Source organism: Raphanus sativus, chromosome 5 (genome assembly GCF_000801105.2).
Source record: "Raphanus sativus cultivar WK10039 chromosome 5, ASM80110v3, whole genome shotgun sequence".
In the NCBI taxonomy this organism is placed as follows: domain Eukaryota; kingdom Viridiplantae; phylum Streptophyta; class Magnoliopsida; order Brassicales; family Brassicaceae; genus Raphanus; species Raphanus sativus.
Genome location: NC_079515.1, coordinates 24,758,616 through 24,861,739, shown reverse-complemented (window position 1 = coordinate 24,861,739; position 103,124 = coordinate 24,758,616). Strand labels below are relative to the sequence as shown.

General features: G+C 34.0%; 13 protein-coding genes, 3 long non-coding RNA genes, 3 other non-coding genes and 2 pseudogenes across 23 annotated transcripts; 10 read left to right on the top strand and 11 right to left on the bottom strand.

The window, feature by feature from the left end:
- Positions 1-1,633: 1,633 nt before the first annotated feature.
- On the bottom strand, positions 1,634-2,521 carry LOC108862762 (uncharacterized). The gene is made up of 4 exons (XR_008934513.1): positions 2,400-2,521; positions 2,140-2,318; positions 1,800-2,070; positions 1,634-1,718 (listed from the first exon to the last, which is right to left on the bottom strand). It is a non-coding gene; the product is annotated as an uncharacterized LOC108862762 (long non-coding RNA).
- A 7,456-nt stretch (positions 2,522-9,977) lies between these two features.
- Positions 9,978-11,905, top strand: LOC108859751 (FBD-associated F-box protein At4g10400). Its single transcript, XM_018633656.2, has 4 exons — positions 9,978-10,112; positions 10,223-11,124; positions 11,202-11,342; positions 11,417-11,905. The coding sequence occupies exons 2-4, from the start codon at positions 10,267-10,269 to the stop codon at positions 11,681-11,683; spliced, it is 1,266 nt and encodes a 421-aa protein (XP_018489158.1). The 5' UTR covers positions 9,978-10,112; positions 10,223-10,266; the 3' UTR covers positions 11,684-11,905.
- A 954-nt stretch (positions 11,906-12,859) lies between these two features.
- LOC130495241 (putative FBD-associated F-box protein At5g38570) lies at positions 12,860-14,165 on the top strand. Its single transcript, XM_056986666.1, has 3 exons — positions 12,860-13,154; positions 13,231-13,371; positions 13,462-14,165. Exons 1-3 carry the CDS (start codon positions 13,134-13,136, stop codon positions 13,732-13,734), a joined length of 435 nt encoding a protein of 144 aa, XP_056842646.1. The 5' UTR covers positions 12,860-13,133; the 3' UTR covers positions 13,735-14,165.
- Positions 14,166-18,374: 4,209 nt separating this feature from the next.
- On the top strand, positions 18,375-20,908 carry LOC108860565 (FBD-associated F-box protein At4g10400-like; annotated as a pseudogene).
- Positions 20,909-23,956: 3,048 nt separating this feature from the next.
- On the top strand, positions 23,957-27,096 carry LOC108860355 (FBD-associated F-box protein At4g10400-like; annotated as a pseudogene).
- On the bottom strand, positions 24,434-24,507 carry LOC130495378 (small nucleolar RNA snoR53Y). The gene has a single exon (XR_008934649.1). It is a non-coding gene; the product is annotated as a small nucleolar RNA snoR53Y (small nucleolar RNA).
- Positions 24,668-24,767, bottom strand: LOC130495368 (small nucleolar RNA snoR69Y). Its single transcript, XR_008934639.1, has one exon. It is a non-coding gene; the product is annotated as a small nucleolar RNA snoR69Y (small nucleolar RNA).
- Positions 24,850-24,949, bottom strand: LOC130495367 (small nucleolar RNA snoR69Y). The gene has a single exon (XR_008934638.1). It is a non-coding gene; the product is annotated as a small nucleolar RNA snoR69Y (small nucleolar RNA).
- Positions 27,097-29,981: 2,885 nt separating the features above from the next.
- On the top strand, positions 29,982-30,739 carry LOC108859355 (monothiol glutaredoxin-S14, chloroplastic). The gene has a single exon (XM_018633250.2). The coding sequence runs from the start codon at positions 30,037-30,039 to the stop codon at positions 30,547-30,549; it is 513 nt and encodes a 170-aa protein (XP_018488752.1). The 5' UTR covers positions 29,982-30,036; the 3' UTR covers positions 30,550-30,739.
- Positions 30,740-31,769: 1,030 nt separating this feature from the next.
- LOC108856735 (chlorophyll a-b binding protein 6, chloroplastic) lies at positions 31,770-33,470 on the top strand. Its single transcript, XM_018630606.2, has 4 exons — positions 31,770-32,050; positions 32,538-32,640; positions 32,722-33,010; positions 33,115-33,470. The coding sequence occupies exons 1-4, from the start codon at positions 31,860-31,862 to the stop codon at positions 33,255-33,257; spliced, it is 726 nt and encodes a 241-aa protein (XP_018486108.2). The 5' UTR covers positions 31,770-31,859; the 3' UTR covers positions 33,258-33,470.
- A 1,993-nt stretch (positions 33,471-35,463) lies between these two features.
- Positions 35,464-37,075, top strand: LOC108859337 (uncharacterized). Of its 2 annotated transcripts, XM_018633232.2 has the most exons (6): positions 35,464-35,585; positions 35,927-35,963; positions 36,049-36,265; positions 36,453-36,540; positions 36,634-36,700; positions 36,786-37,075. In XM_018633232.2, exons 3-6 carry the CDS (start codon positions 36,139-36,141, stop codon positions 36,837-36,839), a joined length of 336 nt encoding a protein of 111 aa, XP_018488734.1. In that variant the 5' UTR covers positions 35,464-35,585; positions 35,927-35,963; positions 36,049-36,138; the 3' UTR covers positions 36,840-37,075. The 2 variants fall into 2 exon arrangements, with proteins under 2 accessions (XP_018488734.1, XP_018488736.1); XM_018633234.2 differs by lacking the exon at positions 35,927-35,963 and having other exon boundaries at positions 35,483-35,585; positions 36,112-36,265.
- Positions 37,076-37,177: 102 nt separating this feature from the next.
- LOC108856386 (kinesin-like protein KIN-UC) lies at positions 37,178-43,379 on the bottom strand. Its single transcript, XM_018630169.2, has 21 exons — positions 42,910-43,379; positions 42,633-42,733; positions 42,410-42,532; positions 42,143-42,331; positions 41,723-41,944; positions 41,474-41,624; positions 41,235-41,384; positions 40,987-41,075; positions 40,628-40,837; positions 40,367-40,501; positions 39,952-40,131; positions 39,689-39,868; positions 39,408-39,527; positions 39,159-39,287; positions 38,945-39,077; positions 38,769-38,861; positions 38,488-38,613; positions 38,179-38,304; positions 37,879-38,022; positions 37,662-37,790; positions 37,178-37,551 (listed from the first exon to the last, which is right to left on the bottom strand). The coding sequence occupies exons 1-21, from the start codon at positions 43,190-43,192 to the stop codon at positions 37,418-37,420; spliced, it is 3,147 nt and encodes a 1,048-aa protein (XP_018485671.1). The 5' UTR covers positions 43,193-43,379; the 3' UTR covers positions 37,178-37,417.
- A 1,947-nt stretch (positions 43,380-45,326) lies between these two features.
- Positions 45,327-48,055, bottom strand: LOC108862341 (U-box domain-containing protein 14). The gene is made up of 4 exons (XM_018636439.2): positions 47,661-48,055; positions 47,158-47,274; positions 46,640-47,053; positions 45,327-46,575 (listed from the first exon to the last, which is right to left on the bottom strand). Exons 1-4 carry the CDS (start codon positions 47,937-47,939, stop codon positions 45,481-45,483), a joined length of 1,905 nt encoding a protein of 634 aa, XP_018491941.2. The 5' UTR covers positions 47,940-48,055; the 3' UTR covers positions 45,327-45,480.
- A 583-nt stretch (positions 48,056-48,638) lies between these two features.
- On the bottom strand, positions 48,639-51,032 carry LOC108862342 (ras-related protein RABF1). The gene is made up of 8 exons (XM_057011417.1): positions 50,863-51,032; positions 50,541-50,616; positions 50,037-50,120; positions 49,838-49,932; positions 49,632-49,737; positions 49,293-49,382; positions 49,095-49,181; positions 48,639-48,857 (listed from the first exon to the last, which is right to left on the bottom strand). Exons 1-8 carry the CDS (start codon positions 50,889-50,891, stop codon positions 48,816-48,818), a joined length of 609 nt encoding a protein of 202 aa, XP_056867397.1. The 5' UTR covers positions 50,892-51,032; the 3' UTR covers positions 48,639-48,815.
- Positions 51,033-58,107: 7,075 nt separating this feature from the next.
- LOC108857456 (amino acid transporter AVT1B) lies at positions 58,108-62,344 on the top strand. Of its 2 annotated transcripts, XR_008945870.1 has the most exons (13): positions 58,108-58,424; positions 58,540-58,814; positions 58,900-59,114; positions 59,236-59,259; positions 59,618-59,798; positions 60,149-60,368; positions 60,449-60,584; positions 60,818-60,841; positions 60,964-61,105; positions 61,185-61,228; positions 61,315-61,377; positions 61,495-61,991; positions 62,185-62,344. XR_008945870.1 is itself a non-coding variant. In XM_057010271.1 (12 exons), the coding sequence occupies exons 1-12, from the start codon at positions 58,243-58,245 to the stop codon at positions 61,591-61,593; spliced, it is 1,605 nt and encodes a 534-aa protein (XP_056866251.1). In that variant the 5' UTR covers positions 58,108-58,242; the 3' UTR covers positions 61,594-62,344. The 2 variants fall into 2 exon arrangements, 1 of the variants encoding a protein (XP_056866251.1); XM_057010271.1 differs by having other exon boundaries at positions 61,495-62,344.
- Positions 62,345-62,778: 434 nt separating this feature from the next.
- LOC108856669 (pathogen-associated molecular patterns-induced protein A70) lies at positions 62,779-63,910 on the bottom strand. Its single transcript, XM_018630523.2, has one exon. The coding sequence runs from the start codon at positions 63,743-63,745 to the stop codon at positions 62,957-62,959; it is 789 nt and encodes a 262-aa protein (XP_018486025.1). The 5' UTR covers positions 63,746-63,910; the 3' UTR covers positions 62,779-62,956.
- Positions 63,911-64,583: 673 nt separating this feature from the next.
- Positions 64,584-65,739, bottom strand: LOC108857123 (uncharacterized). Of its 2 annotated transcripts, none has more exons than XM_018631056.2 (2): positions 65,582-65,739; positions 64,584-65,223 (listed from the first exon to the last, which is right to left on the bottom strand). In XM_018631056.2, exons 1-2 carry the CDS (start codon positions 65,661-65,663, stop codon positions 64,727-64,729), a joined length of 579 nt encoding a protein of 192 aa, XP_018486558.1. In that variant the 5' UTR covers positions 65,664-65,739; the 3' UTR covers positions 64,584-64,726. The 2 variants fall into 2 exon arrangements, with proteins under 2 accessions (XP_018486558.1, XP_018486559.1); XM_018631057.2 differs by having other exon boundaries at positions 64,584-65,220.
- Positions 65,740-70,087: 4,348 nt separating this feature from the next.
- On the bottom strand, positions 70,088-74,328 carry LOC108861930 (probable aquaporin PIP2-5). The gene is made up of 4 exons (XM_018635919.2): positions 73,917-74,328; positions 73,245-73,540; positions 70,628-70,768; positions 70,088-70,546 (listed from the first exon to the last, which is right to left on the bottom strand). Exons 1-4 carry the CDS (start codon positions 74,218-74,220, stop codon positions 70,427-70,429), a joined length of 861 nt encoding a protein of 286 aa, XP_018491421.1. The 5' UTR covers positions 74,221-74,328; the 3' UTR covers positions 70,088-70,426.
- LOC108861931 (uncharacterized) lies at positions 71,335-72,718 on the top strand. The gene is made up of 3 exons (XR_001950944.2): positions 71,335-71,489; positions 71,958-72,384; positions 72,454-72,718. It is a non-coding gene; the product is annotated as an uncharacterized LOC108861931 (long non-coding RNA).
- Positions 74,329-88,753: 14,425 nt separating the features above from the next.
- LOC108861929 (GATA transcription factor 8) lies at positions 88,754-91,185 on the bottom strand. 2 transcript variants are annotated; one of them, XM_056986214.1, is made up of 3 exons: positions 90,993-91,185; positions 90,147-90,402; positions 88,754-89,831 (listed from the first exon to the last, which is right to left on the bottom strand). In XM_056986214.1, the coding sequence occupies exons 2-3, from the start codon at positions 90,372-90,374 to the stop codon at positions 89,103-89,105; spliced, it is 957 nt and encodes a 318-aa protein (XP_056842194.1). In that variant the 5' UTR covers positions 90,375-90,402; positions 90,993-91,185; the 3' UTR covers positions 88,754-89,102. The 2 variants fall into 2 exon arrangements, with proteins under 2 accessions (XP_056842194.1, XP_056842195.1); XM_056986215.1 differs by lacking the exon at positions 90,993-91,185 and adding an exon at positions 90,832-90,983.
- A 5,061-nt stretch (positions 91,186-96,246) lies between these two features.
- Positions 96,247-97,594, top strand: LOC130512418 (uncharacterized). The gene is made up of 3 exons (XR_008945949.1): positions 96,247-97,016; positions 97,112-97,310; positions 97,402-97,594. It is a non-coding gene; the product is annotated as an uncharacterized LOC130512418 (long non-coding RNA).
- The last annotated feature ends 5,530 nt before the right edge of the window (positions 97,595-103,124 follow it).

The window sequence follows — 103,124 nt, the reverse complement described above, 5'->3', positions numbered from 1 at the left end:
CTAGTATATAAATGGATTAAATCGAATAAACTGATTAGTTTAAATATAATATTATTATATGTAAATTATAGTATATTATAATTAATAACATATAAAAAATTATTTTATTGATATGATCTTCATACTTAAAATGTTTTTTTAGTAATTAAATATTTTGTTTTAAGTTAAAAGTTATTTTCATTTTTATCAAGTTAAACGAAAATCATTTTCTGACAAATATGTTTTGTTTGAAGTACTATGTTCTTATTTCTATTCTATAAATATATAATTATTAATTAATATGTTTACTAATTATTTTCATGTGTTATCAAAGCCGATATCTAACTAAAGAAGTAAATTTACAAAATGTATATAAAAAAATATATATAGTTTTTTGGTATTAAACAAAAAACCAACGGCATATAAACCAAACCGAAATAGATATGATTTTAATACGGTAAATATTTTTTATAAACCAAAATACCGAAACCAAAAAAGCCGAACCAAAATCTGGATTAGAGATATACCTCATTCTGAAATTGTGGAAGCTGTGAAGATAAAAAAAATGTATCTATTGATATGGTTCTTTCGGATACAATTGTTACGGGATGCTGGATTGTGAGTGCACAACAAATTTTTTTTTTGATGATTTAAAACTGTAGTTCAATGTACGGACTTTGCCATTAGCATAAAAAAAATATCATATCTATACTATTATTTGCGAAGTAATTTTTCTCAACGGAGTTCTCACGTTAAAAGTTAGAGTGGTTGATATCGATATTACCCTTAATCTAATTGATTAAAATTAATATTAGTAAGATTTATCCAAAATCTAAAATATTTTAAAATATAAATATAATTCCTATATGTATGTTGTGTTGTTATCTGAACTTTTTAAAAATATAAGTTGAAAACATAAAGATTAGATAACTAAATATTAATCAAATAGAATTCTTAATTTTATATAATTGAAAAAAGAATATTAAATGACTTTTTAGATTTATTTCTATATAATAAATATGTGTACAAAGAAATTTTTAAAAATTATAATTAATATGTAAGAACTCAAACGAAATAAAATAATTATTATTATCATAGTGTTTTAGTTAGTAACACATATATTAATGAGTAATTATAAAATATTTAGTAATTATGATTTAATATAATAAAACCCAAACATAAAAATGAATTTAAGCTTTATGAAATCAGATAACTGATTATTAATCTGAAATAGAAAATTATAATAAAATATGAAATGAAAAGTAAACAGAACTACTTACTTTTCTTTGAATTCATTTATCTCAGTAATGTCAGAATTAATAAACAGCTTTGTTGAAGATTTCCCACTTTGAATTGTGAATTTTCCTACAAAAACAAAAGACAAACATTAATATTTGACTGTTTCAAAAGTAGTATTAAAAGCAGATTTACCATTATAAATGTTAATTCTCATGAGACTGCAAAGCATAACAATAGCTCCACCAGAAAAGGATTGAACATACGAATGAATATCTTCAGCATATTTTTCCCAAAATACACAATTAATGATTGAATCACTACAACATAAGAAAACACACGTTTTAACAGAGATTCAATATGAATACACTTAAAATCATAATTAGAAGTTTCAAGAAAACTAACCCACAGTTCTTGAGTTGGAAGATTCAATATTTTACATGGAGCATTACGAACAGTAATTTCTTTGAGATTGCAAGGTCCAACAATTTCTCCAATTACATCTGTAGAAGAAAAAAAAGATTTCATAAATACATAAAACAAAATCTGAAAATCATTATATACCTATTGGTTAAATCACATACCTACAAACACCTTTTCATCACAATTCTGAGAAAGCAGATCATCAAAAGATACACAATCAAAACGAAGTGAATCGTTTGGAATCTCCTCGCAATTCTTCTTAAGGTATGTTGACCAAGTGAAAAATATCTTGAAAGGATGTCCAGTTCCTCAGTAATTCCCGAGATTAGGAGACAACTTAACATTCATCAGAATACAACACTCTCCTTCTCCCAAATCATTTTCGAACTTGGGTATCAATTTTCCTCTAATGCAAGCTTGTATACGATCTCCCTGTTAGTACATGATAGAACAATTATCAAAATCATATAAACATAAACACCTCAAAATTATAATATGTACCTTATCATCCACAAGTATTAAATCGACTCCACCAACATCTCCGGTCTTATCGCCGTTCTGAAATCTCCACATACGGGCAACTCGAACCTTAATTTTCCAGATTTCGTTTTCAGTAACTGCCTGTAACTGAGCAATAGGAGTGAAAGCAAGCTTCATCTTGCTCATAGCTAGAGCAATACCTGGGAACAAATCAGATTAAAATCTGCAACTTGATATAGAGAAAAAAAGGAAAGAAATTCTAGAGTTGCAGATTTAATAACCTGTGGTAAAACTAAACTGGATTTCTTTTACTGCGATTTGTTTTCATATCTTTTATAAGAAAGGTAGTTGAAGATATGAAGTTGATGGCAAGATTTACGGATGGTGGAGAAGAAAGTGGAAGATATTGTGCTGAGGAAAAAAGTAAATAAAATTAATTAGGAAATAGTTATTGTAGAAACGGTTGTACTCTTATTTCAAAATTAAAAAGGTGAATGGTCACGTGTATTAACCACATTATATCTTGTTGGGCTTGCACAAAAATAAAGTGGTGTCTAGTTTGTTTATGACAGCTATATACAGTTACATATTTCTTTATTGGGCCTGATGTTAAAATCGATAATTGTCAATTTACTTCTCTTTATTGGGCCTGGGGGAAACCAATATTTTTAAAATGAACAATATTTTCAAAAAGGAATAAATATAAAAAGACAGGTGTCAAACACAGGATTGTCAATTTACTTCTGTTTTATTGTATAAAAGATTTAGACTTTCTGTCCAAAATAAGCAAGGTTATATTACTATTGGGCCTGATATTAAAATCGATAATTGCTATTTGGGCCAAAAATATGGTGGTAGACTGTAAATTTGTAATGCTGTGAAACAAAAAAAAGACATGAAAAATTTAGATCATTTATGGTGATTAAAAACCATTCACTGATCTAACTAATGAGGGACTGGTGGTGTAGCCCAGTAGGTATCAATAGCGTTGAAGAAGCCTATATCTTTCCCATTTTCCCTGATGCTCAATTATAACTTGTAATAATTTAATCACTTCATCTTCTTGTAGATTCATCATTTTTTTTTTTTTTTTTGTCGACAAGATTACAGACTCATGATGACTCTGTAAACCAAACTGATAGCTCTGTATCCATATGGACAGTAAACGACGTTTGTTGCCTCACACCACGTGCTAAACTATCCGCCTTGTTGTTTTGCGTCCTTGATATATGAATAATCTCCGAGCTGTGAAAACTTCTCTTAAGACTTCTGATGTCTTCTAGGTAAGTTGAAAAAGCCGGCCATTCTTCTGGTTCCGAAACCATCTTCACCAATTGAGAACAATCTGTTGCAAATGTAACGTTATATTGCCTTAAGTTCCTCATACATTCCATTGCCCATATGAGAGCTTCGACCTCCGTGTGTAAGGGGGATTGACTAGCCCTTGTATTTCTAGCTCCCAATAATCCTTCAAAGCCTTCTAAGGTGCTATACCATCCTTGTCCTGAAAAATTCTCTTCTGATTTTCATGAACCATCCGTAAAACACCATCGTCCCGGTCTAATCGGCAGCGCTACATCAGCTGTTTGTACAGCTTGATTCGGATTTTTAGTTATTGCTTGTTGAGCGTCTTTCCAGAGTAGAGACTCAGTCATAGCCAGTTTAAGAGTATCTCTAGGATCCATATCCAAATTACTAAAAACTTTATTATTTCTTCCTTTCCATATGTACCAAAGTATCCACGCAAAATGATGATCTTCCATTGTTGGCTGGATTCTCCAGAATAGATAATCCATATTCGCAAATAAAGATTGTCCTGGAAAATAATCTGGATGCGAAGGAATCCTTGATAGAGCCCAAACCTGGACTGCTGGTGGGCATTCAAAGAAAACGTGATTTATAGATTCTTCTGTTGCTCCACATCTGTCACAACCAATATCTCCTTGAAGACCTCGTGCTTTTAGATTCTTTTTAACTGCTATACACCCTGACAGCAATTGCCATAGAAAGTGCTTCATCTTTGGTGGACAACGCACCTTCCAGCAATAAGCTTTAAGATCCGTAACCGTGGGACCAAACTCTACTGCCCCTCCTCCTCGATCTGGATACGCCCGTTCTAGTTGGTATCCTGATTTAACTGTATATTTTCCATTTTTGGTAAAGTGCCAGCCATCCCGATCTACTGTTTGTATCCTACTTAAAGGTATACTTTCAACAATCTTAACATCCGCAGGTTCCATTATTTCCTGTAAAGCCAGTGAGTTCCATGTTCGTGACGAGGCAATAATGAGAGAGTCGACCGTAAGGTCGGGTAAAAGAACATTTTGTTTTTTATTTGCTGGTCTCGGGCGGTTGGTTGGGAGCCAAGGATCATTCCATACTGATATAGAAGATCCTGATCCCACCCTTTTGATTAGTCCTTTGCTAACCAGAGATCTAGCAGAGATTATACTGCGCCAACCATAGGAGGACGAGTACGATCTAATCGGTTCTAGGGGTGAAGCATTCCTAAAATACCGACCTTTAAAGACACGAGAAAATCGAGTATTTGGTTTATCTATTAATCTCCATAGTTGTTTTCCAAGCATGGCTGTGTTGACATCCGTAAGATCTCTAAACCCCAGCCCTCCATCATCCTTATGTACACAAACCTTATCCCATGATTTCCAATGTAATCCTTTTGTGTTACCACTAGGACTCCACCAAAATTGTGCTACCGCACTGGTGAGCTTTTTCATTACCGTTTTTGGTATTCGATAACAGGACATAATATGATTGGGAAGAGCAGTTACCACCGATTTTATAATCACCTCCTTTCCTCCTTTAGTAAAAAATTTAAAAGTCCATCCATTTACTCTGTTGTTTAACCTCTCATGTATAAAGCCAAATACTTGAACCTTAGAGCCTCCTAAACTTTCTGGGATCCCCAAATATGTTCCCATACCTCCCAGGTTTTGAATTCCCAAAATATCCCTAAGCTCTTGTCGGGTTGTCTCATCAACCTTATGTCCGAACTGAATTGACGACTTCTGAAAGTTTATCTGCTGTCCCGAAACCTTTTCATATTCTTTAAGAATTACCAAAATAGCCTGACACTCCTCTCTCTGCGCTCTACAGAAGAAAATACTATCATCCGCAAAAAGCAAATGAGATATTGAAGGACAAGCCCTTGCCACTTTTATTCCGGTCAACCTTTTATCATTTTCCGCTTTCTTAATATTCGCTATTAGTGCTTCAGTGCACATAATGAACAAATAAGGAGATAATGGGTCCCCCTGACGTAATCCTCTATTTGGAACTATCTGTCCCCGTGGTTGCCCATTTAATAAGACTCTGTACTGTACCGACGATATACACTCCATCATCAACTTAACCCAATGATGATCAAACCCCATTTTTTGAAGTAAGGCCTGAATGAAGTTCCATTCTACTCGATCATAAGCCTTACTCATATCCGTTTTTATAGCCATAAACTTATTTTGGCAAGCCTTATTCGTCCTCAGCCCATGGAACATCTCTTGTGCAATTAGAATATTGTCTGAAATCAATCTCCCAGCCATAAAAGCCGATTGTGTTTCCGAGATTAGAGCAGGAAGGCAAGCCTTAAGCCGTTGACACAACACCTTTGAAATAATTTTATATCCTACATTACAGAGGCTTATTGGTCTAAGCTCTGTCATCCTTGTCGGTCTTTCCGTCTTGGGAATCAAGCATATATTCGTAATGTTTAAACGCTCATCCATCTTTCCAGTGGTCAGAAAATTGTTGACCAATTCCAGGATATCCTTTTTAATAATGTGCCAAGAGTGTTGGAAGAAAAGTGCCGTCATACCATCCGGCCCCGGTGCCTTCTCCGGATGCATCATAAACAAAGCTTGTCGTACCTCTTCCTCTGTGGCAAGCTGTAATAGTCGCTGATTCATTTGCTGAGAGATAGATGGTTTAATTTCATCTAAGAAATCATCAAATTCCGTAGGCGACGTAGTACCAAAAAGATCATCAAAATAATCCACAGCGACCTTCTCGATTCCTTGGTCCTCAACCACCCAGGTCCCATTAGTATCATATAAACCCACTATACGGTTACGCGCCCGTCTCTGTTTCGTTAAAGCATGGAAAAACTTTGTACCAAGGTCTCCTGCCGTATTCCATGTTTTTCTACTTTTCTGTTGCCAGTAGTCCTCTTCGTCCTTATAAGCCTCTTGTAGTTTCCTAGACACTTCCAGAATATCCTCTTGAGATCTATTATCATCTGTTTGCACTTCCTCCAAAGCCTTTTGTAATTCTGCTATTTTCTCTTTTCCATACGGAGGATTATTTTTGCGCCAGTTAGAGATCTCATGTCGGCAATTGGTAATCTTAGACACAACATCTCCCCTATTCCCTTCTGGGTTCCTCATTTCTCTTGTCCATCCTCTGGCAATGGATTCCAGGAAACCTTCCTGTCCAATCCATCGTTTGTCAAACCGAAACTGTCCCTTACGTTTAGTGACTTTATCTTTTAGGTATGCCACTACCGGTCTATGATCCGAGCCCACCAATTTTAAATATTCTGTATACGATTTTGGAAACATTGAATGCCATTCCTCGTTAGCTAGGGCACGATCCAGTCGACACCGAATATTGTTGCTTTACCATTTACTTTTCGTCTTCCTTGCCAGGATAATTTATTTCCCTGCACCGGAAATTCCAGGAGTCCACTATTACGAATCATATTATTAAACGATACGAAAGAATCTGCGCCTCGTAATGGTCCTCCTTCTTTCTCATGGTTTCCAGTGATCTCATTTAGATCACCAATAATAAACCATGGATCGTCTCTAGAAATGCCATATCTTGTTAATCTTTCCCAAACTTGATCTCTCAATTTCTGGACTGGGTCCCCATATACAAACGTCATAAATACCTTCTTCCCCAATGCCACTGCCTCCACATCTATCATCCTGATACTTGAGTATAAAATATTAACCTGATGCTCATTATTGTAATATAATGCCAACCCTCCACTTGCTCCAACTGGATCCACCGTCATTAGATTATCATATCCAAAATGTGATTGAAATCCTTGAACAAAGGCAAAGTCCTGTTTTGTTTCTGATAAGAATAGAAAATCTGGTTTGTGTTGATGCCATATCTCCCGAAGATAACTAATAGTCCATTTACTTCTCATACCTCTACAATTCCAACTTAATACCTTCATAAAAAAAACTTAGGATGCTCGTTTGAGCTAAGAAGCGGGTATGAAGAAACCCTATAAAGATTAATAACTTCGTGCACCGTAGTACCCTTTTTGCTGCTATGGGATCAATATCAATATCAAGGAGTACGAAGCCTATTTGGTTCAACCAATAGAGACCCCGATCTCCCGGGCACAATCCTGCTCTTATATAATAATAAATAATTCTCCCTAACCTCCAAAATGTTAACCGTTGAAACCTACAGCAATTCAGCTGTGACCTTATTAGCTCATTTGTCCTCATAATGCCATTTACATAGAATTCTTTATCCAAACCCCTTTCCCTTATTAAAAATAATCTCCATCGCGTCATCTCTGAATAAACTATCTCCCACATCCTCATAACCAATATTAAAATATCAAACATCCATCTCGTAAGAATGTATACTTTTCCATAAGCCCACCAAAAAATACCAATGATACCAAACGTGGAACGTTTTGTGAAACCCACATGTGAATTCCAAATATTGTTTATAAAGCCATAAGAAACCGACCGTAGATCACTGTGCTTTCTACACCACTGACGTTCGTAATATAGAATATATTCGACCCTTATTTGATAAAAACCACCGCGTTGATTCCATCCAATTATAACAACATCTAAAAGAATAATTACCCAGAAACCTGAGAGCCCGTAAGACCTTTCTGTGACCAGTTTAAAATTCTCCTCAACCTTTATCGTGTCCCATCTTTGTTGGATCATCACATACAAAACCTGTTCTGGAATCAGAATCTGCAACTCAGAATAACATCTCCTCTTGCCAAAGATCATGGACCCCTCCCCTAAGCTCATCAGTCGCGAAGAGCATAAAACCAATGTGGTCCTGTTTCCACCAGTAAGCCACGTGAATCCATTTCTTCCAAACCATAGTATCACCCCAAAATTCACATATATTACCAGCACTACATATGCCAAACACACGTCCGTTATTCCACTCCGACAAAAATACATAACCATGTATCTTGTTTGTGACTGTGCTTGGTTTAAAGAGACCAAACACATTATCTTCTTCAAATTATCTACATCTGGCAAAACGTGACAATAGTTGAAGTGCTTAGAGTCTAGCCAGATGAGTCCTAAGAACCAATATGACCCAAGATCGCATCCACAGCGGTACCAATAACCAAGAAAACTGATTTTATTCCAAGTCAAGATCTTATAACACAACCTGACGAAACTCAAAATAAGAGCAGTACACAACATGAAATCAAAGACAAAGGAAAAACAAATGCTCAAAGAGCTTATTAAGACAAATAAAAAACAAAAACCAGAGAGCACCAGTCTCTCAAAACCAGAGATCTTGATTTGGATTAGCAATCCAATCAATTCCCCATCTCGTTGCAGAGAATATGTATACATATTTTCCCTAATCACCTTTGCCTCCAGCTCCCCTTGCAGATTAAAAAGCATATCGTGTGGATCATTTGATCGAGATATTGTAGATTGGACTTTCCCTGAACGGATCCGAAAGCAATCACCGAATGAAATCCAATCTCCTTCGATCTCGATCTTTCCTTTTTGCTGGAGATCTCCTCCAAGATCGCAAAGATCAGTCCTTTGGAAACCATTGATACTCTTCCGTATCCCTTGTGAAACCTCAGAGTAATGATGATAAATCCGATGAGAAAACCCTTTAACCCATGAAGTCCCCGGATCCCAACTGCGAGAAACCATCGAACCCTAGAACTTTTTTGCCGTCGCCATCGCCATCGTCAAGAAAGAGAGCGTTACCACTTTTTTAATGTAAAATAGGATTTTTTGTAGATTCATCATTACCCTATTATATACGTCGTTTCTTGTAAATAAAATAGCAAACAACACTTAATTTAATTAAAAGGTTGAATACCAAAAACATTTTTATCTTTTAAATTCAATTATAAACTAAAATTTACAAAATATTATTCTCTCCGTTTATTTTTATATAATGTTTTAGAGAATATTTTTATTTCAATTTGTATAATGTTTTGAATTTTTTTAGACTATGAGATCATGGTATCATTAGCCGAATATACAAAATTTTAAAATAATTGATTAAAATATTAAAAATTAGTGTAAAGTTTCGTTTTATATATTCAAAATAATAATGATTAATTATTTTTAATTATTTTTACTGTAATCAAATAATTTTAGTAAAATTAAAATTGTTTTCTAAATTTGTATGTTTATACTAAAACATCTTATAAAAGGAAACATGGAAAATATAAAATATAATTGTAGCTATGTTTTTTGTATAAAATTGAATAAATTAAAAATAAAAGAATATACAAACTGAAAGGGAAGTAAACCTAAATAAAAATAATTTTTATATGATAACTAAATTTTAGAAAAGCGTAAACTGGAACGGATTGAATTTTTTTTTTTTTGGATTGAAATATTTTAAACTCACATTTGTTTGAAACCCAAAAATCAACAAAATTTGAGATTCTTTTTCTTGATTTAGACAAAATTCGCACGGCTCCTCTCCATGCGTAGCCGGCGAGTCAACGGGCTTCAATATCCGCCTCGTTTTACAACAAGTAGATAAAACGAGTTTATTGCTCTGGTTTAGTTATTTGGTTAAGTAACTTAAGTTACTTCATTTACCATTTGGTAAAGTTAACTAAGAAAACAATTTCATTTCATCTTTATCCTCTTTCTTTTGGTGTTCCAAAAAAAAAAATCCTCTTCTCTCACTCTCTCTCACACTCACGGGCTCTCACTCCATCCTCCATAATCATCGATCTCTTCCATCGATCACTTGGATTTCAGTTCCCTAAGGTGACACTCTCTTCTCTATTATCACATTCTCGTCTGTTACCATCAGATTTTCTTTGTGTCTTTGGTTTGGCTTGTTACTAATTATTTTTGTGTATTGATTCTGTCGACAGTTACAAGTACATTATAGGGGTTTGTTTCCTCCTCTTCTTAAGAGATGGACAGAATCAGTAATTTGCCTGATGAACTGCTTGTTAAGATACTAGTGTTTGTTCCGACAAAAGTTGCTGTATCAACTAGCATCTTGTCGAAACGGTGGAAGTATCTTTGGATGTGGCTGCCTAAACTCGATTACTCTCCTCGTATCTGTTCAGTCTCTGAATGCCATAAGCTAAGGCGTTTTCTCGACAGAAATCTGCCATTACATAGAGCTCCGATAATAGAAAGCTTTCGCCTTAGAGTAGGCTGTTCATGTTTCAAACCGGCGAATATCAACATGTGGATTTCAACAGCTGTTTCTCACTGCGTACGTGAGCTGGAGATAGTGTATGAGTCTGATCCGGCTCAGATGCTATATGAGCCTGATCCGGCTCAGTCAGTCGTCTTGCCGAGTAACTTGTATACCTGCAAATCGCTGGTGATCTTGAAACTCGATGGCAGGTTCCTCTTGGATGTTAATCCTAATATGGTGTCTCTTCCCACTCTCAAAACTCTGAAACTTCAAGGCCTGAGATACTTGAGTGACCATACTCTTCCACTGCTTCTATCAAAGTGCCCAGTTCTTGAAGATCTAGTGTTGGATTTACGTGTGGATGATTCCCCGAGATATTTAATAGCTATTGTTCCGTCATTGCAGAGTTTGTCACTCTCTATCCGCTATGATCATCGTATAGATGGGTTTGTACTAGGAGCTCCTGCGTTAAAGTATTTCAAACTTATGGATTATAGACAACACTACTGTCTGCTCGAGAATATGCCTAACCTGATCGAGGCATATATTGATGTTGATGGTCCTTATATGAAGAATCTTATTGGGCCACTCACATCTGTCAAGCGTCTTTCAATATGTTCAAAGGTAATCATTTTCTATCAACTTATTTTTATGTAAAATCATTTTTGTCAGTAATTTTGTTATACTGTGTGTGTGTGCAGGCTATGCTTGATGAAGGTTTTGTGTTCAACCAGCTTGAACATCTGGAGTTATGTACATGCATGGAGCATTCCTCCAATCAACTTGTCCGGCTGCTCAATGCATCTTCTAACTTGAAGAAACTAGACATTTCCTTAATGCCTGTAAGTTTGTTTTTTTATTTAATATATCTGATTCACAACCTAGTATCAGTCTAATTTTTTGTGTTTGATATCAGGGTCACCTGCCTCAACGTATGGACGGCTGGAATGAACCAACTACTGTTCCTGAATGTTTGTTGTCGAGTCTACAAACTCTCAACTGGTCAGAGTACACAAGAGAACCGCAAAAGAGAGATATTGTGGTTTACGTTTTGAAACATGCTCTTCACTTAAAGACTGCAACAATCAAGTCATCTGCATTTGGAGTTCCAAAATCTGAGATGTTAAAGGAGTTGGAATTTTCTTCTAGAGCTTCAGCTGCATGCCAACTCATGTTCGAATGAGTATTTTGATCTTTTAAAACCGGTCTTGTTCTTCTTTTCTTGTTTGTGTTTGTATTCTCGTATGGTTATGTCTTCAACTCTGAAAGTTTTACTTATCCAAACTAATCTTTTCTATGTCGTCCACTGGAAAAAAAAAAGCGAATTATGTTGTTTGGAGCTAAGTTATATGTATCGTGTGGATTCCCTTTTTTGGGAAAAGTAATCAGAAAACGTTGAACTTTATCTTCTCTTTATTCTACATTTCTGTACCATCGTTGTTATCTTCTTAGTACTCTTGGTGAGAACCAATGACAGGTTTTTATTATCATATTTTCTGAACGCTTACAAATCACTTTGTGTGTTTTCAGCCTCAGACAAACAACTATCAAAACTAGATTGTTACCTTAGTCTATTAATTTGTTAGATCAATGACCTATATATAGCCTCATGAGCTAACCGAAACCTTCGCTATAACCGTATTACGGATGTAACTCTTGAAGACTTTGCAACGTGCAGGTCACACATCTATAAGCTCAGCTGTTAGTCTAATTTGGCGCGTCTTAAATATATTGAATAACACAGTTTTCAAATTCATAATTATTTCTAGTTTGCAGGAAGGAAGGAGAGCATTGGTGTGGAAGTTGTAGGTAGTGAGTGAGAGTGTCAGAGGGAGAATGTTGGTTTAGAAATGTGAGGGAATAGAAGAAAATAAAGTTTTGGGATCCACATGGGAGAGAAGCTTTGAAGAAGGAAGAAAGAAAGAAGAAGCTGTGTTTTCTCTCTACCTCTGCTTCTTCTACCCTTTAGCTGGAAACAAGGCTAATTGGTTTTCTTCTTTAAGCTTTTGGATTTGCTGTTCTCAATTGTTTTTGGCGTAGACTTCGTCTGATATTGGCAAGCAAGGCTATTTTGTGATTGGGCCTGATGTTAAAATTGATAATTGCTATTTGGGCCTAAAATCACTGTTGATGAACAAGACTCATTTTCATCATCAAATCGACGAGAGCGGGTTGATTCATTAATTAATTAATTAATTTTCAACCCCACATTTTAACTTATTTTATAAACGGCGGTAAATTGGTAATTGGTAATGCTGTAAAACGAAAAAGGAGACGGAACCATCAGCCCATAATCAGGCTCACGAAAGATTTAGATCATATTTGATGTGATGATTGACTGACCTATGAGCTGTTGTTGTTCCTTCTTTGCAGAGTTTGTCCGTCTATATACCCTATGATCATAGTGTACCCTATGATCATATAGATGGGTTTGTGATAGAAACTCCTGATTTAAAGTATTTTAAACTTAGGTTCCGTAGTTATGATGACGACTGCTGTTTGACTATCAGCATGCCTTATCTGATTGAGGCACATATAGATGTTGATCTCGACTTTGTCAAGAGTGTTCTTGGAGTAAGCACATCTGTCAAGGGTCTTATTGGATCAATCACATCTGTCAAGCGTCTTACAATATGCTTACAATATGTTCACAGGTAAATCACTTTCCCGTTTATCAACTCATTTTTTTTATATAATTATGTGTCAGTAACTTTTAAGTATTGTGCGCAGACTATGCTTGATGAAGGTTTTGTCTTCAATCAGCTTGAACATTTGGATCTATGTTTATGCCCATCGTTGTTCCCGGGTCAACTTGTCCGGCTGCTCAAAGCTTCTCCTAAGTTAAAGAGACTAGACATTTTCTTAACGGATGTAAGTTCGTTTGTTTGTTAACTCTCTTTTTTTTTTCAAAGGGTCTAATTCACAATCTGGTCTCAGTCTAGTTTTTGTGTTTGATATCAGCATCACAGTCCTCGAGTTATGGATGAATGGAATCAACCGAGTACTGTTCCTGAATGTTTGTTGTCGAGTCTACAAAGTCTCTGGTCGGAGTACACAGGAGAACCAAAGGAGAGAGAGATTGTTGTCTACATTTTGAAACATGCTGTTCACTTAGAGACTGCAAGAATCAAGTCATCATCTGAATCAGCTGTTCAAAAATTTGAGATGTTGAAGGAGTTGTCACGTTCTTCTAGAGCATCAACAACATGCGAATTTGTTGGGGATGGATTGTAACCATCCCCAAAGTCCAGCGAACAGAAGGGCCATTACCATTAATTGGGCAAAGATCGGTTCGGAAGCCGGCTCCCAGTGAGCCGAGATTCGGCTCGTGACTACTTTAGTCGAACGACGAGCGACCAAGAGGACTCTGCTCGACTACTCGGGCTGAACAATGGACCTAATTAGGCCTTTAAGTCCAAAGGCCCATGAGAAAGGCGACGAACTAGATTAATGACAACCGACTTAAAAGACTATATAAGGAATTGAGGACAGGAAGAAAGGGCATCACTACTTTGACACACAGACTTGCAGCTAGATTAGGGTTTCCATTACTCTCATTGTATCTCGCCGCTCTCTTGTACTTCCGGCTAGAGGCTCTCCGAGCACCGACTAGCCGGCTTTTTTACTCTTGTATCCTTGTTATTCCGACTCTAATAAAACGTCTCTGTTCGTCCCACTCTTGAGTTCTTCTCTAGTTATTGACCAAACTCACCTTAAACAGAACTCATGTTTGAATGAGTATTTTGATCACTAAAAGTGCTTGTATTTGCTTGTGCTCCTGTATGATTTGTCTTCCTTCTGAAAACATGTTCTCCAAACTATCTTTTCTATATGATGTCTATTGTAAAAACGAATTATGTTGTTGTTTGGAGCTAAATTATATGATATTTTATAGTTTTAAGTTATGGACCGGATAAGTATTGTAAATGGTGAGCTGATGTTGGAGAAATAGGAAACATGATCAGTCGTAGTGTATGTATCCAAGTGAGTTGTGGTTGGAGTTGTCGCCATCCCAAGACGCAATAGCTCCATTGAGCAGAATATTTCCCTTTGACGCAATAGCTCCATTCAGGCATACACTTGCTATCTCCGTTTTATTTTAATTTTTTAGATTTTAACACATAGATTAAAAATAAATTTAATTTTATATATTTACTATATAAAAACATCATTATCAATACAGCTAACTACATTTTAACCAATAAAAAATAGATTAAAAAAATAAAGTTAATAAATTTAACATTAAAATTATAAAATGATACTTATTTTGAAACGAGAATTTTGCTCTATAACGACAACAAAATCGAATTGGAGGGAGTACTTTCTTTTATGAAAAAAAAAATCCCATTATTGTTATACAGAAGGGAGTAATAAAGATAGGACAATGGGTTTGATTGGTTACAAATGTAACTTTATTTTTTTGCTGTGAAATTTAAGTTGTAAGATTTAACCGTAGAATTTTAGATGTACATATGTAGCTGTGATTAATTATTTTACCTCAATAATTATTTTTATAGAAAAATATATTGATAAATATTACCTCAATATTTTGATTAATTCAACTCTGATTAACTATTTTATGAGTTAAAAATGATTAAATGTTTTATGAATTGATTAGTTACTATGTAATTATGGAATTTTTATTTTAAGTAAATAAATACAATTGTTAAGTATCATATATAATCAACATATGTAAGATTCTACGTATATAACTTATATTTTAGAATTTAACATTTACACCAAAGAAAAAATATATTTTAGAAACAGAGGAAAACATTTCTATAGGAACGAGGGAATTATTACCTAAAGCACTTGAAGTAGTGCTGTAAAAAAATATATTTTAGAAACAGAGGAAAACGTTTTTAAAATATTACAGAGATCTATTGGTATTATATAGATCTATTGGTATTATTTATTAAATGATATTTATTTTAGTAAATTTAAGTTTCTGTAAAAAGAAATTAATTTATGAGTAAAGTTCTTAAAGATAGTAAATAACTTTAAACTATATAAATTACTAATCTTAGAGAAACTAATGTCACTTTCAATATTTAACTAGATTCTGACCCGCACAGATGTGCGGGATTACTTATATTTTTGTTTTATAATTGTTAAACTAAAATTTTATGATTTGATGATATTTTATAAACTTCGATCTTTAAATTGTATTTTTGGGTTTGGTTCTAGTTCAGTTATGGATTTCGGTTCAAGAAATATAGCAATAGTTTGGTTATTTATGAATATGCGATTTTTTATTTTGGTTTGGTTTAGTTCATCTAATTTTGCAATTATACTCTATTTATAGTGATATGTAGGCTTGTCCGGAGGGCCGGCTCATCACTATCAAGGGCCCTTGGGCAAAAAAAAAGTTTTAGACCTTATATTGCCAAAAATAATTTTAGGCCATATAAAATGACTAATTTTTAATATTCTTAAGTTATTTATATGTTTTTTGAGTTTTTTAGTTAAACCTTTTTAATTCACATTTTATAATACTACATAAATCTAAATTTAGTATAATATATATCAAAAAAATCAAAAAAAAAAAAAAATTGGAGTGGGCTCCAGGGCGGTCGCACTGCCCGCCCTCCATACTAAGCCAGCTCTGTGCCCGGATTGATTTTTATTTATAGTTATAGATTTATATTAAATAGTATATGATGTTTGTTATGTATTAAATACATAATAGTAGTCTTAATTTGGTTTTGATGTTTAGAACCAAAATTTTCGAAAATATAAGATATTATCAAAATCCGAATACTGAATATTCATTCCAACCTGTAATTATAACATAAATTTGAAATATTGTAATATATTATCTTTGATATTGTTGCTGATATCAAATATTTGGTATAAATTGAAGCTGGTATAAAAATAAAAAATGCACAGATTTAGGGATATATTTGTTTCAAGGATATTTTATATTTTAAATAATAGATTTTGAATTTCTAATACATAAAATATATCTAAAACTATATAGAATGATGTTGTCGAAATCTGTATTTTATAGCATGCTATGTCTTTTTATGAACATACGATCGGGTGTTCCATTGATGATGTGTTTGGAAATATAATAGAGACTTGGGTATAAAATATGTGATATGTTTAAGAAGAAGAAGTGTTATGTTCTAACTACATATGATATGGTTTTCATAAAAAATATACCACAAGTCAAAAGCTCTTAAAATTTGTCAAAACAATTTATAGATTTTGATTTTGGTTTCATAATCTATCCATGAAAGTAGACCAGATTGATAAGTTTTAACCTATAGATTTTAAAACGTTGATGCGGATGACAAAATAAAACCGTATATGCAACTAAACCAATCTATTTATTATTATATGAGATTTTAATAAGTTCAATTTATTTCTCTCTGATCAACTGTTTGGTTCAGATTTAAAAATTTGGTTTGTTACTCAAATTTTTTTGCAGACAATAATTGCTTTAATTCAAATATTTTTAATATTTTCAATAAATATTTGTTCGTTTGCTTCTGAAAGTAAATGATGGAGGTTGTATTAGCAATTTAGCATACAACATGAAAAATATTCAGGTAAATTCATTCTCATAAAAATAAATTATTTTTCTTTTAAAGTTTTCATATTAGTAGAAATACATATATATCTAATATTAGTTGTATGGTTTCTTGAAAGCATTCACACTTTGTTAAAAAGATCTTAAAGAATTATCATTGAACAGTTATATTGTTTTTTGACTTAAAAAATAATATTTTTATTTCTAAGTCTATCTAATGATTTTCTGTAAAAAAATTTGATCTAGTTATTTATATTAAAATGTCATACGTGCATATGGTGAATCAAGTAACTAACTTTCTTTTACTATTTGATATTTATTCAAATAATTTTAAATACATTAAATTAAGATTATCTGTGATAAACTATTTGTATATAATTAAATTGTTTCTTAAGTTTTTACGTAAATACTTGACAAAATTTCCACAAAATATGGTAACAACACATAAATCGCCAACCTAAAAAGATGACCTGTTTAACAGGTAAAAAAGTGATTTGTCAATTTTTTCCAAAAAATATTTATTTAATTCATAAAATAAATAAAAATTAAAGAAAAAATATAAAATTAAATAGAAATTCATAAAATTAAATGAATATTCAGAAAATTAAATAAAAATTCAAAAATTAAATAAAATTCAGAAAATTAAATAGAAATTCAAAAAATAAACAAAAATTCAGAAAATTTAATAAAAATTCAAAAAATTAAATAAAAATTCAGAAAATTAAACAAAAATTCATAAAATTAAATAAAAATTCATAAAATTAAATAAAACTCAAAAATTAGTAAAAAATCATAAAATCAAATAAAATTCAGAAAATTAAAAAATAATCATAAAACTAACTAAATATCAGAAGTTAAATAAAGTTTCAAATAAAAAAAATAACTAATATTAAATCAAAAGACATAAATTAAATAAAAGATCATAAAATTAAATAAAAATTCATGAATTTCACAAATAACAATGTTTTTAACAACCATCAAATTGGCATTTTAATAGTGGAAATCGCATAATTCTTGTATTACACTAACTTTTAAACAATTTAATGGTTGTTAAAAACATTGTGACAAAAAAAAAAAAAAACTTTCCACTAGTCAACGGGCTTCGCATCCGCCTCGTTTTAGAACACATTTCTTGACACAAGGCGAAAGCTGTTTGGGAAAAGTTAAATCAGAAAACAATTTCATTACCACCCAGATTCTCTAAGGTTTTGTCATGTTCCTCTCTTTTGTCTCTTTTGGTTTGGCTTGTTACTAATTAGTTTTGGTTATTTTGTGTCTAAATTATGTCTGACAGTTTACAACGGTTGATTGGGTTTTTTTTTTTTTTTTTTGTGAAGAGATGGACATAATCAGTGGGTTGTCTGATGAACTGCTTCTGAAGATATTACTGTTTGTCCCGACAAAAGTTGCAGTATCCACAAGCATCTTGTCGAAACGTTGGGAGTATCTTTGGATGTTATTGCCTAAACTTGATTACGATGACTTGTGTTTTTCGGAGTCTGAAGCCAAGAGGCTACGGTCAGGACCGTCTTTTAATACGTGCAAGTGGAGCGGTCGAAAAATATAAATTACAATTCTTTGTTTTGTTTCTATAACCAACTAAAAATGCAATAAATTAGGAAGTTATTAGTATTTTTATCACTTATATATTTTGGAAAGTAAGAAATAGTTGTTGATGTGTGTTTAAATATTCAATTGTAGTATAGAAAGTCAATATTTTAATCTGATTATGTTTAGGAAAAAATATTAATAAGTGATTATAGATAGGGAGAAAAATATATATTTTCTTCACCGTTTTTTAAGGAAAAAAATAGCAAACACAAAGCAAAAAAAAATCTAGCCTACAATTTTTGTAGACAAGAAAAAAGAGTGTCTTGTCTTTTTTTCTAACTAGTATCTAGATTTTGTTACTCTATTATATTTATAGATTATAATTTCTAATTTGTATATAATAAACGTAAAAAAAAATTGAAAAAACTAAAAGAATGGCTAGAAAATGATCAAATTTGATGATTTGATCGATGATTTTGCATTAAAACCCATAAAATAGTGTTATTTAGATATAAAATAATTAAATTGATGTATTTATTTTATATTATAATGATATTTTGTAAAAAATTCTAAATTATTTTAGATTACTAAAAAATATCTTTTTTGAACAGGGTCCGTACACTGAGTGCCTTGTCTTTTTTTCTAACTAGTATCTAGATTTTGTTACTCTATTATATTTATAGATTATAATTTCTAATTTGGATATAATAAACGTAAAAAAAATTGAAAAACTAAAAGAATGGCTAGAAAATGATCAAATTTGATGATTTGATCGATGATTTTGCATTAAAACCCAGAAAATAGTGTTATTTAGATATAAAATAATTAAATTGATGTATTTATTTTATATTATAATGATATTTTGTAAAAAAAGTCTAAATTATTTTAGATTACTAAAAAATGTCTTTTTTGAACAGGGTCCGTATGTATAAAGTTTGAGACGGCACTGGCTACGGTGTTTCCTTGACAGAAATCTGCCATTACATAGAGCTCCGGTTATTGAAAGCTTCCGTCTCCGTCTTGAATCATGTAGTTCAAGTCTTAAACCGGAGAACATCAAAATGTGGGTTGTTATAGCTCTTTCTCGCTGCTTACTTGAGCTGGAGATTTTATATGAGTCTTATCCTGCTAAGCCAAACATTCTGCCGAGTGACTTGTATATCTGCAAATCTCTCGTGGTCTTGAAACTGGATGGTGAGATCCTCTTGGACGTTCCTCGAATGGTCTCTCTTCCTTCTCTCAAAACTCTGCAACTTCAAAGAGTGAGATATTTCAATGAAGAAACTCTTCAAATGCTTCTATCTAATTGCCCGGTTCTTGAAGATCTTGTGTTGGGTTTAGATGAGGAAGAAACTACTCAGAAGTTGACAGTTGTTGTTCCATCTTTGCAGAGTTTGTCACTCTCTATACCTAGAAAACATGATATCTATGGGTTTGTGATAGAAACTCCTGCTTTAAAATATTTCAAACTTTTGGATTATATATATAAGAGTCACTACTGTTTGGTTGAGAATATGCTTAACCTGATCGAGGCACATTTAGATGTTAGACTCCACGATATCAAGAGTCTTATTGGATCAATTGCATCTGTCAAGCGTCTTGAAATATGTTCAAAGGTAATCACTTTCTATTTATCAACTCGTTTTATGTAAAATCATTTCTCAGTAAACTTTGGTGTTGTGAGCAGACTATGCTCGATGAAGGTTTTGTCTTCAACCAGCTTGAACATCTGGAGGTATGTTTATCCACACTGGTTTTCCCGGAACAACTTGCCTGGCTGCTACAAGCTTCTCCTAACTTGAAGAGACTTGACATTTCTTTAATGGATGTAAGTTTGTTTGGTTAACTTTCTTTTTTTTTTAGGGTCTGATTCACAATCTGGTCTGAGTCTAATTTTTGGGGTTTGATATCAGGGTCACTTGTCTGGAGGTATGGGCAACTGGAACCAACCGAGTACTGTTCCTGAATGTTTGTTGTCGAGTCTACAAAGTCTCAGCTGGTTGAAATACACAGGAAAACCACAAGAGAGATATTGTGGTTTACATTTTGGAACATGCTCTTCACTTAAAGTCTGCAACAATCAAGTCAACTATTGGATCGGCTGTTCTAAAACTTGAGATGTTAATGGAGTTGGCACTTTCTTCAAGAGCTTCAGCAGCATGCCAACTCATGTTCGAATGAGTATTTTGATCATTAAAATTGGTCTTGTTCCTTGTATTCCTTGTATTTGTTTGTACTCTCGTTATGGTTTGTCTTCAACTTTGAAAACTTGTTATCCAAACTATCTATTTTATATGTTATATGATCAGATTATGTTGTTTGAGCTAAGTTATATGATCATATTTAATAGTTTATGGGTAAATAAGGAAACAGGATCGGTCGTGTATGAGGATGATCATGTTAATCTGTGTGTATCCATGTCAGCTGTGGTCGGAATTGTCCCCATTCGAAGACGCAATTGTTCCTCTGAGCAAGATACTTTCCTTGATTATCCATTGAGCCAAAACACTTTACTTTCTTTTAAGCATGGGCGTTCGGTTTCGGATCGAGTGATTCGGATTTTTGGATTTTCGGTCTTATGGTCATAAGTATCATTCGATTTTACTAATTATCGGATCGGGTTTGGTTCAGTTCCTTACGGATTCGGTTCAGATCGGATTCAACCAATGTTTAAAATCGTCTAAAAATATATTTTTCAAAACTTCGAAAATTGACAATTTTTTCAAAATATATAAATTATTTACAAATATAATTAAAAATTAGTTAAACTATATAAATTAACTAAAAATTATTCAAAATAACAAATAAAAAAAACTACAAAAATATTTTGAATATTCTAAAATATCTAAATCACCTTAAAATATATAAAAACATTAACATATCTAACTAATTTTGGATTATAAGTCCCGTTCGGATATTTTTGTAAAACAGTTCGGATTCGGTTTCGATTTTTCCGGTACTTCGACTTTCTTTTACAAAAAGCTTGATTATTAGTTTGACAGTTTTATGCTTAATTAGGACTGGCCCGCCCCTACGGACGGGATGATAATTTAAAAATAATTTAAATAGTTACTTTTAAAGAAAAAAATGTTTAGTTCTATATTAATATGAATCAGTACATTGTTATTCTTTATTCAGTTTCATTCTCATTACAATTAACTAAATTTTTCTTTATCATTTTATTCTGTTTTTATTTTAACGGTATTGTTGATTTATTTGTTTAGTTTGAAGTTATATAGTTTTATTCACTTTTTTACATTATTTTATATTGTTTGTCTCTTGTTCAAATATATAACTATATATCTTACTTTTACACAGTTGTGGATCTATGTTTATAGTTTTTTTAGAATTCTTGACATAAATATACGGACACATTGAAGAAGGAATGTCATATTATCCGACAGTTGTGGATCTATGTTTTATTTTATTGATATGATTTTCATATTTAAAATGTTATTTACTAATTTAATATTTTATTTTAAGTTTAAAGTTATCATTTTTATTAGATTAAACAATACATAAATTTTACTTTTTTGTACAAAAAAGTGTGCTAATATTTAGTTAATTATTAATATTATGGATTACTAACTGTTATTATTTTTATTCCAGAAAAACTATTATAATTATTAACTTAATATGTAAACTAATTATTTTAAATAGTAAAAAGAAAAGGAAAACAGGCTATTTAGAAATCAAAATATCCTCACGTTTTATAAAAGTTGATATTTAATCATATAAAATAAAATTCATAAAATATTTAAAAAGATAATTACATTTATGATTTTTTGGTATAAAACTGAATAAACAGTAAACTGACGATATATAAACTGAATCAAATCAAAGTAAATATGTTAGCTTTTTTATAAACCGGAATCTAAAAACCGAAAACACCGAATCAATATCCGGATTGAACACCCAGGTAATAAAGGTTTGCATTGCAGTAGTTAGAGAAGTAGTGGTTTTTGAATCTGTGTTCTTAATAAACCTCGTAATGATCGGAAGCCATGTGGAAAGTAGTAAAACATTTTTCCAGAAAACTCTTAACTTATGGTGGGAGATAGATACGTTGATCTCAAGAAACCTGCCATGTCAGTTCAGATTTGCATTCCCAAGTGTATTGAGGTTTTGAAAATGGAAGTTAGACATGGTTTCAATGTTTACGATTGACGAAGTATAATTGTGCAGGCTTTACTTGATGTGAGATGCCAATGCGTGGATGATAGTTTTCTGTGCAACTCCAGAGGATGTTTAAATTCAATTTATGAATCAAGTCATACTGGTAAAACTAAATAGGGTCGTTCTAATCTGTCTGTTAATTGTGTTGTTTAACAATTCATCCTACTACTTGACGTACACTGATCTCCATTTTAAAGTCTTAAGATTTGATACGGGGGCTGTAAAAAAAAAATTGATACCACTGAAACAAAAGTTTTGAAACCAAAACTAAAATGTAATAAGAAAATAACCAGATTTCACTGCGTTCGGTTAGAACGGAGAGTATTACTTAATTATTAGACTCGTACATGAAATTTTAGATAGCTAATGAGACTGTAACCTCTGTTTCTAACTCATAAACTCTTTGGTTGAATCTCTTAAGTGAAATGGGTCTTTTTGGGCATCAGAACTTTCTTGGGAGCAGAAGTTTCATAACCGGGGCTAACATCTGCATCAGCTTGAGGAGCCTGTGCTGTTGGGTCCACCGGACTCTTGATGATTTCAGAGAATCAAAACATATAGCTGTAAAATGAACTAAGTGGACGAACCTACAGAGGAGAGTTCAGTACGTAATTGTTCAGTTCAGCAAGAGTTACTGTTTAAATTTTTTGCATGTTTCCATACTTGGAAGATGTGAAGCTGTAACCATCATCAGATCAAGATAACTACTAAAAAATTAAACCGTCTTTGGAGAACAGCGTGTGTCAGATTTCACAAACAACAGTTAGTATGTAATCTCTTACGCTGCTAGAAAACTCTGGCCGGTGGACATTCATTGTCAAAATAGAAGTGTGTTTCAGAAGTAGCTCTACCAGAGCTCACACTGACCAAGACCATCAGAATCTGGAGCTCTACCAGAGCTCACACAGACCAAGACCACAAGGGTTTTAAAAAAAAGTGAACAATTCTTAGCGTGGCTTCTGGGGGCAATAATCACTAATTTGGCAATGAACGGCAAGAACTTCTATTGGTGGTTCAACTAATTTTACGATATTTCTGTTCATAAAACAATTAAACTTACTATTGAGAACAAGTTCCAATTCAGACTTGAAGTGGTCTAATGGGATTGTGTCAATTTGCTTGTTTGCTTGAATATTGAATCTGAAAGTTGCACTAGACGGTTCTTGATGTCATGTTTCAATAATATGGTTTCTTTCGGTTATAAAAGCAGAAAATAGTCAAGATCTAATAATGAATAAAGGAGGTGCTCAACTGCTAGCAAAGATGGTGACCAAAACAGATGATCCACAGACTCTAAGAATGGTAGCTGGTGCACGTGCACAAGATTTAGAATTTCAGTTCTAGTGACTTCTCAGTATCAGACATTGTTAAGTATATCTAATCATCTGCTGCACCAATGCATGTCTTCACTGTATAGCAGCATACACAACACCCAATATATTTCAAAAAGCTGTCTGTTGGGTATAATAAGCTTTTTGCGCAAAAAGAAAGAAGTTTCTCAGCTCATGAAAGAAGAGGAAGCGTGACAGAGATCGTAAGAATATCACTTTGACTCAAGTAGAGATGACAATGGCAGCTTAGCAAGGAAGATACTCAGATCAAAGCAATCTTATTAATTCAGACGACCTTTAAATAATTTTAAAAAAAAATCAGAGAAACAAGGCTTAAAACTATTCCCTCAGTCGTGTAACGTTGTTTCGGTCACAAGAAATCAGCATTAGCATGGTTAACCCATCATAGGGAGTTATAAAACTTCCAGCACTAATAAAAAAAAAAATGTTCCCTCAGAAATAAGTTACAAATCATTTAAAAACTATATCAGGTATACATTAGCTTTGTAAATAATCACAGGGAACCACCGGATCATACTTTTGAATAAATAAGAAAATCAAATAATTCGAAGGTTTAAGGGCTCAGAAAATGTTAAGAAAACAAATATTTTCCTTGGCCACAAAAGGCCTCATAATGAGCTGGGATAATAATGTTATCATCATAGCCAACTTAAACCCAAACCAATTTGCAAAACACAATTGAATACACCAAAATTGAGAAGATGATTAAAGCATAATCAATACGAACAAACTGATATTTAAGGTTCAGATACATATGTATTGAACATAGTTGTACTCCTAGACCACAAAAGGCCTCATAGAGCTGGGATTATATGCTATCATCATCACCGTAATTCACATAAATTTTAAACAAAAAAAAAACAATTCAAGAAAACCAATCAACAACACTGTAAATATAAACTAAAACGAAAGAGCCAGAAAGACGAATTAGTAGACACAAGGTAACAGGAATCTTTAATGGACACGAGAAGTCAAAGAGACTGGAGACGCTGTATAGGTGGACTCATCGAAAAGTGATTTATAAAAACAGCTTTAGGGTTTTTCATACCAAACTGTTAGGTAGGTGTCATCTCCTTCTATATTGGCTGGCCCAGTAAAGATACATGAAAGCTCGGCCCATAATCCCCACTAAAGCTTTGTAGTTCATAATCTTCCATCTTCCTCCTCGTCGATTCCTCTCCTCAGTACTAACACAAATGCTTTCGCAGTCTTGTGGTCACACTTCCTGTTTATCTTGTGATTCCGGTTCCCCGGGGAACATCACCTAACCATCCAGATTCTCTAAGGTTTTGTCATGTTCCTCTCTCTCTCTCTTGTCTCTCTGGTTTCGCCTTTTATTTTTTAAACTAATTAGTTTTGGTTAGTCATTAAAGATGTTTTTCTTCTGTTTTGCGTTTAGATACTGCCGAAAATTATAGCGGGTTTGGTTGTTAAAAGAGATGGACAGAATCAGTGGATTGTCTGATGAACTGCTCGTTAAAATTTTACTGTTGGTTCCGACAAAAGTAGCTGTATCCACAAGCATCTTGTCGAAACGGTGGGAATATCTTTGGATGTGGTTGCCTAAACTCGAGTACGGTCGCAAATATTGTTCAGAGTCTGAATGCGAGAAGCTACGGTGTTTCCTTGACAGAAACCTGCCGTTACATAGAGCTCCGGTTATCGAGAGCTTCCGTCTTAAATTGTGTAATTCACGTTTCAAACCGGAGAATATCAGCATGTGGGTTGTAAACGCAGTTTATCACAACGTACGGGAGCTGAAGATAGCATATGAGTCTCATCAGGCTAACCCAAACATTCTCCCGAGTAACTTGTTTACTTGCAAATCCCTAGCGATCCTGAAACTTGTTGGTGAGATCCTCTTGGATGTTCCTCGAATGGTTTCTCTTCCCTCTCTCAAAACATTGAAACTTCAAAAAGTGAGTTTCTTCAAAAAGTGAAGAAACTCTACAACGGCTTCTATCTAGCTGCCCAATTCTTAGAGATCTAGTGATGGATTTAGTTGATAAAAACATTACGGGGAAGTTGACTATTGCTGTTCCATCTTTGCAGAATTTGGCATTCTATTGTAATGATATAGATGGGTTTGTGATAGAAACCCCTGCTTTGAAATATTTCAAACTCGTGGATTATAATTATAAGAGTCACTACTGTGTGATTGAACCTATGCCTAACCTGATCGAGGCACGTTTAGATGTTGAACTCGACGATATCAAGAGTCTTATTGGGTCAATCTCATCTGTCAAGCGTCTTTCAATATGTTCAATGGTAAATTATTTTCTATCAACTCATTTTTGTGTAAAATCATTTTGTTCTGTCAGTAATTTTGTTATACTGTGTGTGTGCAGGCTATGCTTGATGAAGGTTTTGTCTTCAACCAACTTGAACATCTGGAGTTATGTTTATGCAAAGAGCATTTCTCGATTCAACTTTTACGGCTGCTCAAAGTTTCTCCTAAGTTAAAGAGACTACACCTTTTCTTCATGAATAGTGTAAGTTTGTTAATTAAATTTTTTATAAGGTCTGATGATGCATCATAACCTAGTGTCAATCTAATTATTTTGTTTGATCTCAGGATCATTATCTTCAACAAGAAATGGACGACTGGAATGAACCAAGTACTGTTCCTGAATGTATGTTATCCAGTCTACAAAGTCTCAGCTGGTCGGAGTACACAGGAGAACCACAAGAGAGAGAGGTTGTGGTTTACATCCTGAAACATGCTCTTCACTTAAAGACTGCAACAATCGAGTCATCTGAGTCGGAAGTTCCAAAATTTGAGATGTTGAAGGAGTTGTCACTTTCTCCCAGAGCTTCAGCTGCATGCCAACTCATGTTTGATTGAGTATTTTCATCATTAAAATTTGGCCTGTTATTTGAATTTTTTCTTGTATTTGCTCGGACTCGTTGGTTTGTCTTCAACTCAGAGAAGTTGTTTTCTACAATTTTCTTTCTATATGGTAAGAGCTAAGTTATATGATCTTTTTCATAGTTTGTAATTTAAATGCAGACCAGAGAAACATTTTAACTGAAGAGAGAGAAAAACACTTGGTGCACTTACAATGTTGGAGCCACAGTAAAAAATGATCCGTCGTGTATAAATACGATCATTTGAGTGTATTTTCCACGTGAGTCTTGGTAGAAGTTGTTGCCATTCGAAGACGCAATAGCTTGACTCAACAGAATACTTCCTCTGGCCTTTCTCTACCATCTCCAAGTCGTTTAGTCAAAAAAACAAAAAGTTAATATATACCAATAGCTCGATCATTTTTTTTTCTGAAAATCAATCAAAAAAATAAATCTTGAAAACAACGTTTAGTTAATTATCATTTTCATAAATTAGCTGACATTTGTTAATAAAAATCTGCCTATCCTATACACATTACAATATATTATGTAAAATTAATCATAATATTTTCATTAATTGAAATCCTTTTCTTATTGGATGGGGTAAAAAAGGAGTGTAACAATACCAAAAACATAATTTCTCCTAAAAAATGATTTAGAGAATATCTGATATTTCAAAAATATAAAATGTTTCAATATTTTAAAAATAAACTTTATTTTATTTGAAAAATGATTGAACAGTAATATTTTAATTTTAAGCAAAAATAAATAAACAATATTTTGCTGCTTTATTCACTACAAAAAATGGTTGTAATACATCACTTAATTAGTATCAGAAAAATAAGTGATACTAATTTATATCATTTATTGATAAATATGATACTATAATAATTTTAATTAATTATCAATATATGTAGTTCATTTGTTTTGGTTGAAAATTTTGATGACGCTAAATCTTTATATTTTCTAAATTTAAAATATTCAGTATAAATTATTTAAAGAAAATCTGTGTATTTATTTCTTATCTTTAAAACTGTTTTACTTTCATAATTGATTCATATGAGTTTTGAACATATTTAATAGTTAATATATCAATATATATATATATATATATATATATATATTGATAAATTCCCATGAAAGTTATAACTGACAGTAAGTAATTATTTAATAATGAAACCGAAAAGCTCAATTTTTAAATATCTGTCCATAGGTTTAAAATATCTAATTAATTAAATAGATAAGCTAATTAAAAGAAATCTGAAATTTACAATGACTATGCCAAATTTTGCCTTAAATAAATTTATTTTCAAATTTATTTCTCTAATCTTTTTTAAAAAAATATTTATGTTATTAAATACAATATTGGTTATACGGAATACAATAATATATCCTAATTTATCTCCTATCCTATTTTATCTCACCCACAAACCCACATCTTTTAGAACCCCAAAGTCTTCTTCTTCTACATTTACAATTCTTTCTTAAAATCTATCGACACAGTTTTTAAAAGTAATAAAATCTGATCCTTGATCATCTTTTATCCTTGTTTCTTTAATTTTCTGGCATGTTATATTTTTTATTTTCTCTTATATTTATTTTTCTGTGTTCTTCACATGATTTTCTATTTACAATGATTATTGATAGTTCAAAAATCATGAAGACATGGTGAACTTCAAGATCAATGGAGGTATGTAACTAATCATTATAAATGTGTGTTTTCTCGAAATAAAAACAGAAAATTAAGATGCTTTAAATTGCTATGCAAATGATACTTATAAACAATTACCTTTACTCTAGAGGGGATTATCAAGAGTTTTCACTAAATTAAGTTTACTAATCTTTTTATATTTTGTAGGATAAAAATATGTTCAAGTATCAAGATCCATCTCCATCGTTGGATAAGTTGCAATTATTGTTCTACAAGGAGAAAGAAAGAGTATACAAAAAATACTGGAGTGTGTAAGATGGAATGAAGAAATTTGAAACAAAAGCAAGAATGGTGGCTGAAATCTATATGGATTATTTTTATATGTTTTTAAATCATTTTTTAAATCGTGATGTATAATAACAGATAAAAATAATGAAAGTTTTTAATTTAGTTATCTTATTGAAATATTAATTTATATTGGAATTATATTTTTGTTATGTAAAATTTAATTAATAAAATAACAATTCCGTAATTATTTTGTTATTAATCAAATATTTTTAATTTTTTGACGTAATTATTAAAAATTCAATTATTTTAACTGATAGAAATATTTGCATCATTTAACATTATTGATTTAAAAACTAACATCATTTATTAGAAATGACACATATTAACATCATTTATGTAAATGATGCAAATAATTTATATTTTTACATCAATTATTAAACGAATTGATGTAAATTGTTTGCATCACCACTTTCAGAGTCACTTTTTTAAGTGATGTAAAATTCTTTTACATCACTTATAAATAATGCAAATATTGAAAATAAATGATGTTAAAACATTTTTGTAGTGATTTATGACTAGATAGTTCATTTAAATTTAAATTAATTATAGTATCATCTTTCTAAAAGTAAGTTTTTTTTTTAATTCTTGTGATGTTAACCAAAACATTTGGCATTATGGAATGCATGGAGTAGTATATGAATCCAAATCTAACTAAATGGTATAATAACAAAAATATCAAAAAAAAAATATACAAAATTACTGGACCAAACCTTAAACTACATATACTTAAATCAAACTAAAATTTAATAATAATAGACATAAAGTCTACTATAACTGATTTGTTGCACTTAAATTAATTAATTATTTCTAACGCTTTTGTCTAGAATCAAACCGAACCGTAAAACAAAAACTTTCAAAAACCGAAATAAAATTGATTCGCAGGTAAAGAGTGTAAGACCAATTTTCTAAACCGTACCAAATAACCAAATCTGAGAAGCAGTCATAACTCATGACTAAGACAATGTTTGCCAACAGAGTTTATTCTACTCTTCCTACCCACTAATGTGTGGTTGTGTGGCTCATAAAAATCACACACTTAACCACTTCCAATCTCCAGAAAGAAAAATAAAAAAAAAATGGCTCTCCGATCTGTCAAAACGCCGACCTTGACACCTCCCGGCGTCGTCTTCATCTCATCCTCAATTATCAACAAGCCTCAATCTCTCAGATTCGTCTCCTCATCACTCGCCGTCCGCTCCAATCTCAAACTCAAACCATCTCCCCACGCCGCGAAGTTCCGATGCTCCGCTTCTTCGTCGGCGTCGCTCACGCCGCAGCTCAGAGATACGCTCGAGAAGCTGGTGAAATCGGAGAAAGTGGTGCTGTTCATGAAAGGGACGAGGGATTTCCCGATGTGCGGATTCTCGAACACGGTGGTGCAGATCCTGAAGACTCTCAACGTTCCTTTCGAAGACGTGAACATTCTCGAGAACGAGATGGTGAGGCAAGGGCTTAAAGAGTACTCCAGCTGGCCGACGTTTCCTCAGCTTTACATCGGCGGCGAGTTTTTCGGGGGCTGCGATATCACTCTCGAGGCGTTTCAGAGTGGTGAGTTGCAGGAGGCTGTGGAGAGAGCTATGTGCTCGTGAAGCTGATCTTTTTTATCCTGAACGAAGGTGCTGTTGATGTGTTAAAAGAGTCTATGTCTGGTAACATTGAGAGACATGCTGTATGATGGAACTATACACTATGGTTATAGAACAACTAAGTGTCTGAAAAAAAAAAATCCGTACTTTACTGTCTTAGAGTCTCCTTATTGATTAAGATCCCTTTTTTTTTTACATGTGCCTTTATCTTTCATTAGTTTGGTTACAAAGATTTAGTCTTTGAAAAAAAAAAAAAGATTTAGTCTTTGAAGGTTTCAGTATCTTCCTGAGTATTAGACTTTGTCTCCGTCTAGCGTCATGTGTTGTTCTCATTATTGAAGATGAGTCTGAATGAGAAACAGAGTTATTAAGATATTTAGAATCAATGCAACTCTCTGTACAGCTCTCTATGTTAGTTGTTATAGAATCAAGTTGTTAGTTAGTTACAGTAGGTGGCTGATGTAAAGCACTATATAAACAACTTGTAAATAATGCTCTTGAACATATTCACTAACTTGTGAGAGCTTCTTTGGAAACAAATCTCCGTGCCGATTAAAAACCGCAGGCTAGATCTTGACGATCACTCTACTTTAGTGCAGGTCCTAGGGAAAGCATGGTCATATGCACAACCACCTCTGCTTTAGTTGCAAGGGTCTAGAGCAATGTCCTAGTCTCTGAACAACAAAACGGCTGAATTTCTCCAGCTGCAAACAGAAAATAAATAGAAGAAGCCTTGGTTTAACATCCATAGCTAGCAACATTTATCAATCTAATCTCATTCAGAATCATCATCTACGATGTTGCCTTCATTGGAATTTTTTTTCACACTACTGGATTTAGACTCCATTTTCTAAAAAAAAAATCTCTGTGGTTTGAAAAGATATTTTATAAAAAAAAAAAATCAGTCAGTGACTACTCAAATCGTAAGGGAAGACCACAAAAGGTTTTGATTTAATTTCTTGTGGTATACGGTAATACCAATATTTTGGACGCTTTCTAGATTTTTTTTTTTTATCTTTGCAGAAGATAAATGGCAAAAGAGGTAATAACTTAGATTCTTGCCTATGTCTGAACCACTCAGAGCAGATAGAGATATCAACATGATATAGAGACTACACGTGGCCCAATGAGATAGCCAAGCAAGCTCACTCTAGCCAATAGCAATCTGAATTTAGATTCGCATCCTACAAAACCTTACTTATACGGATCACTCTTACACACTGACAACATCCAACACACACCTCTCCTTCACATCTTTCTTCTTTGTAGTAAACAAACAGAAAGGCAGAGAGAGAGATATATCGGAGAATACAATGGCGTCGAACTCGCTCATGAGCTGCGGCATCGCCGCCGTATACCCTTCCCTTCTTTCTTCTTCGAAGTCTAAATTCGTCTCCTCCGGATTTGCCCTCCCCAACGCCGGGAACGTTGGCCGCATCAGAATGGCTGCTCACTGGATGCCCGGCGAGCCGCGTCCCGCTTACCTCGACGGTTCTGCTCCAGGGTACGCCAATCACATCTCTGTACTCTGTTTCTTGCTCAAATTTGAAAACTTTATGTCTATATTGCTCAGTTTGTTAGATATGTATTTGATGATGATGTTTGGGTTTTAATTTCTACACTGGATGCTGTTTAAAGTTATTGGGTACACATCGCCATGATTCACAAAGCAGAAAGTAGTCTCCTTTTACTCTGTTTCTTGCATACTATGAAGCATCTCTGTACTCTGTTTCCTGCTCAAATTTGAAATCTTTATGTCTGTGTTGCTCAGTTTCCTAGATATGTATTTGATGATGATTATTGGGTTGTGATTGCTACATTAGATTCTGTTCAAAGTTTCAGTCTTTAAGTTATTAGGTACACATCACATGATCAGGATCAGAAAGTCATCTCCTTTTACTTTGTTTCTTGCATACTATGAAGCACCTTACATGTGCGTCTTGCATTCTCTGTTTCAGTTTTTAAACCTATTTGGTACTAAAATGGTGCAGTGACTTTGGGTTTGACCCGCTTGGACTTGGAGAGGTTCCAGAGAATCTTGAGAGATACAAAGAATCAGAGCTCATCCACTGTAGATGGGCTATGCTTGCTGTTGTAAGTTTCAACATTTACTTCAATATCCAACCTTTTAGTTCTTTTTAAGTTGGTGGTTAATGTTTTTGGTGTGGAATGCAGCCAGGGATTTTGGTACCAGAGGCTTTGGGATACGGAAACTGGGTCAAGGCTCAAGAATGGGCAGCAGTACCTGGAGGACAAGCCACTTACTTGGGAAACCCAGTCCCATGGGGTACTCTGCCCACAATCTTGGCTATAGAGTTCTTAGCTATTGCCTTTGTTGAGCACCAGAGGAGCATGGAGAAAGACCCTGAGAAAAAGAAGTACCCTGGAGGTGCATTTGACCCTCTTGGATACTCCAAAGACCCTAAGAAGTTTGAGGAGTTGAAAGTTAAGGAGATCAAGAACGGTATACAAACACATTACACACATGTTACCTTGCTTTGATCATCTCTTAATTAAAAAAAAATGTATATCTAATGTTTATGTGTTGTTATTGGGTGTGTATGTCAGGGAGGCTTGCGTTGTTGGCCTTTGTAGGCTTCTGTGTGCAGCAATCGGCTTACCCAGGGACAGGACCATTGGAGAACTTGGCTACTCACTTGGCTGATCCATGGCACAAAAACATTGGCGATATTGTTATCCCTCTGAACTAGTGGCTTGTAAAAAAAATAGTAATGTGTCCTATGATGAGCTTCATGTGTATCAAAACTCTCTGTAATGAAAATACAGATTGTGAAACCTATGATGTTTTGTCTTGGTGATCGACTGCTTCGTGTGAGCTTGAATTCTCTGTGGTTTTACTATTTGTAATATCATATTCCTGATGTTTCATTGAAACAATATTTAAAATCATTTAGATTATCAGACTTTGTGGCTTTGAGGTTTAGTAAATATTCACATATTATCTACTTCATTATAGAAGAAACATTGTAGTCGTTGATAGTTCATATCTTTTGGTTACTATTTCTAACTTAGATGTATTAACTTTCCTTAAAAAATGAGATGATAATACACTTGTTTGTTTTGTTTTACCAACTTAGATATATATACCAACTCACGCAAGACGCATGTAAATTACCTAGTCAATTTACGTTTGAGTTTGAAGTTTTTAATATTTTGATGTCAACTACTTGTAAAACGACGTAATCTGTCTGAAGAAACAAGAATTCGATAAGGATATGATATGTCATATCATTCCTCTCAGGTTCATAAAATGAAATTGAGCAACAAGGAAATGGAAATTAATGAGTAATCTTACCAGTAAGCGGTTGATATTTGATTGGATGATTGAGAACACTAATAAGGTTTAAAAACTTTTGCAGTATGGAATAACCAAATTTACAAGTGTTTTCAGGTCCGCAGCTACATGGGAAATGCTAAGGCCTAGAGGAGAGCTAAAGGACTGGTTTGATGTTGTTTGGTTCAAGGGAGCAATCCCCAAGCTCAGTTTCACAATGTGGATTGCGAATTATGATCGGCTGCCTACCAGATCAAGACTTGCGGCATGGGGTCTGCCGGTTTCGCCGCTCTGTCCTTTCTGCACCCAGCATGACGAAACCAGAGACCATCTCTTCATCTCCTGCACCTACAGTCAAGACGTTTGGCGTGGAGTGCTCGTGCGTTGCCAGCCCAACACAGCAGCGATCACCTCCTGGTCTGAACTGCTGTCTTGGATCAGGAATCCATCCCGCTCCCGGCGACTCACTCTCTTACGGAAGCTAGCTGCTCACTCTGTCATCTATCACATATAGAAGCAGAGAAATAACCTAGTGCACAATCAGACATCCATTCCGGCCTCTACTGTTTTTAGAGCCATTGATAAAGAGGTTAAAAACATCATCTCGGCTAGAAGGCTGAGGAAAAAGTTTAGCTCTATTATGAGACTGTGGCTAAGATAATAGCCGGTTAATCATTTCTTTGTATCCATCTTGTTTTTTCTTTCTTTTTGCCAAGATGATACAGATCAAAAGATCACTTGTAAAATCTACTCTTTCATTCTATGATATTTACAATTTAGCAAAAAAGAATAACCAAATTTATAAAGAAAAAAGTCTGTTTCTTTTGTATTTGGTCAGTGGTGATTTATCTTACGGACGAAGACAGAACCATGTCTTATATTTTATTAGAAAACTTAGAGCGGACTGATTGTCGGTATGTTCTTTTTAGAGTTATGGAGTTTCAGTCCGCATATTTCCAAGTTACTTTTCCTTTGGCAGATAATGCAAACTACTACAATTTTAGTAGGGAAATTAGGCTAAATAACAAAAAAAAGAAAAACAAAAAAACACAGACACACACGTAAATTCACTAATTACCCAAAATCACCCCTTTCTCATACTTTTTCGTCCTATCTCTCTTTATAGGTTAAAGCAATTGTGATAAAATAATAAGAAGAAAAAGCAAAATATGTGTCACAGTGCTCTTGGATAACTCCAAATACGCAAATAAGTTTAAGGAACTGCAAGTTAGAGGAGATTAAGAACAACGTAAACCAAACACGCAAACATGTTATCTATCTTGACCATTAATATGGTCAATGATCTTGAGATAAAATCTGAGGAAAAATCAAAGTAGTGTTTGTAAATAAAATAACTATATTACAACATGTGACAAATTTCATATAGTAAAAGATGATATATTATCTTTCCTAATCACATCCACGTATGATTGAAAGATAAGTTGTGTTGTTTTTGTCATATGCGTGGGGGCTTGCTTCAATTTTCTGTCCCATTGACTCAGAACAGATCTGGATAGTGGTGGTGGATACAGATTTTATTATTATTACTACTCATCTACCAACAAGGTAAACACTTTAATTTATTTTATTTTATTCTCTCCTATTTTTGGATATTATTCCTTTTAAATTTATTTTTAGTTGATTTTCATTGGCTCAAGATCTAAAGTTTCATTTACATATAAACCTAAAAGAAAACAAGTTTCAATCCTCCCACCAAACTTTCTGCTGGTACTCCCTCATTTAGGTAAATCTTCCTTCCTCTGTTCTTGTTACCTGTAAATGTTATGTTTCTCTCAAGAACTTTAGCTTATCCCTAAGAAAATATTTGGATCTAGAATGCATCTGATTGGATCTTGATTACATTATGTTCCAGAAAGATCCTTCTTAATGAAACAGAAGTAGTTCTGCATTTAATGACTTAATATTTTTTTGTTGCTTTATAGATGAAGATTTGTTAATGAATATGAACAGCAATGTCAAACAATCTATCTTTTTTTTTTGGTTTTTGTATTGAATTTTCATCCTTGATAATGTATTGAGATTTTTCTGAGGAATCTGGTATTCTTGTTTTATGAATCTTTTTAGGTTTTCCCACAAGCTGATTGATGAATATGTCAATGAGGTAAAACTAAACCAACCCCCTTTCATGTAAACAGTATCATGCTTTATTGAGTTCGGTTTTAATATAATGTTTGTGTTCCTAGCAGCTTGTGTGGAAACCTTTGATATTCTTTGTTGAATGTTGGTATAATCGAATTTATTTCGGAAAGGAATGATCATTCGATTGAATCACAACAATGGAGCTTTTTACTGCAAATTGTCTGTCCACGGAAAACAAACCTCTTGAGCTTTCAAAACTGGCCATAGAAGATAAAAGCTCGGTTAAAAAGAACACTGAAAGCACCATTACACCTGTGGATCATGGTACATATTTCACAACTAGCTTAACAAAGATCATTGTTTTACCAATCTTTGCTCTTGGTTACGTAGCATAACAACCATACTTCTGTTTCTTGTCGGAGAAACCACAAGGGATTAAAACTTGTTGGTTCTGTAATTTTGAAACTATTTGTTCTGGAGCACTATTTACAAGCATATTTACTGGTTGTAGGTGTAAAGCTGTGGCAAGAGAACAGAGAAAAATGGGTGGGAGATCAATCTAGACAGAGAAAAAAAACTACAAAGGATCAGATTATAAGGTTATTTTAACAATGGGATCATGTTTCTCTTGTTGTGTAGTTTTAATATTCTAGTGATGTATACTCTTTAACATAATCTTGAATCTCATGTAGTTGGTCCACTACATATGAAGATCTTCTCTCATCTCATGAACCTTTCTCTGAGTCGATTCCTTTACCCGTAAGATTTGATCTAATCTCATTTATTCAACGAAGCTAAAAAATCATTCTCAAATAACTGAATTGCCCGTCTGATGTTTGTGTAGGAGATGGTGGACTTTCTGGTCGATATATGGTATGACGAAGGCCTTTACGATTAGAAGAAGAATCAAACAATGCCATCAAATCGAACAAAGAACAAAGAAAAAAAGAGATTCAATTAAAAATCACTAGGAGTTGCGAAAACATCTACTCACATACTCCATTTGTGACCACTCACATACTCCATTTGTAACACTTGTATGATTGTTAAATGAGAACAAAACTGATTCCAAATAAGTCTTGTTACTTTAATGCAAACACACAACATCAGTGAGAAGACTTGAGTTTGATCCATACTCAATCATACACAGGAGAGCTTGGCCATGTGAAATTTCAAACCATAATGAGTATTCAGTAAGATTTGTTGCACAAATGATTAATAACGTGGCGAAACATCAAGAAAAAACTGTTCACGAAAATTACCAACGGAAACAGTATACAACATCATATAAATGATGACAGCACATAATCTCTTGAACATATGTTTTGTCATAACCTTAGCTGCCCTCTTCGATTACCGTCATCTCAATCACAAAAGTCAATTTAATGACATTTCTCACAGATCCAGATAAGAATCTGTACCACTCACCAGAGTTGTTATGCTTATGTACATCTTTTTTTTCTGTTACTTTCATGTTCAGCTTGAGAAGTGAGGGTTTGATCTGAGTATCTTCTTTGCTAAGCTGCGAATGTCATCTCTACTCGACTCCACTGATATTCTTACAATCTCTGTCACGCTTCCCGTTCTTTTGAAATCATTTGCGTTTGCCTCTGCATCGAATAAGAGGAGGTATGCATGTTAGTCATGTCTCAACCGCACAAAGTTTTGATATAGAGAAAGACATGTGAAATCAGCTTTACTCAACCCAATATAGGCTTACCATTTTGAGCTAGATGGCAAAGCGCAAGCTCAATGTGACGTTGTGTTGATGCGGATTCGATATGTGAGTTTGAAGTCAACCATTCAAGAGCACCCTCTTCAAGGAGAAGAGAACGGCCTTTTCTACGCCCTGTGATGCATTAAGATCATTCAAGGTATATTAGCAAAATTGTCTCGGATATGGATTTATATTTGTAAGCAAATACGTAGTTACAAACCTTGCATGATTTCGCGAGTTTCACACTTTGCAAAATTTGCCATCCCTCTTGCCACTTGAGCAACGATATCTATGTTTCCGGACTGCGCCATCGTGAGTAGTCCCTTGATGCCTTCCTCTTCTTTCAGGAGCTTAAGAAACTTCTCTGTTTGTGCAAAAACACAGAGACATGTAAGAGTTAAATACATACTTATCATCCCAGCACAAAGCTTCTTCAAATATATTGGCTTTTGCATATGCTATACAGTGAAGACATGCATTGGTGCAGATGAGTAGATGCGTTTGAAAATCTTGTGCTCACCGTTTCCACATAAATTGGCAAGTGCACCAGCTACCATTCTTAGAGTCTGTGGATCATCTGTTTTGGTCACCATCTTCGCTAGCAGTTGAGCACCTCCTTTATTCATTATTAGATCTTGACTCTTCTCTGCGGTTAATAACAGAAACCATATTATTGAAGCATGGCATGAAGAACAGTCTAACGCAACTTACAGATCGAATATTCAAGCAAACCAGCATTGTAAATAAATACCCACATGAGACCACTTAAAAATCTAAATTGGAACAACGATATCATAAAATTACTTGAACCACCAATATAAGTTCTTACCGTTCATTGCCAAATTAGCGATTGCACCAGAAGCCACTCTAAGAATTGTTGAATTTTGAGATGACTGAACAAGCATTAGCAAAGCTTCTACACCCCCTTCCTCCACAATCTTCACCTGATTAGATTCTAAAACACACACACACACAGAATGCATGTCGTTTAGGTACAATGACACATGATATACAAAGGTGAAGTCAGTACTTTACAAACTGAGAATCCACTTGTAACAGTAGTTGAGGCTACTGACACACGCTAATATATAGAGCGATGAAATCACACACCTTCAGCGGCCAGATTGGCCACCACTTTAACAGCTTGGATTTGAACTTCCAAGTCTTCGGACTTAATCAGGTGTAGTATCTTCTGAACTCCCACTGAAATGGAAGTAGAAACGAAAATGTCAATTGGATTACCCCCAACGATAAAATTGAGCTAAACTCATGAGAAAGAATCATGCCTTCTTCACAAAGTCTTGCCATGGTAGCTCTCTGTCCAGATAGAGACTTTTTTAACCCTTGCGCTCTCTGTGAGCTTGTTAGAGCTCCAGATTCTGATGGTCCTTTTGGAAGATCTTCCTTCACACGCTTGTCCTGTGAAATGAAACAGACTTAGCAAGACCATGAAGTACAAATGCATGTTAAACAGGTGAAACAATCTCATAGTAAATCCACCTCAACACCAATTTCACTTTCCCTTAGATTCTTCTTTAGTTTGGAAAGCTCACTCTCCATTTCCTTTCTCTGTTTTTCTTCCAAAAGGAGCCTTTCCTTCATATCCCGCACCTCTTCGCCAAGTTTTTCCTATGTAAAACAAATTTTAGTTTATACTCACCAGCGGAAATCACCAGTTGGATGTTTTGAATATGACCAACTCTTAATTGTGTGATATTCTTTCTGTAAGCAGATGTTTAGGGGTCACACCTTTTGGTGGAGCAGATCATCATAGTCTAATTTCACTGTCTGGAGTTCATCTACTGTGGACTCATACATCTGTGAAAGTTCTTCTAGTTTTTTCCTGAGTTCGTTTGTCTCTTCATTTTCCTGAACCCAAAACCAAGAGAAAAAAAAAGTTGGAAGACATAAAGTTCTGCGAGAGCTGAAGCACAAAATAAACATTTATCATGCTGAAAAGATTTAAAAAAAGAAGACAGAAACATAAAGCTGAAAGTATCATTCTTAAAAATCAGGAATAAGCCAATAACCTGTGATAAAACTTGGCGATCGCTTATAATCCTTTTCATCTGTCTAAGTTGCTCCTCTGCAGAGTTAGACCGAGCATGTTCATCTTCCAATTTCTTCTGCAGCTCCGCGATTTTAGATTCATAGGTGTAAGTGGCTTCAGCAAGTTCCCTTTGATATTGATAGTTGCCTATCTCTTGTTCCTAGAACACCAAAAAAAACATTAGTCTGAACACAAAACTAATGCATTTGTTTTTTTATAAAAAAAGTTTTAGTATTAACTAACATGAATAGACTTCTGCTGATTACTCAAAACATTTTTCATTTCGTTCAACTGATGCTCGGCCTTTGTTGACCGGGCTTGTTCATCCTCAACCCGCTGAACCAAATCCGCAATCTTTTTCTCATATACTTGACTGGCATCTGCAAGTTTTTCCTTATATGCTGAACTTTCCAGCTGCTGTTGCTACTAACAGTTAAAAAGACACTGTCAGAGCCTACGAAACTATACATACACAACTCCAAAAAAGAACACTGCTTAAAATATATCTTATACAGATGCCAAGCCGTTAGAGAAAACAACCAAGAGCTTATGTGAGTAGTTAAATAAAGATCAAACGAAAGAAAGTCGTAGTCAGTCAACTAACAATATATTTTAAGTAGTTGCTGAGCGAACTACGAGCACATGAGAGGAAGTGTACCTTTGTTTTTTTCAAGTTCATCTCCAATTGTGAGGCTTTATCACGCATTAGATCACACTGATCTTTCTGCATTTCCAGATCCTTCAATAGTTCTTTCATACGGAGCTCCAAGCGGGCATTTTCCTTCTCCAGGAACTGTAATTCAGATACACCCCTCAAAATATAAGCACCAGATAATAGTATAAAAGGCATCATATCAAGAAACTAGACAATAGTTCAATATAAACAAAAGAGTAGCCGATCATTACGAGAGACAAATACCTTGGACCTTGCCGTGATTTTTTCTGCTTCAGCGAAAGTGTTTTCACATTCTCTCAATCTTTTCTCCAACTCGTGCTTCTCACTATTTCTAAGTTTGGTTTGTCTTTCGACTTCTGCAGTAAGATGGTCCACCTGAGTCTCAAGCTTCCGACACAAACTTTCATAATCGAATTCTTCTTTAAGCTTTACCATGTTTACTATTTTCATTGCCTGTAAAAGTAAGAGAAAACCAACAAGGCCTTACTCAAAAATTCTCTGAAAGATATAAAAGACTACTAATATCAGAAAACTGTGTCTTTCTCAGTTTACGATCTGCAGATATAGATATAATCATGGATCAACAGAAATATGAAACTGACCCTTTGTCCGAACATTATTGTGCTAGTTGTTTCTGCATGATACCGTGCAGACGGCCCAATTGTTATTATAAGTGAAGTCCTTGCAGAACCTATTTGATCAGTGCCAAAAAGAAAACAATTTCAAAATCTATGTAATACGCACAAGCTTAACTAGATTAACATGAAAAATGTATAAGACACGCAGAAGTGAGCCACGCTTAGGAGTTTGTGTTTTTATAAATGGCTCAAGAAAGTTCTGATTAACTAACCCCCGAAAGAATCACGAAGAAGCCTGGTTAGCTTAGAATCTCTTGTCGGTATATGAGAACTGCCTTCAGCTAATGCGTTTATGCATTTTCCCAGCGATGTCAGTGAAAGATTAATGAATTTCGCCTCTTCAATCAAGTGGCCATCAGTGCCTTAAATAAATAAAAAAGGATATAACTCAATCATAACCTCTTGATATAACATGAAAGGGTGGTTATATGAACAGTAAAGGAGTTCAAACCAGATTTGTTTATTCTTTCTGAGCCAGCAAGATCCACAATTAGAAGTTTGCTCTTTCTAACTCTTGGAATGCCTCTATCTCCCAAAGATTCAGGTTTTGGCGATTTAGTTCCTGTTTCAGTCTTTTCATTCATAGCCCGCCTAACATAAACCTGCACAGAAGATATACCTTTCATTAATCCAAAATATGGACTATCTTTAACGAATAAGAACCATAAGAGACCAAATATTCTAAGATGTCACAACACACCGTAAGAATTGCATGACTACGTGAGGATTCTGTATTCATCTTTGTATTCGCCGCATGGCGGTTTGTCTCACCGACTTGCAAAACTTGAAAGAAATGGTCTAGATCTTGAATGTTAACTACTGTCGCCCCTGGTACTGATACTTCCCCAGTCTTCCCATCCTCATTGATTGAAATGTTGTTTTTCTCAGGTGCAAGAAGATCTTGTATAGTCTCCATATAAAGCTGTGAATTACAAGAAGAAAAATATAGATTCTTAGGCATGGATATTAATATAAGGTGTAGAACCATTCCAAAATCCACACAAGGTTTCCGTCTGATGTCTCTGAATCTTCAACAAGATTACCAGATCCTAAGCATTGAAGTGATACTACTATTTCGATATACATGAAAAAAAGATATCCACACAGAAGAGTGTCACACCTGCAAAAAAGAGATCTCCACGGAAACAGAAGAATCAGAAGACGCGCTGGCAAGTATGTCCTCGAGAGCTCGAACCATGATACCACGCTCAGCTGCATCATCTTTACCAATTTTCCCCACCGTGTAAGTCTTACCCGTGCCGGTTTGACCATAAGCCATAATTGTGCCATTGTATCCACTCAAAACACCCTGCAGATCCAATGCAGTACTGATTGAATATCCATAAACAAAAATCCTCAAAGATTCTACATGAGAGAAGTTTCTAACCTCGACTACAGGTTTGGCTACACCTTCATAGACGCGTTTCTGAGAAGCTGTATCTGTAAAGACTTCGTCAAATCTATAGGACTCAGAATTCCAGTTGTTTTTCCTCAACTTAAGCCGCTTTATCTGCATAGAAGAACAAAGCAAAGAACAGTTACTAAGGAGGAACTGAGTTGCTCTTCTGATACGAAACTATTGACTTAAGAGATAGATAGGGAGAAGGCACCTCAGGTTGTAACTCAACAAGATCAGCAAAGTCAGCATCTGATTTAAGCTCCTCACCGTTACGAGGTCGAACTCTTACAGAAACTCTCACCCTCCCTGGATCTGTAGAGAAAAAAAACTCAATATCGAAGTTCCGATTCATCTAAATTGAACGATCATCACTAACAGTCCTAATCCCTAAATCGAGTATACCATTTCCCTAGAGTGAGAGTCAAATCCGTTAACGCAAATGGATAATCGTACGGATACACGAAGGAGAGAGAGAGAGAGAGAGATACCATTGTCGTCGTCGAAGTCTTTAGACTGAGATCGGCGGACGGGAGTGCCGGAGCGACGTGCAGAAGGAGAAGCGGCGGAGACGGAGGATATGGTGGAGGAAGGTCGATCTTTAGGGCGAGGGGAGTGGTTGATCGGAGCGACGAGAGAGGTCTTAGAGGGTAGGTTCAAGGAAGACGAAGAGAGGGAAGCGGGATTGCTGGGAGGCAAGTGCTGCTGAATCCGCTCAGCCGCGTGCTTCGCCGACGATCTGACGGTGGAGGATGAGTTCGAAGAAGAAGTCATAGTAGTGAAGCTCTCTCTCGATGCACGAAAGGGGGCAGAGATTGATTGATTGATTTTCAAAGGAAAAGTGAATTTTGAAAAGTTCGTGGAGAAGTGGAAAGAGAGATGAAGGGAAGAGAGGAGAGGAGAGGGGGGCACGACTCACGACGGCTGTGAATGAATGCAAAATATGGGTTCCCGCGTTCGTGGTTTAGTGGGTGACGTTACGGACCCTTTTGTGTATTTGTTTTCTTTTTTTTTCCAACACTTAATCAATTTAAATCAGTTTAAATATGTTAAATAAAACATTAATGTTATTACAAATCTATAAATTTATCTAATTTCTTTTGTTTTGCATATATAATCTTGATAATATATCACAATAAATTTATAATTAAATTTTAAAACTAAAATATGTCATATTAATGTATAGTATATATAAAATAAATCAATAATTTATTAACGCCAATGTTTCGCCGTCTAGTTGCTAGTTTTCTATAATGCACATAGCTACCTCTTAGAAATTTTTAGAATATCAGCATTAGGAGAGTATTGTTAGTAGATTTGTGAAATCGATAAATATAATATAAAAATGAGTGATTTTTCAAATAGATTATTTTTAAGTTTTTTGTACAAAAATAAATTTTAAAAAGAAAAATAACTAAAATATATTTCATTAAAGAGATAAAAGATATTTATACCTTAAATATATAAATACAAATAAATAAATAAAAAGTAATATCGAATGATAACCTTAAAAACATTTTGTCACAAATATAGCTTCAAAAAAATCAAAATAACTAGAATGTTTCATTAAATATGTAAATATACACTTATACACCTAGAATTAGCTAATCTAATTTTTTTGAACACTTAGAATTAGCTAATATATTTATTTTCAGGTTTTCTTTTTGAAATTCAAAAATGATTTTTGAAACTATTTAAAAATAATTATGTTTCAATTTTTAATATTATTTTTTTATTTTTTATTTACTAAAAATTTTAAATCTTACTCCTAAAATCCGACCCCTTAATTTTAAATTCTAAATTTAAATTACCTAATTCTAAGTGTATATTTATCTATTTAATAAAACATTATAGTCATTTTGATTCTTTGAGATTATATTTGTGACAAAAACTCTTTTACGACTATCCTAAGATATTTTTCTACAAAAATTATAGTTTAGATTTTTTTTATACAAATGAAAATATAAATAAACTAAAACATTATAAATAGTACAATACAAGTTAATGAATTTATCTAATAGCATAGGATGACCAACGTTCAAAAACTCACCCGAGATGTCGATTAATCGGACAAACTTTCGCTTCTCGTTATTTTTCATGGTAAATTCATCAAAATCGTTAAGTTACAAAAAAAAAATCAACAAAATCGTTTAGCAAATCAGATTTATAAAAAAATAAAAATAAATTGGTTACAAATTTGATAAAAAAAACAATTAATAAACACACATATGTCTCGTAAAATTTTCCAACGAATTTCTGAGAATTTTTTCTCACAAACAAATTCGTCAGATATTTGTGAGGAATTCATTTTCCTGGCTGTTCTTTCTTTTTGTAGTGTGCAAGCAACACGTCTAGGGTTGCCTAGTACAAACGGACAAAAATGTAGGGTTATTTCTAAACTCATGAATTCAAAATAAGTAGCAGCGGGTCCAGCCAATCAATGGTCCATAACTTCATATGAATACCAAACAATATATAGAGTGGATCCCAGATTCTTATGGACGTACACTCTCTTAAGTCTTAACATTTTTCATACTGATTTCCCGGGGATAAAAAGTCAATTAAACATTGCCAATTGTTTTGTCCAAAAACAAAAAGACATTGCCAATTGTTTTTTCTTTTAATAAACGTGGTCTTGTCTACCTCAACATCTGTAAACTCAAAAAAAAAAAAAACAAATCTGTAAACTCACATATTTTTGACACATGAGAGAGACTTTAAAGCAGTGTCATATATCTGGCGAGTGAATGGTATTCAAATGTTCTAGTATATGTTTTTGTTTTGTGGTGATGCATACAAATCAAATAATCAATAATATATTTGTTGATGCATTTTCATTTCAATTCAACAATTGATGATCAGAATACAGTAACGAGTAGAGAGAATATTATCTTACATTACTAACAAATAGTCAAATACTAATTAAAGAGGTTTTTATTGTATACACAAAACTGAGTAGACATATTACATAAGCTTCTTTAGTCAGAGTCAATCCAAAGGTTCCCTATACACATATATAATCTATACTGAAACAGATAAAGATACCACAAGAGCGAGACCGTTCATGGAACAGTAGATATCACAACACCTTCAAGTTGCTGAATGATCTCCAACAAGCTAGCAGCTTTCCTCTTTGCTCTATCAGTCCCATTCTCGGTAAGTTCCTTCAACGCAACATCTGCACCAACCTCTCTCGCTACATTCAACCTCTCCATATTCCCAATACATAGATACCAAAGTATCGCAACAGCGTTCTCCCTGTTCCTCGGTGACCCTGTCCTTATAATCTCAACCAAAACAGGAATAGTATCTGCTTCACCTATAGCTCCCTTCCCTTCTTGGTTCGTTGAAAGTATCGCCAGGATAGCCAAAGCTTCATCCACCATTCCTCCACCTGCATCTTTCAGTAACCTTGTCAGAGGATCAACGATACCTCCTTTAATGGCTCTTGATTTGTTCCCTTGGTATATGCACAGATTGAATATAGCCGTTGCCGCGTCTTTTTTCCCTCTTCTTGTTCCTTCCTCGAGCAAGCTTATAAGGGCCTGGATAGCTCCAGCAGCACCTATCGCCACTTTGTTTTCATCCACAACAGATAAGCTGAAAAGAGTCGCAGCTGCGTTCTCTCTAGCCTCCATGCTTCCGTTTTTAAGCACTTCCACTATATCTGTGATGGCTCCTGCGTCAACGATGGCTCCTTTGTTACCTTCGTTTATAGAAAGATTCAGAAGCGCTGTCACGGAATGTTCTTGAGTCCGAGGGTCCGGTGAGGATAGAAGCTCTACGAGGCGCGGTATGGCTCCAGCCTCGGCGATGCAGACTCTGTTGTCCGCGTTCCTCTTGGCTAGTAGCCGAAGCTCTCCAGCCGCAGCTCTTTGCTGTTCTGTAGTGCCGTTGTCTAGTTTCTCTAACAAGGCGAGGACGAATGCTCGGTCACAATCCGAAGAGCTGCTTCCTCCTCCTCCTCCTGGTCTTGTGGTTCTGTGGCTCCCTTGGTTTTGAGGAAGCTCAATACCGTTGCTCTCACACCATAGAGCAATGAGACTCTTTAACACGTAGTTAGGTGTTAATCCGGAATGCAAGAGCGTCTCCTGAGATTTCGGACAGGTTTTGTGACCAGCATCTAGCCACTTCTGTATGGATGATCTCTCATATGTCTGCAAAACAACAAATACATATCAAACTCACTACAATGCACAGAGTAACTTGCAAAAAGCAGACCTGTCCAGTGGAGACGATGACAGGATCTTTCATCAGTTCAAGTGATATCGGACAACGAAAGTACTCTGGTATAACGGGAGAACGATGTCTAGAAATGGATTTGCTGCCGGTGGATGCATCGGGTTCGGAACTCTCGACTGTTGCACAGTCCACCAGCTTTTTGAGAAGAGAGGACATCCTCTGGAAACAGTCATCTGGATCTCCATCGTACGAAAGAAAGTACTCGTGAATGGCGTGTGATTCTTTCTTGAGCTCATCAATGGTGCTGAGCTGGAGCTCCTGTGACAGTCTTTTGAGGATCTCAGGGTCAGGATCTACCACACCCTCTGCAATGGCAAGATCATGGCTTAGCTGCAGATCATAGTCCTCTTGTCTTTCTGTTGCTCTCTTGAATTGAAAATGCAGAAGCTGGACCTATAAAATTCAAAAGAGTCAGTATCATTAGAATTTGCAAAAACTATTGTCTTCAAACCAAACGAAAAGAAACAAAAAAACTTAAATGCTTTGAGAAGAAGTACCTGTTCTCTGACCTCCTCTGAGACCTCAAACTTATCATAAGGGATCTGAGTCAAGGCTGCTTCTATCTCCACTGTCACGTCGTGGAACTTCTGCATAACAGAACCTCTATGGAAGATCTGCCAGCAGAGAGAGAACAAACATAACATGAAATCTTCTTCTTGTTGTTTTAAGTCTCAACTTGTTGGTTTCAGGTCACTCACAAAGTAAATAATGCAACAAAATCATAACTCACTACAATGACATAACTTTTGCAGAACATGAAAAAGCATAATCAGATGAAAAGATTTGACATCATGATGGCAATTAACAAAAACATAATGACTCCTCAAACCATAAACTTGCTCATATAATCAAACAAATGAAACAGCTTTTGACCTTGCAAAAGATATACAGCATAAACCCTAAAACACGAGGTATCTTAAACCCTAAGAAAGTTGCTAACTTTACCATATCTACCAAACGAGAATCGTAAAAAAGAAAGAAATAGTAAAAAAAAAGAAACCTGAAGAAGTTTGCTGCCACCATTGACAGATCGAAAAAGATCTAAGCTTGAATCGAGAGCAATTCTCAAAACCTCGAACCCTGAGAGTTGTTCTTGGTTTAATGCAACAGAGATGTCGATTAATTCCTCGAAGAAAGGGCTGAGAAGGGTGATCCTACGGAGGAGATCGCCTTGGATCCTACCGAAGAAGCCTTTGGAATTGGACAACTTGGAAATTTGCTTGACGGAGTCAACGAGTCGACTCATCAGCTCCTCGTGGGAACCATTCGTTGATCCCATCCCGTCCCAGAGATGGCTCCAAAGGAAGAAGAAGAAAAATGGTTTAAAAGGGAGGATGAAGAAAATGCCTTTAAGCCCTTAATAAAACACAACAGTTATCGCTTGATCGTTTGCCAACGTGACAATAAAGAACAACACCTTAAAGTCTTCTCCTGTCTTAAAAAGCCACAACTTGTCCATTTTCGTACCAATCATCATATTTTTTTATTTTAATTAAGCATCATCAAAACTTGTTTATGTTTATTTGTCTTCTAATATTCGGTTTATAAAAAGATTAATGTTTAAGTGGGCGTTTAGCTTGAAAGACCAATTTATAAATAAAAAAAAATCCTTTGAAAAAATCGTTTCATACAAAACCCGCCGTATCAACCGATTTTTAGAACACTAGTGTCAATGCCGCGTCAGATTCAAGACTCGCTTTTGGATTTGAAAAGGAAAAAAGTGTGCGAGTTGTTGATGCACGGACAACCAGAAGTCAAAACTAGTTGTCAATTAGCTACTACAATAGAGTTATAAATGAATACACATGACATGACAAACTCCGAGTATATGGAATCAGGTCATGTTAGGCATGTCTAAGAGTAGAGGATTTAAACAGCCTAAATAATATATAGACTAGTCTTCTTTTTAAATGGTCAAAAAAATTCTGTAGAATAGCTTCTACGTTTTCTTAATCAGTAGATTATGAATGTACGTACATGTGATAATCATCCCCCATCATTGCTTAAAATTTAGTTTGGCTTCTCAAATCTTCACATTACACAACACACTTTTAACATATATAGAAATACCGTTTAGTAACATTACATGAAAGTAGATTAGTAACCAGGAGAAAGGTCTTTTCGCTGAAGATGGGGATGATCCAAACACTCCGAATCATGATGGTTGAGAGGGACGAGGTAGCCTCTTTCCAATTTCCTATTCACACACACATTCCAATAAGTAAAACATCAAAACCTGCTTCAAAATCAATCTTCTTTCTATGAATCTTTAAAAGTAGCTAGAAAACAAGAACAAAATCAGCAACCAAAGATTTCACTCCCTATCAACTTTTATTCATTCTCCAAATCAAAACTAATGAATATAAAACCAAATCACAAGAGCTCAATCAATGCAGATGAATATACAATTTTGGGGATAAAGAAATGCACACACCTCAAACAGTTCATTTATGTTATCTGCCGTCTTAGCTGACGTTTCAATAAAGAACATGCCGTTCTTCTCCGCAAGCTCCATACCATCCTGTTACAAAATTGAGAATGTAATACACACGCTGAAAAAGCCAGGGACAGTGCAAGTGACAACAAAATGTTCTAAGGGAATCTAGTTGAAGAAGTTTATGCAAAAACTCACCTCGGAGAGTACTTCTCTTTTTTCATGCAGATCAGCTTTGTTACCAACCAAAGCCATCACAATGTCTGGGCTTCCATGCTTCTGCAGTTCCTGTTAGATTTTGGCAGGCAGGTTAAAAAAAAAAGCACTATATGACATTCCATATAACTTGTATATAGATGTGCTACTCTTCTATGGTTATACATGACTTTCTGCAAGTCAATTTATATAGATGTGCTACTCTTCTATGGTTATACATGACTTTCTGCAAGTCAATTCTCAGTCATTTAGTTCAGAAGCTACTGCATGAATCCCAAAACACATAAGAAATAGAACCCTTCGTGTCACGTGAAAGCATACCTTAACCCAATACTGAGCTTTCTTGAACGACTCAGGGCTTGTAATATCATACACAATAACAGCAACTCCAGCTCCACGGTAGTATAGTGGAGCAAGCGCAGAATACCTTTTAACAAAAAAATAACCAAGTGAACACATGTTAAGCTTTAACGAGTATGCAAGGCAATCAACTAAGTAAACACAAATCTACATGGAGGGCTTAACACCTCTCTTGCCCTGCTGTATCCCATATTTCAAACTTCACTGTGGTAGAGTCTTGCAAGGTTATTGTTTGGGACAAGAATGAAGCTCCAACAGTTACCTGAGTCATAACCAATAGTTTTTGAGACTCAAAATGGCAGTTAGGAACACTTTGATACCATAAAAGAAGTTTCAGATGACGATTAGATAAAAGGTCTTACTCACCTTAGATGTTGCGTCAAATTGACCACGGACAAACTGGAGGACAATACAACTTTTACCCACACCAGAATCTCCTAATAGAACTAACTGCAATCAAGTAAATCCAAAAATTAGCAGTCTGCCTTGCACAAACTTGAGAGACAAACTACACCACACAGGCTAATGAGAAGCCATATCCTTTCAGTAGCATAAGAGTCTCAAACACAGCTCCGAAAAAAGATAATGCAATACAGTTAACTCGCTTATACTTAGCTAGGATGAGAAGAAAGTTGAGGCTTTACTACTAACAGTCCACCATTCTATAAAGAGCGTACTCCAACCAATCACTAACCTAAACTGTGTGTTACAGAGATGTGAAGAAAATCAAAACCATAGATCACAAAAAAAGGCATGAACTTTCTTAGCTGCTAAACTCCACTTAGCTATCTTTACAAGTTTTTTTGATAAATCTCTCTAAGGAATCAGTTTAGCAACAAGGTGATCCCAACGAGAGCACAAAGATCAAACCTTCACGCGTAGATTCTTAGCATCTGCTGGAGCTGCATTCTCTGAGCTGGTAAGACCGTTTAAAGCTCCAGAGTTCCTATCTGAAACAACAAACACACACACATCAACCGATTTGGTTTTTCTCAGATTCTTCATACGGAAAAACCCCTAAATCACGCAAATGATCATTCACAATCCCTAATTTCGTGAAAAGCTTCTAATTCAACACCAAAAGGTTTCGCCTTTTTCGAAATTGGTCTTGCGAATAGGTTCCTCTCAGTTGTAATCGAACACCGAGGATGATAAATTGAACAAAACAGAGAGAAAGGAAAAGAAGAAAAACTTGCCTGGAAGAGAAGCAGCACATCCCATAGCTTATCTCTATATAGAGAATTTGATGAGATTATAGAGCTGAGAGATCGTATCCAAGTTTTGGAGGTTGATGGCAGCGAGTCGAGGAAGAAGAAGGATCGTCCTTGACTTTGCCAACCGATTATCCAAGTTTTATTTTAAAGGCTCCTTAACTTTATTTATAAAGCCGTAACTAATTTGCAGTTTATTGAAAAAAAAATATTAAAAAAAAAATATTCACACATTTTTTATAATTTAAAATCATATGTTATAAACTATTTTGTAAATTGCAGAGTTTTTCGCTATTTATAAGTTGCAACTAATAATATTACAAGATTTTATTTTGATCGGATTAAGTTTCTTTATTACACAACAAAGGGACCAAATATTTGTGTATGTTTCTTAAGATTTTGCTCATCTGAGGGATATCATTTTATCGATTTTCTTACCACTTAAAAGTCCATACAAATTAAGTTTATGCCATTATGTTCTCTATATAACTTGATGGATGGACAAAAGAGAAAAACACCACTCTCTGTGAAGTAATAAGAGCTAAGGAGACTACTAAATGAGTTGATTTAGTTTGAAATTGTGCTTAGATAAGTCTTTGTGGTAGTGACTGGTCTGTGTAACCATGGTTGTGCATGTGGTTCATTAAGCGTGACACAGTGATTGTCAAAAAGAAAATATTGTGTCGGGTCTTACAAAACAACCATAAAACCATATAATATTCGCAAGAAAACGCTTAAAAGAAACAGATTCACAAGAACCGTTCAGTACTCTTTCATATATCTTCTAGGTGACAGTACTGCTTGATATTATATATACACAATTATACAAGCACAACAACAAATTAAGGAATACATATATACATGGGTTATTCAGGAACTAAACCCAAGCATAGAGAGTTAAAACAAAGAAGGTAAAATATACAAATTCATGAGATGCATAGAGCCTTCGTTACTTTTTATGGCTTATGAATGGCTTTATCTGTTGTAGAACAAAGTGTTGAACCTAAAGCGTGATTGTTTATGTAGCGGCTGGGAGCAGAGTTGAAGTGAAATCCCTTTGGCAGACAATCATTGATCGCTCCACCGTGAAGTTTGCCTTGTTCGCTACCGCTTGTGTAAAATGTATTCAAGCTCTTGTGGCTTGGCTTATTGGAATCTCTTAGTGGTCTTGATGCAGTGACAAAGGTTGTTTGGAGAGAAAAAGATAAAAGAAATATGTAGAGCAACACAATGAAGGAAATGTAACTCGGCATTTATGTGTGTTTGTGTGTTAAGCTATCAAACCGATTCTCTGAAATGTTTGTGTTCATAGTGCTTGAAGGGAATATATATATAGGTCTATGTGTGTGCGTTTGTATTGACCAAGATACGTACGTGTATCCTTGCGTGGTGGGCATTGGAATAGAACAACTCACATAGAACACTTTTTTGAAAATGCTCGTGCTTCTTATAACTCCAAACCTTCTCCGAACTTTGATTTTCCAAGTCAAAATTCCATGTCATTATTTAACATTTTTTTAAACTCAGTGGTTTTAACGTAGACTACTACACTAAAAGTTGGCAGAAAATATTATTACATACAAAAATAAAAATACTTAATTATGATTTGTGTGCAATAATTCATAACATAACTAAAATATTGGTTATTTAGAAAGGAAAATGTATAACGGTTTTCCCTTAGACTAAGCTAGTGTGCTTTGTAAAGATGTTTGCAAGAGAATCATATTCTATTAGAGTTTTTTCATCTGTATTTTTCTTATAATTTATATTTTCGATCAAAAAAAAATATTTTAACTAGTGCAAATGCGACACATAGATATATTTTAATATCTTATTAAGTTTGCTCTATAGCGACCAGCGACCAGAGTCAGCGACCAGCGACTGCGACTTAATGTCGCTGATAGTGTTCGTTTGGAGGTCGTGCGTTTAATCTCAGCGACTATTTTTTTTTAAAAAAAAATTTTGATCGCACGATTTTGATCCTGCTTTTTAAAATTTCTAGCGTCCAAATTTTTTAATCGCTGGTCGCTAGCGTTTAGTCGCTGCGATCGGTCGTTAAACCCGCGAACAGTAAACGAACAACGTTTGGTCGCTGAAATTGGTCGATGACGCTAGCGACCAGCAAACGAACAGGGCCTTCTTCTCCAAAAACTGATTCTCTCTCTTTTTCTTCATATTTTTCTTATTTTATTATATTTTTACGTAAGTAACTCTCTAAAATATCGATCATTCAATGGTTCTCAAATCATATAACTTCATATTTTATTATATTATTGCAATATTAAAAGATTTTTTGGGGAAAAAGGTAGTGGTAAATATCTAATACTAATATGATAGAGAGGATATAACTGAGAAAATATCTTACGTTCCGACGTACATATGAAACAACGGATTAAGAAATCTTATGGTTTGACCAAAAAAAAAAAAAAAAAAAAAAATCTTATGGGAAAAGTGGGAGAATCTAATTGTACACCTAGTTCGATCCTAAAGGCCAATCTGAAATCTGAACACGAAATAAAAGTCGACACGTGTTAGATCACGCTATTAGATCTTCTACTGGTATTACAACTACGTAATCTGAGATCTAAGCAATCAGAGAGCACCATGTGGATGCTTCACGACACATCAAAGTTTTTAGTTTTCATGTCTAATGTCGGTCCGTTTACCGGTTAGATGAGTGAGTTGTCTTGTCCCTTACTGCCACTTGTCCCAATTGCCACAGTTACAATCTCTGGATTGTATGCTTTTGAGATATTTTGTTCGAGAATAAACCCTTAAAGATCTATTCCAAATTTGCATCCATATTATTGCAACTTCTTAACCCTACATCAAATTTCATTGGTTGTGTTTTACTGGTAAAAGCTTCCATGTAAAAATGAATTAATGTATTCGTGATATGCTGTAATGGTATATGACGTAGGAAATGTTTCTGAACCCAATTTTCCTAGAGGGAATATTACTATCAGCAAATAGCTTCAAGATTAGATGAATGCCAAACATTATAAAACAAATCGCCTATATTTTCAAATACTCAAAATCCCTTGCACTAGTTTATACACGCTCCTTTCGTGACCAAAAAAAAAGTTTATACACGCTCCATTAAGACATTTTGGCCTTGCGGTTTCGTGATGGTGTTTTTTTTTTGAAACTAAGTTTCGTGATGGTGTTATCAGACTGAAATAAGTATTCCAGAGTTTTTCTACAGTCATGAGAGTTTTTTACATAAGGGATTATAATATTATATTATGATATAAAATACCAGAAAAACACCTAAGATCTTAAAACTCGCTATGATTTCATCACGTTAAATATCGCTACTTGTAAGATTCAAATTATTTGCATACTCCGACGAGGCAACGACCCTCAGTAAATTCGATGCAACCTTTCTACAAACAACTTTCCGACTTCCAGAATATTAATTCAAGCTAACTTGATATCTTAATCTCTAAATATAATCGGAAAACTCAAACTATGGTATATTTTTTGGTCGAATATCATTCTTGACTTCTTGTATATTTCATTCTTATTTGTGACTTGAGAATTGAAGGATATGTGAAGGAAGCAACGTTAGTGATCAAGGTGTACTGGTTGTTAATAAGGCAATAGCACATATGAGAGATCCATGTGTTTATTCCTAACGAGGAGCCCATCTGATGATGGACTATTTATTAATTTTTTTTTATTTTTTGAACACATGATGATAGACTATTCATGTGAGGATAATTTGGCGCCCAAATAAATATTACATAGATTTTAATAAAAATCGTTTTATTAAGAAGGAGTTAACAACTCAGGTCCTGTAACTGATCTTGAACTATAACTATTAGGGATCCTCGTGTGCCAAGGATCATATCGAATATTCTCATTGTCAAGATAATGATAACTTCCATTATGTTAGGGATATTTCATGTTCTTGTTTCGGGAATGTCTTCTCTTGAGATTGTATATATACGTTGTAAAGGTTAATTTAATGGAAGTTAACAATAACAGTCCATCAAATCTAATTTGAATAAATCTTTTCGCCGAGACAAAGGTCTACGTACTTACTACCTAAAACCCGTTAAGCAATATGTTATTTACATTTCTAAGATTTGCTTACGAATAATCAGACATTACAATATTAATATACAACACAATAATACAATAGTGATGGGTGGTTTATGTCTGCATGTGTCGAGCTTCTTATCATCTAGTACACAGATAAACATAAACCATCATAGATCGTCAATAGATTCATAATGCACAAGTGTGAAAATAATAATCGAAACAACTAATTAACGTGCTGAATCTACTTGGAAAATAATTGAAAATACGTACTATAAGATATAATAAAGCATGTGAAGACGAACATATTTATATAGCTGGAAGCGGCGAATAAAAAGAGATTAAATGTGGGCATGTTCGTTTTTGTATTTCATATATCAAATATGTACAAGTTCTTGAGTTGTGGCTTCGAGATACGGTTGAATCATTGCCACTCTTACGTTAAGAAAAATTGAAAATATCATTAAACAGATCCACATGCACACCATGTGGACATTGTTCTACCCTTGCCAATACGGTTTTCTCATAATTCCTTTTTAGGTGCTATTAGGTATTTTTAGTTGTTCATTTGTTATGTAATATTAATGGAAAAACGAGGAGAGAAAAAAATCATATTAATTTGTATTTTGAACCTAAATAAGTTAAACCGAATTGTACCAAACCAACTTTTAGCCTTTTGTTGGGTTTTTAATGAAAATGTCGACAAAAAAAATTATATGAGACTGAAAGAAATATATATAGTGAGTTATATATAATGGATAAAACACAAACGCATGTATACATTCATATATAACAATCAAGATGATTATTGTAGTTTTATATAATTCATTATTCTTAGTGCGTGATAATGTTAATTTGTTGATAAATTCTTCACAACACATGTGATATTTGCAAGAAAAAAAAACAAAATTATTGATAAAGTACAAATAGTCGCCAATCTAAAGATAAAAAAACTTTCTTTTGCTGATCATTTATATGTGGAAAACCATTTCATTGTAGTTACAGTTGAAATACGCTTACAATAAAATATTTGTCATATAGTTATAATTTAATCTGTATCTAGAAAATATTTTTTTGTAGGAAATTTGTGATATATTATTTTATTTGATCATCCTTGATTTAACAGATAAGTTGATACCGTTAATTTGAATTCTTACCATTTCTAAAATTTTATATATAGAGAAAATGAAAATTCAGTGTTTTTATTATGTATTATATATACAGTTCCAAATTAATATAATTTAATATAATCAAGGTCTAGTTTTTAAGATATTCAGTGAGTTATAAAAGGATAACTAGATTTTGACCCGCGCTTTCAAAGCGCGGGATTTTTTCAATTTTAAAATTTAAATTGGAAATATCATAAGTTTCATATTTTATATTTTTATTTATATGTGGGTTGACTATTATTTAGTTTTTTAATTATATAATATTCTTGTAATTATATTCAACTTGTGAATTAATTTTAACTATTGTAACTCAATTCTGATTAGTTAACTAAATGGGTGGCCCGTATTTTACCATTTATCATATATAAACATGTGTTTGTTACTATTTAGATAGAATTATTATCATTTATTTTATTGATGGTTACTATTTTTATGTCTATAATAATATACTATTATTATTATTTTTTGAAATGTTTTATAACAGCATAGTGTAAATATTAATGTTTTATTACAATTGTAAAATATCAAAGTAGCCCAAAATGATTAAAAATGAATATGTTTTGTTAAAAATTCGGATGTATATTTTTGAAGTTAATAGATTTAAATCATTTGATATTTTGGAGAATGTTCTCTTACCTATTTTTTGTCCATTTTTTTACCTATATAATTTTTTCGATATGCACTAATTTTTTTTGTCTATATATTTATTAATTAACAAACAAAATCAAGAATTACCTATCTTATTTATTGTAATTAAGTCAGTATATTACTACTAATCCTCGAAATCTTAATTTAACAAATTGGAACAAATTCATTATTTTAAACATAGCTAAAGTTAGATTTTTGTAATAAATAGAAAACAAATATTTTATTAGTGTTAACATTGTATATGTAGATAGTGAATATTTGTTTTTTTAATAAAAAAGTGAATGGTTTCATTGATATATATTTTGGCAAATATGTAAGCAAACTGTTGAAAAATTAATAACGTTTTGGAGTAGAAAATAATTTTGTTGTGAAATGGATGTATGGATAAACATTATATAGTCTCTGTCATATAATTGTTTTGAATATAAATATTTTACCCATTTAAAAAATAAAAAAACGTGTAACAAAATCTTTTAAAATTTATGGTAACAAAATCTTTTAAAATTTATGGTAACAAAATCTTTCTTTAGCAAGTATATTTTTATAATTAGATTTGGCAACAAAACGAATATATATATTTTTAAGTAAAAAATTTAATGTTGTCACTTAAATATAAGAATGACACAAGTAGTAATATTGATAGAACTATAAGGGCAGAATCCTATGTGTAATAGTATAGATATAATTGAGAAGTCTTGAAAAATCACATATTAATATTTTTTAAAAATTAAGACAATTCTATTAAAGTTAATTTTTAAAAATAATTTTTTGGATTCATTTATGATATAATTAAAGTAATTTTATTACCAACATTAATGAAATAATCTACCACTATAATTCTCCAATTTTTTAATAATTAATAACTCTATGTGTAATTTTTATGAATTTCAAAATAAATGGCTAGAATCGTAGTTTTTAGAATCTAGAATATGGCATATGCCTAATATTATAGATACAGTTTACTGAAAAGTTAAATTCAGTTACCATTTACTGGAAGATCGTGTAATATTTGTTTCTAGAAGTCGAGATATTAGCATTGGGTAGTTAGATTGTGTTATTATATCTTTGGCTAACATAAGACGTGGAAATTGGATTTTTAGAGTATAATAATTAAATGCTGCTCAAATGTAATTGGTTAACATTAGTTGAAAACAATACTGAATTTTTAAATTAAAAATAATAAAAAAATGTTAGTGGCATTGAAATGTAATTAACTTGAAAAACTAAGGGCAAATACCTATTAGGTATTTTACTTTAATAGTATAGATGCGTTAAACTATAGTTACAATAACTTAACCATAGTTAAATCTGATTGCTATATATGAATGACTCACATTTTAACGGCTCTTTACTCGTATAGTTGCCCTCGACCGGGTCTTCGTTTTGCCCTTTCACTTGCCTAGACTCCTACTTTTTCTGTGAATCAAATATTTTGTCTTTTGTAATTTAAAGATTCCACTAAAATCTAAGTTGTGTTTATCGGATAAGGGTTGTGAGAAAATGAATCACTCATCTTCTGATCAGAGCCTCTACCTTGAGAGTGATGGAGAGGAGGAGAGAAAGAACTCGTCCGAAGAAGAAGAAGACGATGGAGCCTTTTCCGATCATTCTGATACTCACAATCAAAACCGACATCATTCTAAACCTAACTCATACTCAACGGCATGGCCAAAGAGTTACAGGTATATTATATAACCATGATTCTCAGATTTACAACATTTTATGTGGATCAGTTACAAAAAAAACATTTTATTTGGATCCTAACCATTTTCATGTTACTCTGTTATAATGTCTTAGGCAATCGATTGATCTGTATGGAAGTTTACCATCTCCCAGTCCTGGTTTTTTGGGTAATTCTTCATTATCAAGATTTGAAAGCTCTTTCATGTCCTTAACAAGAAGACATACTCCAGAAGCATTACCTGCTGTTACAAAACCTCTGCTAGTAGATGAAGAAGCAGCAAAGCGTAAGCGTAGCTCTCATTCTCTACTTTCTTCCAAAGCCTCTTCCAGGGTGTCTCATGAAATGGGAATCTCCAACGATAGCTCATTCGGACAAGCCGTTCTTAATGGTGAGTTTCATAAAAACTACATGGTGACATTCCTAATTAACTAAGACTAACTTTGTGTGATGACATACTACACACACATGTGCAGGAGTAAATGTTCTATGTGGGGTTGGAATATTGTCAACACCATATGCTGTGAAGGAAGGTGGATGGTTGGGGCTTCTCATTCTCTTTGCATTTGGTATTCTTTGTTTCTACACTGGATTGCTTTTGCGTTACTGCCTTGATAGCCACCCCGACCTCCAGACTTATCCAGATATTGGCCATGCGGCTTTTGGTACCACCGGCCGCATCCTTGTCTCCGTAAGTTCAACATGTTATCGATGAATTTACTAACAAACTCGTCATCTATATCTTTTAATCTGAGGTTTATAAGATATAATTTATCTCACAATTTATAGTTGTCTTCCTCTTTTGATTGCAGATAATACTCTATCTGGAGCTATATGTAAGTACAACTTGCAGTTCCTCCAATAGTATACTTTATAAGTTTATTAGTAAAGACAAAACACAAATTTTTAATAAAAATAAATGCCTAAAATGGATCTTAAGTCGTAACCAGGGACCACATGTGGAGTAGCACAACACCTTTGCTCAGGGTCCATACTGTCTCCCCCTCTCTTGTTTTATTCTTGGATTATTTGGTTTTAAGTATATCATATTGTTGAAAATTATCAACACCACATACTGAAATGCTATTCTAAACAGGACAAAAAAAATTGTGCAACTGCCTTAGATTGATTCTGAATATTCTTTAATTTGATAAAGTAACATACCTGATATGTTTCTATGTTCTCTCTATGTAGGCTATGAGTGTTGAATACATAATTTTGGAAAGTGACAATCTTTCATCACTATTTCCAAATGCTGCTCTAAGCATTGGAGGGTTTCATTTAGATGCACCTCATCTATTTGCTCTCCTTACTACCATTGCTGTTCTCCCCACCGTCTGGCTTCGAGATCTCAGTATACTAAGTTACATTTCAGGTAAAAAGATCTAAAGATGATTCTTTCTATCCTTCAAGCAATCATCTTATCTTTTTCAGATCCATAATGGTTTAGGAGTGAACATTTGGTTTTCAGTTTAATTCGGTTCAGTTATATTGTTTCATTTTAACATATTTATACCAAATTATAACTAAATTTTGATTTAATTTGGTTTGGAAATCTGGTTAAGTTCGGATTTGGTTCGAACCTGTAAATAGTTTATTTTAATATGGTAAACAATTTTATTTTTTGTCACCGAAACTAAATCTATCTTCAGTTATATAATTTAGTCAAACGTATAAAATTTTATTGAGTTTTGGTTATAACTAATCATATCCTTAATTTTTCAGCTGGAGGGGTGATTGCATCAGTTTTAGTGGTTGTGTGTTTGTTCTGGATCGGTTTGGTTGATGAAGTTGGAATTCACAGCAAAGGGACTCCTCTGAACCTGGCAACATTACCTGTTTCTGTAGGACTCTATGGTTACTGTTATTCAGGGCATGGTGTTTTTCCAAATATCTACACTTCCATGGCCAAACCCTCTCAGTTCCCTGCGGTACTCTTGACATGGTAACATCTTATAAAAACATTATTAATAGTTGGAAACTCTTTGTTTCTGAAGTAGAGTTTTTTTTTTTTTAACTTTGCAGTTTTGGAATTTGTACTTTGATGTATGCGGGTGTCGCTGTCATGGGATATAGCATGTTCGGAGAATCAACAGAATCACAATTTACTCTCAATATGCCTCAAGAGTTGGTTGCGTCTAAGATTGCTTTATGGACCACGGTAAGTTTCGTTCCATACTTCTTTTAGTTGTTACCTGAAAAAAAAATGGGGATGGTTCTCATTAAGATGCACTAGAATATATCGTTGATTTTGTAATATGTCAAAGCTTTTAAAATATTATTGCATACACAATACCATAAGTTATGTTTATGGGCAAATGACTTAGATAGTATATATATATTACAGAAATACCAAAATATGTTTCATTGACGTTTTTTAAAACCTTTTTGCAGGTAGTCAGTCCATTTACCAAATATCCTTTTCTAATGATTTTTTCAGAACTCTTTACTGATTTCTGTAATTTCCACAACCTTATTAACATATATTCTCATCTATTGAAACTGAAAAGTTGTGTGGCCTTAATAGAGAAATCACATATGCTTTGACATTGTCTCCGGTTGCAATGAGTCTTGAGGAGTTACTACCATCAAACCATGGCAAGTCACGTTTCTATGCAATCGCCATTAGAAGCGCGTTGGCCTTCTCTACTCTGCTCGTTGGTCTTGCGATTCCCTTTTTTGGTAAGCACACTCAAAAAATATGAAAAAGGTGTTACTCTCTTTGCAATCATATGTAGCTATTGACTCTCACTTCTTGCAGGCCTTGTCATGTCATTAATTGGATCATTCTTGACAATGCTCATTGTAAGTTATATATAAAGTTTCTTGTTATGCAAGCAAGCTCATATATAGTTTGCATTTTCATATGAATGTTGTGCTTCTGGACACAGACGTTGATACTACCACCCGCTTGTTTCTTGAGCATCTTAAGGACAAAAGTAACCCCTACTCAGGTATACATCTCTTAACCGGGAGAATGAAAAACCAAATGTCCACTTTGAGTCTCTAATGTCAATAAGTAGCTAATGTTTCATATCCTCTCTTGACAACCATTTTCATGTGTGTTGTAGGTGGTGCTTTGTATCGTAATTATCACAGTAGGAGCAGTATGTTCAGCTATGGGCACATATTCAGCCCTTTCAAAGATCATCGAGAAGCTGAACACCTAGAAATGAATTATTTTATCCATTTTCAATAAGTCAGTGGAGAATTATTACAGCACTATCACTTTCTTTAAATCGATTATTATCATCTTTTTCTCAGTGGGTGAACTTTAATTTATATCCACAACCACCTTATTTACATACAAGAAAATGCGAACATTTTTTTTTTGCATCTCGAATACTTTTTTTGTAAGTGGTGTAAGTTTACTTTACATTCGTACTCATTTAGCTTTATTCTCTTAATATGTGCTCATATCTACATTATATATTTTGTTCAACAAGCAAAATAAAATAGCCAAACTGACTAAAGAACTGCTGCATCAAGAATTCAAGAGCCAAGCAGGAAACATAAAAAAGATCCATGGATGAAGACTAAGCCTTATCTATTCAAGTCTCAGAAAAAGGTAAATGTCCTTCTCCCTAACGATGCAAGCTGCATCAAAGATCCTAATGAAGAGCCAAAGCCATCTCTTTCACTATGACTTCTCTGCCGGTGGCTACTAGTAATAAACAACGTTGATTGTAAACCTTGTTATTGGTTTGTTTCTTTGCTTCCTTTTTGCAACTCTTATATTCTCGGATTTGAGAATTTTGCAGGGTATGTACCTTCTTCATTTCAGTACTCTCCTCTCATCAGTAGAATCAGGAGTTTATGCTTTCTCTCAATTTTGTTTACGCTACTGTTAAACATGCTGGTCCTACTGTCAAAATATGGGGATTTTTGCCAAGGCGCTTATAAAAACTGGTTTTCACGAAAGCTACAATTCTCCAACCAAGACCAATGTGGCAGTCTTAAGTAGAATAACAATATATGTTTCAACGTCGTTCTCTTGTGCTCTATGATTGCTTAAAGATCAAAGCTTAGTGTATTCATTAAATTATAATAGCATTATTGTTTCTAAAAAATTAATATAAAAATACATGAATTATTTTATTTTCTCAGCAGTGTTCAAGGTCTAGTAATGGTTAGTAACCGAACCCTACCCATACTAAAATAATATCCGAATGCGGTTTAAAGGACTGAACCCAAAAATTTGAAAATCTACAAAAATCCAATGAGAGCTTACTTGCTGTCATTTTAAAATGTTTGATGACAAATTACACGCAGCTAAAACAGTCAGTACACCACAACAGGCAATCAAATGAACCTCCTATGATAACAACAGTAGACTTCACATTTCGAACTCAATATGAAAAACAGCATATAAGTAAATAACTGGCGAAAAGAACGGTCACAGGTCACAAATTGCATAAGCACACTGAAAAAAACCATTACATGAAATTGAGAATACAGCCAGGTAATTTATAAGAACAGTCCTCAAAATTAATACATAATTAAGAAACAGACCCCCCGTGATTCTCTTTTCTCTCACTTGTCGTTTCTTTTCTTGACCATCTCCTTGTACTTGGTGATGGAATCAATCCTCTGCAACTTCAACTGATGCTTGAAACGATTGATGAAATCGTCAGCTTTGGCGTCCACTTGCTCATCGGCGGCCTCTTCCACCGGAGTCACCCTCGTCACCCTAACCGTCTCCGGCCGACGAGCCTCCACGGCGTCTTCCGCTTCCTCGAAATGAGAGAAAGGAGACTTGGTGCTCGCCGACTTCTTCATCTTCTTGGGAAGCTTCGGTGGGAGAGCTCCAGCAGCCGGCTCGGTGTCGGACTTCGTCCTAGCCACGTGGTTCAGATTCAGCTTACTGTAAACCTCTTCGAGGCTCGGACCCGTCTCTTCCTCTTCCTCGACGGCGGGGACAGACGCCGGCGGCGGCGGTGATTCGGCGACGGTGATGGGTTCTTGAGAAATGTAATTGTAGAGGTTGAAAGATTTGATTCGGTGGAGAACGGAAGGAGATCTAGAGAGAAAAGGCTGGTTCTGTTCGATGGAAGCTGGTGGTTCGTCTGGAGTTGTTGGGACAGGAGGAAACTGGAGATGAGTTTTGTCGGGTGGTGAAGTGAAAGAGGAGAAGTTTATGGACTTGAGACGGTGAATCACGGAAGGAGAGCGTTGGATCTGAGATTGGTGGTCGCTGGATTTGGAAGAAGAAGAAGATAGAGAGGAGGTAATTGCAATAGTACCAATTATTAAGTTGAGGAAGATGAATAGTACTGTCGGTGTGAACCAACTGTATATCGCCGTCACTAAAGAATCCGACATGGCTCTTTGTCTTCTTCTTCTTTCCAAGGAGATTTGAGTGTGAATCTGGTTTCTGGGTAAAGGAAAAAAATTAAAAAGATTCTAATTTGAGACAAAAGTTGAGAAAGAAGGTTCGAGTTTGGTGTGTATCTTTCTTCTCTTCATAGCATGTCGCCCCATTCCAACCAATGAGATACAGGCCCACAACTAGACCGGCCCACATCACTGGTTTAGATTTAGCCGGAGACTAATAATGGCTTGTCTACAAGAAAACATTTTTATAAAAGCATTAGATAGTTACACTATATATATCATCAATTTTTTGGATAGAAAAAATGTTCTCTTCACACATGTTCTTGTGTAAATGTCTTGTGAAGTCTTATGGAATTTATTCGCAAAATAACAGCTGGATAAATACTTAAAGCCACTTAAGGCAAACATCCCCTTAGAATGTGTTGAATCTACTTTGTATGATAACTGGAAAACTAGTACTAAAAGAAATAAGAAAGCATGTGATGAAGACATGGTATTTTGTTTTGTGTCAACTGCTCATATGATTAAATTAAATTTTAGTTTGTAGAAAGATTATTCGGAAGAACAACTTTATATGATCATATCTTATTCAAATGAGAAAAACAACGTTTTTTTTTGTTACTAAATCTGCTCTGACATTTTGATTCTTGGAAATATAAATTAAATTTTTCTTTCCCTAATGAAGAATGCAAGTTGCATCAAAGGGCCCCTAATGAAGAGGCAAAGCCTTCTACTACACTATGCCTTATCTGGTGCTGCCTACTAGTTATAGTTAACGTTGATGTATACCTCGTTGTTATTCTCTTGTGCTCATTTTACAATCCGCTTAAAAGATCAAAGCTTAGTGGATTCACATTACACCTATAATACCAAATATTGTTACGAAAATTAATATTAAAAGACAGAAAATATTTTATGTTTTCCGCAGGGTTCAAGTCCTAGTAGTAGAGCAACGAAGAGCTTCTTGCTCTATTCATCGGACATCTTTTTCCCAGCCAAATCATCAACCGTAAGACTAAGAGAATCCATGGATCCTTTCTTGAATTCATCCCCACGAGCAGCTAGAAGCTCCTCCACGCTCCCCGGTTCTCCAAACCAGCCAAGACGGTCTGCAATCAGATGCAGATTATCACACCCCTCGCATCGCACCACCACAACGCCCTTCTCGTATGATTCTCGGCTCGCCATCTTCATGGACCTCGTCTCGCATACCTTGCAGGTGAACACCATCATGAAGTCGTGCCTCGGGTTTATTTTCAACTGGGACTTGTATTTCACAATCAGTTCCTCGGAGGCCGTTGCAGGGGGAGTGGAAGGAGCTTTGGAGAGTTCAGCAACGGAGTTTGAAGACTTGGTTACTGCAGCAGCTTCACTAGCCTCACGGGATCCACAGAACTGCCTATGAAGTAATCCCACATACGCATGATCTCTGTTGAAGAGTGACTTCGATTGTGAAAGCTTACCTGCTGAGAGTTCCAAAAATAATATGAAAATGCTTATACAAATCACTAAGAAGGCTCCCAAAAACAACCAAACAACAAACATCTCTGTCTAGAGTAAAATCAAAACATCAAATCCATGAGACCCTATCTCTTGTACACGCATCTCTGCTTCATCACTTTGACAGATTTACCTATGATTCAGTGATTGGAAAAATCTAAAAGGCCGAGTTTTTATATTATGTCAAGCTCTAAACTGTAACAAGGAGTCGCAGCAACAACAACAAAAGGATCCTTTTTGCACATCAACAGCTATTATTACTGCGAAGGAGGGAGATTGGAAAGGAAAACGCAAGTTTGAGAAGAAAAAAAAAAAAGACGATACCTTTGAACAGAGGAAGCCGAGGTGGTTGGTTAGTGAGGTAGAGAGATAAGGCGCGTCTCAGACTAAGAAACCTAGCGGCCATCGACGAGACCTGGTTGTAATCTTCGGCGACGACGAAGCTTCTAGTTTTTCGTTTTGGTCAAGTATAAAAAAAAAGACTAAACGGAGAAACCCCAAACTGGTGTTTCTTCTTCGTAATTGGGCTCCATCAGACCGAACATGTTACGGTTCCAACTAATAGGCCACAGGCCCACAAGTAGATCGGCCCGTTTTTCTTTTCTACTGGAGAACCTAAAGAAAACAGAACATATTTAACATTTATTTTCATTAAAAATAATTATCATCAAAAATATTAAGATATACCAAAAAGTTGTCGGTGTGGAGAGTATGGCGTGGGAAAATTAGCCGTCAGTTTCAATAACGTTCCCGGGAGGCGGAGGTTTACATAGATCCGCCGTCGCCGGCTCTTGCATCCAGGTGGAGGAAACTTCTTCAGCTTCTCTGTCGTCGGCGTTTGCTTTCGGGGGGTGAAGGCTTGTTTAGCTTTGCGTCGCCGGCTCAAGTTTTCTCGCTTTCGTTTTGAATAAAGTTAGTGGTCCGAGTATGGATCGGTTCTGTTTCTGTCTTTTGGTGTTCTGTTTTGCGGCTTTGGTCTCTGGAATTAGCTCTCGATGAGATCGAAGAGGCTATTCTTAGTAGAGACAAAGCGTTGAAGTAAAGAGGGGTTTGTCGGTGGATCGTCTGTCTAGGGTTTCAAGCTTCGATTAGTCAGATTAGACCTTGAGGATGAGGGAGATCTCCAACGTGATGACAGTACGGTGACAAACAGTCATGGGTTCGATGGAGGCTCCTGGGTCTGAGCTCCGAGGGAACGAGTGTGCCGGTGGTGATAGCACGGCGGCGTCTAGTGGTGGTGACGGTGACGGTCAAGTGGAGGCAATAGCAACGCGTAATAACGCGTGTCGATCTGACGGAGAGGTTTCTCCCATGTGGCTAGCCTCCTGGACGCGTGGTCCGACCAGTGTCCGGTGTATTTGGGTTGGGGCGTTGGGCCGTTTGTTTCTTGTGTTTTGGTCCATTGGACTTTTGGGTTTTGTCCCTTGTTTGTAGTTCTTGGGCTTCTGCCTTTTTCAATATAATCTTTGACGGAAAAAAAAAAAGAAGAAGAAGAATATGGCCATATTACTATGTTTGTACAATAGTAATATCAGATATATAAATATTCTTCTTTTTTTTTGACCAAAGGCTTTATAGAAAACATTCTTCTTCTCTTCTAAGTTACAAAAAAAAAATATTCTTCTCTTCTAGCATTTTTGTAAATGTCTTGAACCTAATAAAATTCATTTATTATCTTTGTTTGGTAAACACCCCCTTTGAAGTTAAAAAAATAGTTTAAACATACTCACACACACGACTTAAATTAGTTAAAAGCTTAGCTAGAAGAAGATATAAAACCTTTGTTAATGATAAATTATATAATAAAACTAATTCATTTACTAAACCGCGGTTCACCCACGGTTGATGCAATAATCCAGAGATCCGGTAAATCGTCCGGTTTAATGTCCGGATCGGATGTCAAAACACTGGTTTATAGGGTTTCTTTGTATTTGATGTTGACGATAGAGAATGGATCCTCTACGATTCTCCTTCTTTAACGCAAAACCATCATATAATCAATCTAGAAATTCCACTCATCCCACTCTAATGATGTTTAGTAATTGATGGCGATTTAAGTCCAAAAGACTAACATTTGGTCTATTGATATTGACACATAAACTCTATGGTATCTTCCCATGTTACACTATACAATGAAACCAATAACTTCTCTGATCCATGTTATCCATGTTTACATTTTAAAAACTGTGAACATGATTAATATAATCTTAAAACTTAACTAAAAAAAAAGAATCATTACTTCCATCTGAGAGAAATTTAAAAAAGTTGTCTGGTTGCTAAAGTTATTTAAAATTGATGTAAACCACACACCACCCTCACCATTAATCTTTTGCACTACACTAACCATTTATTGTCAAAACAATTACTAAATGCAACAAGCCTGAATGTCACAGATAGTTAGAAATTGTCTTTCTCATGATCGTTATAGATGCTAACATCTCATTTACTAATTAACAAATTGACTTTTTACTAGGAAGATTTGGTGAAATTGTTCCATTCCGGTTAAAATAGAAGTTTCCATTAAATAGAGGAGTTTAGGAACCATTTATAGTTTTTAGATAAAAAACATATTTAGATTCATATTAAGATTCGTTGATATTTTAAATAAGGATGGACAAACAAGAATTTTGTTATGAACACACACAAAATCTTCCATTATAACAAAACTAATATAGAAAATAATTTTATGTTTTTTATTTTAAGATACATCTTTTTGAGAGACCTTGAAACCAAAGTAACACATACAACTCACACCTCTATATTTTAAAAGTCAACATGGTAATTTTAAAAATATATATTAGATACTCACAATTATTTTACCAAAAATTAACACTTCACCCTTATTTTTTTAAAAATTTATAAAATTTGAAATGTATTCTTTCTTTCTATTATTTGAACTAAATATATTAGTAAAATTTTTATAGTTCATATATAATTATTTTAATAATTAATAATATAAGTATGTTCTCTATATAAAACTTCAACTTTGTTTTATGTTTAAATTCCAATTAAATTATTTTTATGACTATTGGCTTTTTATTCTATTTTTATTAAATCGATTAGTAACAACCATTTATGCTATTGCACTTTGAACTAAACAACTTCAAACAAAATAATGCACTACGGTCACTAACCACTATCAAAAGTTTAGAAAATATCATTTTTAATATATTTTTATTTTCATATTTAACATATTTTATTTGTTAAGACCATATAATAATTTATGTAAAAGTATAACATACGAATCCGGCGCGTAGCGCCGGAAAATCACTAGTATAAAATATGTATGGTTGAGTATAAATGTGAATGATGATGTTTCCCTGTATTTCATAGGGGAGATGATTTTTTTTTTTTTTTTTTTGATAAAAGGGGAGATGATTAAGATCTTGTTTTTCGATACGAGATTTGGTTGAATGGGAGATTAGCTTTGTCAATTGGCTAGTGCCAAACCTATTTTCATCATGTGTTTCAAATAATGCGTATGGAAGACAAATTTGTTAAGCTCATCATCTATGATGAGCCACTTAATTTGACTTCTCATTTCTCAATGCGTTTTTTTCCATCATTTTCCAATTCAATACTCTATGAGCCAACAGTATTAGTGGTGATACCTTCCAAACTGAAAAGGCAACACAACAAAGTATGATAGAAACAATAATCATTTTTGCGTACCTAACAAGGCACATGTTCTTTCTCTCACGTCCCATCAAGATCAGAAGAGTTAGCAAATTGTTGTAGTAGTACGCATGTTTTGTTTTCCTTAAGTATCAATGAATATTCATTGAGCATGTGGCTTCCTTATCAAAAGTAAAAAGAAAAGCTTAAAACCAATTTGTTTTGGATAAATATATATATATATATATATATAATCATTCGCATGGATACTTAATAGTAATTTATCAAAAAAAATGGATACTTAATAGTACTCCCTTAGTTTTACGGTACAAAATGTGATTTTTGTTGCTAAAAATGTAAGAAGTTTTGATATTTTATTTAAATTAAATTAACTAAAACTGTTCAAAAATTATATATTTATTACAATTCTTATGATTGGCTGGATTATATTTAATTTATTTTCATAGTACTCAGCCATGACAACATATATTACAGAAAAATTTTTAGAAAAAAACATATATTATAGAAGACAATGCGTATAATTATTTGTGTTTCTCATCGGAGTATTTTTAGTCTCCGAAAATTCATGATCATACGTCACTAGACAACCATATACATTAAAATATCTGTAAATTTTAATTTTATTCGTTATCTGTTTTGATTCAAATAAAAAAATATCTGTAATTCTATGAAAAAATAAATATTAATATATAATAATATATAAAAAATGAAAAAAATCACAAATACTAATATTTTTAGTGATACATATCTGATCTAATCCCTTATATGTATATATACATATATTTAAATATATATATATATATATATATATGTGTTATATCTATATTATATTTTATATAAGTTTTATATAATATTTTTATTTACTAAATCTATTACATTATTTATTAGAATTTCAAAGTAAATAATTTCATTTTATTTTTGTAATCAAATGGTATTATTTTATATATTTTTTTTATTTTTTTTTTCTATTTTTTTATGGATCGATTCGGTTATCCGATCAAAAATTTTAAAAATTTGAATATCCGAGACACCAAATAATCTATTAACTACAAATCGAATTATATCAGAAAATTAATTATTTGAATAAAACTAATTAGATCATGAATAACTTAAAAATCCGGATATCAGAGTGGTGTACATCTCCAATACACAAATACAACACATGTAGTTCAAAATTTATCAAACAAGGAGAGATTCTTGAAGAAACACTAAAATGTAGTAATAATATTTTCTTAAGCCTAGTCTTCCACGTGTAGACATAGGGAGACGTTTACACTCAATACGTGGAAAGTTTATTATGCGGAATTCAGAAAACTAGTAAAAACATAGAGCAACATAAGGCTAAGGAGTAGACATAGATATAAGAGAAGTAGCATTTCAAAGTTGACCCACAAGTCACACTCAAAACCTCTCTTCACCAAAGCTAGAACTAAGATACTACATGTCACTAGATTCCAACCATCTACATTACATAAAAAGCCGCTTTTTATTGTCTTCTCGCTACTCTCTTTGATAAGTGAGGGAGAATCTAAGTTAAACGCGAGACTGGCTCCTGAAAGACCCGAGCGCCTTCACCGCACCAGCCCTCAACACAAACTGATGGTAGAAAGCAGCAATGGCTGCACCCGCAAACGGACCCACCCAAAATATCCACTGTAGAAAAAAACGTTTATTAAACCTTACCAAAAGTGATATCGACTGAACAAGAAAAATATTATGGATAGTAATACGAACATGATGGTCCCAAGCTTGGTCCTTGTTGTAGATGATTGCAGCTCCGAGGCTTCTTGCAGGGTTAATGCCAGTGCCCGTGATTGGGATTGTAGCTAAGTGAACTATGAACACCGCAAATCCAATTGGCAATGGAGCCAATACCTTCAGTTATCACATCGTCAACAGTATGTTATTACTTATTACATATTCACGAGACAAATAATGTAAGCCTCCATATATTTTTAGTATAGTTATGTATGGGTCTCAAACTTTGAGAGGAGGATACGTGGTTGCAAATGAACCTTGGGACCATTTTCAAATAAAGGACATTCACATATGATGGAGAGAGGCGTGAAAGACAAAAAGTTTAGATGATCAATGTCCTTTTTTTGTCGTTTGTTATAATGGAGAATCTAGAGCTATGCTGACAAAATCTACATAATATCTAATTCGACATCTAAATAAATCCAAATATCCAAATAAAAAAATAAGCTTACAGAGCAAATCATTTACTAGCAGACTTAAGAAGTTAAGATGTAAGACCATCCGCAACGGCGGTCCCTAACAAATCCTTATCATTAATTGAAAAAATTAATGAAATATAATAATATTATTTGGCTTAATTAGCGAAGGATCAATCCTTCACGAAGGAGTGGAAGGACTTGGTCCTTAACACACGTGTCTCCTTACCCTTCTTTTTCTCCCTCTCTCTCTCTATCTCTCCTCCTTGCCTACGCTGCTTCCTCTCCTCTTTTCGTTAATTCTTCTTTTTTCTATCTTCCTTCTGAATTCCTCTCCTCTTTTCGTTAGAGCTCTGGTTAGTAATGGCGGGATTAGCAATTTCACCTCTTCTCAGTCTCACCTTCTCTTCTCGAACAAGAAGGTTATAATCACCCTCTTTGATTATATTCCCTCCTGTATATAGATATATCCATGTTTACTTGCTGTGTGTTTTGATCACGATTTGGGATGATTCAAGATAATGATAGAGAGACTTGTTCTTGCTTTTTTTAATAATTACAGACAGGATATGATGAATCATCTTTTTTTCTTGTCTCTGTGTTTTCATATAAACATAATTTATTGTAATTGAAATTCACCTTACTCAGAGATTACATGTTGAATCTGAGCAAGATCATTATCAGTATCTTGTTAGTTATTGTTAGTTGAATAAAATTGAATTTTATAAAAAATTAAAGCTGGTAACTTTGAACCCTCTTTGATTATTTGTTGTTGGGTAAAGGAGAAGTTAGAACCGAGTTTGATTGTTTGATGCTGGAGAAAGTATTGTTTTTGAGTTGATGATGTGTCTCAGATTTGGGTTGTGTCTGATGATGATGATGCTTTTCAGAACTTCGTTCCCCATCATGGACTCAACGGTAGTGAGGAGGTGAACCAAACACTTCAATCCGGAAACCAAGCACTCAGGCGTGGCTGATCTCAGACGCAGAAGCTGATGTTGTCTTGTCTTTCTTGGCTAGTTTAGTTTTGGGTATCTAGTTTGTTTAGTCTCTAGCCGCTTACATTAGAAGATGCAGGCCTTTGCAATGAGTTAACAGTTGGGTAGCTAGTTAGTTTAGTTCTCTAGCCTCTTACAGTAGTAGTGTAGCTTGATTTATGGTTCCCATTTGTGTTTTTGTCTGGTTTCATGGTGTCATGTTATGTAGCAGGGGGTGATGGTCAGCCGTTTGTGGGGAAGATCATAACAATGAAGTATGGAGACTATAGAAGAAGAGTTGGGATCGATGGTACAGCTGAAGCCATCAAAGAAGCTAAAAGTAAAGTCTTTTTTGCTTTTCTCTTCTGGTTTGAGGTTTTCTCAGCATCTATATATCCAAAAAATGCAGGAATAGCTGTTAGAGTGTGTCACTATGATGAGTCTGATCCGTTACCAGTTCATCAAGAGGAGAAGGTGTTTTACACGGAAGAGGATTACAGAGAGTTCTTGGGACTAAGAGGATGGACGTGTCTGAGAGAGTTTGATGGAGGGTTTATCATTGTACATACCATGAAATATTAACAAAGTAAGGCTCACCATTGTACATACCATTTTGTTTAGGGTCCTTAACTATTCAGAAAAAAAAAATTAGAAAAAAAAAATTAGTATTATAAGGCTAAGGATTCCATGGTGAATCTCACCATTGGAGATGCTCTAATACCTTTTAGACGCAGATAATTTCGAAAGCGGATAACCAGTATATCAGAATTTTAACCGGTTAGCTGAATCAGAGATTCATCAATATAATGTTTCGACAAAGAAAGAAAAAGAAAGCTCTACGTTAATGGTGAGTTGATTCTCGGATGTCATGGCTTGAAAGTTCAAACCATTTCTTAAAAAAAAATTTAAAGTTTTTTTTTTAAATCAAAATATGTAAAAACTGAGTACGGCCGGCCGGACATAGAGAAGTAGAGAAATTATGGGTTTAAAGTTCAAAATTTTCACTGTTTAAGAAATTAATAAAAAGAGATCTCGAATATCAACCAAGAATAACATGCTATACGTACGTGTCCATGCCCATTAAATGCATATTATTCTACTTTCGGCCGATTAATAATTTTGTGACATCTTTCAGCGATATATTGATATCATACATTTTAATGCGGTGCATTTATCAACTGCAAGAGACAGTTAGCTTACAGGGACGTGAGAGTCGCGCGCACTCCTCTTGGGGTCAGTGGCAGAGAAGACAGTGTAGACTAAGACGAATGTACCGATGATCTCGGCGGCAACACCGGTGCCGACGCTATAACCATCTGAGAGACCGTTCGCCCCGCCACCGTAGCGGGTGTAGTAAGAAGACTGGAAGGACTTAACCAAAGCCACACCGCAAATGGCACCAAGGCACTGAGCCACCATGTACATTACTGCTCTCAACAACGTAACTTTTCTTGCCAGCAACAGCCCAAACGTCACCGCCGGATTTATGTGTCCACCTATACAATATACCATTAATGTAAGTTGAACCAAAACATTGATGTGAGCTACAACAAACCAAACTAAACAGATTTTTTTACAAATGAATATACAATATTGTTTATAATATTAACGGATAACCTAATTTAATACATATCTTAAAAAGCGAATAAACTCAACCGACTTTATGTTCTGTTCCCAACCGACTTCATGTTCTGTTCGAGATACATTTCTCAATCAAAATATCAAAAGATTCAGATATACAGTTCTCAGCTAATGTGAAGTAGACAGCATAAAGTTATTATGTTCTGAGATAAAAAGTAAGCTAGTATAGGAGCAAATCCATGAAAATAATAAAAACACTATTAGATTGATTAGAGAAAGTGAGAAAGAGACCAGAGATCCCAGCAGTGCAGTAGACAAGGATGAAGATCATGCCACCAAAGGCCCAAGCGATGCCGAGGACTCCAACACCTGCACACTGGTCTGGACTAAGGGTTGGATCGGTCTGGCTCTTGTAACCAATGACAGTCATAACGGTGACATATAGGAAGAGGAGAGTGGCTATGAACTCAGCGATGAGAGCTCTGTAGAAAGACCATTTCCCAAGCTCAGTAGCGTCGAACAGAGGCTCAGGGGGTGGGTCTTGATAATCTTTGCCTGAGAAGGATCCCTTCTCTCCAACAACTTCTTTCGTCATTGTTCTTCTTCTTCACCTAACTTAGGAGTCTGACTCTGTAATAGTAGAAAGAGAGAGAGAGAGAGAGAGAGAGAGAGTTTGAGAGAATTGATGTGGTAAGATTATGAGTGGGTGAAGGAAATTTATAGGCAGAGACTCTGGCTCTGTTCTCTTTCTTTTTTTCAACTTTTTGTTTTTTTTTTTATTAAAAATTTTTTTTTGTCAGAACATCTCCAACGGTACACAAAAATTCACTCTATATTTCATTCTAAAATGGAGTAACTCTATTATAGAGTTGGATTTGCTCCAATGGTTCACTCTATAATAGAGTTACTCTAGAAATAAAGTTGATTATAGAGTAATGTTGTTTTTCTACTCCAAATATAGAGTGGAAATCAACATTACTCTATAATACACTCTATTTATAGAGTGAATCATTGGAACAAATTCAACTCTATAATAAAATTACTTTATTTTAGTGTAAAATATAGAGGAGATTATAGAGTGCCATTGGAGATGGTCTTAGGATCGGATTAGCCTGAACTAACGTTCATTACTTACCCGGGTTTTTTTTTGTTCAAAATAAAATTTAATCATAAAGGCCCAAGTCAAGTTTAAGACCCAGAGGTTGTGTAAAAGTTACAAGACATAAAATTCTCTTAGTTATGGGCGAATACAAATTGCGTGCTTTAAGCGTCTGAATGCATAGGACTAGGTTGATCAGGACCGGGCTAATTAGGGTTTAGTGGAATGCACAAAAAAATGTATTCCTAACAAATTATGTGCTTCATCGACTGTGGTTGTCTGGCCTTGCTCCAGAGGAGATGAGATCCACTAGTTGGTTGGGTTCTCTGGTGTTCTGACGAAAATGTCTGAATTTGTGAGCTTCATTGCTTGGATAGATTGCGGTTTGGTTGAAGTAATCGGCCTCTAGCTACTTCGGTTGGATAACCTTGTTTACATCCCAATATATTCTAATAACGTTTTAAAAACATATATCTAATTGATTAATTAATAGATAATGGTTGACGAGAATACCTGGTGTGGTGGTTGCACTTCAAGCTATTCATAGATCACAATTCACAATCATGGTCCGTTACAATGGGGTAAGAGATAGAGAACCAGTCTAGATTTAGACTACGTGGAAAATATGGTTGCATACGACTTTAAAAAAGTATCATCTTAAATCTACTTATGACATTATTATATAATTTCTCTATTTTTTGCTAAAACTATATTTATATATATATATGTCTATTAATAATATATCATTGGTCAAGAAAAAAATATATGTGATGAAATATAAGATTTAAAATAATAATAGATAGATGTTTCCAAAAAAATAATAAAAATAAAATAAAATAAAATAATAATAATAATAATAATAATAGATAGATATATAAATAGATAAACGGTAGAATCGGCAAATTTGATAAGAATCAAGAGGTATGAGAGGCCACTAAATGTTTATTTAAAAGAAACACTTTATAATTGTAATTTACAGATATAGTTTTACTGGCAGTTGCATAGCAACAGTAAATAACAAACCTTAAATTATGATTATACAGAATTCTCCAATTAGCTAGCTGTCTCCGAAAAAAGTTGTGTGCTCTATAAATGGGTGGACCTTATATCTGGGAGCGGGTGGACCATATATTTGAGAGCTTCGTGCCGACTAAACGAGCTTATTCAAAAGAAGCATGCCCTCTTCCACTTAGTAACTTTTAGAATCTTGGTAAAAAAAACTACGTAGACATACAAACGTTGTACACTAGAGAATTTTCATTCTATATTGAAAAATAAATTAAGATATATTCGCCAGGAATAAATCAAACGGTCAAGAACTCGTCTTATATCAGGCTATTATAACAATCAAATGGTCAAGAAGTCGTCTTGTTTGATTGAGGTTGGGATCAAATTTTATCTACATGGTCATTAACGAAGAAATGCACATGTTCAAAACATAAGAGGCCGGTGAAGTGGGGGTAAGGTGGGATGTTATCTTTCACCGACCCAGCTTGACTTTGCAGCTTTGCCATGTTTTTTTTCTGTTCGTTTCAAAGTTTTTATGGTTTAAGTTCACTTTTAGGTTTAAGTTGTCCCCTACACAGTCCTTTAACACTAGTCATTTTATTTTTCCTATTTTAATTTTAGATTACCAAGATTAACTTTCCTGTAGTGAACTTCTGTAGTTTTGCCGTCCACTAGCGAATAGTCTCGTGAGAACCACAACTAACTTACTCTTTATTTGTTTTGGGCTCTTTTAACCTATTTGATTTTCGATTTATCAGTGTGGTACTCTGAATCATTCCTACCAGAAAGTATACTATTGGACATGTTTTTTTTTTTTTTTTTTTTTTTTTTTTTTTGACAAAAGGCTTTCTATTATACTATTGGACATGTTCCCGTGAATGACCAGTTGCCCACGACGTTTCACAACTTTTTTACCAGCTAAGAAAATATAAACCGCATGGGTGTTGGTTGGGTGACGCATGGCATCTCAGTATCTCTAAAGGGCATGGATTCGCGTTAACTCAGGTTTATCTATCTACGTGATCAGACGACATAAATATATAATTCTCCTTGCAAATATCCGGATTTGGCTGGTCTCGACCCACCGGATACTGCGGATTATCAAAAAAATATTTACAATTTTCTAAAAATAACTTTCCTTTTTTAGAGCCGGCTCGGGATGGGGTGGGGTGGTGGTCAGTCCGAGAGCTCACTCCATTTTGTTTTATTTTTTACTTTTCTTGACATATTGCATTAAATTTAATTTTATATTTAGTATAATAAAATGTGACTGCAAATTTTTAGTTAAAAATTCAAATAAAAACAAGCATATAAGTTAATTTATGTAAAAGTAACTTTAAAAATATATTTTTAATTATCTTATTATATAAAGCTTGGTTATTCAAATTTACTAATCCCTTATATATTAATCCTGGAGCAATGCAACATTTTTTGGTGGCCACGTGTCATCATGAGAATTATTCTCAGGATTGTTAGAGAAATAAGTTGGTCCATCTACACATATATTATAATTTTTATTAAATAACTATTAAATTAATCATTAATATACAAAAGAATATTCTCTATTCTTTCCTTAAATAAAAGCTACGGAACTTCCTAATATGATTGACATATATATCATCATTAATGATTATGAATAATATAGATTTAATAATAATTTTTCTATTCTCTATACTTTTCGTTTAATTTTATTTTCTAAAATAAATTAAACAATCACATTAAGCATATAATAAAAAAAGTTATACTTTTTCTTATATGTTCTATTTTGAATTTTTTAAAACGACTATAAATTATTAAAAATGGTACAAACCTCACATTGAAAATTTTGTGATCAGTGGTAATTTTTTCAGTTCAGCCCATCATTTTTAATGGGCCTTAACATTATTTAATGATTAACTAAATAAATCACGTACATAATAGAAAGTGTTTTGGTTTAAAAATTGTTGCATACCCAAAATCAGTATGAACCATTTTCACTTTCATTTGAAATTTGGTTACAATAAAAAATATGTGGTTGGGAAAAAAATCTGAATCCAAATAACCGAACCAAATCCAATCCAGAAAATAGTATAGAACTTTTATCAAATTGGTTAGATATCTGAACATGTTTAAAATTTTGGTATCTAAAAAACAAAAACCAAACCCGATCCGGACCAAAATATTTTGGGTATCCGAGTATACTCGACCAAATTTATATAATTATATATATTACTTTAAAAAAATATCTAAAAGAAATATACAAAATACTTAAGATGCTTTTAAATTGTCCAAAATACTTAGAAATATATAAAAAATAGTAAAAATTATATATTTAAAATAACTAAACATTACTCAAAATACCAAAATACTGAAAATATATATTCATTGTCTATCCAAATATTTAAGTTAAACCAATTTTTATGTTAAGTTTAAGTATTTTGGTATACATTATTCAAATTTATATGTAACCTATTATTTTTATTTTTATGTTTTGAGAAATTTAAAGTATATATGAACTTTAAGTTTTTTAAAAATTAAATGGGTTATCTGAATCTAAGCCCAAACCGAACATATAAAGATTCAAACCAAATTTACAAAGATCCAAACCGAACCTAACCAAACCAAATGATACCTACCCACATACCATCCCTAACCAATGTAAAAAAAATTATTGATAACAAAAAAATGTATTATTTATTTAGATACAACATATTTTGAAAAAAAAGTTTACTCCGCGCAAGGCGCGGGTTATCATCTAGTTAACATGATTGTGACATGTGTCAATAAATTTTTAAGATGGTGACATGTGTCAAAAATATGATATAATTCTCTTTTGTTTATTATTTAATAGAAAATTAAAAAGGAAAAGTCTTTTAAAAAAGGAAAGTTTCTAAAAAATTACTATTAAATAATTTTTATAATTACTTTTCACTATTAAATAAAATTTATAATTATTTCTTCAATATTATTTTTAGTAGATATATTTTGAATCATTATATATTTTAGAAAAGGAAAATTACTATTACATAGTCTTTTAAAATTCTATAATATAAAATATTTGATAGTAATTTTTTTTTAAAAGACTAAACAAAAATAATAATTGCAAAAAGGTATTAGAAAGTTAATTTTTTTTAAAAAAATTATAATGTTTATTCTTAAACTCACTAAAGATAGAGAATTATAAAAGATAAATTCAACTTTTTTAAAAAATGTTAAACAAACGAATTGTAAAATCCCACAATTTCAATTATTTAATAAAAAAAATATGATATAATTTTTTTTATTTAATAGAAATTTAAAAAGGAAAAGTCTTTTAAAAAAGGAAAGTTTCTAAAAAAATTATTATTAAATAATTTTTATAATTACTTTTCACTATTAAATAAAATTTATAATTATTTCTTCAATATTATTTTAGTATATATATTTTGAATCATTGTATATTTTAGAAAAGGAAAATTACTATTACATAGTCTTTTAAAATTCTATAATATAAAATATTTGATAGTAGTTTCTTTTTTTAAAAGACTAAACAAAAATAATAATTGCAAAAAGGTATTAGAAAGTTAATTCTTTTTTAAAAAATTATAATGTTTATTCTTAAACTCACTAAAGATAGAGAATTATAAAAGATAAATTCAACCTTTTAAAAAAATGTTAAACAAACGAATTGTAAAATCCCACAATTTCAATTATTTAATAAAAACATGGAGAAAAACTAACTTTATAATAAATACTATTCCTTTTTAAAAGACTAATTAAAAGAAAATTGTAAAAGTACTCTTATTATTTTCTTATAAGTAACTAACTTTCCTTTCTAATAGATAATTGTATGTTAAAAATTATGACCAAAAATAGCTACAAACATTTCACATCTATATTTAGGTTTAAGCTTCCACATATTATTTTTACAAAACACAATAGTATTTACATGAAAAGTATATTACCTGAGTATTTTCTTTTAATTTCTTGATACAACTCAACATTTTATTATCATTATTACATTTTATTATAACACAACTTTCAATTTTGATGTTGTTTTTTACATCATATATTAAACATATATTTTTCTATTAAAAATAAAATAGTTGCATACAAATCATAAGGAAAAACTAATAAAATAATTAGTTCCTTTTTAAAAAAAAAATTATAAATAAAAATGTAAAGGTAAAGTAATCTTATTTTTCTTATAATTAACTAAATTTATTTTTTAATAATTCTGTGTTTAAAAAATATAAAGCAAAAATAACTTAAAAATTTCACCTGATATGATTACGACATGTGTCAATTACTAAAAAATTAGATTTTGAATATGTCAATCAAAACTGACATTATGTGAAAATAATTTTTTCAGAATATCTTAAATAAAAGAGATTTCTAAAAAAAAGATTCTTTTCTAATCTTAACCAATTAAGATTTTTGTTCTTTTAAATCCTAACCGGAGAGAATTGTAAAATAATAATAGTAATTTTTAATTTAAAAATTTAATGATAAACATGATACTAACAATTATTTAACTAACAATACAAATTGAAAAAAACATTAGTGATATTAAAAAAAACAAATTTTGAAAATGCCATCTTTTAAAAATAATTAATATTAACTGGAAATAATTATTTGATAGAAATTTTGTTTTTATAAATCCTAGATGAAATATAATTGTAAAAGATTAAGTAATATAAATTTCCTTTTCTAAAATCCTAAAAGCTGTAAAAGAATATTTGATAGTTTTTCTCCTTTTTTCTAAAATAAATCCTAAACAAAAGAAATTTGTATCATATTTCTAAGTCCTAACCAAAAGAGAATTGTAAAAATATTATTTTATAATATTTAAAGAGAGTATGTGATAGTGAACATAATATTAAAAAAAATTAATTAACGAAAGAAGTGTAAAAGTGGTATTGATACAAATTGTTAATAAAAGCAATTTTAATATTATTTATTAATAACTAGAAATAATTATTTGATAGCAATTTTTTTTTCTGAAATTCCAAAGAGAATATAATTGTAATAGGTTATATGACAAATTTTCCTTTTCTAAAACTAAAAAATGTAAGAAAGTATTTAATTTTTTATTTAATTTATTAATTGTAATTAAATAGGAGATTTATAAAATATTTTTTTTTCCTTTTTTAAAATCCTAGCAAAATAATTTTTTTTAAACTTATTTAATAAAGCATTAAGTTAGTACATAAGAATATGTATAATATTGTCCTTGACTCGATTGGTGTATTTGACTTTGATTTCTTTTTACCTTTCATTCAATTTCTTATTTTGGGTTGTGTTGAGTTTAACGTTTAGGTATACAAATATTCTATAACCCTAATTGCAAAATTTACAACATTGATCTATGAACAATGATTATAAAATACAAATATTAACTTGAATTTATGTGTGAAAAAAGGTTTTAATTATAAAATAAATATCACACAACATATGCAAAAAAATCATAAAACTATAATAAAATGTTTTTTATTATGTTTTTATTAAACTAAAACATCAAACAAAACATCAAACAAAACCCGTTGCGTTGCAACGGACTCATATCTAGTTAGTTAATAATTGTAGGGTTAAAAGTATTTTTTGCAATTTAGAGTATATAATTCTTTTTTACCCTAGAGTCCTCAATAGTGTTGAGCCGCCTGTTCTTATTGTGGACTACCTAGATAACTCGTTGGTAAAATAAACCCTACAAACATGGCAAGTTCCCAGAATCTTCTTTCCAGCCAAAAACGCTGGATCCAAAACAGTTATCGTAAGTCTATTGTATATACACCTGGATCTCAGTGGCGTGTCTTTCGCAGTTTTTATAATATGCTACTGATACTGTGAGACAGGTCCGATTAAACTTGAGCTGGACAAATCCATGCCTGTGGTCATCTATCCTATTAAAAGTGAAGTACAAATGGGAAATAACCCTTATTTCTTCTCATTATTTACCACTGAATGCCACTGGTCTTAATTAAAGAAAGTATCCTAAATTAATCGACTCATTTCACCGTCAAAGCCTTATTATCATATAGCCCATTCGTTTTTTACAGCTATTAATGGGTCTTTGTTTTGTTTTTTATATTGACAAAATATGTACAGGATCTTTGTTTTGTTTATATTATTAACCTACAACCCTAACTGCTTTTATTCTAACTATATATCTAACCATTATTTTATGCTCATACTCATAATTCACATAACCACAAATTTATTAGACACATGAAAGAGTTTAATATTTGAACTGTTCTGTTTAATAGATTGAAGTTTCGTTTTGTAATATTGAGTTACACACAATATATGAATTGTTCTCTTTAATATTTTCAAGTTTATTATATGTCATTAATTTAGTAACTTTTATAAATCTTTCTTAAACTGGACATCTATATTATTAAAATTGAAGTACTCAACATGGATAACAATTTTAAAAATATGTTTGTTTGGAAAAATAGCAGTTTAAAAAATAGGTTTGTTTGGAAACATGAATACCAGTTAAAAAGATTTTTTGAAAATATGAATAGCAATATAAAAAGATATAATGTTGTTCGGAAACCATATAACAGTATATTAAGAAAAGAATGAATTTATCTTATTAAGAAAAATTGAAAATCTATTATATTATGAAAAACTATCTATTTGGGTCAACTTTAAAATATACAAAAATTAGTTAATCTAATTATCTAAAAATATCATTGGTCTAGAACAATCATAAAACAAAATTAAAAATATATATATATATATATATATTTCAAATCAAAATAATGATTTAAAGTTGATTTATATCAAAAATTGATTCAACATATACATATATTCAAAAATTTATTTTTACTAAAATATTTTCCAATAACCATTATTGAAAACAATTTCAATATATATAAGAAAAATACAATAAAAAGTCACATTTCATATACCAACTTAAATTATGATTTTTTTATTTCACATTTAATTTTAAAAATATGATATAAGTGATTATATATATGATAGTACATATAAAATACTATTGATTATATGTTTACTATGTTTTTAAAAGAAAAAAATAGATCGTGAATTAGTGTGGGCGTTCGGGTACCCATTCGGGTTCGGTTCAGGTCAAAGATTTCAGTCTCATTCGGATATTTCTAAATTTTGGTTTGGATTCAATTTATATCTTTGCGGGTTTGTTCGGGTTCGGATAACCCATTTAAACTATTTTTAAAATTCATTATATACTTTAAATTTCTCAAAGTATATAAACAAAATAATATATTCTATATAAATTTGAATAATATATGTCAGAATATCTAAACTTAACATATAAATTGGTTTTATTTAAATATTTTGATAGAGAATCAATAATTATTTTCAATATTTTTGGTGTTTTGATTGTATTTTAATGATTTTAGATATTTACATATGACTATTTATATATATATTATCATTTATTTAAACCAACTTAAAAGTATCATATATATTCTCGATGTTTTTAAATACATTAAATCTAAAATATATATATAAGTATATAAATCTATTTCGAATACATTCGGTTATCCGAAATACTTTGATTCGAATCGGATTTGGTTTCAGTTCTCTAAATACCAAAATTTTAAATAATTTGGATATTTAATAAATTTTTGTTCAGGTTTGGTACTTCTTTTTAGATCGGGATCGGTTCGATTTTTTGGATTCAGATTTTTATCCAACTCTAATATTGATATGGAAAATAAATAGCAATATATTTTATAGAAAATACACCCGCACGGGCGTGCGGGTCAAAATCTAGTATTTTATTAAAGAGTTCGATTATATAGTTAAATTTTAATACAGTTTCATTGCAGAGTTAAATTTTAAAGTATAAAAAGTAAAAACACATAGGATTACTACATATGAAAGCAAATGTTTTTTTTTTTGTTGTAAACTATATGAAAGCAAATGTTCCAAGAGTTCTTTTACCTTTTTAAGTTTCTAATTTAAGAAACTTATCTTGTTTCCTCTTCTGTTCTTTTATTATATTTTTAAATCTACTGAGATATCTTATCTTCAATGCAAATACTTATATATATTGTTAATTTTCCTGACAGATTATTTTGTAACAGTGTCGGCTCTAAGCATGTGCGGACGGCGCAAATGGGCAGGGTCCTAATTTTTTTTCTTAATTTTCCTTTAAAAAAAGGTCCAAAATTTAGAAGAAAGAAATATCCGTGGAAACGTAATATAAGAGCGACTAAAGAACAGTCTGAAGCAAAAATTAGATTATGTTCTTTTGATGAAGACGAACACATAATGGTTTAAGAATGCACGTGAGACTTAAAAATGGCCCATATCTGTAACAAAGTTTTCAAATAGACCTAAAATGTTTAAGACCTTTTTACTGTAGCACCGGGTCTGTCATAAGTTTGAGCCGGGTGTGAGATAGTGAAGTTAGATAGGGATTCCATGGGATGATATGAACAATCTTTCTGCGTGACAGTTATCACCATTGTCCGAGAAGAGATCCGATACAAGTTTGAAAGATTCTACATAATACAGATCTGACTAAAAAACTTATTATTTTGAGCAGGTAGAAATAAGAATAAGATGGTATTTGAAGTTATCAATTGATGTAATACGAGATAAGTATACGTATAAGCAGGGGCGGACCCACTTGAAAAAATGTGGGGTCAATTGACACCAGTTAAATTATAAAAATTAGATTTGCAAGCAATATTAATTAGTTGCAGACAGCAAAGTTGGTATGAATCTGCACCATTGAACCCATACACCTGTGTTCAAATCCCTTAATTACCATTTATTTATTTTTTACATTAATATTGACCCCACTAAATTTTCATCTTGGGTCCGCCACTGCATATAAGCGAAACATATTCGAGTTGTAAAAAAAAAAAAACATATCCGAGTTGTCTAAGATAAAAAAAAACATGTTACAATGGTTTGCAAGATTGAGGATGATGGGTGGCCCAATCTATCATTCAAGGGGTGACTTGTCTTGGGACTTGATGCAATAAAAACAGTGCAACAGCTTATTGATAAAGAGAACCCATGTGTTGATATTCTTTGCTTGTAACTGAACTGGTAAATTTTCCACATAAACTTTGTTTGCAACTACCTTTTTTGGAAACCATTTGAGAGATTATGAGACCGAAACTATCACCATTGGAGCATTATGGCCTCTATTGTATGGTTGGTGAAGTGAGAATTTGCTAATATCATCTCAACTGTAAAACTCTATTTTAAAGAACTTCATTTTACTTTTATTCTACTCTATTTTAGAGTAATAAATAGAGTGATAAATAAAAAAATAAAATTATTACTTCATTTATATAGTAAAACTATTTTTAATTTACTATGGAATAGAAAATAGAGTATGATTTGAGTATTTCTTATTCAAAACTCCATTTTAAAATGATTTATGAAATGATTTTGAATATGATTTGTAATGTATGGCTTCACTATAAAGAACGAGTTGTTTGTTGTGTAAAAAATCCATCAGTAAAATCATACCGTAATTTCCAAATGTAGAGCAGGATTATAATGCATGCTAAGCATATCTCAATCAAGAGCAAAATCATCATCCTCGATCAAGCATAAAATCAGCAGGCATATAATATATCATTTACTTTTTATATATCACATTGGGCTTGCTAAACAAAATGAGACCATTCAAAATTTCAAAAAATAAGGTTGACTCAGCTACAGTTTATTAGTGTGCGTCGTAAAAATTAATGTTTCTGCCGATCAATCTTCTACGCAAAACTAAATCATATTATTTCTAAACATTACATATGAATATGGAATTCTGATTTCGATCCATTTGCATATCCAAAAATATATATTTGTTGATTACACCTTTTTAGGTTTAGTCTCAGCTATTTCATGTCTCCAAGTTAATAAAAAAAAAGTAGTAGTGTTAATGTTTCTTGAATTCAGACACATCAATCAGTAAATGATATTTGATTGATTTATTACTTTTGTTTGTCAACTGCACCTTCGGGCCCTAAACTCACCAATCCATATCGCACATTCGCACATCTACAATAGACACATGGAATTCCTATTAAACAAAACAGTAAGGGAAAACACGACTTGTGCCGATCATGGGCCTGATGGTATCTAGCCAACCTAGAAAAAAAACGATGACAAATGTTTTGGGTCCATGAAACACGCGACATCATTTCGAACATGTTGCAAAGTCCTACAGGAGCCTGCGTTGAAATAAGTGAAGATGCTTTTTTTTAACAACTAATTATGTGAACATGCTTAAACATGTAAAACGACCCCTGAGGCCTACAAGGCTCATAATGATCCGAGGTCCATATCTTACATTTAATAAAGTTCTATTACTATTTACTTGTATCAAAAGCCTCGTTACTTCAACATACAAAACCACAAGCTTCTTGGATTCAATGCCACTTTTTACACAAACGCTATGAGTTTATACATGTAACATTCATCAAGAAATCAAAAATATATTATAAAGAAAGATAATCAAAACATACTTAGTTAGCAAAATATACTTGAACCAAAAACGCGAAGAGAATCCATTAAATACTCAAAACACTGTTTCATCAAAGTGAAAAGAGATAAAATGACATTTGCAATAAATAACAAAATAGAGATTTCGTGACTGAAAATCAAATAGTTGAAACTGGAAACCTTAAAGAGACCTCACAGAAAAATTAGAGAAATTAAAAAAAAACACAAAAGAGAGAGAACAAAAATGTCTGGTGAAATCATCAAAATCATGAATTAAGAAGAAATATATATTGTCTGTTCGAGTTGGTTAACTATCAGGCGGCGATTCTAGGTCACCTTCATTGCTTGAAAAAGATAAATGAGCACAAAACCAAAATAACTCGCTCATTGTTATAATCATGCTTAGCAAATTAAATATCTGAAAAATATTTTTAATAATTATGTAAAATGTAGAAACCCATGAAAAGAGAGAGAGAGAGAGAAAGGGAAAGAGTGTTATTGTGTTAATATGAAATGATATTTGGGAAAGTTGCTAAATTAAGAAACACTCTATCACTTAACTTAAACGGGCATTACAGATGGATTTTTACGTAAATGATGGTCTATGAAGTCTTTATATAAAAGACATTGATTGGTTACCTATCTATCTACCTACATTTAATCAATACCATTAAAACAGTACTCCCTATGTTCCTAAATACTTGATGTTATGGATGATGGCACAAGAATTAAGGAATATATTTTTATCTTAAAAAGTAGCATTGAAAAGAAAAATTAAAACTAATCCAACCAATAATCAAAAAGATTATAAGATTCTATTGGTCACACAGTTTTCAATAAAGCTATAACTAATATAAAAATATCAAAACATCATCTATTTTGAAACATCCAAAACTCTTCAAAACATCATCTAATTTGGAACGGAGGGAGTATCATTTTTGAATTATGCCCTTAATTAATGTTTTAAAGTTTTCCAAAAATATCTTTAATGACATGAACAAAAAAAAAAAATCATTAATGGCATTACTGTCTTTTGATTTTATGGGCATATTTCAATATTTAGATGAATTTGCTAACTAATTAAATGGATTATGTTTTTATATAATCAAATTCAAATTTCATAAACTTTTTAATATCAATACCACAAATTAAAGTCTGCAATAATTTTAATAAGTTGATATTAGAAATTGAAATTTTGTAACTACACGGGATAAGACTTAATCAAAAATATTATTGGCCAGTTTATATGTTTAGCAATATTTTATATAAATTATAAATCTTTAAAATTATATAATAGCCCAAATAAAAATTTCGGATAACAATGTTTTGAAAACTGACCCGAACACTGAACCGGACAATTTACCGGGTTACTGGATCATTGAGTCGACTGCAGGTAAACCGCGGGTGAACCGCATGTTACTAAATGAATTAATTTTATTATATAATAATATATTAACTAATAAAATAAAAAAAATAAAAATATATAAAACTAAAGTTACTACTTTCTAAATATATTTAAAACATAAAATAATAGTTTGGATATGTATATATTTTATGTTTAATAAACATTTAGAATACTTAACTAATTTTTTATATTTTTATTTTCATTTGATATACAATACAACTAAAAAAATATTCTACTGGTTCAACCGATAGTTCGACTGGTACCGGGTTTTGGGTTTTAGTGGGTTTGAGCGGGTTTTTGCGGGTTTTTAAATTTTGGGTTTTGTACCCGAATTTATTTTGGGTCACCGGGTTTTTCGGTTCAACTGCGGGTCTGGGTCGGATTTCAAAATACTGGATAAAACTATTGTTTAATTTATTTACAAACATAAAACGGCTGTGGCGCATTTTAAATTTCGTCATACTGTACACACTATAACAAATCCGCATAATTAAAACTTGATCATGTCACAGTTTATATAATAAAACGAAGAATTATCAATCTTTTATATTGAAAAAACAACAGAAAAAATACCCGCCCTTAAAAAGGGCGGGTCAAAATCTAGTTAACATTATTGCTTATCTCATAACCACCACTGATTAAAACACAACACTAACTTAACCACTAAACCTCTAAGAAGCTAAAAAAGGGAAAACTAACCATTCATAAATACAATCTAAATATATGTAGAAATGATAGGCAAATTTACGTCGTGTGCATGAAATTATTCATTAATGTCACATATATAACACACAGACCGTCCAGGGCTAGTGAGCCATCCACACCTTCTTTCTCGGTCCAAAAGTTCCATCCCGTTTCAACGGTCAATCCATTAAACTTTTCAAAGTTTGAAATCATTATCCTTGCAATCACCACTCGAATTTTCTTCATGCTTCGACCTCACTCGTATAGTATCGCGAATATTTTCCAATAGATCATCCAGTCTTTTACTACTTCAGTTCAAACACGCTTAATTCTCGAATTCTAAATGAATGTGTGACGGAAAAATAAGTTTAACTTTGATGATATAAGTAGCCATCGTATAATATATACGATGATGTAATTGACGGTTCGAACAGGTTTTCAAAAATATTTACTTACTTTGTTGGCAAGAAAAGACCATGTATTTAGCTTTGTATAATAAAGTGTAGATTCAGGTGCACCTAGGGAATAAAATGGGATTTTAACAAAAACAAAAAATAAACAAATCAACTACAAAAGAATCCTCACAATAAAAATACAAAGAATTGAAAGGAGAAAAGGGAGAGGAAGATTTAACGTAAAACCTAACTGTCTAGAGTCTTCAAAATCCTCTGCTCTTCTTTTGTGTTCAAGAGTTTTGCCCATACATACTACAAATACAAAATACAATCACAATCACTTTTCATCTAACTCTTGATCCTCCTCTTCATTCATCTCTTCTAAAGCTAAAACATTTGTGCTCACTGACTCTTTCCTACTCCTCGCAACTCTAATCACTTCAACGCTTGAAAACTGAACATCTTTCTCTGTTTTAGTCCACGCCAATGTAGGCATTGTTCGGAATCAAATCTTGCAGATCATTCTCTTCATTTGCGTAGCTGCACCTCTTGCTTCTCATTTCAGCCACCTTCTTGTGTGAGTTTGAGTGGAGAGCTGGAGTGAATGTTGGACTATTAGCTGGACGGTACTCCGGGAAAAGCCTTCCAGACTTGTAACGCACGCCACACGCGTTGCAAAGCGTCTTTGGGCCCATAGGCCCAAGCCTCCACTGTGGAGTCTTGGTAACCTCACAGTGCATACATTTCCTAACCGGATGCTGCTCTGAATCATACGAATCAACGTTGTTGCTTCCATTGGTTTCAAGATCAATCCCCGACGAAGAAGAGGAAGAAATAACCTTGGCCTTCTTCTTCTTCTTCTTGGTGATCATCTTGCTGTGGTCAGAGAGAAACTGCTTTGGTATTCTAACGATGAGACGCGAGTCCGCCCCGCAAACATTGGCTCTATCCATCTCCTGGACCGGTGGACGAGGGCGTTTTGTGCGTGGACGACCGTGCTTTCCAGAGAGGACAAGCGAGGTTGTGTTGGTCGTCTGAGACGAGGAGGAGCTGCTCTCGAGTACCGACACTGGACTTGAGCTCCTGAAATGGCTATGAGAAGACGATGAATCCGTGTTTGTGGAAAACGTATCTTCCTTCTTCTCAACCAAAGACTCCTCTACAAAGCTTGCTGGCTTTTCCACCTTAACAATATCCTCAAACTGTAAATTTCCCACAAACAGAAATATAAACATTGTTAGACAATTACGTTGGAGTAAAATATATACTCCATATCTATTTTAGTTTATTTCATGTTTAAGTAAAATATTTTGGTTACAAAATAAATAATGTTTTCACACATTTTTTAATAATATTTGATATTTGTAACTAATTGCATAATACATTATTTTTATTGACTGAATTCATTTTATTTAATGATATTCTTCTAATTTATAAATTTGTGTGCGTTAATTTAAATTCGTATCCGTGGAAAATACAAAAATATAAACAAGGCTTTGGTTAGTGTAGAAACTGACCGGAACATAGAGCTCAGGTGATGAGTCAGATTTTGCGTTGCAAGAGAAGAGAGGGTCAGAAGCGGCGGGCCATGTGTCTTGATGAGTGGTCCAGATGTTAGGGAAAGAGTCGGAGTCACCGATGTTGAAACCGACATCCATATCACAACCGGGAAAGTCAAGAATGTCGTCCATGTTGTCAAAGAAGTTGCCACAATCAAGATCATCCGGGAAGCTTTGTCCAAACATCTTCTTTTTTACAGTTTTAGCAATTTACCTGGAGGGAGAGAGAAAGAAAACAAATTGATAATTAAGATAGAAACGAGAGATGAGGTAATGAATATATAGAGAGGAAGGAACATGACAAGGGTTTTAAACAGTAAGGAAGTTTCTCAAAAGTTTTCAAAAATTTGGAAGCATCTTAAAAACCTAATTTTGAAAATGAACATGCTTTGGCCCACCTTTTTTTGGTGGGTTACAGAAATAATTAAGACAATTCTAAGCACAGATAAAATTGCAATAGACCGAATGGGTCTTAAAGTCAAAAGTCACCGTTAATTAAGCATTCTTGATTTCTCTCTCTTTTCTAGAATTGTTGTTGTGTGAAACACAAAAGTAAAGAAAAAACGGAACAAACTTTCAATGTATTTTGTTACAAAAACAGAGTGCTAAGTAAACCCAAAACAGAAAATTGCATCACCGACACCTCATAATCTCTGCAAAAACCTCTGTTTGAACATCACATGTTCCTAAACTTCCATTTCACAACCAAGAATTCTCAAGAAAAGCAACACCAAAATCAAGAATGGGAGTGGTAAACAGAGTTAGAGAGAGAGAGAGAGAGAGAGAGAGAGAGAGAATTCGAACCTCTGTTGGTAGTGGTGTGCAGGTATGAAAGAGAATCAAATTTGAGAATATAAGGAGAGAGAGATTGCTTAGAAAGGAGAAAAGGAGTAGGAGTGGGGGAAGTGAAGAGTGATTGATTGGGAAAATGGGTTAGTAATGGAGAGCAATAGCTTCCCCTTATTATTATAAAGAGAGGTGTGAGAGAAACACTTCTCTCTCTCTCTTCCCTTTTGCTGCTAGCTGTATTTTACCATCCCTTACTCTGTCTTCATGTGGAAGTCTCTTTCTCTTCTCTCTCTCTCTTTTTTGACAACCTCCTCTCTCTCTCTCTAAACAATTTATGAAATAATAATATCTTAATCTCACCTCCTTCATGTGGGTTCCATTTCTCACCAAAGATGATTTATTCACAAACCTTGCTTAGCTGTACAAAAGTTGTATTTGTTTGAAAAAAACAATGGATTGAGTATAACATATTAAAGAAAAAGATGGTTTAAATTAAAGTTAACAATTTGTTATTCAACAAAGGTTATTTATGTTGTAACGTAAGAAAAACTATATTATATAATTGTCATAAGTTCAAAAAAGAATTGTCATAAGTAAAGAATTTATATGGACTTTTATTTTTAGATGATTTTTTTTCTAAAATATAACGCGTATAAAGAGTTCTAGTCATGGTTTTGCTCCTACCGGTTCGTAAGAAAAGTCGATGAGATAATGGGAAGGTGAAATGGCACGAAGGAATTATACGACTTTACGCGTACATGTAATTCCAATTTTAAATTTAGAAATTTATTTTATTTATTATTTTCTTCCTTTTTGTTTTTGCTAATTTTCTTCCCATTGTTTATGCCACAAACTACGTGTTACATTACAAAGTAAAAGTAAAGACTTTTTTACGTACCGTATATTACAAGTATACTTATTACATAGGCTTTTAGGAAACCTCGGCCAACTTTATTTCTTTCTTTTTATCAAAGTGATAAACATTAGACTATCGTGATTACCGTAATGTATTTATGGTTAAGCTATCTAGAAATTAATTAAAATGATACTCCCTCCGTTTCATATTAAGTGTCGTTTTAGAGAATTTTTTTCGTTGCAAAATAAGTGTCGTTTTAGAGTTTCAATGCAAAATTTATTAACTTTATTCTCCATTCTGTTTTTCTATTGGTTGAATTGTATCGGTAATGATGTTTTTATATTGAAAATATGCAAAATAAATGTTTTCTTAATCCGTGTGCACATGTCTAAAACGACACTTATAATGAAACAGAGGGAGTAATAAAAGATCTTTTAATCATTTTAATCTGGTAGATACATCATTAGAATTTGTTTCTAAGTTTCTAGTCTTACTTAACAATGATGATACCAAATTATATAGAGACACATATAAACTTAATAGGTTAGCAACAAAGAACTTAATATCATGACTAGTTTTGTTGAGAACAATGTACGCTGCAGTCACCAAAAATCGAAGTCACAATGAATCCAAAGTCTTTGAACTCCACATTCTTGGACATATATATCCAATGAGATTTTCTTTGAGATTATCTTCTATATAACCATTTTCTTAAGCTAACTTCAACCATACTCTTAGCTTCGTTACTTCAAACACACTCTTTCCTAACTAAATTTTAAAGAATTATAGTATATACCAATTTAATTTAATCCTGAATTTCTAAGGCTCTACTTTTTTCCACTTTCTTGTAATTTTTTTTCTTCTTTTTAGTATAGATTTTGCAGTAACTAACTTGGGCTTCACTCCATACGTGATCACTTTCTTCTAAAAAGACTTCTCTCCACATCACTCTGTAAATGACAAAAGCTATATCATGAATGTGTTTATATATGTAACTATATACATATAAAGACATGTAATATATATATATATATATGTGTAGTCAATGGCTATATGTTGAGATCACTTCATGCATTATAGCAGAATAGTAAGATTTTATTTATTCAAATTCATGCATATTGTGCTATTGAAAAGTTTGAACCTCAGCCTATGGTCGGGTCGGGACCAAAATGTTCGTATAGCTTCCGGCACGAAAGAAAAAGCTTTCTCTTATGTATGTCGATCGATCACTAATCTTAAATTGATTAAGACATCTCAACAAATATTGATTAAAACGAGTAGATTTGCTTACAAAACGCTACTTTCTCTAAAAAATAATTTGTTGGTTCCAATAATAGTAACGAAAACGCATGTATGAATAATTAGGTAAGTGGTTTACGAAACGCCATGTTGAGTGTGGTATGACTTGTGCATTAAATCTAAATATAGTTATCATATAAAATAGAAAAATCTTCAATCTCAAGTCCTTTTAGTGTTAAAATCTCAATTTTATAGTATTAGCCTAGTTATTTGCTTTGTATTGGAAAAGGATAAACTCCTCAAAAGGTTTCTTTTATGATCTTGATAAGTAACATGACCAAAATAAAGTTAATTAGATGAGTCCATCGTTGCCCAAAAAAAAAAATTAGATGAGTCCATATCACATACATATGTATATATATAAATGTAATAAATAACTTTGCCACCTCTATCACAAGAGAGTAATAATACAAATCCGTGACACATGATGATCTATTGATCTACATAATTTATAGTATGAACAAGCGGGATAAGAAATGTTGGCGGAATAGGGGATTAGTATTTAAACATTTTTTGTACGGTTGACGGTATATGATAACGTATATTATACTATATGAATGAGACCGTATGCGTATCTAGTCGGTGGAGGATTAACAACTAGCATGTGCACACAGCACATAGATAGAGCAGGTGAAGGCGCGGGTGACTTGCGAGCAAGTAAGAACCCATGTTTTTGTTAGGACCCACCTTTTGTCTAAAATACGTGAGAAGATACTATTGAGATTGGCCTACGGACATTTTCAAGATTACTAAAACACGGCTTAAGCGTATTTAATTAATCAATATTCAAAAATCGTTTCACATTAACTAGATATTTTGTGTACGATTAACACATAGCCTTTGAGTTTAGATGGACTAGAGTTCATGAATTATTTAGTTAAGAACTATTTTGATGAACTAAAAATCTAGATATATTTGGTCAAAAAAAATCTTGATATATTAAAAGAATCAGGTAATTTTGTGAATTTACACTAAACACATAAATCTGGAAAATATATTATATAGGACTTGATAGTAGAATGATATAATTTAACTAGTTTTAATTTATGGTATGTTTTCAATTTGACCGATTTAAATTTATTTAATCTATTTAAACTTATTTGTTTTTGGATCGTTTCAATTATGATCGATTTTTTGCATAGATAGTGATCATTTTGACTAGTTTTTAAAAGAGAAGCAAAGAAGATTAGAAGCGCCAATTTGCGTGAAAACAATTATATCATTCAACAAATCACGTGGCTTTGCCTCGGGATCGGTTCTCTCTTACTGACATGTAAGTAGTTCTTAACTTAAACGAATCCGCATCAGACACGTGTTCAAGAATACTCCACGTTAGATCATGTGACGATGTGGGTCCTAGTAGTGTGCGAAACTCTACTTAGGCTATAGCTCCTCCAGGAAGGAAGGACTCACTCAAGCGTACGAATCTCTCCTCCAAGTCCTAGGATCAAACGGATCAATTCAATTATTCACTATGCTCTATGATCACCCACATGCAACTGGCTTTTTTTTTGGGAATACTCAATTCTTTATCCAACTTTTGTATTATTGTATTTTAAACTGATGTGATCCTGACAATTCATGAACCTCTGAAGTTTTGTTATAAAGCAGTTTGTCAGCCATTCTTCACATGGTACTTGAAGACACCAAAAGTATTTATATGTTTATTTTGTTCAATACAAATACTGTTGGTTTAAAGAGAGAAGTAGTTGGGCTAGCGACCTTCTACTTGGGTTATATACTAGCATACAGAAGATATAAGTTTGCCAAAGACTTTTGGCCTAGTTTCTGAACTCATACTCGGTAAAGAAAAATAGATTTGGATTCGTGACAGCGTATTCACCGTTATGTATGATTGATTTACACTCAAGAAAATTATCTTATATAGTAAATATGTACAATTTGACGTAAATTAACAAAGAAGAAGATATTATAAGCAATTTACTGAAACGCATGGAACTCTTTCTAAACTTCCAAAACATAACACTTTTTTTTTTTTAAAACTAACATTACACTTTTTCTCTTTAATTTTTTATGTTAATGTGTTGATATATGAGAATGCATCATTATTGACAATATGAGTACCGGTTACAGTCAATCATTTATTAATGTTTCTGTTGGGTTTTTCCAAGCTCATGTCCAACTCTCTATTATCCGATTAGTACAATATTGTTCACTTTGGGCCCGAAGGCAAAGCCCGCATGGATTTGTTTCTGAGACTCCTTCCCAAAAGGCCTCGTACTAATCAGAGTTGGACATCTCTTTATATACTAGACATTATTTGTCTAAACTTCCAATGTGGGACTTTGTTTGCATTCACAACAAACCTCCTCTCAAACCAAGTACCACATGAATCCTTGGTTTTCAACCTCTAGCGAAATCTGGCACACGTCTTACACCGCCGTAATCACCAACGGGACTCTTCACCTAACCCTTGTTACACCATTAGGATTTATCCACCTAATCCTTACTGCACCATTAGGACATTCACCACCTAATCCTTACAGCACCGTTAGGAATATCCACCTAATCTTGTATCATCGTTATGGAGAGACTTTCGATATAAGTCTCCGGCACCACTTAATCGCGAAGTCACCTTAAGGATTCTCCTCTTACAACTGAAGCTCCCAGGATTTTTGACTGGCCTCTGCTACGCACCCCGCCCTTCCCATCCAAGTGGAGGCTCTTCGAACTTGAAAGGTATTTTGGTCTTCTTGCAGATGTTCGTCATCCCGGCTCTGATACCAATTGTTGGGTTTTTCCAAGCCCATGTCCAACTCTCTATTGTCCGATTAGTACAATATTGTCCACTTTGGGCCCGAAGGCAAAACCCGCATGGATTTGTTTCTGGGACTCCTTCCCAAAAGGCCTCGTACTAATCAGAGTTGGACATCTCTTTATATACTAGACATTATTTGTCTAAACTTCCAATGTGGAACTTTGTTTGCATTCACAACCCAGTTTCCTTGCGGTACCTCTGGGTGGGAACCATCTCCCACAACATCCACTATCAATCAAAGGGTTTACACAAACACTATAAGCGCTCAATAGAAAGACACAACAAAAATTAGAGAGATCGGAGAAACTCTATCCCGAAGCGACATGACTCGAATAATGTATCTTGCCCTTAGTTTCTTCTCTACCCCGATCTCTCTCTAGCTCTCTCTCCTTTTTGGTCTTGTGTTTCGGATGATTAAATCACCTTGATCACCTCTGTATTTATACTCATCACCATCACCATGTGCTTTTCCTTTTTGCCTTCGTATCACGTCATTTAACCGACATAGCTTAAATGGAAACTAACGTCATGTTTCCCTTTTGTTTATGCAGGGATTCACTATTGGGCTGGAGATTTAGAGATGGGTCAAGAGAGAATTGGGCTTTTATCTCTACAATCTCCACCTAAAGCCCATATTCTTGCCTTCTCTTGTCACCACTTTGATGATACCGACAACGTTTTCAAGCTTCCATCTTCTTCCTCCTTTGATCTGAAACGCGCTCTGTGATAGCTTAACTTGTTGAATCCCTGTCATCATGCTCCTCGTTCTCACCGTTCCCATGTGACTTCAATCACCAAACCAGAAATTACTCTTTCTCTGCTCTCTCTCTTCGACAATTCCGACGAATCTCGTGAGACGTTGATGACGTCATATCAGTGACTCCTCCCGTCTTTGCTCTGACGAGTCTGTGTAGCTCGTACGCCGCTACTGTTTATTCACCCTTTCTCACTTTGATTCCTTACACCGGACTGCAATGAAAACGACCTTTACATCTCCAATGGTGATGAAGACGACCTCTGAACAGAACCTGTTTCGTCTGGTGAACTGGGAATTGTTGTTTCTCAACCAGCTTCACATCTACCCTTGTCTTTAATCCCCTCCATGGTATTTCTCTGCAACTCTGAGATGCTCCACGCAAATGACCTCCCTGCAGTGAACAAAACCACAGATGTCTAATCGCTTATCTTATTCCTCTGTAGGATAGCGATTCAACTTCTCAAATCTTCAACTCAACCTCCTGTAAAAACGCATCATCTGAACACCAACTTGTTCTTCATCATGAGATGCCCACAATCTCCAAGAAGCTCGCGAGTTCTTCATGGTGACTGGTGAATCTCTGTTTTACCTACTGGTGGTGATCGATTTAATATGTCTTACCGGTGATACTGCAGCTTTCCGGTAAGATTCTCTGACTTTTGAGCCTGCTTTGAAGATTTTCACTTATTTCCTTGAGAAGTTGTAAGCTTTAACTCCCGTTTGATTTTGACAGTCGTTCCTACGTTTACGGTGACCCTTTGGAGACTCCTCTGCTACTCCGACAAACCCAGTTCTAGCCTTCATAGAATCTTTGTTGATCAGTCGAAGTTCTATGTGTTGCTAAACAATTCTCAGACCTCGTTGTAGCATGAACACCAAGCATGTGTTTTCCTCTTTGATGATCTTTGGGTAAACCATTTTATTACCTGCATCATCTCTATGCCTATGATTTTTTTTTCAGAAACATAACTCAAACTCGAAATCATTTCAGATTAGACGAGCTCAATCTTCCACAGTGCTCCTTTTCTCTCACTGCTTCAGCTCCACCTTAAGCTATTGTTCATGACTATTTGTTGTTACGTTGATATCGTCTACTCCGGAGTACTCCTCTGATATCAATTATTTTCACGCCTAGCTGCTTTGATGAACAAAATAACTCCTCTCCTGCTCCTTGAGACTTTAAGGTAACTCCTTTACCCTTGCAAGACTTCTTGCCTTTTGATTCAAGAACATTCACTAAAGAACTAACTTGTCTTCTCTTGAATCTTTCTATCAATAGCTCCACCTGGAATCGATGTCTATACACCCGACCCGACTACTGATTCTTACCAGGTAACTCTCTCATTCACTTGAGACTTCAGGGACTATTTTCCAGAAACGAACTTGTTTCTCTTTCATTCTTCCTGAAACCGGATTCTCCTTGTCAACCTTCGATTCCTCTCATGCGCACTGAGCTTAGAATCAAACTCTTCCTTGAATCTTCTGAATGTTTAGCACCACTCTGCTAACTTCATTTTAACTTGTCTCACGCCAACTGCTCCGGTGACGTCCTTGACACTTCTCTTTGTAACAGCTCACCTTGATATCACTTCTAGACCCCATGATATTCCTCCTAGCTGAAACACCATTCCTTGCTGCAATACTTGTTGTTTGTATTGCTAACACCCCAACGTTTACTGCCTGCATCACAACAGCCTTTGGACTTACCATCAGACTTCTTCTGATTTATCAATACCATATAACATGTCTTTGATATTAATACTTCCTCACGTGAGTTTTCCTTGTCCACCTTAGAGAATTTTCCCCGTTCTCTTCTTGTGATGCCAAAAGAAAACAACTATAACCATACTGTTTTCTTACTCTCCACGTAGCTTGTTAATTTATCCATGCAATCATCCTCCTTACTTGGATGCCTTTTAATTTTTTTTTTTTGAACACAGCTTCTCGTGTTTCTCTTGTATTCATTCCCTTTTATGAATATTTTTTTCTTCTGTCTTGGAGACTTCCTCATGTTTTCAAAGTGATAGACTTAGACTAATACACCGTTAGTCTTCACCTCAATACTAGACGTCACAAAACTTTGACATCTCCTCCAGCAATGTGAACTTATACATCTCTTGTACCGCTGTTTATAAGAAACAGGACACGCCGTCTAACTCCGTTGTTAGAAAGACTATCGACACAAAACCCATTGCATATTTCACTGCGAGATAACTTCTTAAGCACCAATCACCCAGAACATGCAGTCTCCTATTCCTTGCATGATAAATTCTGATATATAGCTCCTTGATGATCTTCCTTGAATCCTTGATCATCTCCGTCAACTTCTTCTGACGTTTCCTGAAACACCGATGATCACGAAACACTACCATCTTTCTCAAGTTCTAACATCATCTCCACCTTGATCTAAAATCCTTCGGTAAATCCTTGAACACACTTTGCACCGCCATGAGTTATGGAACCCGCCGCCTAACTTCCAACCTTGTTAGGAAGACTTTCGATACCGACCTTGTTCAACTCCTTTGAGATGAGTGTTACTGCTTTGACGCCTTGTGCTTTTACCCTTTGATCTTTCAACCTTGAATCTTGGAGTCGATGGATCGCAGTTTCCTTGAAGAATTGATAGGTCCCTTTATCTTTCTTCTTTGCGATTCTTTTCAGACTCCTTGATTTCTTTAATACCCGCAATCAAAACATGGATTGCTTTGATACCACTTGTTGGGCTTTTCCAAGCCCATGTACAACTCTCTATTGTCCGATTAGTACAATATTGTCCACTTTGGGCCCGAAGGCAAAGCCCGCATGGATTTGTTTCTGAGACTCCTTCCCAAAAGGCCTCGTACTAATCAGAGTTGGACATCTCTTTATATACTAGACATTATTTGTCTAAACTTCCAATGTGGGACTTTGTTTGCATTCCCAACAAACCTCCTCTCAAACCAAGTACCACATCAACCCTTGGTTTCCAACCTCCAGCGACATCTGGCACACATCTTGTACCGCCGTAATCACCAACAGTGTTGGGCCCAAATATGGCCCGATAGCTGATTGCTGAACGGTGAAGGATGGAAACAGGCCGCGACTGGCCCATTATGAATTCGGTACCTAAGAAGAGCTAAATTGAAGCCGAAGGCTGAGAGCTAAGGTGATCGTTAAGGAGGTCACGACAAAGAGGAAGCTCACGTCACAACAATAAGAAGCGCAGGACCCGGTCAAAGGGAAGCTGTTGCAGATTCCACCTCAAGCGGAGAGGATCTCGGAGACCAGTTGCAAACAACCTAAAGAAGTCCAAAGCTATAAAAAGAGAAGGTCGAAGACTAAGAAGAGGATCCGATCCAACTCATATTTTCACTCAACATTCACCAAAACATTCTTATGATAAAACTCTTGTAATCTTTATATTCATCGTGAGATACATCTTCTTGTAACCATCCCATTTTCTATTATATCAATACAAATCGAAGTTCATTCATCAAGTTCTTACGGGATTCAGCCCGCGATAATCTTTCCCTAACCTTTCCTAAACATAAAACCTGATCTAAATCTAGGTGTGAGTTTAATCTCTCACAATTGGCGCCGTCTGTGGGGAAGAAACAACCGAATCCCTTACTCTAACTCGAGGATGAACCCTACTGATCAGACAACAACCCCGTCTGACCTTAACCTCCCGATTCAGAGCGATGGCTCACCGAATGACGGAGGCTCTAGTCTCGTAATCACAGAGCCTCAACGTGGCGACCACCGATCTGGGCAACAGCTTCCGGTTGATGCCCGAACGAGCCAAACTACAACCGGAGTTACTAACCCGAGGTCATTAGGTGGAAACACCTCCGAGCTCCCGGTTACCGAGAATCCTCAGCAGCAAGCCATTCCGAATCAAACGGAGGCTCAGCTCTCTGAGATCCGCCAGATGATGTTACAATTAGTAGACCGAGCTCAGGAAAGTGAGCGCACGATGCATCAGCTGGCTGTACGTCAACAACGATTCGAAGAGATAACTAGATCTCTAAACGCAACAACCCAACCACCGCAACGTCAAGCTCCGGGGGCCATCTTCCATGATCGATTAACCGATCCCTCATTTCCCCGAGCACGTTTAAACTTTTCCCCTGATAGCACTGCCCCTGAAGGACGCGGATCTGCTTTCCAGACACCTCATACTGGAACAGTTCCCGTATTCAATCCACCTAACGTCAGTGCTATGGGAAGTAACGTAGCGACAACCAGCTCCACACCCGGTCAGGTCTCTGACAGAAGTAATCAGTTACCTCCTCCGCCACCTGATCCTAGGTCCGGAGCAGGAATATCCTTCCCATCTGGAGGCAGAGCGTCAGCTTCGGTTTATCAAACTAGAAGCTCGGTCCCGAATGAGGACGGTTATCAAAGGATAAACTCCGATAACCCAAGAAATGTCGAGCGACTTAGCCCACTAACCGCATGGGAAGATGCGCCAACTCGATTCCGTCGGGAAGCTACTCATCGGGTACCTGCGAACGATCCAAATATCCTTCCATTTGAAGGACCTGAAGCTATCCGTAGATATATGGAGAGAACTCACGCAGCTCTCCAGAAATTGGGAGCTCAAGTCCATAAAGCTACGAGTTCAGCTCCCGAAATCGATAGCTTAATCGAAGAAACCCGTGGAACTCCGTTCACGGACAGAATTGCCAGCTCTCACATAAGAGATACCCGAAAAATCAGAATTCCTGAGTATGATGGGACCTCCGACCCGAAGGCCTACTTGAGAGCTTTTCGATTGGCAATTGTTAAAGCCCATTTCACTCAGGAAGAATGTGAAGCAGGTTACTGTAGAACATTCGCCGAAAATTTGGTCGGAACAGCCCTGGAGTGGTTCTCCGGCCTCGAGCCAGCCTCGATAGACAACTTTGATCAATTAACCAACGCCTTTATGAAGCAATACTCAACCCATATCCGGAAGCAAGCCTCCGAGGCCGACCTTTGGAAAGTCAGTCAAGGAATGGGAGATTCATTACGAGTCTACATTGAGAAATTCAGGGCAATAAGAACTAAGCTATCGAATCCTAACGACCTAGTCGCCATCGAGGCCCTTAGGAGAGGTCTGTTCTATAGATCGAAATTCTGGTCAGAGTTAACACTCAACGCTCCTCCAACTATCGATGACGCTCTTCATAGAGCCACCAAATATATTGCTTTGGAGGAGGAGACAGCTGCACTGGATAAACTCCACAAGAAACCACAGAATCATTCGAAAAGTGACTCCTCCGAGACTAAGGGACCTCATAAAAAGGGTAACCCTCGAAGTAATCAAACTCAGGGAGAACATTCCTACGCAATCGAGGAAGACAAGGAAGAGAAACCTGTTGCAGCTGCAAATAAAACTCCCTGGTCAAAAGGCTTCGATAAAGGCAAACATTGCTCTTATCATGATCGCGAAGGACACTCAACCGAAGAATGTTGGGACCTCCAACGCCAGCTGGCAGCTAAATTCGCAGCCGGAGAAATAAAGGGCGTGGACCTTAAAAAGCCGCCACCTTATCAGAAAAGAGGTTCCAGGGACATTTCCCCGAAACGCGAGAGGTCACCTGAGAAGGAAACCGATTCGCCACCTCCAGTTCCCAAAAAAAGAGTCGACATGATTCTTGGGAAATTCCCCCAAGGAAAAAGTTTACAAGTCGAAGCTCTCTTGAGCAAACCCTCCCATCAATCGAACCCCGACTCGAGGGTGGACTGTATCCTTGGAGGATCAGACATATGTCAAGACTCCGTCAATTCCATTAAGAATCACGTGCGGAAGGCTGTGTCTAACACTGGACCTAAGCCTCCTAATCCTGAATCCAACACTAAGATTTCTTTCTGGGAGAGCGAGACCTCAAACCTTGACAGACCTCACGATGATGCGTTGATAGTCACCCTGAACATCGCAGGATACGAGGTTCCCAAGCTCATGATAGACACAGGAAGCTCTGTCGACCTCATTTTCTATAACACCCTAAAAGGGATGGAAATAGACGACTATGAAATTATTGGCCAAAAAGCTAATCTCGTAGGCTTCTCCGGAGAAACAGCTACCTCGTTGGGAACAATCAAGCTCCCAGTCATAGCTGGCGGAATAATGAAAATGACCAACTTAGTAGTCATCGATAGACCTTCCCCGTTCCACGCGATTTTGGGAAGATCTTGGATCCACAAAATGAAGGCAGTAGCCTCAACGTACCATCAGTGCGTAAAATTTCCAACACCCGAAGGGATAGCTACCATACACGGTAGCCAGAAGATATCCAGGATCTGCTATTTGGGAGGATTCGAAATCCACCAAAAATCCCCCCAATAGCAATTACAGATCCAGGAAGGTCGCGAAATGCAACAAAATATTCGAGGTCCCCCCAGGAACCTAACCGAAAAAGTTTGCATCGACGACTCAAATCCTGAAAGACAGGTGAGCATCGGGTCCGAGCTACCTCTTGAGACAAAAAA

Bases quoted from the DNA above. Each gene is read 5' to 3' on its own strand.
- LOC108856735 (XM_018630606.2), top strand. From the start codon at position 31,860: ATGGCGTCGAACTCGCTCATGAGCTGCGGCATCGCCGCCGTATACCCT. The intron at 32,641-32,721 runs GTAAGTTTCAAC...TGTGGAATGCAG, and splicing joins GATGGGCTATGCTTGCTGTT to CCAGGGATTTTGGTACCAGA. The intron at 33,011-33,114 runs GTATACAAACAC...TGTGTATGTCAG, and splicing joins AGTTAAGGAGATCAAGAACG to GGAGGCTTGCGTTGTTGGCC.
- LOC108862341 (XM_018636439.2), bottom strand. From the start codon at position 47,939: ATGGGATCAACGAATGGTTCCCACGAGGAGCTGATGAGTCGACTCGTT. The intron at 47,275-47,660 runs GTTTCTTTTTTT...CTCTGCTGGCAG, and splicing joins GTGGCAGCAAACTTCTTCAG to ATCTTCCATAGAGGTTCTGT. The intron at 47,054-47,157 runs GTACTTCTTCTC...TGAATTTTATAG, and splicing joins CAGAGGAGGTCAGAGAACAG to GTCCAGCTTCTGCATTTTCA.
- LOC108857123 (XM_018631056.2), bottom strand. From the start codon at position 65,663: ATGGCCGCTAGGTTTCTTAGTCTGAGACGCGCCTTATCTCTCTACCTC. The intron at 65,224-65,581 runs GTATCGTCTTTT...TGGAACTCTCAG, and splicing joins TCGGCTTCCTCTGTTCAAAG to CAGGTAAGCTTTCACAATCG.
- LOC130495241 (XM_056986666.1), top strand. From the start codon at position 13,134: ATGCTTACAATATGTTCACAG. The intron at 13,155-13,230 runs GTAAATCACTTT...TATTGTGCGCAG, and splicing joins TGCTTACAATATGTTCACAG to ACTATGCTTGATGAAGGTTT. The intron at 13,372-13,461 runs GTAAGTTCGTTT...GTTTGATATCAG, and splicing joins TAGACATTTTCTTAACGGAT to CATCACAGTCCTCGAGTTAT.
- LOC108856386 (XM_018630169.2), bottom strand. From the start codon at position 43,192: ATGACTTCTTCTTCGAACTCATCCTCCACCGTCAGATCGTCGGCGAAG. The intron at 42,734-42,909 runs GTATCTCTCTCT...TTTTCTCTACAG, and splicing joins AGACTTCGACGACGACAATG to ATCCAGGGAGGGTGAGAGTT. The intron at 42,533-42,632 runs GTGCCTTCTCCC...TCTTCTATGCAG, and splicing joins TTGTTGAGTTACAACCTGAG to ATAAAGCGGCTTAAGTTGAG.
- LOC108861929 (XM_056986214.1), bottom strand. From the start codon at position 90,374: ATGTTTGGACAAAGCTTCCCGGATGATCTTGATTGTGGCAACTTCTTT. The intron at 89,832-90,146 runs GTCAGTTTCTAC...GGAAATTTACAG, and splicing joins CACCTGAGCTCTATGTTCCG to TTTGAGGATATTGTTAAGGT.
- LOC108861930 (XM_018635919.2), bottom strand. From the start codon at position 74,220: ATGACGAAAGAAGTTGTTGGAGAGAAGGGATCCTTCTCAGGCAAAGAT. The intron at 70,769-73,244 runs GTAAGCTAACTG...TGATAACTGAAG, and splicing joins CGCGCGACTCTCACGTCCCT to GTATTGGCTCCATTGCCAAT. The intron at 70,547-70,627 runs GTTCGTATTACT...TTTTTTCTACAG, and splicing joins ACCAAGCTTGGGACCATCAT to TGGATATTTTGGGTGGGTCC.
- LOC108856669 (XM_018630523.2), bottom strand. From the start codon at position 63,745: ATGTCGGATTCTTTAGTGACGGCGATATACAGTTGGTTCACACCGACA.
- LOC108859337 (XM_018633232.2), top strand. From the start codon at position 36,139: ATGGAGCTTTTTACTGCAAATTGTCTGTCCACGGAAAACAAACCTCTT. The intron at 36,541-36,633 runs GTTATTTTAACA...AATCTCATGTAG, and splicing joins ACAAAGGATCAGATTATAAG to TTGGTCCACTACATATGAAG. The intron at 36,701-36,785 runs GTAAGATTTGAT...ATGTTTGTGTAG, and splicing joins CTGAGTCGATTCCTTTACCC to GAGATGGTGGACTTTCTGGT.
- LOC108859751 (XM_018633656.2), top strand. From the start codon at position 10,267: ATGGACAGAATCAGTAATTTGCCTGATGAACTGCTTGTTAAGATACTA. The intron at 11,125-11,201 runs GTAATCATTTTC...GTGTGTGTGCAG, and splicing joins GTCTTTCAATATGTTCAAAG to GCTATGCTTGATGAAGGTTT. The intron at 11,343-11,416 runs GTAAGTTTGTTT...GTTTGATATCAG, and splicing joins TAGACATTTCCTTAATGCCT to GGTCACCTGCCTCAACGTAT.
- LOC108857456 (XM_057010271.1), top strand. From the start codon at position 58,243: ATGAATCACTCATCTTCTGATCAGAGCCTCTACCTTGAGAGTGATGGA. The intron at 59,115-59,235 runs GTAAGTTCAACA...TTTTGATTGCAG, and splicing joins CCGGCCGCATCCTTGTCTCC to ATAATACTCTATCTGGAGCT. The intron at 60,842-60,963 runs CCTTTTCTAATG...GAAATCACATAT, and splicing joins TCAGTCCATTTACCAAATAT to GCTTTGACATTGTCTCCGGT.
- LOC108862342 (XM_057011417.1), bottom strand. From the start codon at position 50,891: ATGGGATGTGCTGCTTCTCTTCCAGGCAA. The intron at 49,182-49,292 runs GTGAGTTTTTGC...ATTTTGTAACAG, and splicing joins AAAGAGAAGTACTCTCCGAG to GATGGTATGGAGCTTGCGGA. The intron at 48,858-49,094 runs GTGTGTGCATTT...GTGTGTGAATAG, and splicing joins ACATAAATGAACTGTTTGAG to GAAATTGGAAAGAGGCTACC.
- LOC108859355 (XM_018633250.2), top strand. From the start codon at position 30,037: ATGGCTCTCCGATCTGTCAAAACGCCGACCTTGACACCTCCCGGCGTC.